This window comes from Eptesicus fuscus, chromosome 6, assembly GCF_027574615.1.
Source record: "Eptesicus fuscus isolate TK198812 chromosome 6, DD_ASM_mEF_20220401, whole genome shotgun sequence".
Lineage (NCBI taxonomy): Eukaryota > Metazoa > Chordata > Mammalia > Chiroptera > Vespertilionidae > Eptesicus > Eptesicus fuscus.
The window spans coordinates 104,053,204-104,196,633 of NC_072478.1; the positions used below are offsets into that span (position 1 = coordinate 104,053,204).

Genomic DNA, 143,430 nt, shown 5'->3' on the forward strand with positions numbered 1-143,430 from the left:
ACCCCGCTGGGGGGCAAATCCAGCTCTTCAGTCCTGAGTTTGGGGAGCACCTGCAGGTACAGTGTTGAGGTAGAAGAGCAGGGAGGTAAGACGGTCTTGGGAAAAGCTTGGACGCTCTGGCACGTTCTCTCTCCGCTCCCCTTCCTCAGGCAGGAGGAGGTGGGGGAAGTTTTTAAGCCTGTGGCTGGAGGCCTGAGGACCCCCGGGAGAGCTTGGCCTGTGTCCCTGGAGTTTGGGGAGCACCTGCAGGGGAGAAGATGCTGGCTGAGGAGGGCAGGGAAGGAGGGCACTGAGCTGGGAGCGGCCAGCACCCAGGCGCTCGCTGGGGAGAGCACGCGTGGGCATTTTCCGTGGATGTGTGAGCATGCAGAGCAGCTGCTGAGGCTTTCCACAGAAAGGCCACCGGCTGCCACGACCTCGGTGATGAGCAGGCAGGAGGTGACAGCCCGGAGAGAAAATCCCTCCCTGCCCCCCAGGAATTCCAGATGGGGGCCGCCCGCCCCCAGGGATAGGGTTTCCAGAACCGCTGAGCGACCAGAGAGAAAGGGCCAGGCTTCAGCCTCAGAGGCAACAAGCCGGGACCAGGGTGCGGGGACTGGCCCGCCAGCCCACCCTCCACAGCACCTGCAGGAGCCAGCGGAGGCCCAGGCGGTGGCCGCCCAGCCCCACGAGGCCCCAGCGGGGGGAGGAGACACACCTTCACTTTAAATAAAATATGGCGTGCCTTCAATTACCCGGGCTGGAAATTTTAATTATGGAAATGAGACTATTCCCGGGACTATAATCGTCTGGGGAGGATTTGTTGTTCTATAAGATGAGTGACCAAAGAAATTACAGCGGAGTTGCACCACTCGAAGGTTTCATCCAAGACGCAGGGAGGGAGGCGTCCCGCGGGCAGTGCACAGGGCAGGCAGAGGCAATGGAGCGCCCGCCTTGGTGCCCGGAGCCTGAGGCCGCCTTTCCTCCCAAGGGCTGCACCTCTGTGCAGTCAGCTGACGGAAAGATCCAGAATGGCGTTCTGTTTCCAGCCCACACTCCCACCAGCACGCACGCTCTGTCCCCTCGTGACCTTGGGACATGCAGTCATTCCATTCTTTACCTAAACCACACACACACACACACACACACACACACACACACACAGACAATCTAGAAAGAGGCCTTTAGTAACCACTACAAACATATGCATTTTTCCCCTTTTGGATTCAAGCATAGCATGTGAAAAACACACACCAAAAAAATAGCACATTTGAGACCCCAGGTCATGACGTCTTATCGTTTAACATGTTATGCCTTGGCCAGAAAAAGTTGCAGGGTGTCCTCAGACCGTGTATTAGTTTGACATGGAAATGGCAGTGACCTACAGAACCGGCTGTTTTGTGTGTTTTGACCTCATTCTGTATCCTTTTGCAATTCAGTGTATAAACGAGAAGAATAATTCATATCTAGGATTGCTATGGAGATTCAAGGCCCAACACGTGCCATTTGGCTACGACCTGTAGCTAAACCCACGGGTTTTCAAATGTCTTCGCTGCAGATGGATGGGAATGAGGTGCCCCACAGCCAAAGCTCATTGTTGTCTGATGTCTTCCTCTGCCCAGACTCTGGGGGGCAAAGGCCTCCCCCCGCCACCTCCAAACTCTGTTTTATTCTCCTTTTTCACCGGGCTCTTTCTTATTCTCTGCACTTTCATTTTTATAGACGCTCCTCCGAGGAATGGAAAGCCACTCCTCCCTCTCTCTGAGGGTCTTCTTGTGGTTCTTCGGGTGCCTTGGCTGTTTTCTTCTGCCCCCAGGGTCACGCCTGTCACTGTGGGCCCCTGTTTTCTGTGTGGTTTGTTCTAGAGGCTGTGAGTGGCTTTGGCTGGTGTTCATATTTAAGAGCTGAAAAGCTGTTTGGAAGCTCATTAGTGAGGCTTGTGTGGAAAAGCGGTGAATGGGTTTTGCTCTCAGGCTGCTCAGCTTCCTTGGAAGGGAGTCCTCCAGGCTCCTGCCTGGGGGCGGTTCCCCGGCACCCAATGTGGATCTCTGTACTCAAGGTGGAGACTTTCACTTAAGACCCCGGTAAAATGAAGTCTTTTGCTCCTATTCTGAGCCACGATAGTGTCTCTCCAGTTCATCTTCCCCCGAAGAAAAGCATCCAGGCTTTTGCTGTGATAAAGGAGCGACTCACTGGATGAGGCAGGCAATGGTGTGGTGGAGATAATGGTAGTGGATGGTGACGATGGTGGTGCTTATGATAGTAGTGATGGTGGTGGTGATGATGATGATGATAGTGGTGGTGATGATGATGATGATGAGGGTGGTGGTGGTGGTGGTGCTGGTGATGATGGTGATGATGATAGTGGTGGTGATGATGATGGTGATGATAGTGGTGGTGGTAGTGGTGATGGTGGTGATGATGATGATGATGGTAATGATGGTGGTGGTGATGATGGTGGTGGTGATGATGATGATGATGGTAATGATGGTGATGATAGTGGTAATGATGATGGTGGTGGTGGTGGTGGTGGTGGTGATGATAGTGGTGGTAATGATGGTGGTGGTGATGATGGTGATGATAGTGATGGTATGATAGTGATGATGATGGTGGTGGTGGTAATGATGATGATGGTGGTGGTGGTGGAGGTGGTGGTGATGATCATGGTGGTGGTGGTGGTGATGGTGGTGGTGGTGGTGATGATGATAGTGGTGGTAATGATGGTGGTGGTGATGATGGTGATGATAGTGATGGTATGATAGTGATGATGATGGTGGTGGTGGTTGTGATGATGATGATGGTGGTAGTGGAGGTGGTGATGGTGATGATTGTGGTGGTGGTGGTGGTAGTGGTGGTGGTGGTGGTAGTGATGGTGGTGATAGTGGTGGTGGTGATGACAATGATGGTGATGGTGATGATGGCAGTGGTACTTGCCATCTTCTGCTTCTTCAACCATTCCTTCTATTTCAGCTCTCTTCCTCACCCACCTCCCAGATGCCTGGTGTCTCCATTTCCTGAGATGTCCTGGTATTATCCAGCTTCTCTCTTGGGCTTAGGTTAAACTTTCTCTAGTTGGCAAAATTGGTTACTATTCATCCATCCACTTTCCTTTTCCATAAAATTGACATATCTGAGCTCTTTTTATTCCTTTGTCATTTAGTGGTGTTTAAAGAAGAAACATAAAAATGACTGAAATAGATCTCCATTTTAAAATGGAAGTTTTGTGCTGCCCTTCAAAAATCTAGATTTTGCTTCTTTTCATCTTTTTCCCTGTGTATTTTATTTTGCTAGAAGAATAGGTTCCATTTGCAAGCATAATGAACACTCCCAAATGTGCCACCAGCTGAATCTGTCTCTCTCTCACATAAGCTCAGACACCAGGGGTCTGGATTCCTCAGGGGATAAACGAAGCCGGGGCCACTTCATTTATTTTTCCGTTTTCTTGGAGTATATGTTTTTTAAAATGAAGACATGCCGAAACAAAATTTAGGAAAATTGAAATATATTTTAAACATGTGCATTTACCAAATTCATGCTGTCAACACTGAAAAAAAATGACAAAGCGATATAATTATGCTGCTCACAAGATAATTACAGGATTTATTAAAACATTAACTCATCACACACAGGCGGAGTGGCACAGTAACGAGACGCAGGCTGAAAGCAGTGTGATGAGTATGTTCTTTGACTTCTAGCAGCTCCACTCGGGTAGAGATAACACCGGCTTTGTAATCCGAGGGCTTCCGTGGAGATGGTGGCCACCGCATATTCTTCTGTCACCCATGTGCCCCAGCACCGCCCCCCTATGATGAGATGCACCCTGAAACATCATCTGTGCAGCTCCCAGCAAAGGCGGGGAGAGCAGCGTGGAGTGGGAGCTCACTCGCACCCGGGCGGGCTGGGCTCGGTCAGCCGCACGCCTCATTGCAACAGACTCTCTCTGGTCCTGGCACGAGTCACGGGCCCAGGTCTCGCACATGACATCCCTCTGGAACGGAATGTCCCCTGGGCCCTGACAGGTAAACAGGAACGACGTTCCCCGGCCAGCATGGTTTGCTTCCCTTTAAGATATTCAGGCTACCTGGGCTCAACCCCAGGCCGGCGTGGAATCCTAGCCGATCCCTCCCTTCTCAGCCCACCTGCCCTAACATGGAAAGACATTGTACACAAAACAGGACAAAAGCACCCACTACCCCACTCGTCATCAGCCACGTCAATCATCCATTTTAGCCTTCCTTGATTTCTTCCTATTTATCTATATCATCATAGGTAGGTCACACACATACACACACACACACACACACACACACACACACACACACGCATCTTAAAATGAACAGAAACTGGATTCAAATCCCAACTCCCGTGTTTTCCAAATGCAGGGTCTTGGATAGGTGACCCTTCTCTGAGCTCCAGTTTCTCATTTGTACAAAGGGGATAATAATAGTGTTCACTGGGTGAGCTTATTTCAGAAAAAAGAAGTGAAATAATGCACAGGAAACGCCTACCCAAATGCCTGCCACCTAGTAGGTGCTCAGTAAACAGGAGCCGAAATGATTGTCACTGAGCCTTTCATTCGATAAGCACTTAGTCAGCCGTTGCTAAGAGCCAGATCCAATAGAGCGCCTGCCCACCCGAAGCGTCACGCAGGGCCAGAGGAGGGCGTGGGGCGTGAGCGGCTGCACACACCAACACTGCGTGTGTTCTGGCAGCGGTGAGGCCTGAACTGGCCGGACCAGGAAAACAGGCAGGGAAGAGCAGGATTTGGTTAAGGCGGGCTGCGCGGGGCCTGGGGGGAGGTTCAGAGGGACAGTCTGGTGTTCTGCCTTGTGTACCGAACACCAAGTTGCAGGCCCTTTGGATGTGGCTGCATAACCGCCCCGTCATTGCAGTGGCTGCACCCCATTGCACTGCTGCGAGGTGCTGCGTGTTTGCCTTCACTGTCCCCTGGCATTTGGGTTTGAGGTTACTGGTTGGAGCTAATAGAATAGTCTCTCTCTAACCGGTTTGGCTCAGTGGATAGAGCGTCGGCCTGCAGACTCAAGGGTCCCAGGTTCGATTCCGGTCAAGGGCATGTGCCTTGGTTGCAGGCACATGCCCAGTAAGGAGTGTGCAGGAGGCAGCTGATCGATGTTTCTCTCTCATCGATGTTTCTAACTCTCTATCCCTCTCCCTTCCTCTCTGTAAAAAATCAATAAAATACATTTTTTAAAAAAAGAAAAGAAATAGTCCCACAATGCGCATGCACGTGACAGGTTTCCTGTCGGGAATTATTTCTGTGTGATAAGTCCCAGGTGAAAGGGTAAGGGACCTTTCTTTAACAGCTCTTGCAACTGCCAGGTGTGGTCAAATGCTTTACATCCTGGATAGTGTCATATGTGTATGTTTTGTCAGAATAGGTAAAACTGGCATTCCAATGCTGTGTTACTTTCCATGGACTGGATGAGTTGTTTGGTGGAGGAAACTGGGTAAAAATGAACATCTAGGATGGGCGTAAGGGAAGGAATGCAGGAGAGGTGACCACAGGTGCAGGGGTGAGAGGCGGGCGTGTGCCGGGCCTCGGGATATGCCGGGGAGAAGGTGGCTGGCATGCTGATGAGACCGTGTCTTTCTTAATCACATTGTTTGCATTTCGCCTCTCTCCCGTGGCTGCCCGAGTGAATAATTAACATCGTGATAATCACCAGGGAACGTACTCAACAGGGAAAATGGTCAGCTCCAGCCCTGACTGCCTTTTGGGAGGGTGGCGACCAGTAAACAGGGACCCTTTGTTCCGCTGAGCCCTTCAAAGGGCTGGGAAAGCAACACAGGACCACCCCGGCTCCTCCGTTAGTGATGGCGGTTGTTGGGGGTGGTTGTCTGGCTATCGCCTGTCCACCGGGACCTGAGGGCAGGGCAGGGTGAAGGCCACCCCAGGACAGGGGGCGGATTAGGCTGCCAGGAGGCCCTGAGCTAGAGGGCGTGGAAGGGGGGCGCTCTTTCTTGCTCTGATTGCTCTTCGGAGAACATGGTGGTGGGACGGAGGCCAGACAGACGTGCGTGTGGTTCCTTCAGGTCAGAGAGGGTCCCGAAAGGAGGGCGAGGTGGAAACGTGGCAGGATATACCTGTGCCCAGAAATCTCCCCCTCATTCCTCCGCAGGGACAAGGATACAGGCTGTGCACAGAACAAGGGCAATCAATTCCAACTTCAAGGGCAAAGGGGGCTGAAATGCCCAGACAAGATGTCTTTCCTAATGTGCATATGGTCCAGCCCTCGTGGGGTTTGGCGGGTGACGGCAATGTGGACGTGGCCCCTTGCCTTCAGCCCCCCCATCACTCGACTCCTTGCCCAGGGCACCACACAAGCACGACCATTGCCTTCATGCCCCGCGTCTTCGAAGCGTCCGGAAGGCTCCCTCTGAAGCCGCTCTGTCCCGTTCGGTAGAATCACGTGCCTAGCACCCACCGAGACCTGTGCCGTGGTCAGTTCCATGCCAGATTGCAGAAATGAGCACAAAAATCAGAAACGCCTTAATAGCATGTTTTATATTGGTTACATCTTAAATGTTAGTATTTAGAATATACTAAAGATGTCACTAAAAGTATTTCCACTCCTTTCTTTTGCCTTTTTATTGTTTAATATATTTTTATTGATTTCAGAGAGGAAGCGAGGAGGGAGGGAGAGATAGAAACATCAGTGATGAGAGAGAACCATTGATCGGCTGCCTCCTGCACGCCCCATACCTGGGGATCGAGCTCGCAACCCAGGCATGTGCCCTGACCGGGAATCAAGCCATGACCTCCTGGTTCATAGGTTGACGTTTAATCCCTGAGCCACGACGGCCGGGCTCTTTGGACTTTTTAAATGTGGCTACGAGAAAAATTGAGATTACGTCTGTGGCTTCTATTATATGCCTCACCAGTGCTGCCATAGAAAGAAAGAAAGCCAACGTTTTGCAGAAACTATAGGTGGTTTGGTCTGCCTGCAAGGGTGGCGAGTGTGTGTGTGTGTGTGTGTGTGTGTGTGTGTGTGTGTGGTTGAGCATGGAGGGGAGGCAGAGCAGACCCACTAGTAAGACAAGTACGTGGACTGGATTCCACCGGAGACAGCGATTCCGAAGCTCGGAGAGGCAGAGTGGCCGGGTTAGGCTGTGTAGAATGGCACCCAGAGGCCCAGTGGAGGGGGGCCTGGCAGGTGTCGCAGAAAACAGAAGAGAAGAAGACAGCCGACTGCCCTGCAGCCCACGTTCACACCCGTGTATTCAGGTTCGGGCTAGCCTCGCGGTCGAGAGTGTGGGTTTTGGTTCAAGCCAGACTGTTTGGTTTGAATCCTAGCCCTTCCCCTGCGTGACCTGGAGCAACTTACTTGATGTCACTGTGCCTCGGTTTGTTCGTCTGTCAAGTGGGGTCTAGGTTACGTGTAACCCAGGTTATGTGTCGGGTTGTTGGGACGCGTGTGCGTTTATAGGTGCAGAGTGCTTCACACAGTGCCTGCTTGGTCGCAGGCTCCTCTCTCTTTTTGCCAGGAGGGTGTGGCCGTGTGACTGGCCTGGCCTGGGTCTGTGCCCAGCCCAGGTGGACCGGCAGCTGGGTTTGTTACCCTAAGAAAGGAAGAGCCGGCAAAGTGTGCCAGCAGCCGCCCTGGCTGCTCCACCCTCCTGGCTCCCAGACCTTGGCCGGGTGACTCAGTGGATCAGAGGCCCCGCCCCCACGCCACACTGTAAAACCTTCCTAGAGCGATGGCCAGGATGCCCGGTCCCCGCCCCGCCAAAGGGGACCCGCAAATAATGAGAGGCGACGCTGCCGTCCTAGGGAGGGAAGACCTGACTTTGGGGTGGGGCTAGAGGATGATCTGAATCTGGGAGCTGTCCCCTGTGGGGTCAGATCAGACCTCAGACTCTCACATCAGCGCCAGCAGGAAGGTCAGCGGGGCTTCGGCTCAGACCTGCTGGGTGGGCCCGGCCTGGGTCTGTTGAATAAACACTCAGCCTCCAGGACACTTCCTGCACTCACTCAGCCGTCTTGGTCCAACCTGTTCTCTTGTAGCCGGGGTTTTGTAAGAGTCCAAATTCCAGGCCGGGGCAGGATAAACAAGGTCACGTGCTAATGACCGGCGAGTCCGCCTGGAATGCAACTTACGATTGCAGCAGCAGAGAGGTCACCACTCCCCGGACAGGTGACGGGGAGGCTCTTCGAGCAGAAGGGGGGTGGTCCCAGCTCTGCAGGGGGCTGCTCGGCATGTTTCTCAGCCCTTCTGTGAGGAGCAGAGACACCTGCTAGCAACGGGGAATTCGCTGCCTCCATCTGCTTTGCACAGAAAGAAAAGCCTCGGGGTCAGAGCTCCCGTTTGCCTGCGGCTGGGTGGCTTACAAGAGCCTCCATCCTGCCGCCACTCCAGCTTCGCAGGTGGGGAAACTGGAGCTCGGAGAGGGAACGTGACTTGGCCAAGGACGCACAGAGAGGGGGCAGCGGGACCAGGAATCGAAGCACATGGGCCAAAGTAGTGTGGGTCCTTCCTTTTGGGTGGGGACACGTGATCTGAATACAATCTGGGAAGAGGCCGGGGGAGGATCCTGGTTCCCATGTGGGTGTCATCCTGGTTAGGAAAGGTTTTTCCCGTGACCTCGTTCAGAATTTCAGAAATCTGCCTCCTTGACCTCACCCTGCCCCCTCTGTTCCAACCTAGCCCCCGCCTCTCCTACCCGCCCCTGGGGCCCACCCACTTCTAAAGGGATCCCAGGTGGACGGGTCAGTAGGAAGAGATCCGAGCTCAGCTCCCAGCCTGCGTTCGACCCTGCTGCCTGGCTTTGCACCTCACTGGCTCTCTCTGGACCTCAGTTTCCTTATCTGGAAGGGCTGTGCGGGGTCTAGAGGACTCTGCTAGTCTGGCCCCTGCCTGCAGCTCCATCACGGAAGAGCTGGGGCCCCAGGTGAGGCCCGGCCGCTCCCTGTACCTCCCCTGTCCTTTGGGGGACATCTACACGTCTGGATGGCCCCGCTGGATGGCCCCGCTGCCCTCTCTGGTAACCTAAGGCAGCGTTCTTGAGAACTGATGGTGGAGATAAAGACGGAAGCTCTGAAATGAGGCCCCACTCCCTCTGTCCCTGTGCCCGCCACCCCCCTCCCCCTGCCCCCGTGCAGCCGTCCTCCCTCGAGGCAGCTGGGGCCTGGCCTGGGCAGGACCAGTTGCCATCCCAGAGTGAGCAAGGCTCGGGGTGGGAAGGTTCCATGAGCTCATGCTCCTCCTTTTTCTGGCTGGTTCTTGTTCCTGCTGATTAATTTCCAGTTAGCACGGGGGAGCCCGGCTTGGGTTTGATTCTGCCAGGTTTCCGGAGCCAGTTCTCAGCGATTGCTGGCTTGGCCAGACCCGGGGCCTTCCTGCGTCCCATGCCCGCTGCCCTTTGGGGAGGGCATCCCGGGCGCTTCTACCTGGCAGCCACTCTCACGACACCACTGTGCAGTCGGTCTCAGGTCGTCATTTCACAAACGGGAAACTGAGGCTCGGGGAGGCGACGTGACGGGCCCAGGTTCCCAGCGGCGAAGAGGAATGCTACCTTGCAGAGTTTCAAACACAGGTGCCTTTCCGTAAAATCGCGGGTTCCATGTTCTGCTACTGCGCCTCACTCACTGCCTCGGCATCGCAGAACCGGAATCGCGTAGGAACTACGAATCGACCGCAGGCCTCGTCTTTCCAGTGGGACACCCAGCTTCTGGGACATTCGGGCCATGGCTAACCTAGCCGGGAACTCTCCTGGCCACATTAGGACCCAGCAAAGCCATCTGGGTTTTAATAAGAGAGCGAGAAAAGAGTGTGGCTGTCAAGCCTTTATTGGCCCTGGAATGCATTTTCCAAAGCCGGAATGAGCTGACACAGGCAGTGTCAGCTGGAAAAACAAGGCCTGGGGTAGGTGGCCCAGAAAAGCCCGCCTCGGTGCCCAGAGCCCCCACTGATGCAAGGGCTGTTTAGCACAGGCCAGCAGAACAATTGTCGGCGGTGAATGCACCCCTAGAAGTGACCCCACACCGCTCCTGGGGGCGTGCTCGGTGCATATGGCTCCCGTTCTCATTTTCAGTGAGAAAACTACTTGCCTGACATTCCCTTTAAACCTGTGCAGTAATAATTAGCCAGCCCCGAGGAGACGCCGGTTACCCTTAACCTTGGCTGGACGAGAGCTCAGTGACCCATTAAGTCTGGGGAGTCACTTGACTCTGGCCGGCTAGGGGGGGAACATAGCAGATATTTGGTAGAAAAGGGTTATAATCACTCACATTTGCTCATCGTTTCACCGTCTTCAGTGCTCAGGGTAACCTTGAGGTCATGAGCAAGGATTCTCACTTAGGACTCAGCAAACCATGGCCCACCAGCCAAACCTGGTCCTCCCTGTGTTTTGACAAATAAAGTTTTATTGGAGTAGCTCTGTGCCCGTTTATGTACACATGGCCAGTGCCTGCCACGGAGACTGTATGGCCTGCAAAGGCTGACCGAGTCGCTAAATGGCCCTTCACGGAAAGTGTGCCGACTCCAGGCTGTAGAAATAAATCAGAGAAGCTTTCGGTGAACAGAGGGGAGGTCTGTCCAACCCAGATTACAGGAAGGCGTCACCAAGCTGAATCTTGGAAGGTAGTGGGGGTTTACCAGACAAACAAGGGGAGGAAGGCGCTCCAGGCAGAGAGACCAGCACACGCAATGACCCGGAAGCTGAAATTGTCTGCGTTTTGGGGGGGGACACTGAGTGGATTGGTTTGTTAGAGGGACAACATTTTGGTTGGGGCCGTAGCCGACAGTGTTGCTTGGTCTCTCAACAGACATTTGCAATCCACGTCTCCATTGCCGGCTTTACCCTTACAGAGACAAGCCAGATACACGCTTTACCAGCCTCCCTTGCAGCTAGAGATGGCCATGTGATGCCATCTCATCCAAAAAAGGCGAGGTCATCTCCAGAGCGGCCACCCCCTCAAAAGACAGTGTCACAGGCCATCTCAATTTTTTCTCCCCCAAGCTCCTTAAGCCAGGTAGACCCAACTCACACATCAGACCTCCCGCCCCACGAACAGCAGCAGAGACCAGCTGGTGTCCAGCATGGATTAGGCATTAAAAGGGCCAGTTCCGAGAGCCGCACGGCCTGCTCTCCCATTTACCAGCTGTGCGACAGGGAGCAAACCCTTTGCCATCTCCATGTCCGTCTGTTGAAGGACATATTGGTTTCACACACTTGTGAGGATGAAGTGAGCGAATGCGTAGAAAGTGCCGATGTGGATAAGCACTTGATAAATGTCAGTACTATTGTGTTATTACTAGAGGCCCGGTGCACAAAATTCGTGCATGGGGGGGGGGGGGGGAGTGTCCCTCAGCCCAGCCTGCACCCTCTCCAATCTGGGATCCCTCTCACAATCCAGGACTACTGGCTCCCAACTGCTTGCCTGCCTGCCTTCCTGACTGCCCCTAACTGCTTCTGCCTGCCAGCCTGATCACCCCCTAACCACTCCCCTGCCAGCCTGATTGATGCCTAACTGCTCCCCTGCCAGCCTGTTTGCCCCTAACTGCCTTCCCCTGCAGGCCTGGTCACCCCTAACTGCCCTCCCCTGCAGGCCTAGTTCCCCCCAACTGCTCTCCCCTGCAGGCCTGGGTCCTCCCCAACTGCCCTTCCCTGCAGGCCCGGTCACCCCCAACTTCCCTCCTCTGCCAGCCTGGTCACCCCTAACTGCCCTCCCCTGCAGGCTAGATTGCCCCCAACTGCCCTCCCTTGCAGGCCTGGTCCCTCCCAACTGCCCTCCCCTGCTGGCCATCTTGTGGTAGTCATCTTGTGTCCACATAGGGGCAGGATCTTTGACCGTATGGAGGCAGCCATCTTGTGTGTTGGAGTGATTGTCAATCTGCCTATTATTAAATCCTATTTATTAGATAGGATAGAGGCCTGGTGCATGGGTGGGGGCCAGCTGGTTTGCCCTAAAGGGTGTCCCGGATCAGGGTGAGGGTTCTATTGGGGCATGGGGCGGCCTAGGAGAGGGGCCTGTGGTGGTTTGCAGGCTGGCCACACCCCCCGGCGACCCAAGTGGAGGCCCTGGTATCTGGGATTTATTTATCTTCTACAATTGAAACTTTGTAGCCTGGAGCAGAGCCAAGCCTTCTGCTCCCTTCGTGGCGGCAGCCATTTCTGTTTGGATTTATTTATCTTCTATAATTGAAACTTTGTAGCCTTAAGCAGAGGTCAAGCCAGGCCAGGGTGTGCGGAAAGCTTGGTTTCCTCCATCGCCAGGGGCAACCCTAGCCTCCTGCTCTCTCCAGCTCTGTGGCTGCCGCCATTTTTGTTGGCATTTATTTATCTTCTATAATTGAAACTTTGTAGCCTGGAGTGGAGGCCTCAGCCGCCAGGGTGTGCGGAAAGCTTGGCTTCCTCCATCACCGGGGAAACCCAAGCCTCCCTCATGCTCTCTCTGTGGCCGCAGCCATCTTGGTTGGGTTAATTTTCATACTCGCTCCTGATTGGCTGGTGGGCGTGGCTTGTGGGTGTAGTGGAGGTACGGTCAATTTGCATATTACTTTTTTTTTTTTTTTTTTTTTTTTTAAGATAGGATTGCAGCCGCTGTTACTATGGATAATATTGTGACTCCAGGTGGCCTCAGGGCCCTGACCCTCACACTGAGCCCACTCCAGCTCATAGTACTTACAGAGCCTGCATCTCGGGTCTTTGCTGTTGTTCTCCTGACTGCTGGAGCCTAGCCTACCAGTACCCGCCACCTCGCCACACTTGGACTCAGTTTTCTTGCCCCAGGGACTTGGATCCCAGTATTACTCTGGCGTAGTCAGCCCCTCAGGCCCCAATGCCCTGCTACCCCAGGGAGCACCAGCCCTGACCACACATTAACCCTGTCCCCCTAGGCTTGCCCACAGTCTGCCAGGCCTCTCTGCGCTGTCATCAGTGGGGGGGATGGGGACGAAGACGAAGGAGGGGGCGTGTGCTCCGGCAGGCAGGGCCCCGCCGAGCCCTGTTTGCGTATTTCCTCCTTCACGCTTCGGCTGCTGTGGCCCCTGACTCATCAGTCAGTTAACAAGCTGCAGAGCGCATCCCTCTTCCCTGTGGCACCTCATCAAACAGCCGGTGGAGCCTGTGCGAGCGCGGCTCTGCGGGGCTGTTTCCGTGGGAGAAGCTGGCTCGTCTGTTTTTCTGTGCATCTGTCCTTGTTCCAAGAGCAGGGGAAAGGTGCTGTCTCCTCTTCCTATCGCAGTTTGGGGGGAGGGGGAAATGACGCCTTTCCCAGGGGAGCCTCACACACCCTGCGGCCGGCTGATCAGGAGGGCGGTTATTTTTAATAATAGTCGCTCACATTTACTGAACACTTACTACGAGCCAGACGGCCCGCAAAGCACTTTGTGTGCAGGGAACTGCGGAATGTTCACCGTGACCTTGGGAGGGCAGGTGCCTTTTTCATCACCATCTCACCGATCCAGGGGCGGCAGCTCAGAAAAGTTCGTGCCCGGATCATGCAGCCAGTACGTGACAAAGGCAGGACCGGACCCCAGCCCGTCCGACTCCAAGACTGAGCCCCCAGCCTGTACTCCTCAAGCTTTCTTAGGGACATGCGCGTCTCCTGGAGCCCTCGTCGAAAGGCGGGCTCTGGATGGGTGCCTAAGATTTTGCATTTCTAAGACGTTCCCCCAGGAGACGGATGTGCGGGTCTGAGCACTCACTTGAAGGAACGGAGGTCTGACTGACACTGTGTTTCCTCTTACGATGTCGGGTACAGGATGTTCAGTTCAGTTCCTTTCTAGAAGGAATTTCCTGAAATAGAGTCGTGGAAAAGGTTCGTGGCTAGGAGGCCTGGGTTTGAATCCCAGCCGCTGTGTAGTGGTCATGTCTGACCCTGGGCAACGCCTACATCCAGAAACTCAGTTTCCCCACCTGCGGGATGAGGCTAATATACCTGATGGTTATGAAGGATCGGGTGTGATAATGCCCCTGAGAAGGGGCTCTGTGGATGTTATAGAACGTATGGTTATTGGAGCACTTTGTTATTAAAGGAATAAAAATTAAAGTAATAGCATTACTAATAACAACACCCCACTGAATGGACCATGGGTAGAGCCCCCTGTCGCAGTCGCTCAATTTTCCATTCATTTCCCAGATTTTGTTATTTTTCCATCTGATGACCAAGGGTTAAGAGATTCATCTCTGTTTTGTTGCACTAATTGGGGCTCTCACTGCCTCAGCATCCGAGTCCTCTAGAACAGCGGTCGCGTGGACCACTGGTGGTCCGTGAGGTCCGAAAGGTTGGCGACCACTGCTCTAGAACGCTCTGGGGAGTGCTTCTTCATACCTACAAACGATACTCCTAATCCCCTCCCATCTTTGGCATAACAGATGAAACAGGAAGAAAGCCTGGGTCCCCCAAAAGCAATGAGATGCCAAGGAGAGCTTGACTTGAGCAGGAACGCTGGGCAGAGCTGATGCCCAGCCCTGGGTCCCGCCAGGGAGGCCCCGCGTGGAGAGAGAGGCTGCAGTAGGCATTGCTAGTGGGACCAGCTGACAGAGGCATGGGACTTTCGGTATTTCTCACTGGGTTTCTCAATTTGTCCTTCAAAGAAAACACACTCGCGATATGGGGGGTGAACGATGGCCACAGAGTCTCCCTGCTCCTCCCCGAAGAAGCAGGGTGTAGTCCCTGCCCTGGAATCGGAGCCGGCCTTGGGACTTGGCCTCTGTCTGGGGAACGTGGCAACAGGGACCTTCTGGGGCTTCCAGGAGCAGCCTTAAAAGGAAGGCTGACGGCTGTGTGTTCTGCCTCCTGGACGCCAGCTGCTTCCAGGAAGCTCGGGCCAGACTCCTGGGTGAGAAGCCACGGCGCGCAGAGGGCCCGGGAGGCCGAGGTCATCTTGGGCACCGCAGCTCCAGCCAGGCGAACGGTGGAGGCAGCCTCTCGCGCGCCCTCGGCGACATGCACCGCGTGGAGCGGAAGACCGGCTCAGCGGCGCCCGCCCACCCCAGGACTGTGGGAATAGCACATTCAACCCCTGCACTTCGGGATGGCTGGCTGTACAACTGATAAGTAAACCGCTAGGCGTTGCTTGAATCGATTTTTTTTTTTTCAGTCTGCCCTTCCATTTATACACCCAACAAATACTTCCTGTGTGTTAAGCCAGTGGCTCTTAGTGGGGTCCCCACTCCCACAGCAGGAGCATCACGGGGACACTTGTGCATGGGGAATGCTGGTGCGGGCGGGGGCGGGGGGACCCAGCCACGGGAATACCAAGCCTTCCAGGATATTCTGATACGACACTCAAGTTCAAGAACCACTGGGCTAGGCCAGTGTTCCCACCTAACTGTGCATGAACCTCCCCTGTGGCCTTAAAAACATAACCCTTGTCAGGGCTAACACCAGACCTATTGAATCGGGGAAGGCCCACGTGGGCGTGATGTTTCGAGAGTTCCCTGCTGACTCTGCAAACACACGCCACGGAGGAATGGAAGGGGACCCTCGTGAGTTGAGCCCTCTAGGCCAGGGCTCCCGAACTTTAGTGCAGAAGTGATTCCCCCGAGTCCTGAGATTGTGCATTTCTCCTAAAACCCCGCCTGAGGCTGATCCTCAGCCCTGCTTTAGAGTGGCAAAGCTCTGGGACTCACCGGCTTCCCTGAAGGGCAAATGGCTTAAAAGGCCGTTTTATCTCTCTCTCTCTCTCTCTCTCTCTCTCTCTCTCTCTCTCTCTCTCTCTCACACACACACACACACACACACACACACACACTTCTGCACGTGCTGCGGGGAGGCAGCTATGCACAGTGCTGCTGGCAGCGTCCCTGCTCCTCCTGCACAGTCTTTACCCCCCAACAGGAAAGGCTTTTGAGCTTTGCCTCCAAAGATGGAAGACAAAACATTCAGAATTTTGTCCAGCAGACATGGAGAAGGACAGTCTGTTTTCCCACCAATTCTTTTTTATTGTGTTAAAATACACATAACACAAAATTTACCATCTTAACTATTTAGTTTTATCCTCGCGTGAGGATGTTTTTACTGATTTTAGAGAGGAAGGCAGGGGGTCCTATGAGCTCCCTGACCAGGGATGGAGCCCACCGCCCAGCTCTGTGCCCTGCCCAGGAATCGAGCGTGCCCATGTTTGCGTATGGGCCGATGCTCCCACCAACTGAGCCGCCAGCCAGGGCAACCATCTTAACCGTGTTTGGATGTGCAGTTCAGTGGTATTAAATATATTCGTCATCTGTGCCACCATCACCACCATCCACTTCCATATTCCTTTTTTCTTTTTCTTTTAAAGCTGAAACTCCATCTCCATTGAATAACAGCTCCCAAATCCACCCTCTCCCCAGCCCCTGGCACTCACCCTTCTACTTCCTAGGATTTTTTTTTTAAATATATTTTATTGATTTTTTACAGAGAGGAAGAGAGAGGGATAGAGAGTTAGAAACATCGACCAGCTGCCTCCTGAACACCCCCCTACTGGGGATGTGCCCGAAACCAAGGTACATGCCCTTGACCGGAATCGAACCTGGGACCCTTGAGTCCGCAGGCCGACGCTCTAGCCACTGAGCCAAACCGGTTTCGGCTACTTCCTAGGATTTTTGACTCCTCTGTGTACTTCATGTCAGTTCAGCGTTTTCCTTTCTGTGACTGGTTCATTTCCCTTGGCACAGCGTCCTCGGGTTCATCCATGTTGCAGCATGTGTCAGAACTGCCCCGTGTTTAGGGCTGAAGAAGATGCCACTGTACGTGCAGACCGAGCATTTTGCTTATCCACTCCCCCATCGCATCCATGTTTTAGCTGTTGTGAATGCTGCTGCTCTGAACATGGCGTACAGAGAGCCCTTCGAGGCCCTGCTGTCAGTTTCGGGGGGGTATCTACCCCGAAGTGGAATTGCTGGGTCATATGATAATTATTTTTACTTTTTTTTTTTTTTGAGGAACCGCCACACCCTTTTCCACAGCGCGGCACCATTTCACATTCCTACCCGCAGTCTCAGGGTTCCAGCGGCTCCCCATCCTTGCCAACCTTGATCTTTCCTGTTTTGATGGAAGTAGCCACCCTGATGGCCCCATTAAGGAAGCTGCCGTGTGGCTGGGCGGCCTGGGGAGGGAGATAACGCCGGGAAGGGTCTGTCGCCTAGCTTGTGGATGATCTTGAACGTCAGGCTAAGATGTCTACATGTTATCTCATGGGCCGTGGGGAGCCATGGACGTGTCTCCAGCAGGGGCGTGACGTCCCTGTGCAGTCAGAGCCTGGCTCCCACGTCAGGTAGAGAGAGGGCTGCCCAGGGGCTGGCATGGCCGCAGGCGATCTATGACAAGACACCGTGACCCCAGACAGGCTTGGGGGCTTGGGATCCAGTGCGACAGACCAGTATTTTGAAGCCGTGATGGCTTGTCTCCCTTTAAAGAGAACAGTTCTCCAGTGTCTCAGAGGAATTCCCCCGAGGAGGGGGAGCAGCAAGGTTTCCGCTCCCGGGGAGGGGCGCACGGGTCTGCTCACATGTTCCAGTCAGTAATGTCCTCCTTACTGTGACGAGCAGAAGAATGTGCGCGATGGAATGAAGATGCCCCCCGCCCGGCTGCCCGTGGGCAGCTCGGCTCCCATGGAAAATTCCTGACTCAGCTCCGCAGAAGACTTTCCGAGCCAGCGGCTGTTATTCACCGGCGCTCGGCCCCGCGCCGACATGCACGCTGGGTTCTCTCCTGTGTCACTGCACAAGCCAGGGGCTCAGCCCCTCCACGTTGTAAAAGCGCAGGGGGTGCACCCACCTTCGCCGGGCTGGCTGCGCTTGTTAATAACCCACGCGGGCCTGCTCGGTTCGCCTGGGAACAAAACTGCAGCCGTGAAACAACTTTAACAAGACCGTAAAGGAAACCCTGCGCTCCAGTGATGTTGAGGGAGAAGGGAGGGGTCCCGCCCTCTCTCTGAACTAATTCAATGGCACTGTTCGTCCTCGCGCAGGGCCGGCCGTCTTTCTGGTTCACTCGGCTGGAATGGTTGTGCAGGGATCGGCACCGGGCTCCCACAGGCCGGCTCACCCGGCAGCGGGGGCTCCAGACGATTCCCGAGCGCCCAGCACAGGGAGGGGCCGTTATTTGGGGTTCATCGACGGACTTCAGTTGCCGTCACATCTTGCCGCCTAGAAAAGACTGAAAACGAAGAATCGCTGTTTGAAGTCCCACTCCGGATGAACCAGGAAGTGCATGCCCTTGACCTTGTTATGTGCATTTGATTTCCTTTCATTTTCTTCTACTTTGTTTTTTTGATCATCGTCATTATTATTTTTTAAATCACATCTGCTTTGCGGGAAGCCATTGACGACGATCCCTCATTCCTCTCCACTCGCCCCCGCCCCATGCTTTATCTTTCCCACTCACGCTAGCTGTTACCGGAAGCCCCGGGCCATTCCCTCAAACATCTTTACAAGCAAGTGGTCTATTCTGAGCGTGGTGGGGACTGGGCATTGATTCATGGCCGGGAATGTAGTTTCTGGCAAGACAAGCCTTCGTGTCAGCTGGAGAGGCCTCTGGGTGTTGGGTTAGGGAAAGGCGTCACCGGAGGCGGGGACACAGCACAGTTGTGCATGGGTTAGGCCTGAAGCCCCCTCCTGAGGGAGGGGCCCGGACACCGTGCCCTCATGCTCCTCGGACTAACGCTCCCCCCCTCCCCCGTTTGGAGGGGAAAGAAAATGCTCCCTCTGAAAGCTCCTCAATATCGACAAGGCAGTAAAGCGTGTGGGGTCCCAGCTCCCTGTGCCTTCCCGAGGATTGTGAAGCACAGATACAACATGGAACTCAGCTCGTTTCCTCTCAGCAATGTCCGGGGAGCACCTGCCACGTGTGAGATACGGATGGGGAGCCGTCCTGTGGGTGAACAAGATGAAGCCAATGGTCCTCATTTAAGAGAGGAATCGCTGTGATAAATGGGAGAGCTGCGCGTCTGATAAGCCCTAAGTTTTCATTACCCTCTGCAATATGCAAAGTGTGTGTGTGTGTGTGTGCGTATGCGTGCATGTGTGTGCATGCATGTGTGTGTGCGTGTGCGTGTGCGTGCATGTGTGTGTGTGCACGCAGAGCTACGAGGTTGCTCTCCGATGCTGGTGGTCTGACCGCTCTTCCTCTGGTTCACCCGAATCAACAGGGAGAACAGTGGCTGGAGTCGTGGGGTCGCTGCGAAGGGGAAGCAGCCAGGGGAGGGGCTGAGAAAGGATGGACTCCTGAGGTCCGACGGGGCGTGCGTCCTGAATGTGTCCCTCGCTAACGCTGAGCTTGTCAAACGAGAGACGCCATGCCCGCCTCTCAGGATCATGGAGCGTGAGGCCCAGATAGAAGGTCCACGCCTGGTACATCGCCAGCGGCCGGTGCCCGTCCCTCTCCCCCCGGGATTCTCGCTCCCCCGAGCCCGGCGTGCCCGCAGAGGCGGGGGGCCCTGCGCAGGCTCTGCCAGCCCATCCCTCCCGGTTCCCCAGAGCCCTGTGCAGGGCGGTGTGGTCTCCCTCTTCGCGGAACAGCTGCCTCGCCTCTGTGTCTGAAGGAGGGGCTGCCGTGAAGGGAAGAACAGCACCCCATGTTGGGCTGCTTCCTGTCTTGAAGCCCAGGGACTGGGTGCAATCGGGGTGAACAGCAGGGGCTGGAGAAGACCGCTCCCAACCCCCAGCCCCACACCTGCGGTCAGCGCGGGGGCCGTGCCCTCGACCCTGCCCCGGGCTTCACGCGACGCCCTGGGCCTATGGGGTGCGTTTTCGTAGAAGTCCGGGGTGCCAAGAAGGGCAGCCTTTGGTGGCCTGGTCTGGTGGAGGGAAGAGAGCCTGCTCTTTGGCCTTCGACGTGAGCCACGCACGGCATGTGGCACCCCGCCTTTGGAGTCTGGGGGTCTCCTTCCTGACCCATGTGGATAAGAAGCTGAGCTGCGCGTACACCTGGTGACTCATCGCCCACTGCCTCCAGCTCATCGGGAGCACCGTCCTGGATTCAACCCCAGAGCCACGCCACCACCCCCTTCCCAGCCGCCACCCCCTTCCCAGCCGCCATCATCTCTTGCCTCGATACGTACCATCGCCTCCTAAGCAGTGATTCTCGCCTCCTAAGCAGAGCTTCCCACACGCGTAGCCTCGCCTTTCTGCAACTCCTCGTCAGTGCAGCGAAGTCATCGCCCGGGATGTAGCTTTTCTCCTAAGCTCTGTCAGTGCACCTTTCCTTCACACGATGAAAATAATGTGGCTGGTCACGTTTTCCTTTGCGTTCTGCCATTTGGGCACGTACCCAGGTTGCGGGTTCCATCCCCAGTCGGGGCAGGTACGGGAGGCAACAGATCTATGTTTCTCTCTCGCATCAATGTTTCTCTCTCCCTCTCTCCCTCCTGTCCTGCCCCCCTCCTTCCCTCCCTTCCCTCCCTCCCTCCCTTCTTCTCTTTGGACATATCCTCAGGTGAGGATTTTTTTTTTAAATCTGTCTTTCCCTAATCTTGATATGTTCTCTAGTTTATTCGTGGAGTTTTCTAGTTGATTGTATTGCATGCTATGATTGCACAGACATAATATTGTAGGTATTATTGTAAGCTTCAGGTGGAAGGGGAGAATTATTTACAAATAGTCTTTGGGAAGATGATTTATCAAAATGTTAACTTTTTTTTAATCGGCTGTAATCACATAATCTGGGAAACCAGGCGGAGGTGGGGTGGAGTGATCAGTGTGTTTGTGTGTGTGTGTGTGTGTGTGAGAGAGAGAGAGAGAGAGAGAGATGGGGGGGAGGGGCTTCGACCACGGTGTCTATCTCTCTATAGTTGGCTTGAGTCCCTGGTGACGGTCTGTCACCTAAGAGTGCTTGACAGCTTTATCTGCTGTCTTCTGATAAGCCCGGTGACTCACTCCTCTCTGGCCTGTACGTCAGTCACAGCCTCCTGCCACTCCCTGGGCCCAGCGTGGGCCCCTTCCATGCACTTTCCACTGGATCCTGGATGCTTTTTGCTGTTGCTTTTCATGTAAATATGGCATGAGATGCTCCTACTTCAACCCCTTGGTGTTACCTGAAGAGTCAACCTTGACACTTCCTCTCCTAGTGCAGCCCCTCCCCCCTTGCCCCTCTCCCCACCCCTCATAATGGGAAGAATGAGACCAGAGAGGTCAAGGGACTTTCCTGAGGTCACACAGCAAGTGAGTGGCAGGCACCATGGAGGCCAGCACTGGGGCTCCCTCCCTTCCTCTGTTCATTCATTCCTCCATGCATACGTTTACTTATCAAAAAATGCCTTTGAGGGTGAACAGGCATGACGTATATTGCCGGCTCCAGGGTAACCGCTCGCATGCCGCAGGGGCAGGTGAACATAGAAATGGACAAGGCGATTCCAGATTGCGCTCAGTGCTGTGTAGACTACACGGGGCATCATGCCGGCGAGTGAGTGGGCAGTGGCAGAGGCCACTTCAGGCGGGTAGTTGGGCAGAGGAGGCCACTTCATTGGGATAGCTGAGCCAGCAGCCAGCCTGGGAAGCTCTGAGCCTGGGCATGTGCCTGACGCCCGGAAGAGGGCCCAGCGTGGCTTGTCTGGGGTGGAAACATGCTCGGTGGGGCCGGGGCCAAGGGCGAGCCGGCAGGAGGTGGCAGGAGAGGAGGCTGAAGAAGGCCACAGGGCCACGGCCAGGCCTCCTGCGCTGTCACCGCAAGGCCCTTTCCAGAAGCTCATCCCAGGCTCAGGTGCATGCTCACACCCAAGGCCTTCGATCGAAACACTGGGGAGGGGCGGGGAGCTGGGCCTTACCTTCTCTGTCCCCCCTCCACCACGGCTCCCCGCTTCCCGCTGGATCAGATTCCCCCCCGCGGTATTTTTAGCCTCCCGCTCCAGCTCGGAGAATGCGCCCACATGAAAGAGGAGACCGATTTATCTCTGCGGTTGAGAAATGCTCGCATGTGAGAGGCAGCGTGACAGCAGGGAAGAGCTGAGGCTCTGGGGGAAGGGAAAGCTGGGCTGGAACCTCAGGGGTGTCCCGAACGGGGTGTGGTGCCAGAGCAAGATGACCTCGCTGCGCACCCTCCACACCCAGCCGGAAGAACAGGTGTTTGCGTGGCACTTACGCCGAGCCAGGCACCGTTTATAGATCGTATCTCCATTCGTCGTCCTAAGGACCCCCGTGTGGTAGGTGCTAGTATTATCCAGCCCATTTTACTGATGGGAAAACTGAGGCCCAGAGAGAGGGCCCTGGAATCCAGTTCCCCGCAGTCCTGCGTCTTGCGTGGGCAGCTGCTGTCTGGAGGCTGAAAAGCCCTGTGGCCCAGCCCGGGCCCTGGCGGCGTTTCATCTTCTGTTTACCCTAAGGAAGCAGATGGTGTGTTGCAATCAGATGCTCCGTGGTGGCAAGTGGGAGGAGGTGGGGGGCGTGGGGTGGCTGGCGAGTTGCTGACCAGGATCCCCACCTCAGCAGCCAGATGCCCAGACAGCCTTCCTGCCTTCCTGCCGCAGTGAAATAACCGGGCCTCGCTTCTTCCCACTGCGCCGTGTCCCCTCCGCCTGCCCCTTTCCTGTGGATTTCGGTATCACTCCAAGGCCACTGTCCCTCCCTGGGCGCACCCTGGGCAGAGCGTGTCCCTCCCTGGGCGCGCCCTCCCCCAGGAACATCCTACCCCAGCCCTTATGAAGCTGGACAGTGATTCCCCTGCTTGCCCAGGGCAAGAGTGAGGCATGGCGCACCACGTACCCTGGATCTCAGTATTAGACGTTACAGGACAGGCTAACGAACTGTTAAATAAGACAGGTTCTCTCCACGCCCCGTGACAGGCAGGCCTACCTGACGCTCTGGAAGGCCACCGTGAACTTTAGAGATCGCACATGCCGTGGAATTCTGTGCCTAAGTCTGGTCCCTGGGCCCATGCCTGGCTGCCACGGCACCTCCACTCTGCCATGGTTCCCCCACCTCGGTCCCTGTGCTGAGCTGAGATGGGCCTCGTGCGGGCAAACACCCGAGGGTCCCTCAGCCTCATGTCCAGCCCCGTCGTCCACTCCCTCTGCCCGCCCCCAGCTGCCCTGTGGGCTCCGTGGGGCCCTGAGGTTTGCTCGGGGCAGCTGGCTCAGCCTTTGGGAGAGCAGACCTGGGGAGCGGGTCTGTAGAGGTGCCAGAAACCGGCTCGTGGCCATTTGAGCCGAGCATCCGTGGTCCTCGGTACGTGTGCACGGCGCTCCATCTAGGATGGCACTTCCTAATGCAAAGGCAATGTGAGCCAGCAGTGCCATCCGGGGGTGGCACGCCCCTGAGTGTATGGCGTGGGTGTGGGCCCCGGACCTGCAAGCGCTTTGGGTGAAGGGGCTGGGACGGAGGCGGCCACGACAGGCTGGGCTGCTCTCCCTCCCGGCAGCTGGTTTCGACTGACGCCCTCAGCGTCCTGCGCGGTCTCGCCCTCCTCGGCCTCCGCGTGTCCTCGGGGACCTGTTGTGCTTGTCAGACTCGACCTGGGGACTCATTGTCCTCTCGCTCCCACCTCCACCTGAGGAAGTCGTGCACAGATGTTGAGTCTACTTTCTCATGTTGTTCTGCAGTTCTGAGGCAAGTTTGCTTTTCTTTAGACGCACTGATGAATCTGGGGGGACAGTGTTGCCCCAGGAGAATCTGTTACAGAAGGAGAAGCAACAATAATAGCAAAAATGCGGGTGATAACAGGACAGCTGAGGAGCGAGGTGGTGCCTGGACGCCCTGGCCACGCTGGGCCAGCTCCGCGGACACAAACACGCAGGGAATTCTCCGTCTGTCCGGCGGGAGAGCCGGGCACATACACAGGCCGCTGTGCCGGAGGGAGGAAGGAGGCGTGGGAGCCGAGGCCTGCCACAGGCCAGAGCGTGCGCATGCGCGTGCACGGCGGGACCTGCGTGTTTCTGGGAGTCCCAGGGAAGGGTTAGGAGGAGGCTGGGAGGCGAGAAGCAAGTCCCCGAGGACCGTGATCCACCCTGGAAGAGTGGAGGTGCCGGGAGGGTCTCCAGGGGAGATGTGACATGATCACACGGGCTTCTTGGAACGATCGCCCGGCTCAGGTCGGAGTGTGGATCTGCACCTGCTGCGGCTCGGCGCTACTGCCCACGAAGGAAGACGGAAGCTAAGCTCTGCCGCCCGTCTCGTGGGTTCTCGGTCTCTGCCATGGCACCTCCATTTGTCCAGGTGATCAAGTCAGAAACCTGGGCATCCTCCTCGCCTCCTACCTCTCTTACCTCCTGTATCCCCACTGCATACACCGTCCACACCCTCACTATCCCCAATGGCCTCCAACTGGCCTCCCTGACTCCCGTATCTCCCTCACCCAGCTCTCTCTGAGTCACCCCCAAAGCGTCCTTTCTTAAGTGCAGACTCATCCTGACACTCCTTGGCAAAACCCCCTCCGTGGCCCCATCCGTCAGGGCTCCTGCTGCAGCCAGAACTCCCGCCTATTTACACAAGAAAGAAATGCACACCAAGGGCCTAGAGCAGCAGGCGCGATCACGGGAAGCCGGCCTGCAAGCGACAGAGTGGCAAAGGACGTGCCTTATGCTGCAGTCATGCGATGCTGTGTGACGAGCATCCCCGACCCGAGCGCCTGGAAACCACCACCAGCAGAGGGTGACGACGCTCATGACCCTGAGTTGACTGAGAAAAGGCCCTTCCCTGCACATGGTTAGACGAGGGATGGAGGCATGCAGAGACAGCAAGAGGGAAGCTGGGCCCAGCCCCCGGGCCGGGGGACAGAGGGAGGGGACCGTGTGGTCGGAGGCGACCGGCAGTCACGGTCACAGAGGGACACCGCTGCTGGCGGACACATGGCGTCCAGCAGGTAGGGGTGGCCACTGAAGACTCCAGCCTTTGTCCTCATTCTGAACTTACCCTTCCCTCTGCCCAGTGCGGATAAGGCTACTGGCCTCCCAGGCCTGTGAGGCGTTCGCTTAGTAATGAATCAGAAACAGCCTGTCGCGAGGCGTGGCCCAGCGGTGTGTCCTCGGCAGACATCTCGTGAATAAACAATAACAGGCTCAGGAAATACTTCCATCAGGCTCACACACCGTTTTCTCTCTGCGAGAAAAAGAGTCTCGGGTGGTAGACGTATGGATAAAGGATGCCTCCTCTCCGTGTCGTAAGAGGTGCGGAGGGAATTGCACGGCAATTTAGAGATAATTAACTCCACGTCGAATCCGGGCTGCCAGAATGCAGGCAGGATTCCTCTAGTCAATCTTGCCCTAAAAAGGCACCAAGGCGCATGTAGGGGGAAGGAAAATAGAAGCCAATTAATTCCAAACGTTTGGTACCTGTGGCCTCGCGAGGTTTGGGTGGAAGTGCTCAGGGAATGTGCCTGAAGTGGCGGGTGTGTTGGTGGCACCTGGTCGGTGGGACGGGGCTGACTCTGACGTGTGTCCCCGTCCAGGGACTGCTGGCGCAAAGGCAAAATGCAAGATGGGGCTTCCTCGGGACCAGGGGGTGTGGGAGGGGAGCGGAGGTGAAAGGCCCTCTCTCTCTCTGGGGACCCACGTGTGCATCTTCCCCGCTTGTAAGAGGGTGAGGGACCGATGGGGCACCCACGGCTGTGTTGGTGATGGGCTGTAAGGCCCTGCCCGCTGCCTCTGCCAGTCTGCGTGGCCCCCGGGAGAGGCCGAGAGGGAGCCCGCCAGGGAGGGCAGTCTCTCCCTGCACTGAGCTCCTATAATAAAGGCGACAGCCCCACCCAGCAGCTCCCTGGCCCCCAGTCCGCGTCTCCGCCCGGGATCAATGACCGTGTTCTCTAGGCCGAAGTCCTGGGCGCAGACCTGAGTGGCCTTATCATCCGTCCGGGCCATCTCTGCCGGGTCTGCCAGGACCCCCGCCTACTCTGCTGCAGGGGTGGGGGAAGGTCACGGTGCGGTGGCATCAGGGACCCCAAGAGCTCTCAGGAGATGGAAGTCCAGCTCAGACACGGGGAGCGACGGGCCATGATGGGCGGTAGGTGGAGGAGGACCCAGGGTTCCTCGCTCTCCAGATTCCAAGGCCTTTGCCATAACGTGTTAGTTTCCTGCGAGGGGGACAGAGAGACGGGGCTCAGACCCGGAGGAGCCATCACATCCGCGTAGCCTACAGCAAGCACGTCCTCTAAATTCTGGGAGCCTCGACTGGCGCCTCTGCAGATTGGGGTGCTCAGCCAGCCTCCTTATGGTGTGTGTGTGTGCGCGCGTGTGTGTGTTTCTTAAAGATCATGCGATGAGTGTAAAAACACTAAAGTACTTCTCCTCTACGTCTAGGTTTGAGGGTTCATCTGAATGAGTCATTAAAAATTTGGCCTTTTTTTTTTTTTTTTTTGAGAGGAACACTATTTATTTTTATTATTTTTAATATATATTTTATTGATGATAGTATTACAGATGTCTCCCATTTCTCCCCTTTACCCCCCTCCTCCCAGCCCCTCCCCACCCCACCCCCAGGTCTTCACCATGCTGTTGCCCGTGTCCATGGGCTATGTGTGTAAGCATGTACGTTCTTTGGTGTATCTCTTCTCGTCCCCCCACCCCCATGCTGAGGCCGGCCTCGTCTAACACGCAGCCCTGTCGTCAGCAAGACGCTTCACCTGCAGCCTCTGTCGTCGGCTGGCGTGGCTGACAGGCCATCTATCCAGCCCCGGACATCTGGTGCCCACGGCTGATCCATTAGCTGCCTTGGCCGCCCCCGGCGCAGACGGATCTGTCCTCTGCCTTGATCCGGGCCCCCATGAAATATTTAAGCAGCCCTGACAGCAGATCGCTTCCTTTGCCCGGACTCTGCTAGGAGCGGGGTTTGGGTTACAGAGGAGAGGCCCGAGCAGCTAAGGCGGAAAAGCCCGAGGTCTGGCGCAGGGCTGCCTGCAAAACGGGGAGCAGACACACACAAACCAATCGCAACTCGGGGGGCCGCTCTTTAAAACAAACGCCAGCTTTGCACGCTCACACTTGCCACAGGCTCCTGAAGGAGGAGCCGGGACCTGAGAACAGAGTCCCCAGGGCGGAGGCCTGCAGGCTTGGGAGTCGTAAAGTCTTGGGTTCAAATCCAGCACGGCCACTTTCTAGCACTGTCTCTCTTTCATCGATGTTTCTCTCTCTCTCCCTCTCGCTTCCTCTCTCTCTAAAAAAATCAATTAAAAACATTTTAAAATTATTTTTAAAAAATACATTTTATTGATTTCAGAGAGGAAGGGAGAGGGAGAGAGAAAGAGAAACATCAATGATGAGAGAGAATCATTGATTGGCTGCCTCCTGCATACCCCCCACTGGGGATGGAGCCTGAAACCCAGGCATGTGCCTTTGACTGGAATCGAACCCGGGTCCCTTCAGTCCACAGGCTGACGCTCTATCCACTGAACCAAACCAGCTAATGCAAAAAATAAAAATTAAAAAGTTAAAAAGAAATGCAGCGAGCGTGCTGGCTAGCAGGGGAAGTGTATCTGCTTTAATACCAGCGTAACCCTGAGTTCAGGGTCATGGTTATAAAATCAGTTCTTTCAATGGGAGAGAAAAAAGGGTGGGGGCTTGGACTAGAGAGCCTCAGAGTCACCGTAGCAAAAGCAATGTTCCCACAGAGGACCCAGCCCCAAGGTGTTCCCGGGGCTGGGAGCTCGTGGCCGGAACCTGAGCCGGAGCTCCTGCAGCATCGGGGCACGCGCCGCCCCCTCCCGCCACCAGCTCTGACGGCCGGGCAAGGCATCGCCTGCACTTCCATAATCCTCTTACCACCGCTTCCAGCCGGTGTCATAAAGCCCCTCACAGCAAAGGTTACAATTCAAAGCCCTGTGGGGGAGCCTGGGCGGTCAGTTGTAAATGATTGCAGGGTCCTGGCCAGTTTGCACCGGGGACACTCCGCCTGCAGGAGAAAGGCGTGTGGCCGAGGGTCCGAGGTCTCTCTGAGCTCCCTGGCAGCCCCTTCCCAAAGGGAAACTCGGGGACGGGAGGACGTGCACCCGGTGCTGTGGCCCTGGCTCGGCTCCTGGGAAGTGGGTGCCGCCCCGCAGGCTCTGGGCCGGATGCTTGCTTTCCGCGTGGCTTCTGCGGGGTGAACTCGGGGTCTGTCTGCACACTCAGTGCAGAGTGCCTGTGGGATTCGGCAGGCCCTCGGCTCCCTCCATCACCCCCAGAGCTCCCCCTTTGACGGATGGGGAAAGGAGGCTCCAAGGGATGAGGGGAGCTCCCGGACTGCTCCCCAGGTCTCCTGCCTCTAGCTGCACCTTCAGGAGGTGCCAGGGCAGGTTTGCCGGGCACAGGGAGCAGGTCCCAGGGCTGGGACTCAAACCTAGGACTCTGGCCCTCCTCCCAGCCGCCCTGTGTCCCCCACCCACCTAATCCACGTGCTCTGCCCACCGTGGGCACCGGGAGCTGGTGGTCCCAGGACACAGCTGTGAGCAGACAGCTGGATCTGTGTCCCGTGAGCCCCCCTCTATTGGGGGAGACAGAGGATAAATAAGGGAGCCGGTAGGCTGGCAGAATCACTCTGGTCAGGACCAGTCTCAGGCGGGAAATGCTGGGGCTGTGGGGGAAGAGGCCTGAGGGTGTGGGGTCACCATTTTAGACAGAGGTCAGGGCAGGCGTCTCTGAGGAGGTGACATTATCTGAGCGCTGCTGGATGAGTGGGAGGGAGATGGGGGAGAGAACAAGACGGGCGAGGCCCTGGAGGCGAGAAGTCTCTGTGACAGGGACTGACACAAGGGTGACGTGGCCACAGGGTCATCAGGAAAGACAAGAAAGGCTGGGGGGAAGGTGGACGGGGTTAGCCACAGGCCCTGAGGACGCGTCGGGAGGGCTGTGTTCCTAAGAGCCGTGCAGCCCGGCCCGCATGGCTCAGTGCCTGAGCATCAACCTATGAGCCAGGAGGTCAGGTTCGATTCCCGGTCAGGGCACATGCCTGGGTTGCGGGCTCGATCCCCAGTGTGGGGCGTGCAGGAGGCAGCCGATCAATGATTTCTCTCTCATCACTGATGTTTCTATCTCTCTTTCTCCCTTCCTCTTTGAAATCAATAAAAACAAAACAAGACAAGAAAACATAAAAAAAAAAAAAAAAAAAGAGCAGTGTAGAAGCACCGAAGGGTTTGGGCACGGAGGTGCCAGGACAAGATTTGCATTTAGCAAGATTGCTCTTAGCTGCTGCTGCTGCTGCTTCTGTGTGTGTGTGTGTGTGACTGTGTGTGTGTGTGTGTGTGTGACTGTGTGTGTGTATGTGTGTGTGACTGTGTTTGTGTGTGTGTGTGTGTGTGACTGTGTGTGTGACTCTGTGTGTGTGTCTGTGTGTGTGTGTCTGTGTGTGTGTCTGTGTCTGTGTGTGTGTCTGTGTGTGTGTCTGTGTCTCTGTGTGTCTGTGTGTGTGTCTGTGTCTCTGTGTGTCTCTGTGTGACTGTGTCTGTGTGACTGTGTGTGTGACTCTGTGTGTGTGTGTGTGTGTGTGTGTCTGTGTGTGTGACTGTGTGTCTGTGTGTGTGTGTCTGTGTGTGTGTGTGTGTGTGTGTGTGTGTCTGTGTGTATCTGTGTCTGTGTGTGTGTGTGTGTGTGTGTGTGTGTGACTCTGTGTGTGTGTGTGTGTGTGTGTGTGTGTGTTTGGGGGAGGGGTGGCGGTTGCAGGTGCGGATCAGGGGAGCGGGTGCACTGGCCATGGAGGTCCCAGCGTGCCTGCTCCCGAGCGGCGCTAATAAGAATGGAAGCAAGGGGCAGCCCTGGGTCGTGTGTAAAAACAAAACCGTCAGGACTTCCGGGTGCCTTCAAAGTGAGCAGCGGGGGAGGGGGTCGCTCACAGCCACTGCCAGGCTCCCCTCCAGCACCAGGTAAAGAACAGCCTTCCCTGGGGGCTGTTGGGAAGGGACCGTGCGGGCAGGGCCTGGGCAAGATCAGGGCCTGTGGAGCCCCTTGGGCCTTGAGTCCCACCCTGCGGCCCAAGCCCCTCCAGCAGCAACCAGACCCCGGGGCCCAGAGCAGGCAGATAAGAATCCCACTGCGCGCAGAGCCTCCCGGGAGCCCCAGCCCGCCCGCCGGCCCCGCTGCAGCCAGGCCGCTGCTCTCTCTAGATTGGGTTCCTGGAAAACTGCTCAATTATTGATAAGGAGCCTCCTGACATCACAGACAGACGCCGAGGCTCTGTCCTCGCTCCAGCATGCCTCGCTGCCCTGCAGAGCTGGGTCCTCCGGCTCAGCGGGGCGGAGGGGTGGGGGTGGGGGAGGGAACAGTACAATCATTGAAATGAGGACATAATAATAATAATAATAATAATAATAATGACAATGCTGTCATAATGAACAGTTTCTGAGTGCTTGCTGTGTGTCCCCAGGGTGCACACTCTTTTTAAGAACTAAAAGGGAAGTTAGAACTATTCCCACTTTACAGGTGAGAAAACTGAGGCAAAGGGAGGTGAAGGAAGTTGACCCAAGTCACCAGCTTGGAACAGACAAAGCCAGGTTTAAAGCCCACAGTCTGGCCAGAGTCCCTGGACACGCCCGCTTCTCCAAACGTCTCCCGGGAGAGTTGGAGCAGGCAGCAGAGGGGACATCGGGGTCATGTTTGAAAACCCGATAAATGAATTAGCTAGAAGACATGGGAGACATTTAACTAAGCCCCCGTGAAAGGAGGAATGTTGCCGGGCCATTTCACAGATGGGAAAACTGAGGTGAAGAGACGTGAGAGGTTTTAGCTAAGCCTGGGCAGCTGGGACAGGACAGGCCTGGAATCTGAACCTTGGCCACTTACCTCCAAGGGCAGTGACTTCTCTAACTCACTGCCTTTACACATATATGTAAACTGTATGTATAAACGTTTCATGTGTATTGAAAGGAATACAGAGAGCATGTTGTGACCACCATTGGGGTGTTTCCGTCCCCCGAGAGAACCCAGAGGGAGATCCGCTCTGAAGCTGACATTCCAGCGGCTTCTGTGTTCCTATCTCCAATCTGGGGGGGTGAGGGGGGAGGGGGGAGGGTGCCTCCCTCTTCAAGGAAGGAAGTTAGACCCTAGACCCATTTTTCTAATCTTCCACCAATTTACTGCTTTGAAATATTCTATGATTTCTCTTTATTTGCTGCCTTTGAACTATTTTCAATATTCCTCCTTCTCCTCCTCCCCTGCTTCCTCCCTTTGTCATCCAACCGACATGCATTGAGCACTTGTTCACAAGCTGCCAATGCAGCAAGGACGTGGATGGTGGGCGGGCTGGCCCATCCTCAAATCCCAGCACTGCCCTCTACTAGCTCTGTGACCTTGGGCAAGGTGTTTCACCACCCCACCCCACCCCCAACCTCGGTGTCCCCCTCTGTAAAATGGGCTGATCCTACCATGTACTCCACATGGACGGCCACAAAGAAGAAACACGTCACAGCCGCGGGCGTGTCCGGTATGGACCTCGGTGTGATTGGTGCTGGGTAAATGTTGATGGACGGCAGGGCTTGGGTGAGAGGAGACTGAGGATGAGACGCAGACCCTGCCCTTGAAGCGCGCCCTGCCTAGAGGGGAGACGGGGCCGGATCAGACAGCCGGTGGCAGGGCCCTCGGAAGGGGCAGGTCAGGTGTCCCGGGGATTCGCGGGAAGGAGAAAGGCTTGTCACGGAAGCGCCTTGTGCCACAGAACAGCCTAGAAACAGGTTCCGGTCTCTGCCGCTCTCTCTGAGGGGCCAGGAGATGTTTTTCTAGGCCAGAGCCGACTCTGCCCTGAATCCTTAGGAAACTAGGGCGGAAGGGAATGAGGAGGGATGGAGGCGGCACGCCCCGAGACTGAGGCCAGCAGGCTCAGAAGCCGTAGAAAGCTTCTGGCTGGTCCCATCCATGGCAACAGCGGGGGGCCCAGGTCTCCCCCGAGGCCCCAGCGCTTCCTGGCTGTGTGACGTCGGACAAAGTGCCCAGCACCCCGCGCCGGGCCCCTCACCTGTACGCCGCAGCGGACGGCTGTTCCCGTCCTCAGGGCCACCTGGGGGCGGACAGAACCACATGCACGTTCAGGGCACGGGAAATACGGATTTTTTAACATCTCTGCACGTTGTCCGCTTTTTGGTCAGTGGCGATGCGCGTGGGGCTCTTCGGAGGCGGGCGGGTTTTATGGGCCGAGGAGAATTCTGGCAGCTCCATGGTAGAACCATTCCAGGGTGGGCACTGGGCAAGTTGGCGTTTTCACTGCTCAGCAGAGGAAGCTGTCAGAAATGTGTGCGCCTTGGACCAAGGGGAGCAAGCCAAGTGTGGGAGAGCCCGGCTCCCGCAGCCACTGGAGAGCCGCGTTCATGCTCATGTCACAGGGGCGGCTCAAGGTCGACTTGCCAAGGAGGCTGTCCATGAGCCCTTCAGTGGGCAGCTCCGTCAAACTGAGACGAGCACTGTGAACAGGTCAGCACCATCAACAATGCTCAGAGCTTCATGAAGCGTGTGCATGCGACACACACACACACACACACACACACACACACACACGTGCACACACACAGGCTCTCCTGGACTCATCTATGCGATCAGCTCATGCACAGGCATGAAGTCACTGTTCAGTGACCAATCAGAAGACACCTTCTGAGCATGACAGCAAAGAGCATTAGACCAGAGAAGCAGAACTCTTCAACTCTTTCATCTCTCTGAGCCTCAGTTTCCTCGTTTGTAACGATGGGGGTCATAACCAGGGCTGTTGGGAATATTCAAATTAGAAAATTAATATGCAAATGACCTGACACCGTGCTCGGGAAGTCGTAGGGGCTTAATACATGCTGGTTAAACGGGAATCTGTGGAGGACTACAGGGACATAAAGGCTGAACGCATATGCATTGGGGTCCGACAGCATGTCGGGCTGCGTCAGGTTCTGGGCATACAGGCATGAATAAAACATGCCACTGTGGAGTCTATACTTCAGACAGTGGGACAGACATACACAAATGTCAGGAGAGACATCACAGAGGAAGAGAAACCCCTGCCAGGGTTGAAGGACACGAATGAGTGTGCGGCCGGAGCCCTGCTGAGCGTGCCGAGCCCGCGGGCGCCGTTTCTGGCTTTGCAGAGGGTGGCTTAGCCGCGGAGGACGAATGGGGCTCCGGGCCGGACCCGCTTAGCATTGGCTGAGGGACCCCATTCAGAGTGAGAGCAGCAGCAGGTGGCGCCGGCGCCGGCTCTGGCTCGGCCAGCTCAGGTGCAGCTGCGCCCCAGCCGTCTGCTCCCCAGCCAGAAGCAGACACCACCTCCGAGACCCCAACCTTCTCCTTGCCTTCGAGTCTCCAGGCCCCGGGGCGATGGTCCCCCCGTGGCTCCAGTTAAGAACTAGTGTCCCGAAATCTTTCCTTGGCCTGCCCCGCCCCGCCCCTCCCACCCTGCCCTGGGCCCCAGGAGGTCGGATCTCTGTGGACTGGATCAGTGGAGCCCCTTTGCCCTCTGGTTCCCGGTTGGGCTCAAACAACGCGGAGCCTGGCCAGAGCCTGGAGAAGGGAGGCGGAGGGCGTTGGGGTGTTTATTCCCCTGCCTCCCCTTCGCGGGGCCACTGTGGGGCGAGGCCCCAGCTCCTGCCAGATGGGCCTCTCCACCCAGTCCTCGGTCTCAGGGTTCGGGTCCCCAACCTGCCCCTCTCCCTTCAGGCCGAGGGGAGGTGACAGCACTCAGCTATTTCAGCCCCAGGGAACTGAACCAGCCCAGTGGCTCCCCCACCCCCCCACCCCCCTTTGTAAAGCGCTCCTTCACTGAACTCCCCTGAAGTCACCTCATCCGTGTGGGCCACCTGCTTCCTGCCAGCCTCCGGCTGACACCTCCGCGTGCTCGGCCTGGACACTGCCTCGCTCTGTGCGTGTGTTTTTCCGGGCCCGTGGAAAATGAGGCTGGAAATTCAGCCGTGAAGAAGTATCCTCCCAAATCTTTGCACATCCTGTTGGCTGCTCGGTGCGGGCCAGCCAAAGGTCACTTTCCCTCCCAGTTCTAAGGAGCCGTGGTGCTCAGGCCGAATCTGAGGTCAGAGCCGCAGATGTGAGTGGACAGAAGTCCCAGGAGCCACAAGGGCCTCCTTGTCTACCTCACACGGTGCTTCTTAGACTTGACCGTTGCACGTGCCAAGCTGCGGCAGCAGGCCTGGCAGGCAGGGGGTCCTCGGAGCCTTAGCTGGTCCTGCCACTGGTTTGACTTTATTCCCTGACCATTCTCACAGGTATTGCCCCGCACGTGCGTCCTGCCCGGGTCCTGGTCGTTGACACATCTGTGATGTGCAGAAATGCAGCTCACATGTTCTCAGTTCCCACGAGGTGCCAGACACTGCGGACCAGATGGCAGACGGAGGGGCTGACGGCATGAGGAGGCGTTCTCACCCTCCCCACTTCCTGCCTGACCCATTTACTAGCTCATGACCTTGAACCGGCTACTGCAGGCCCCTGTTAACGCCCCAGTCTCCCCATGTGTAAAGTGCGTGTAATAACGGTACCCCCCTCCGAGAGCAGCTGGGAGGGCTACATGAGTGAGCTGTGTAAAGCGCCGAGGCAGGTTGCTCATGGTTATACACACGAGCTCATTGAACACTCATCACAATCCCGGAGGGTGTGTGATTGTCACCCTGTGCAGGTCTGTCTGTCTCTGGTTCGGCACACTTCTGTGGCCATGGCGATTGGGTTGGGGGACAGGGTTCCAGGTGTGTAACAACTACATGGACAATGGCTGCCATGTGCTGGGTCCTTCCTGTGTCCCGGGAACCACGGGAAGCCCCGTCATACGTTATCCTGATTTCACCCCGTAGTGTGCAATGAGGAAGCCACTGCCAGCCTCATGGTACCTGCGGAAACTGGGTTCCGGTGCACGCACAGGCCCAGCGGAGTGAGGGGCTCTGGCAGGAGTGCACTCTGGTCTCCCCTGGCTCAGACTCTCACGCTCCTAACCATCAGGCTTCTCAACGCACAAAACCCGGCCCCTCCAGCAGAAACCGGGGGATTCTGCACTGTGAGCTCCGTCCCAGGATGCATCCACGGGGGAGGGGGGGCGGGGGGGCACCCTCTGCCGCAGCAGCGAGAAGCCCAGCTCAGCAGGGCGCTGACAGGGCAGTGACTAACGTAATCCATTCCATTACTGAATTACAGTAGCTCGTGTTTTAAAAAAAGGAAAGAAAGAGAGAAAGAGAGAGAGAAAGAAAGAGAAAGAAAGAAAGAAAGAAAGAGAAAGAAAGAAGAGAGAGAAAGAAAGAGAGAGAGAAGAAAGAAAAGAAGAAAGAAAAAGGCTGTTGAGATGGTAGGAAGGTGGGAGGCCCAGATCCCGCCAATTGCAGCCCAGCAGCTGGCATCACACAGGAAGCGGGAGGACCCTCTCTGCCCAGGGTGTCGCCATCCCTGCCTGCGGACAATGGAGGATGAGGCACTCGGACAAGGCCCCGTTCAGCCGGGCCCAGCTGCACAGAGCGGGGTCACTGTCTCAGAGGAGACCATCTGGGGGGACGAGTCCAGCACAGTCTGTCCTCTGTGTGGGCTGTCACTGCCGGCCCTGCCCCCGCTCCCTGCCACCCCGGGGAGGCTGCCCATGTCTCCCAGGGCACGCGCTCCCTCCCAGGTTGACAGAAGGACAAAAAGCAACAGGAAGAATCAGATCTGGCTTCATCCTACATAAAGGGCGGCTGGATAAAGGACCAGGGACATGCCTGGTGAGGTAGGGGCCTCCTGAGGGCACCGCCAAGAGGCCAGCAGCGGGCGGCTGCCTCCGTGGGAGGCTGGAGCTGCAGGTGCAGGTCCGGCCTGATGGCTTCAGGGACAGGCAGTCGGGGTCCCACACCTACCTCGGTCCTGGGGCTGCAGTACTGCCTGACCCCACCCCCGGGGCAGTTTGATTGGGCCAGGGGCAGAGGTCAGCTGACCCAACATAGACCAATCAATGGTTGTTTTCCTCTTTTGGGCACTGCAGTATCCCCAGTGCCTAAAACAATGCCTGGCACCAGTGGGTACTCCAGTAGGTAGTTAACTCCTCTTTCTCTGCCCTTTGAATCGGGACTCAGCCACCTGGTCTCGAGGCTGGCACTGTGGTGCCCCTGACCCCCAAGCTGAGGCAGCCCCGTTCTGCAAAATGGACTGAGAAATGTGTCGAGGAAAAAGGAGGAGAAGGAAGAAGCAGGAAGGTGAGGGGTGGAGGCAGAGGGAGTTGGGATGGGTTTCCAGAATACTGCTCTGGGTCTATGAGAATGCTCCGCTCCTTCCTCCTGAAGCTAGCGGGAGTGGGCCTTATCCTTAAAGCAAGCCATTCCAGCCAAAACAGCGCGTCTCCCTGAAGCCCTTCCCCAGAGGGACTGCAAAGAGTCACCGCACTCTTGGAGTATTTTTAGCCGAGTGCCCTTGGGGGATGTGAGGGACAATGCTAGTCCTCGTCTGATCCGCCCACCTGGACGGGAAGGGAGGTGCTGTGACTCCATGCAGCTCCCTCCCACCACTCCTGCAACCTTAACACGTGATCTAACTGCTCTGAACCTCAGTTTCTCCCTTTGCAAAATGGGCATCGTCATAGCGCCTGCCTCTGTGGGTTATTTTGAAAATTCAAAGTGCCTTGCATAGTGCTCAGCACACGGACCTGTAATAATAACACATCCAATAGGTGGACAAGCAGGGTTCTCGTCAAAAAGCAACTCTCTTTTTGTCCCCCATTTCCCTTGAAACCTATTCATTGCGTGCAATCTGTTCCTTGCTCTGGAATGAGACTACGGGCAGACCCCTGAGTTGTCTAGCTACTGCTGGGCAATCAGAGGTCCTTTAACTCAGGGACAGGCAGTCCTGGATTCCATACCTCCCTCAGTCCTGGGGCGCCCGTCCTGTGTGACCCCACCCCTGGGCAGATCGCCATCTACAGCTTCAGCCTCCACTCCTTACTTCCGTCTCCTTCCCTCATCCCACTCGGGCCTGCTGCCCGGAGGACCCTGTGGGTTAGCTGTACCTGTCCCTCCACGAGCTTGCTAACCTATTTTCTGGCCTCTCCAAGGATCACGTGGGGGATGGAGGAGGGAGGTCAGGAGGATGGGCAAGTTCTCCATGGCTTGGTCCTCTCACAGGCTTTGCACTCTCTGACGCTCGAAGTTGGCAAGTTTTTTGGAGATGTCCCTGCTGAGCCACCTATGGTTACACTCCTGATCCCGCTGTCCCTGACCTGCCATCGTAGGCCGTGTCCCTCCACTGCGGCCACTGGCCACTGGAGCTGCCTTGAGCTTGAGTCAGACCCAGAGCTGCCGTGCCCCGGCTGCAGGGCGCACAGACCAAGCTCGCTGAGACCCCAACACGCTGAGGCAGAGGGGCAGGCACAAAGCTTTTTCTGAAAAAGGTGTCAACATATTCCCTAAGTTTCAACACCCAGCCCTTTCCTACCCTCCAAAGTGGTGAAGGGCTTTGAGAAGTATGCCATCATTTTTGGATTTTTCTTTTGTAAATTGCGCACTTTGCCGGCCTTGGCCCTCCTGTGGGATGCAGCCGCTGGGGCCTCCATGGACCTTCAACTTCCTGTTCCGTTAGTGATAGGTCGACATTGCATCTAACCTCTCCACTCACAAAATGTGATCGCGTGCATTGTCCCACCTGCTCCTCACAGCCACGCTGCCGAGGTGGTGATTCTGTTCTCCCCATTCTGCTGACGAGGAAACTGAGGCACGGAGAGGTTAAAAAAGCTGCCCCGAGGTCACACAGCTGGACACTGAGAGCCAGATTTGCACCCGACCCCTTTCCACCGCAGCACACAGCTTCCGAGGAGAGAGGACCGACCGTGAGGGCCCTGTGCCCTTGCTCGGGGCTGCCTGGCACCTGGGCAGTGGGCCTTCCAGGCCCCAGGGCGCTCCTGGCTCAAGGCCGCCCTAGAGGCGTGCCCGGAGGGCCGCGGCCTCCTCGGGGCAGGCGGGAGACTCCCCTGAAGCGGACGGAGGCAGCCCGCCCTGGGCCTGGCAGCTGGGCCCGGAGCACCAGCCAAAGAAAAGCCTCGCTTCCTTTGCCCATAAAGCGCCCATTCTCAGCCACACACGCTGGCACAGACACCCACAGCCCAGAGCCTCGAAGGGCTGGACAATGAGGCAGACACAGGCGAGGGCAAAAGAGTTGTTTTTCCTTCCAAACCAAAACCCAGATCGTTCTCAACGCATGTGCCACGTGCATCTGAGCTGAAATGTTACAGGAAAGGCAGAGATTTCTCGTGCCAGCGTTTCGGGGGCAGATGGCTGGAGGAGGCACCTGTGAGGACGGCTTTACAGCCTGTGGCCACTTCCTCCTGGTGATCAGCACCTGGGCCAGAAATACACCACTCTCATCCCCCCCCCCCCACTCCATTCCTCATCTTCCACCCAGCTCCCCTCTCCTCCCCCCACCCTTCCATTGCGCTCCCTTCTAGGGGCGGCCCGGGCCGGCTAGAGGTGAGTGACACTCAGACCCGCCTGCCAGGGCTCACAGTCAGGTCGGGCAGACGGGAGAGGAAAAGCAGCAATGAGAATTCAGGGTAACGGTAGAGGTGGAGACACACAGAGGGAGCTGGGGGACCACACGGTGGGAGGGGTGGGCAGGATCAGAGGGGATCAAGGTCATTTACTCCCGGTACTGACGGATGGGGCAGAATGGCTGCCTCACCCACCAGAGCAGGCTCCAGACTTTACTGGGAGACCTGAGCTCCTGGTGGGCCGAGAGGGAGCTTCCCGGAGGAGGTGAGGCCTGCGCGGGTGGCGAGGGCGTGCTCATCAGGCAGACAACGTTGGGGGGACGGGAACGACTCCAGGCTGAGGGAGCCGTCAGGCAAAGGGGCTGGAGAGAGTCCCTTAGGGGAACTCTGGGGACCTCTTTGTCTCTGATCCCTTAGAGGCCCACTGTGGTCTGTGGTCCGGAGACGTTGGGTGAATGGATGACGTGGAGGCGGTGTGATGGGGCGTCATGGAGGATGAGATGGAGGACAGCAGCGTGGCAGGAAGCTAGCTCCTACCATGGATGGGCCCTGGCACAGCCCTGCGGTCCCAGCCTCCCGCAGGAGGTGGGTGCATTGGCGAGGCTAGAGGAGTGAACATACATGTAAACAGTCCTGGCACCGAGTCAGTGTGACAGAGGCTTTCCTCATCCCCAAGGCACAGCTGTGCTCGGGGGAAGGCAGACACGCTCTGAGCGAGAAGGTAGCAGCTGGGACAGCAGGCCCGTCTGGTACCACCACCACCCCCCGCCCCCGCCCCCCCCCCCCCCCCCCCCCGTGCGCCGAGCCCATGCCCTCAAGGGGGCGGGACCGTGGAACTTCCGTGAATTCCGCTGCACACCCTTGGAAAACACGGGGATTTTAAGCACGTGGGCCGTCCTTCTTATCCTAATTCTCAGTGGCCCGCGCCCCGGAGAAGCTGTGGGGCGGACGCTGGACCTGCCGTTCCCCTCACTCGTCTCTGTCCCCACAGGCCTCTCGTGGCCGAAGTGTCTCGGCGCGTTCCGTGTGGTTTCCGTGCGGTTTCCGTGCAACCTTAACCAGGCCTGTGCTTTGTCCGCGGCTCCGTCAAAGCAGCCGTGATCCGGTCCGGCAGTGGCAGCTCACACCCCTGCTGGGCCACCCACACCTGCCGGGCAAGCGAGGGCGTTTTCCAGGGCGGCCTTGACAAGACACACTGCGGCACACGCTGGAGAGGGTGAGTCCCAGCAAACCCGTGGAGGCCATCCTTGGGCCCCTTCGTCCGTGAAGGGTGAAGAACCTTCTGGTTCTGCGGCCCGGCAGGCTCTCCCGGCCAGTGGGAGCGCTTTGGGCCTCCTCTGCCTGTGACTCTATCGGCCCCGCTCTGGTCTGGTGGACGGCTCCCCGCTGCTCTGGCCTTGCTGGGATTTACGTTTGGGCCCCAGAATGAAGGCTGCACACCCCGCGGGAAGGCCCTCTCCGAGACTAGAGAAGCTTCTGGGCTGAGACTGTGCCTCCGGTCAATCTCACCGCCAAACCTCCATCGCGGGTAACAGCTATGGCTCGGATCCGTGTTTCCAGAGTGACCCAGCCTGACAGGCCCTACATAACATCCAAAGTCCACGCCACGCGGCGAGAAGGAAAGAAAAATAAAGCCAGGCGACTCCATCATCTGTCTCTCAGGAACACATCTTAGGAATATTTTTCTTGCAAAGACTCCCGCGCCGAGGACAGGAGAAAAATGCGCGTGCATTCATTACATCTCCAACTCGGGAACGCGTTCCGGGGCTAATTATTTTTTAACTAACTAATCAGCATGCCTCCGTCATAAATTGGGATTTATCAGCAAAGCGCATGAAAGGAGAGGACATGTTATGATTTCACTTTGGTTAATGTGCAAACACGCGCTGTGTGTGTAATGACCTGCGTTCGCTGAGCAGAGGGGGCTGGGAAGAGGAGCAGCTTCCCGCAACCAGGGCGGCGGCTGGGCCAGCGGCCCCGCCAGGCGCTCTGCTCCCAGACCCATCCGTGCACGTGGCCCCGTGGTCCCGTGGTCCCGTGGTCGGAGGTGAGGAGGCAGGAGCCATTTCCTCACTGGGGAGAACTGGACGCCTCGTGTTTGTTCTGCTGATAGAACCAGTTCCACCCGCTTTGTTAGTGGGAAGGAAAAGCCTGAGGCATGGGGTGGAGGGGGTGGAAGGAGCGTTCACCACAGGGCACGCGCACACACACACACACACACACACACACACACACACACAGGGAACCTGCCCAGAGTAGGGCCCAGATCCACTCATGAGACCCCCTGTAACCTAGTGATTCTTGTCTTCTCTCGTCCTATTGGACCGGCCATCTCCTGCGAAGCTTGTCTGCCTGGAAGTAAACGCTCTGTGCTGAAGGCCCTGATAAAGGGATTTACTTATCAAGCCGCCTGCGTGCCCTGCGCCCCTGCCAGGAGCCCCTCCTGGCTCTCTCGTGCTCTGGTTTGGAGCCAGGGCCCCAGGGCGCCAGGTTCACCTGGCTGAGCCGAGCCTGGTTACCTCCCCGCCCCCTCCAAGCATCAGGTCCGGCTTTGAAGCAGAATCATCTGGCCACTCCGGCCTCACCTAGAATGAGGGGCGGGCGGGGCGGGAGCCGGGGTGCCGCGGCCGCCGCGTGACCACGGAGCAGAGTCCAGCCGCATTCCTTCTGTCCGGCCCTGGTGCCAGGCTGCCGGGTCCCGCCTGGGCACAGCCTGATGGGGCACATTCTCGAGCCGGCTCTGCTTTTGTGTTTTAAAGGAGGACATTTCCTCTCCTGTTTTATTTTTTTTACATTTTATCGAGGAGCTATTTTTAAATTATGAAAGAATATACATGCTCATTGTTGAAAATTTAGAAAAAGCAGAAAACTACCCATTGGGGAAAAAAATATACATAACCTCACCAGCACCCACACTCCCACTTGGGGTACTTCCTGCTGACCCTGTGTTCCCTGGGCCTCACAGGTCCTCCAGCCGGTGCGGGGGGGTGGGGGTGAGGGGGCAGGGGGAGGGGCAGCCTCAAGCAGCGGGAACACGGGGCTGTGTTTTACATGTTTGCATGCAGCAAGCAGTCATGTGAACGGGGAGAGAATACCTAAGTGATGATTTCTGTAGCTGCACTTAGAGATCGTGTCGAAGGTCTGCATTTGAGACCCTGGGGGAACATGAGGCTCTCCTGGGTCCCCCACCCCACCCATGGGACTTACACAAATGTATCTGTGCTTCTGTCACAATCGAGACCATACTACCTTCACCTTTTCATATCGATTGTTTTGTTAACATCTTTACGAGTCCGTAGAAATGAGTCAGCCACACGGTGTAGATGGCCACCCAGCATGTCGTTATGTCAGCCGGCCGTTCTCGTAAGCTGTCCTTCCTCCGTTAGCGAACCGTCCAGGTGATTCCTTCCTCTTTCACGGCGGCAGATGACACCGCGCCGAGCATCCTCAGAGGGAACTCTTTGCGCCTCTCCTGGGTTATTTCTGTCAGATGGACTCCGAAGAGGAAAATTACTGGGTCACAGGGTAGGGCCATTGGAGTGTCTTGTTTCTCGTTGCTCAATGTGTTTCTAAATAGGGGGCGCTGATTGACCCCGGGCGCCGGAACATTTCCATGGCTCCGATGGCCCGGTCACTGCAAAGGCGACTCACAGAGCACGCTCTCCTTGCGAAAGGTTCTAGAAGTGAAGGCCTAACTTGGTTTTCCGTTCAGCAAATGCATTTACCCAGTTCTCTGTGTGCTTATATGAAACGTGTCCCTATGAACTAGTAAAAACTTGCCTATCTCTGTAACTAGAGAAAACATGCTATGTTGTGTGTTCAGTTTTTTTACATGAATGGTATCCTATTGCATGTGAATTACAGGACGTGTTTTTTTCCTTCGGCTGTCTGTCTTGGAGCCTTGACTGTGTATATATGACTCTACCTCACCCTTTCTAGCCTTCCATACGTTTCCATGGGGTAGATATCGCCTAGTTCTGACAGCCACTCATCTATGCATAAATATGTGGGCGCATCCCAATGTCCCCCTTTTTGCAAATAGTGCTACAGGGCACATCCTTTTACATGAGCAAGTGATTTGAGCAAGTTTTGTGTTGTTTTTTTCCCCTACAATAGAAATCAAGAACTTGGATTTCCAGGTTATGGGATGGATATGCACATATTTAACTTCAATGGGTACTGCCAAATTGTAGAGGGCATCTTAATTTCCTTTCGTTAGGGATAAGCTAGCCTGCCTGGGACTTAGGCTTCTCAGGATGTGGTTCTGAAGTGTTCTCGGAGGTAGGATGGCCCCCAGCCGTCTGTTCACGTGTTCCTTCGTCAGCCCTCCCACCTCTGTGTGTGAGGACCCCGCCTGGCCTGACACAGAGGACACAGCCCGGGAATGCGGGTTAGGTTCTCTCCTCTTGACCAGCCGCACCCTCAAGGGGCCTCAACCCGACACCTGAGTCCTTTCCGCACCTGCCCACCCCGGCTCAGCTTTCTAGACGGCGCTCAAATGTCACCTCTTCTTGGAAGCCCTCCCTGGAGCCCGGGCCGCGGAAGGGAGCCTCTCTCCGTGTCCCCACGGCACCTTAGGGACTGGCTCGTCAGGCTCCTTGCGTTTGGGATTCAGTCCTCGCTCCCTGCTGCACTGGATCGTCTCGGGATCTCAGGGGTGCGGGGCTTTGGGGCGTCGCCTGGTCAGTGTCTGTGGACTGAGTGAACCACAGCGGGCGGGCGTGGCCATCTGTCACTTGGTACGGGAAAGGGCCGAGTGCACGCAGCATTCCTTACCCAGGGCTTGGCAGAGAAAGGTCCTAAGAGATTAGATGGCTGGTCATTGACCCTTGACAGTGATCATGATGTTGATGAAAATGATGAACAACTGGTGAGTAGGGTAAATCAGAAACTCTCTCGCACAGAAATTCAGAACCACATCATTCTCCTCACTCCAGTGTTTCTCCACAAGATCTAGAAGTTTCTCAGGCAATTTGTCTTTTAAAATGTATCATGGGGAATGACGAACAGCAGGAAGGAAGCTGCCCAAAGAGTTGGGCTACGTCAGCGTAGCATCATGAATCTCTGGGTGACACGTCGGCTGTGAGCGGAAATGTATGAGAAAAAGGCTAGAGATAAATACGTCAAAACGTTCCTAACGGCTGCACCAGTTCTCTTCTCTATCCCTTTTTTGAACCTTTTAGATTCTTTTAGCAGGAATATAAATTCATTTTAAATAAAAAAATAGAAACAACCCCAAATAGGCTAGCCCTCAATGAACTTTCTAAGGGAAACATTCTAAATCACCTGGGATGTGTGTGCACATATGATAGCAGAAATCACCCCCAGAGGACTCACCAGGAATGGCAGCGGGATACGGTGGTGGGGGTACATTTCCCACCCCCAGGAAGCCCACGGCGGGAGCCACAGGCCCAGGTGCTGACAGGGGCCAGGCAGCAGGGAGGAGGGGTGAACCCCACCAGCAGGCCCCTCCTGTCCTCTGCTAGCATTTGCAGGCCCTGGAAAAGCCCATGAGCAGAAGTCCCCCTGCCATGAGTCTATGTACGTACACGTTACAAACCGAGTCAACAATGCAAGTACCTGCAGGTCTCTTAGCTTGGCAAATACACCTTTACAATGACCAGGAAGGCCACGTTCAACGTTAGAGTTCTCAGACTCCTCAGTTTCCTTACCTGAAAACGATGACCTGGGGAGAACTGGTCCCCTGTCCAATGTCCCCCAGCCCCCAACAAACATCTGCTCTTCGTCCCTTCCCACGCCTGCCTCCACCTCACACATCAATGGGCTCTGTGCAGGTGGGTGGGCACCGTGGCCCGCACATCCAAGCTTCAATCCCTTCTCTCCTTCCCCAAGACACCCCTGGCTCCATGGACTCCTGGCGACCTGGGGAAAGGCACGTTTGGAGAGGGGCCGGAGTAGGGCCTCTGAACCATGTGGCCCAAAGCAGGGACCGCCCCCCACTCCACCAACCTGGGTCCTAGGACAGCAGCAGCATCGGGGCAGATGGGAATACGGTGACCAAGAGAGCCAGCGCCCGGTCTACAGGAGCAGCGGCCACTCACTCCAGCCCTGGTTGCCACCTGAGAATCTGCGTGGACGTGGCTTCCACTCCCTAAAGAGAAGACACGGATCTGGGTTTTCTATGAAAGTGGCTGATCTGCGCATGTCAGCAAAGAATACTTTTTGAAAAACAAGTGAATTACTCTGTAGGCCAGACCTCAAATATCTGTGACCCCCTGCGTGTGATTTCCATGGGCGGAAAGAACATTTAAATTCCATTGACACATGGCTTGACCACTATTTGGTCTTTAAAACAACATTCGCCAATTCATTATGTCACGTAAGCCCACAAGTAACCGGCGACATGTCTCCATCGCTGTGCATGTGTTTGGATTTCATGCATTTTCTGTTCCCAGTGGAAGTCCAACTTATGTGGTCCCTTCCTACACGGATGTCTGTCTCCATAAGCCACCGGGAAAGGCCTGAAGTCGGATTTGCACACCTTCCCTCCTGATGCTGACTTCCATCATGTCCCACTCTGGCCTGCCGTAAACCCAGGCGCATGCCTCTCACCGCCCTTCCCCTGTACCGCTGCCATGAGCTCTGAGCCTGTCACTCGAGACCTGTCTCCACGTCACCAGGGCCTACCACAGAGCCTGTCACCTGGTAGACGCCTAGTCCATCTGGTTTGTTCTGGACTGAATCTGTGGGTGGATGGTTCCTGTGATCACCTGAATTTTCCCAGTTGCAAGTGAAAAATAATCATAGTGGACATTTCTGGGACATTTGCTAAGAGATGTAGGTGTATTACCTCATATAATCCTTTCAACTAACTGCTCAACAATTTTATCCCCATTTTCCAGACGCCGAAACTGAGGCTCAGACAGACAAAAAGACATGCTCGTGAGTCATTCAGCTGGCAAGTGGCAGAGGTGGGACTCAGACCAGTCTTGCCCGATTCAGAAGGTGTGTGTTCTGAACCAGGAAGCCGGTGCTCCTCAGGAGCGCCACTGACAGGCCTCTCGACGCCTCGGGGTGGGCCGCAGAGGAACTTCTATTTTAATTACTAGCATTTGTTTGCCTCGATATGTACTTACTTCAGTGTGTGTCGGGAAAAAATAAATGCCCATCTGTTCTACGGCACGGCATATTGATTTTCCTATTTACATTAGTGATACAAAATTTTCCCGTTAAACTTATTTAGTGAAGTTCTAAAAAGTTGAGCCCATTTACAAATACTGTTGGGTGGCTCATAAATAAGACAGGTAATAATACTGCAACGCAGCAAAAATGACGTGTCTGGGTGTAGACAGAGGCTGGAGTTGGAAGAAACCCTGCCCCAGTAACCACCATCCGTGGAGCACAAAGAAGCACTCACACCCACAAGGAAACTCATTTTTAAACTCGCACCAGGCGTTTACAAGTTCGTAGAAAGTTGCTTAAAAAATGCATCCCAGACCTTGCCTAACGAGGACGGCATCCAGCCTCTTAACTTCTAAATCTGTGGCCTGTTTATTTCTCTTTCCTTCTCCTATTTTTGGATCTTCAATGGCCGAGTGGGTTTTTTAAAAAGGGCTCTAAATAAAAAAGGAGCCAGGGGCCCGGAGCGCTCCTCCACCTCATCTCCACTCGGAGCAAACGGTGAGTTACAGCGCCCTGCGCCCAGCGGCTCCTCACCGCACGCTGCCGGGCTCCTGAGAGCAGCGCAGAGGGCACCCACAGTGCTGCCGCCGCCGCAGAGGGCACCCACAGTGCTGCCGCCTCCGCAGAGGGCACCCACAGTGCTGCCGCTGCCCTGGCTAAACTACCTGCGCGCTCACCACCCTGCACAGGGGCCGTGGAACCTGGAGGTGCTGCTGTGGGGCCAGGCCCTTCCAGAAACCCATTACCGAGAGTGAGCACAGCTACATCAGAAACTGGCACAGCCAGTCGGTTGTGATGGTGCCCATTAATATTAGATAATTACTGCCTCTGCAGTTGTTTGGGGTGGTGATAACTGTGTGTGTGTGTGTTTATGTGTGTATGTCTGTGTGTTTGTGTGTGTTTATGTGTATGTCTCTGTGTGTATGTGTATGTGTATGTGTCTGTATGTTTGTGTATGTGTATGTGTCTGTATGTTTGCCATTGTGTGTGTGTGTGTGTGTGTGTGTGTGTGCAGGCATTATTGAATCGCTTCAAGGCAATCCACTTCATTAAGGAGCTGCTTACACCGGGGGGATATCGTTAAAGACGAGCTTAATGCTCTCGTGGAACTGGCCCTGAGATGACTCAGCCCAATGAAGCCATTACCCTGTTTAATGCATCTTACACAAGATTGAAATGGTTTACTGAGTGTATAAAACCACTCTCCAGGATTTACAATGACTGATTTGCCAGAAGATCAACAGCGTGGTCCCAGTTTTATGCCACTCGTGCCTTGATGTACACTATTAGGAGATTACTGAATTTCCCCCAAAACACCAACAATAAAATCTAGAGAACTCTACGATTTTCCAAAGCATGCTTGTTAGCTACGTTCAACCTAACATTTATTACTTTTGGACTCACTTGTGACTTGTATATAAGGAAGAAAAAATTGATTAATTCAACACTCACTCACTAAAGGCCTGCCATGGGCTGGGCATAATGCCAGGTCCAGGGGATACAAAAGACAAAGAAAAGAGTACCTGACCTGGAGGAGTAACTCTCATGGGAGCCAAAGAATCAATAAGACAATAGTCAGTTATGTGGCCAAGTGTCTGTGCCAACCTAGAAGACACGCACCTCTGCTTGGGGCTCAGGGCAGGCCAGCGAGGGCGCTTGAGTAGGAGGAGCCCCTCTGGCACACGCATCCGTGTTCTTGGCAGTCAGGTCCCCAGGGAAAGGCCTAGGGGAACTGTGAGCATGGAAGACTCTTGTTACCCCTCCAAAGACTCCCCCTTCTCCTTTCTAGCAGAGTCCTGACTTTGTTTTATGTTTCATCTTGGAGTCCTTTGGTCTCAGAGAAGGTAGGCCCAGGTCTGGTCTACACCAAGGATTGTGACCCAGTTCTGACCGAAACAATGTAACAGGAAGTGTGTTGGCGGGCCCTTGGGAAAGCCCGTTCCTCCCTGGTCACATGAAGCACAGACCAGCAACTCTCAGCTCCTTGAAGCCCTGGGCTTCTTACTTCGAAATGCCCTGCGTGATGACTGGAGTTGTAGGGGACATCTTAGGACCCTGCAGGGAGGGCCGAGATTCCAACCGGACCCTGGGATCATGGACCCGCCGGCATCGGCAACTGCTGGGCTTCTTGATGTCTGAGAAAAATAACCTCTTGTTCAAGTCGCTCTTCCTCACCCAGATGCTATTCATGATTGATTCAAAGTTCCGGAAGTGTCTCGGGATACGGGATGCTTGGAACAATGCTCTCGGAGAGTCGCAAGAGGTGATGCTGAACTGCCCTGCAGGCCAGGTGGCCAGGTGCACGGGATGCCATGGTGAGGAGGCTGGCAGTGCTTTTCAGATGATGGGTCCTCTCCTGGGGGGTTGTGGAGAGGATGGCGGGTGGCACACAGGCAGAACCGACATAGCCTTGAATCAGACCATGAGAAATGCAGTTCCTTTTCCATCCTCTTTCAGTCCTTCTAATGGCATAAAGAAGACCTTCCCAGATTGGTAGTAAGTCTTTATCAACTCTCACCCTTTTAATCTTCCTTGTTAACAAAGGGAAGGAAGGCCTCAGACTTATGGCCTTTGGTAAGCATATGAGACCTAGGGGAAATTCAATACATGATTTTGTTTTCATTGTTTTAAATGTGATCATTACCTTTTGGTTATAGTTTTCACTTTGGGTGGTGAATCACGTTGCCTTGAATGTATATTTAATTTTTTTTCTCTAAAGGTGAGCCAGCTTATAGAAAAATATGAAATATGCGATAGCGTAGGAGCGACACCAATATGGCCAAAAAAAAAAAGTGATGCTGGAAGCGAAAATTGCTGACGTTTGGAAAGAACATCAGCAATACATCAGGAAGCCACTGCAAGTGTTTAGGCAATGGCTTCATGTAATTAGGCTCTCCATTTAGAAAGATTCATTGAGCAAGGCCAGGTATTAAGCCTGAAGATGGCTTTCATTTAAAAAAAAAAAATCCAGGTGAGGAATGATCAGGCTTAAACCAAAGCAGAGATGGAGAGAAAGAGGAGATGCGGAGGAAATAATATGAAGAAGACCTGGGGTCCAATTAGAGGATAAGGAAGGAGAGGGAGGCGTTTAGAATGACTCCCATAGGCAACTGAGAGAAGGCATCATGGCACCATTGGGTGAGCTAGAGAAAATGGGAGGGGAGCTGAGGCTGGGAAGGTGGGGATGGGTTCAGTTGGCCTCACGGGATTGATGGTCCCTTGTTAAACCCAGATGGGGAAGGCCTGTGGACCACTGGCTCTCAACGTGTGTTCATCAAATCAGCAGCATCAGCATCCGAAAGCCCGTTAGAGATGCAAGTTCTCGGATCCCATACCTATGCAATCAGAAATTCTGGTTTGTTTTAACTGGTCCTCCAGATGATTCTGATGCACTAAGGTTTGAGGACCACGGGGAGAGGAAAGAGTCTGGGTCAAGATATCTGGAGAAAAGAACTGACTTTAGATAAGGCCCTTCCCTGGACCTGGTTCCTCAACTGCAAAATGAGGTCATTGACTTGCCTATAAGACCCCAGGTAAGTCATGAAACACCTCTGCATCTAAGTACCCCACCCTATGACATGCACCTCCCTTTTCTTCTTTGGCTTATAGAATATCAATTTTGAACTAAGTGCATGAGCGTGAAATAAAGACCATACTTCCCAACCTCTTTGCCATTGGCTATGACCACATGGCCACGTTCTGGCCAATGGGAGAGAATGCAGTGGTGCATGTGTCTTCTGGGAAGTTTTCTCAGAGAGAAGGGCTATGTCCTTCGTTACCGTTGCCTCCTGCTTTCCGTCTGGACGACAGGCGTGCTGGCTGGAGCTTGCCCAGCCATCTCAGATCAGAAGGCAGCAGTTACCTGTTGAGGCCAGAAAACACTGCGCTGGAATGAACCTGGTTTCTGATGACTTCCTGAAACCACCTGCCAGCCCTTCGTTCACTCCCGATCTTCATTTATGCGAGAAAGGAGCTTTTTCATTTTTAGCCATTCTTATTTTGGTTGTTCTGTGCTTTCACGTTATGAGAAAATCTCTTGTATCTGTAACTTCATTAGAAAATACTATGAGAAAACGGAGTCAGAATTCTTGGGGGCAGGGCCTGGGAGTGTGCATGTGATGGGCTCCCCTGGGGACTAATGCACACTAAAGTTTGAGGTGGGATGCTGACGAATCTAGTCTTTAGTAATACACATACTGCAGGAATAGGGAGTGAGCCATTTGGACATGAAAAGAAAGGATCAGTTTCAGTGTTTTTCTAATAGAGGTGACTTTCTTTGAACCTTTATTGCTAAAGGGTTCTGAAGTGAAACTCTTTTGGTAGTAAAATCCTGGCCGAAAGGAGATCATCAGACTGGACAAACTGGACCAGGGATGAGTCAATGGCCATGTTGGGGCCACGGTTTTGGTCTGTGACGCCGGCTCTCTGGCCCCCGCATCTCCCCTGCAAGCTCCGGAAAGCTGTTCATGTCCAGCATCGCAGGTGCCAAGCCTCCTGCCTTGCCACAGGATGCGAGCTGGCAGCTGTTTGGCAGCGCGGCCACGGTTTTGAGGCGGGGAAGGCAACTGTGCCCCATCACCACGGCACGGGTAACGTGGGGCAGCAGCCCGCCCACGACGGTGGCTGGAGCCACAGAAGATCCAAGTCATGCCACGTGATTCGGTCCTGGAGGTCGCCCCGTTCCAGCTCACCGGGCAGATCTCTGCCGGGATGCAGCATTTCCTCAGTCCCAGGGCGTCGGGGGAACTGGCTTCCCACTCACTCCCCATCGAGATGGCTTTTCCACTGTGGCCTCCATGCCAACGCTCACCCCTCCCGTGGGAAGGCGGAGGGAAACGCCGCTCACAAAGGGTAGAGAGCACCAAGAGGAAATGTCTCCAGCAACGAACTGTTAGAAAGAGTGGTGCTTTCCGAGTAACACGCACACGTTCCCGGATGAAACAGGCGAAGAGCAGAGGCGGGGTTGAATCAAGCCTGCGTGGGGACCTGGTTTTGTTTCTGTCCTTCCCCGACCTTCACAGAAAGTGCCTTTGAACAGTCTTACCATGTTGTTTTAGCTTCACTAAATCTGTATCCCCACCACGTTAGCATGCTCAGTGCCGCTGCGGGCCCTGCTGCCGGATTAGTCTCTCAGGGACCCGACACACACCTGCCCGGACCTGCCTTCTCACCACGCTCACCACAACTCCAAGGACACCGTGTCCTCAGCTCCCTGCGGACAGCTCCTGGCCACCAGCTCTGAACGCACCCATTGCTTTCCATGTTCCTGCACGCGGCGAGCATGTGCCCTGGGCTTTATGGTGGCGTCTGGTGGCTCTTTCGGTCGGGGTGTCCGAATTGCACAGTGCGCCTCCGTGCCTTCTGGAAAGGGCTGGTGCTTGTCCACCTCCGGGGTGCCATTCCCCCCTGGAGTCTTCGGTGCCCGATGGAGTTGCACAGAGAGCAACCTGGGCGGCCCTGGGTGGTGGCCCTGATTGCTCCAGTCATCAGGCCGGCCCCTGCGGAGCCTGGGCGTGTGCTGACGGGGAAAGGCTGACAGCGTGTGCTTTAAGGGCAGCGTGGAGGACATCAGAGCTGGAGTGGGGCAGAGTTCACTCTGTGGGATGACGGGGTGAGATTTATATCGCCTGCCAAGCTTTCAGGGAGGCTGCTGAAGGAGGTATTGGGGCCTTGCTTCCTGGGAGGCTCTGGGTTGGGGTGTGGTTGACCTCAAACCCCAGAGGGGGCTGGGCAGTAGGCAGCAGGGGACATGCACTCACCAAGCTGTGAGCTCTCTGAAGGTGTGTCAGCCCTCACTGGACAAGGAGGGAGGTTTTGTTCTTTCCTTTTTGAAAATCTATTTGCGCCTTAATGTTTGGGCAGAGCTTGCTTTCCCTGCAACCCCCAGCTTCCCAGCGAGCGGGCTTCCTGGGAGGGCCCTGTTCTGCCAGCAGAGTGCTCAAGCCAGCACTCATCTGCAACGCTTCGTCCCTTTGGAGATCCAAAATGGAGGTGAATTGTTGTCATGGTTACCTGGGACAGTTTCGGAGGCCAGAATGTTTTCAAGGAGGGCAGCCCTGAGCTGGGTATCCTGGGTTTCTGAGTAGGCAACTGAGCCCAGAGAATTGCTTCCCTCTTCTTTCTCCCATTCTCCCAGTCCCTCGCCAGGAGCCTGGCTGATCACTCAGCCCAGCCCAACACTCCAGCCCACGCTGGCCACAGCCTTCCGAGATCAGGCTGACCTGGCAGCACCCTGGCGGGCTCGGGCTGCCTCCTCCCTCTACCAACCAGCACAGGTTCCCAGACTCGCTCATGCATGCAGCTGCTTCTAGGCGAACGACATCTGTGAAGCAGCTCTCTGCATTTAATATATTAATAAGGAACTGACATTTTTGAAAACCTATGAGCCCAGCACTTCACACGTATCTCATGTAATTTACCAACCTAGTGCTGGAGGAAATATCATTCACATTTTATCTACGAGGAACCAGAGGCTGGCAGAGGGGATGCCTGGGGCTGTACAGCAGGAAGTCGCAGAGCTGGGATTCAAATTCAGGTTGGTAGGTTCCAAAGATAGTCAGTCCTCTCTGCTCCAAGTAACGGCTGCCACGTTAGCCACTGAGAATTGGTAGCTCCAAAAAGGACTCTGCACTGTCTGCTGGGCATGCAACATCCACTAGGTCATTTAATAAACATGTCCTGAGTCTGCTCCATGCCAGACCTTCTGCTGGCTACCGGAGACACAGAGGGAGATCAGGCACAAGGCTTGCCCTCGAGAAACTAACCCACTGACAAGCAGCAGCAATTTAAAAGGGGGGACTCTGTAAGATGCTAGGAAGAGGGCAGTCAGGGAACCAATCTGGGGGAAATGACAGCTGACAGCTAAGTCTCAGAGTCTGCTCAGATGTGGGGAATAAACAGCAGAGCAGGCCCAGTCCCTATGCCCCAGGTCCTTGCAGGAGAGCTTCAGAGGTAAGATTCATGCTTGTGACGCGATAAGAAAGAACAAAACCCCTAAGGCTCTGAACAGGTGTTCTACTTGGGAGTGTTGGAAGATTGAAAAACCAAGGCAGCAGAAGCTGGGGCCATTGAGGGAAGGCTACAGAAATGAAGTAGAAGCCACTTTTGTTCATAAAAAAGCCTTCTTAAAGGTCTTTGATCTCTCTTTCCCCCCTACTCTTGCCATAGTCACTTCTGGCTCTACTCTGATTTCTTTTTTTTCTTCTTCTCATTTTAAATTTCCTACTAAAGGAAAACACTCACCTATTCAACACCTTTAGAGCCCGTGCCGAGAGCAAGGCATTCACCTACACCCTGATGGTGGTCACAGTGGTGGGAACGTGTAACGATGACCAAGACATCGTTACACAACCTAACTGAGAAAGTGTGGGATAGGAGTTCCAAACCAAATAGCCGAGGAATGAACTAATTCAGACTAGGAAAGGGGCTGTCCTTCAGGAATGACTTCATCCTTGCAGGTTTGTTCATTCAGTTCTTCAGCATTCATTCTCTGATGCCTCCCACCCACAAGGTCCTCTCCTCAAAGAGCCCCCAGTTGAGCACAGGTGCCATGACATAAGCAACCATTACAATGTACAGTATGGTGATACTCAAGCACCAGGGGCACACAGAGATAGTTCACAAGACAGAGTGGGGTAGCTTTTGAACTGAGTCCTAAAGCTAAAGAGGGGGTTACCAGGTGGAGAAGAGAGGAAGGGAAGGGGGAAAGCACTGGGAGTATGTTTGAAACAGCTCGGTGTGGGGCATTTGGGAGGTGAGGGGGAGTGAGTTTTAAGATTTACAAAGGCCTTGCCCAGCACGTCTCAGTGGTTGAGCTTGGACCTATGAACCAGGTCACGCTTGGATTCCTCCACAGTGCACATGCCTGGATTGCAGGCTGGATCCCCAATGTGGGGTGTGCAGGAGGCAGCTGATCAATGATTCTCCCTCATCATTCATGTTTCTCTCTCTCCCTCTCCCTTCCTCTCTGAAATTTCTCCCCCCCTCCTCTCTCTCTCTCTCTCTCTCTCTCTCTCGCTCTCGCTCTCGCTCTCTCTCTCTCTGTAAATTTACAAAGGCCTTGAACACCAAACTTAGGCGAGGTAATGGGCAACCATAGCAGAGATCTGAGCGGGTGAGGGAGGACCACACGATTTTTGTTTTGAAAATGCCCCTCTGCTGCAGCGGGCACGGTGGGCTAGAAGGGGATGGACACCGGGGCTCAGCCACTGGCGGCTCCAGCAGCTGTATCTTTGTGCCCGAAAGGCTGCACCAGACCTAAGCCAGGCCGGGGTGGGGGTGGGGTGGGGGTGGGATGGGGGTGAAGGGTGAAGGGAGAGTCTGGGACGTACGCAGTTCTAGGCACCATACAGCTGCTGGGAGGACTCCCTCCGGGGCGGAGCTCGGGACAGCACGTGACGCCTGGGGAGCCATCTTTACTGTGGGCAGTCCTTCGGTTCATCCGCGTTTCCAGGGGTCACCACTTCGATACCCAACACCTTGCCCCTTTTCCGTGGCGCTCAAGGAATCTGTTCTCTTCCCCGCGTCCCTCCATGCTCCTCCTGCCGAGTGTGGTGGGGGAAGACAGGCAGCGAAGGAGGCCTTTGCCCGCCCTAAAGATGGCGACCCGCCGCGCTCCCTCCGGGTGGGGGCGGGGTCCGGGCGGCCGGCCTCACTGGGCGAGGCGCTGACGGAAGGGGCGTCTCTCGAGGTAACTTTTCGACCTTCCTGGGCGGGGCATCTAAGGGGCGGGGCGTGGCCCCGTCGCAATTCTGACAGCGGATTGGTCTCTCAGCAGGTGGGCGGGGCGTCCGCGGCAGCCCGCCCCGCCCTCTGCGAACCGGAAGTGTCTCTCGCTCTTTCCAGCTGGTTGTCATTTCACTCGGCTCGGTCCTCGGGAGAAGGACTCAGCCGCGGCTGCGGGACCCGAGCACCGGGAGGCGGCGGCGGCGGCGGCGGCGCCTGCGGCGACAGCAGAGGAGGAAGAAGGAGAGAAGAAGAAGAGCGAGGCGGCGGCCGCCACGACGACAGTGGGCACTGCGGACCGGGGTAACGCGACGCTGGCGGCGGCGGCGACGACGACGACGACGGCCCAGCAACCGTGAGGAGAAACAAAAGCCTTCTAAATTATAGTTTAAAAAAAAAAAAAAAAAACCTTGGGGGAAAAAGAGAGAGCGCGCCCGGGGGGGAAGGCCCGTCTCCTTTAACGACACTGGTGGGGTTTTCCTTGCTTTCCTCCCTGCGGAGAATCGAACTGAGAGAACTGAACAAACCGCCCCTGGGTCCCATGAGGGAACCACACCGCGGAGCCGCCGCGAGGGGAACAGGCCGAGCCCGCAGGACCTTCCAGGTCGCCCCCGAGGTCCCCGCGCCCCCGGGCCGCCGGCTCGCCCTCGTCCAGTCTCGCTAATCCCTCCCGATCGCGACCCCCTCGGAGGGAGAAACGGGTGTTTCCAGCCCATTTCATGGGGGAGAGGAAGCCGGGGGGAGCCCAAGAACAGCGACCGCAGCGAGATCTGCACCCAGAGCCTCAGGGACAGCCCCCGAGGCCAAAGCTGCACCCCGCGAAGGAGCAGGCACAGGACCCGGAACAGCAGAAACCTCCCTGCGGTCATCTCCCCATTAGTCGATGCTGATTTCCTCTCCCGCAACCAGGAATTCACCGCCCGCCCCAGATACCCTAATATAATCTATCTATCTATATATAAATATATAATATATAATGTTCTTAAATTATTCCTGATTTTTTTTAACCAAGCTGCCAAGAAAAGAACGTATTCTCCTCCTCCCCTTTTAGCCCTATTCTAATTTTTATGTGAGTGAATCTAAACTGCTGAGGAAGACCATATGTGATTGTTAAATTATATATATACATATATATATATATATTTTTACTCCGCGCAATGCTTATTCTTCTACATCCATAGATGCTTGAGAAGCTGTGTTTTTGTCATTCATGTACATTTTCCTTTGGAAAAACAAAGCGCCTATTTTACTAACCAAAGACTTGATTTTTACCCTCTTCGTTTTTATTCCCTCCTAGAAAAAAAGCCCATTTGGATGAGATTTGGGTTGTGTGTTTTTTTTTAGTGTGGTTTTTTCTTTTTTTTTTTTTTTTCAGAGACCAGAATTCCAAATCAGAACTATTTAGGGTGATAAGCTGCAATCTTTGAGCTAGCTATTAGTAAGACATTTCAAACAAACAAATATTTTGGGTAGAGGATACAAAGGCGTGAAACATCAGGTTGTCGTGTTTTTATTTTTTATTTTTGTTTTTTTATTGTAAGATTCTGCTCCTAAAAATAATAAATGGGGGATTACGGGTTTGGAGTGCTAGTGCAAAGCAATACTGGGAATAAATCTGCTTTTCCAGTCCGATTCCACCCGCATCTGCAGCCTCCACACCACCACCAAAATGCCACCCCCAGCCCTGCTGCTTTTATAAATAATAACACAGCTGCCAATGGCAGCAGTGCCGGCTCAGCCTGGCTCTTCCCTGCTCCGGCTACCCACAACATTCAGGATGAGATCTTGGGGTCAGAAAAAGCTAAAAGTCAGCAACAGGAACAGCAAGACCCTTTGGAAAAACAGCAGCTCTCCCCCAGCCCCGGTCAGGAAGCTGGAATACTGCCTGAGACGGAGAAGGCAAAATCGGAAGAAAATCAAGGGGACACTTCTTCAGAAAATGGCAATGGGAAGGAGAAGATCAGAATCGAATCACCAGTGTTGACAGGGTTTGATTATCAAGAAGCTGCGGGGCTCGGTACGTCCACCCAGCCCCTGACGTCCAGCGCCTCGTCTCTGACTGGCTTCAGTAACTGGTCAGCGGCCATCGCGCCTTCCTCCTCTACAATCATCAACGAAGATGCCAGTTTCTTTCACCAGGGAGGGGTCCCCGCTGCTTCGGCTAATAACGGTGCTCTGTTGTTTCAAAATTTCCCCCATCATGTCAGCCCTGGCTTCGGAGGCAGCTTCTCCCCTCAGATCGGGCCTCTCTCCCAGCACCACCCTCATCATCCTCACTTCCAGCATCATCACAGCCAGCATCAGCAGCAAAGGAGGTCTCCTGCCAGTCCCCACCCCCCACCTTTCACACACAGAAATGCTGCTTTTAACCAGCTGCCTCATTTGGCGAATAATCTTAACAAACCCCCCTCTCCATGGAGCAGCTACCAGAGCCCCTCTCCTACACCCTCTTCTTCCTGGAGCCCAGGAGGTGGTGGATATGGTGGCTGGGGAGGTTCCCAAGGCCGCGATCACCGCAGAGGGCTGAATGGAGGAATAACGCCCCTGAACTCCATCTCGCCTTTGAAGAAAAATTTCGCAAGCAATCATATTCAGCTCCAGAAGTACGCTCGCCCCAGCTCTGCCTTTGCTCCTAAGTCCTGGATGGAAGATAGCTTGAACAGGGCTGACAACATTTTTCCTTTTCCGGTAAGATTGTGTTCCACTAACAGATAAAGATGAATAAGGAAATGGCCTGGTGTAATATCCAACTGAGAGAGTTTGAATTGTCCATGTTCCTAGCAGAGCTCTTCTTAGAATATGAGTTACCAGGCATTATTTGGGTAGGAGAGGAGTGTAACTTGGAACAAAATATTCAGCTGTTTCTTGGGTAAATTTCTCATTGTAATCTTATTGTATGACTTGGCATAATTAATACCAGGTAGCTGGCTAGTGATGTCGTAATTATTAACTAATACCTTTCTAGCCTGACAAGAGAATCAGGGTTAGTTTTTCCCTACTTATTTACATGAAGTACATAATGTAAAGATATCTTTTGCTGTGGAAACTGCTGAGCATTTTCTACCTATATGCAGTAACTATAAAACCAAAAAATTCCTTTTTCTCCACTGTAAGGTGGCAAGTCACTGAAAACCAACCCTTAAACTGTAGTTTTCTCACGCTTGCATTTTACACCTGGAACCTCTCTGAACCATGCGGTGTGAACAGTCTGAACTCATTAATTTCCTTTGAAACCTCCGCAGTTTCTGGCCTGCCTTGTGTCAGCAAGGATTGCTAGAGAAGTGATCTAAGTGTTTTCTTCATGCTCATGTATTTGTGAGTACTATGAAACTGTAGATCTCAGAGTGACTCTTTTATGATGCCTTTCACCCATTTGTTTATTTTCCAATGTTAACACTAGGGGTGTAGTTAATTAAACCATGCCTAAAAATAGATCTAGGCCAGGATCACTTGTCTTTCTGCCACCAGTGTATCCTTATTCTGCAAGACTCACATTGTTTGATGTTTCTGAATTAATGAGCAGCCGGTCTAGCTGATAGATATGAGATAAGGGGAATTTCATAGTTAATTGAACATCAGATGCCCCACTAAATTTGTATATTTTGGGGGTATGATCATTTATGTGTTCAGGAAATTTATATGAGATAATAAACTAACATTTAATCAGTCCTCACAACAACCCCACAAGGTAAGTTCAATTATTATCCCATTTTACAGATGAAAAAATTGAGTATCAGAAAGATATAACTTTCCTAAGAGCACACAGCTCATAAGAGTACAAACTCTAGGTTAAAAAACCAAGGATTAAAAATATACCTGTATACACACATGCTTATACATACACATGTGTTGTAGGTAGAGAATTATATTAGATCTCTTTCTACAAGGGCTAAAAGAGATTACATGAAGAATTATCTGTTTTAATTAGTAGTTTACTTAGTGGTGGGGGATGTTTGCTAAGAAAACACTGTGTCATTCCAAGGAATGAAGTATAACCTCTCTAAGGAATCAGGTGTAATGGTTAGAAAGTATCTTACAATATTTGGTTAAATTTAGTTTTAGATTCTTTAAAAACAATTTTTTGCCTAAGGATCAAAAAGCTCTATTGGCTTCTGTTTTTAGAAAGAGATTTTACTCAGACCAAAGGGAGCAATTATTGTGTTTCAGTGGTCAGGTAAAAGGCCGTTAAGACATTGACAATCTCATGAAGTCTAGTTTTAAAAAGTTGCTTTTGACATTCCTTTGAACATAAATTTAAGGGAAATTTAATGCAAAGTTAACTGTTATGAGTTACTCATATATTATAGCTAATTTTAAAAAATCTAGGTGGCATTTTATATATTTTAACTGGATTAAGATTGGCTCAGAATTGAATATTGAATACACTATTCTTTTTTATTTTGCTACTATACACTAACAGAATGACCTCAAGGTTTATTTTCCATTCTCAGTTTACTAACTTTGATAAAGGTTTGCTTTGGGAAAATAAAAATTTCAGAAAACGAATAAACAACATGTGTGCACATGAATAATATTTTTATGGAGCTAATGGAATGTGTTTAACAAGTGAAATCTTCCATCAGATGGTTTCTATTAAGTTGGTTTCTGAAATAATAAAATAGGCTAGGATTGTTACTAAAATATATTGCTAGAAACTAACTCATTCCTTGGAATTGTTGTCTCTTATGCTGAGGATGGGAAAAAGGAGTCAATATACCTGGCTCAAATATGGTAGGATTAGAAAGTAAATTGCTGATTTCTCCTCACCATCCCCACAATTTTTTAGAGAGATTGAGGAGAGAGTGTGTAAGAGAGCAGGAGAGCAAGCACGCACGCGCACACGCATGAGTATGCAGGCTCCAGCATTGGGGTGATTTGAAAGTCACAATAAAAATAAGTGATTTGAAAAAAATCTTTGTAACAAATTCCTAATTGGGTTTTGAAAATATCATAAGAAGTTAGTAAACTGACTGCTGTGGTGCTTACTGGAATGAATGTAGTTCTGTGTGTTTGTTTTAACAAGAATTCATTTGAATTAGTTATTTGGCACAGAAAGTTTTGAATTGATATAAATTGGATAAATTTGATATGAAAAAACTTGAAGGGACATTTATTTGACTGGGAGCCAGGAGACCTATATTGTGGTCTTGGCCCTATCAGTCGGTATCATAGCATTGGGGGGACTCAGTTTCTTAATAAAATGTGGGGGGTGACCTAGGTGATTTCTAAGTTCCTTTTGATCCTTCAGCAAAGTAAGTAACTGGAATTTACCTCCACAATCCACTCTTTAAAAACAAAACACAACCCACCACTACTCTCTTATTTAAATTTATTTCTTTGAGCACTATTAATTTTAGGAAAGAAATTTTATAGATATTAGTAATTCAGTTTCAATTGCTATTCCTTAGGTGTAAGAGAGATCTTTAAACTTCCCACAGACATTACAGGATAGAGCTACTTTATAACATTGGTATCCAATCAAAGACTAGCATGGTATTGTTTTTAAAAGGAAATAATTTACCTGAAATGTAACTAATACTAGACAATGTTTATCAGAATAGTTTTTTTATTTGTTTAATGCAGGTTTGAGTACCATATAGTGAATTAAAAATAATGGTAACATTTTTAATGAGGTGTTTTTTGTTTGTTTTGTTTTTTGGTTTTTTTTTTTGGCCAATCTTAATTTTCTCTTTTATCCATGTTTATGAAGCAGGAGCACAGGTTCCAAATATGTGAATAATCTTCCAGATAACTGATATGCCAAAACATTGTATTTTGGGATATTTTGTATTAAAATTTGTTTCTAAGTTTTGTTTAACTTAAAGTTTTCATTGTGTGAATTCAGATAACATTCCTCAAGTCCAGTTTTCAGATACAACTAAATTTAACATATATTTAATAACTAGAGGCCCAGTGCATGATTGAATCATGCACGTGTAGGGTCCCCTACACGCTTTCGCTTTTCACGGTGGAGCTGGGTGCCTGTCCGCTGGTGCACCAGGCCTTTCAGAAGCCTCCAGCTTGGCGGAGACTTCTGAAAGGCCTGGTGCCGGAGCAGACAGGCACCCAGCTCCCCCACTTTTGATGGTCCGTGGCCGCTGAGGGGGGCTACCCTGCTGTTGAGAGGCGCAGGGGCGGACACCTGGCTACCCTGCCGTTGAGAGGCGCAGCTGGGTGTCCGCAGCAGGCCCCCTCAGCGGCCGCGGATCTGGCCGTTGAGAGGTGCAGGGGGCGGGAGTCCTGCCCCCTGCGCCTCTCAACAGCAGGGTAGCCCCCCTCAGTGGCGGCGGATCCGTGCCTCTCAATGGCCGGATAGGCCACCCCGAGTCCCGCCCCCCAGCCTCCCGCCGCCCAATCATGGGCGTAGCGGAGTGATGGTAATTTACATGTTACTCTATTATTAGATAGGATAGCTAACATGTCTATGATATTCTAAGTGTTTTACATGTATAAACTCATCTAATTCATTCAACTATCACACAAGGTAGAAATTATTATTATTATTACTATTCACACATAAAATTTGGCTCTTACCTGCTATACTACAGTGCCTCTTCACATAGACCTGATGCAGGTGGGAGGGAAGGGGTGGAGTAAGGAAGTGCCTCCCAGAAGCAAGTAAGATGAGAGGAACTTTTTTACAGAGAATAATTGATACATGCTGCTCTAAAACTGATTATAGATAACATTTTGAAAGTAAGAAATAATAGAATATATTTATCAACTTTTAAATGTTAAATTTAGTATTCAAATCAACCTTTTTTTCTTTTTTTTTATTACATACTAGAGGCCCGATGCACGAAATTTGTGCAAGAGTAGGCCTTCCTTCCCCTGGCTGCTGGCACCAGCTTCCCTCTGGCACCAGAGACCCGGGCTTCCCTTGCAGCCCCGGCTTCGTCCGGAAGGTTGCCCAGAAGGACGTCTGATCTAATTAGCATATTATTCTTTTATTATTATAGATCACATACCAGGCACTGAAATAGGTGCTTTTACATACGTTATCTCTCTTCCTATGTGAGATTTCTCAGCCCGTGAGGTCTGGTTTTATTGTCCCAATTTCAAAATGAAGAAACAGGATCCATATTCATGTGACTACAGACGTGATTTGACCTTTACATTAACGGGGGTGGGGGGAAGGGGAAATCCCCGTCCTACAAGCACATCCTGGAATTCTGATGTCCCAACCAAATAGTATGTTGGGGCACCGCCAATAATTGTATTTGACTATAGCATTTCTTTAGGGGGGGCTGCCTAGATCATCTGCCCTATACAAAAGTTAAAGGGGAATTGTATAGTATCTATTCTCATACTCTCTTATCTTCAGCTCAGTTATGTTCCCATGTCCATTAGCTAAGAACCAGGAAGTAGGCAGAAAAGAAAAGGGGACACAATCTGTCACAGAGATTGATTGATAGGACTTAGTGATTATTTGCTCTGACTACAGACACAGTCACCACGGATTTGCTTTCTTAACCAGGCAAATAATTCATGTCACTTTAATAGTTCTCCTTGGGTTGTCAGTTTATTGATCCTTAAAATTATAAATGCCATCTTACATTTTAAAACAGAAAGTGTACTTACTGTGTTGCTTCAGTTCTAAAAGTCATGGTGAATTATTAAATTGTCTAAAGTGCAACCTCATTACATTTTTTGTTTTTAATATAGTTTTAAGACAGGTCTTTGCATAGGAAACTTTGATTTTTGTATTAATTTATACAAGAAGAGGGGAAACTAATATTTTCACTGTAAATTCCAGCAAAATTGAGATACTGGAAAAACTTTGGGAAAAGCCTACCAGATCTAATTTTATATCTTCTTGTAGAAAGCTTTTTAACTAGGTGTAATTGCTTTCCCGATGGAATAGAATTTGGGTTGGGTAGAGTTTTTTATTATATTTTGTTGTTGTCTTTAGAGAAGCCATGGAATATGATCAACACATTGTTCCAGCATCTTTCAGGAAAAAACTGTTTATTGCAAGCCTACTGATTGTGTTTTTTGCTAATTGCAACTAGAAAGATGCTTACTTACTTAGCTCGTGAGTTTATGCTTTTGAGAATAATCCTTATTGGTGTTCATGAGAAAGAAATGGAAAGGCAGTCTTAACATTCACATATGTCTACTTTGAATTTTAAAGTCTAAATTTATTTTTCTTGGGACTGTTCTCTATGTTGCTAGAAGGAAAATAAGCTGGAAGATCCACCACCACATTTTTTCAGCACTCTATTATTGTACCTTATTTTTTTGCCCCATCACAGATAACATAACATGTGTAATGTGTTTCTCTTTAAGGCAGTGAGCCCATGACTTTAGCATTTATCTTAATTTTTCCTGCTAAAACTCATTTCATATTTAATAGTCCAGAGAAAATTTTTCTTGCAGAAATTAAGGTATATTTTTACCATGATAAGTTTATAGCAATATGTAATTTGTTTACTTCAAATTTAGTGTTTTATATTATTGAAACAGAAGGAGTTCCACTTTCAGGTTTTCAGAAAATTCTTAGTAGATAGAAAGATAAAGGTATTGATCCTATTTTTAATCAGTTTCTGGAGGTGAAACTTGAATAATGACTGAGAAAGGCTATTTTGTGAGTCCAGAAATGTAGCAGAGTGAAGCACGGGCTCTGGGTCCAGCCTTAAGTTTGACTCTTAAACTCTAATTATCTGCGTGACCTTGAGCAAATTGCTGAAATTCAGGAAGACGGTCCTTATCAAGGTAATACCTGACAGTTTGAAGGCTTACTGTGAGGTCCCTTGAATTTTTTTTTTTAATTTAAAGCATAGATCTCTAATATTGAATTAAATTATGAAATTAAAATAATTACAAATGTAGCTTGGGCATCTGTGAATGGTTCAAATAGTCCTTGGTATTGCTTATTTTATTACATAGGTTTTACTTCTCAGAGAGCTCCTTTTGGATGAACTAAATGCAACCCAGGACAGATAATACAGAATTATTAAATTATTATTAGCAGAATTATTAAATTTATTGAAAAGAAGTTTTATAGTTGTATATTCCCTAAACTCCCTAAACTTTCATTAGTGTTGGTAGCCTGTATCTTTCAGTATTTTGAAATATTTTACCAAATTTGTTATTTTAAGAAATTTGAAACATTTGTATATATTACAGAAAATGATATTTTAATGAAGAATTTGTGATTTTTTTTTTTTTTGCTAAGAGTATATTTTAGCTTTTATCCTGGAATTGAGTTTTGGTTTTCATATTTTTATTAATTTATTTATAAAGCACCTGCTATGTTGTGGTCTAAACATAGGACTAAATATATAATAAAAATTATTTTGATTTGGTTTATTTAATATATTTTTTATCTGTGCTAATCTTTGAGTGATACTGAGCAAACATTTTTTTTTCCATTATAAACAAACTAGAGGCCCGATGTGCAAGAGTAGGACTTCGCAGCCACGGCTGCCGTGGCTGCCTCGGCCCTCGCAGGCCCTCGCAGCCCCAGCTTCGTCCAGAAGGTCGTCCACTGTTCAGCCATTCGGTCAATTTGCATATTATGCTTTTATTACTATAAATTAGCAGCTAGCCCAAATAATTTCCTTTTATTGCAATCCATAAGCTGTTTAAAGTAAACTAACATTCAACTTTAGGTATAACAAAAACAATGTATAAATGGCATTTCTAAATATTTTATTAATGGTCACATTTACAAATATGTACTTGTACAAGCTTCCTTGTACACGGATGTGCTTATTTAAGTTTGGTGGCAAAATGGTACCACAAAAGGCAGACGTGAACCTATGGGTAGCAGAATGCAGGTCCCATTGCCTGTCAAAGAAACACTCCATCAGCCACTTACAGGTGCTCTCTCATGTGTACAGAGTTTAAAGTCTTAAGCTGAACAAGTGCTTTTCATATTGTAGAGTAATTAGGTTGGGCAATTTCTGTTTGCTGAATATTTACCAGACATATCCCAATCATAATTCCGCAGTATAACATAGTTGAGAGCCATATTTATATTTAAAGATTACATAACATACTTTTAGTAACAGTTCTTCCAGGTGTTTTTTAGGATTGCATCAAATGCTAGTCAGTGAAATAGCTGCTGTCTGTAAGAACCTTAGAAAAACAAAACCCAATATGAGAATGATGCTACTCAGAAAAATCTAATTATAGTATGGAACTCAGATCTTGGTTCCAAATATGGCTCTGACACTTTCTAGCTGTGTGATTGAGGGCGAGCCGCTCAACCGTCCTGATCTTTCATTTTCTCACTTCTTTTGTCTGGTTTTCTTGAGGATAAAATGAAATATATCTCATGTTTAGCTTTCAGAAGATTCTGTTGTTATAAGAAAGCAAATCATCAGAAAGATTAATGCAAAATCTTGCAAATAGCACATTTTCTTAAAATGTGAAAAACATTGTATAACGGGCATGTGGTAAAGGGAGCTTAATTTTAAGGAAAAATTTTATAAACTGAACTATAATTTTTAAAAATAAAGTCACTATAGTTAAATAATAATGGGAAACAGCCTAGATGATGCCTTCATTGTGAAAAATTTAGTGACCAACTATTTTTTTTCCTCTGAGTAAAGTTCCCCCCCATGCCTTTTAAATTTACTATGGAAAAATTTAAGCATATTCAATAATAGACAAAATAGAGCAAACCCCTGTGTACATGTCACCTGGCTTGACCAATGATCAACTCCTGGACAGTCCTCGTCCCTCTATCTTCCTAACCCTTTCCCTCCCTTTCATGTTATTTTGACGAAGGTCCCAGGTATTGTATCATTTCATTTATAAATCATTTAGTCTATGTTTCTAAAAGATAAGGAGCTTTTTGCCCCTTAAAAACAAAAAGCAAAAAATGTTTTTCTTTAGTTATTTTTAAAAGAAAGATAGGAACTAAAGCAAGGCCCATATTTGTGTTGCATCTGCTCAGCCTGTTTCACCACTCAACCTGGTGCTAATCTTTAAGGAAACCACCGTCAGGGTAGAGAAGGATGCTGGTGGTCACATGGCATCACCAAAAAAGAGATCCAGCAGACACACCAAAACACCAGCCGGTGACCAACAATTTGGGATGAGCTTGGCCAGTTTTCCTCTCTCAGCCTTCCCTGAGGTTCAGGCTTCTTTTAATCCACAAATGCTAGATGGTTCCAGAGGTCCCTGGGAGGGCTTGCATGACCAGGCAAGCATGCTCCTTCTCCATATGAAGTGTGAAGCCTGGTGACCTCTCACTCTGTGCCTGAGTGTGGAGAAGTACCTTCTGCTTCGGAGACTCAGGAGAACTAAGGACGGTGGGTGGGAGCTATGAGGACCCAGAGAGGTGACATTGGCCACAGGCTGCTTTGTGACAATTGCTGTCAAGGCTCATAAAAGAGAAGAGATGACATGGGTTACAAGCCCTGTAGGACACAAGCCTCGCTTATGAATACAGAGTGTGCCCGTGGGTGACTGTTCTCTCTGTGACTGTGGACCCTGATCAGGCCAGGCAGACGTGGAGCAGAGGAGCTCTGGCAGCCAGCAGGCAGGGCGATAGAGGAGTGGCCAGAAGGGCGCTCATTACTTCATTTCTTAGGGAGGAACCTTAGTAGTATTACCTACTTCCTTTAATGACCTCTTGCCCTGAATAGCTTATTAGGAAGGATATATCATATACTGATATTTTGGGGTTTATAGATTTTGGATCTCTATGAAAATGGACTACAGGAAATATCACAGAACAGCTGAATTATTCAGATACAAACAATACCGCTTTGACAATGCTTGATTGAGGCTCTCTTACCATTGCACCAGAGAGAAGGGGCAGAGGGAATAGTTACTGAAAGGGTCTACTGACTGCGGGCATTGTGCACAGGTGGTCGCAGGCCTGATCTCAGTTCTCCTCACCACAACTTCATAAGGAAGGTGTGATCCTCACTTTGCTGATGGAATCAAGTTTCGGAGACACTGCAGGGTCAAGATCACTTGTCTAGTAAGAGGTGATTTAACGCAGGTCTTGGAATGGATTTTAATTACTTCCCTCTGCCAGGCAAGGTGAGAACAAATAGTCAGTAGAAAGAGGGGGACTATTGATCCAGGAACTGAGTAATCAAGTCAAGAATGCCAGTCTATTTTTTTAATACAGTTAAATGGTGACAAGAAATGTTTACCTCTTTAAGGATTTCTAATGCTCAAAAGGAGTGTGGTTTCTTTAGTGAAGGTGGAATAAAAAATGTTCTCAAAGGTTTTCTGGAGAGATCTGGTTTGTCAGTTCACATGGGAGCGAATGGAGCTATTGTTCCAATGAGGGTAATACATCGAGGACATTCAATCCTTTGCTCTGTAAGACTCTTGGCCTTCATTATAAAATGGTCATAATGAGAAAGTACTGACTAAGGAAGGAACCTGCTTAGGAATGTGAGATGCTACTAAATGTGCAGGCCAGACTTCACTGCCTACTGTGTGACTTTGAGGACAATTAGGTAACTTCTCATAGCTTCACTTGCCTAAAATGGGGATGATAATAGTACCCACCTCATATGATGATTGTGAGGAACTGATTTATGTAAATGATACATAATTCATGTAATATGCACAACACTGAGCCAGGAGGAACAAGTTAGCCACTTTTATATTGGTGGAGACGATGGATTTACTGTATGTTACACATATGCTACAATCTGTGATTGTGGGGATGAGTGGGTCTCGCAGTCCACGGGGGAGATAGCCATAAGAGAGCTTGTCAATATCATGCAGGATGTCAGCATGCTAAGGGAGACACGGGGAAAAGGGGACTTGTGCCTGCACAAGAATGTGTGGGTTATCTGGAGGTGGAATCTTGAAAGTTGACCATATAGTCAACTTTTAATTTCTTTATTCGTAATTGATTTTAGAGAGAGGAAGGGAGAGGAGAGAGAGAGAAAGAAACATCCATGTGAGAAAGAAACATCCATTAGTTGCCTCCCACACACGCCCTGACCCTGGATTGAACCCACAATCTAGGTATCTTGACAGGGAATCAAGCCTGCCACCTTTTGGTATACAAGATGATGCTCCAACCAGCTGAGCCACCCAGCCAGGGCCATACAGTCAATGTCTGTGGGCTTAAATATATTTTAAAAAATATATTTTATTGATTTATTACAGTGAGGAAGAGAGAAGGATAGAGAGTTAGAAACATCGATGAGAGAGAAACATCGACCAGCTGCCTCTTGCACAACCCCTACTGGGGGTGTGCCCGCAACCAAGGTACATGCCCTTGACCGGAATCGAACCTGGGACCTTTCAGTCCGCAGGCCGACGCTCTATCCACTGAGCCAAACCGGTTTCGTCTGTGGGCTTAAATATTTAATCCAAGAAGAATATTTACATTTTGGAAAATCTCGGATTAAAACTCTTATAGTTACCGTTAATTAACTATAGGCTTTACTGGCATCTCTAACTTCCTGTTTATTTAGGTACCTTTTTGACACACTGGTATAGACTTTACTTTCAAAACAAAATATTTTCCTTTCCCTTCTTCACCAGGGAAAATTTAAGCCAGAAAGAGAAACTTCCACAGGCCAGTACAGATACATAGCAGTCTGAGAAGTGTCCACAGTGATGTCTGTCTTTATAGGAATAGAATGAGTCAAGGGAGTAGCTGAATTTTGTCTTGCTTCTTTTTTCTTTAATATATGTGTGTTTTTTAATTGATTTTGGAGAGGGAGAGAGAAATAGAAACATCAGTGATAAAAAATCATTGATCAGCTGCCTCCTGCACTGGGGATCGAGCCCAGAACTCGGGCAGGTGTCCTTGACCAGAATCGAACCTGGGACCCTTCAGTCCGCAAGTCGACGCTCTAGCCACTGAGCCAAACCGGCTAGGGCTGTCTTGCTTCTTAATGATCTGGCTACATGCAGTTAATTGTATTTTATGTTTTAGACCCAGTCTAGTATGCCGAAACATATTAACTCAAGTATAAAAGAGAGAAGAGTCAGTAATAGAATGGGCATGCCGTGGTGGTTGATTTGTTGAAATTGATTGTCATTTTTTTTCAAGTTATGACCATAGAGAGTGGAACAAAGGGCATTGTTTTAGGTTTTGAGAGCGAAGCACTTCTCTTCATATGGAAATGGTTTAGGTGGAGTATTTAAGCTCAATTGTGTCATGACTGGTCACCAGGATATAAGCTACAAATCACACCTCCAACTACCTAATGAAGTTAACCTGTTCAATGGAATTGCTTACCTCAGTGGTCCTCAAAGTGTGGTAGTCCTTAGCTTCACTTGAAGACTTGTTAGAAATGTGAATTCTTGAACCCTACCCAGAGCTACTGAAAGATAAACTTGGGGGTAGACCCAGTCTCCATGTTTTGACAAGACCTCCAGATGATTATGATGTTCTCTCAAGTATGAGAAGCACTGGCTTAGATTATCCATCTGAACATTAACAACAACAACAAAACCCCAAACCACGAATGATGATTTTGGTTTGTGGCCCTAATTGAATCTAGTTCTTTCTGATAGTAATAGACCACGTGGTTTGTGTGCTTCTTGTGGCTACTTCTGGAATGTTGTGAAAAGCCTTGTCTTGTCATCAGTTACATGCTGATGTAGTCTTCCTATTTTGCCATGGCAGGTCTATTCAGATGTGCATCATAAAGGGGTGGGTCCTGCCTGCTCTTTGAAATACTATTTTTTTTTCAGAAGGTTATTTTTTATCAACTTTGATTTTCAAAGTGACTTGTATGATTTTTCCTTTAGGAATTATTCTGTGAAGTAGAGATAGCAGAAATTGAAACCAATCAGTTACTGACATGCAGTTCCATATGTTAAATATAACAATTAAGGTTACAAAGTAAAATGAGGTCTAAGCATTGTAACCAAGTTTGCTTTGCTGAGCCTTGAAAATAATTGATGCTCTTTTATTTTCATTCATGATTATTAAGCTACATTTTCTATCATCATAAGGCTTAGTTCCTCCTTCAGATTCTGCCTCTACTTTTACCTGATATTGATAAAACTATTAATCACTCTAAGCTTCAGTTTCTTCATCTGTGAAATGGGACAATAACTGAATATGCCTAATTGTATAGGATTTTTGTGAGTAATAAATAAGACTAGACATGTAAAGCATTAGAGCTAGATAAATGCTAGCTGCTGATATTATTATTATTATTACTAGCGTTCCCGTTGCAGGAAAAATCCTGCAATAGGGTTTCCTGCTGCACTCTACCCCACTCTGCCTGCTCTCCTCCCTTCTCCCCCGGCCCTGCCTCCGCTCCTCCCTTCTCCCCCGCCCCGCCTTCTCCGCCAGCCCGCCCGCTCTTCTTCCTTCGGCCCCGGCCCCGCCTCCGCTCCTCCCTTCTCCCCTGCCCCACCTTCTCCACCAGCCTGCCTGCTTTTCTTCCTTCTCCCCCACCCTGCCTTCTCCGCCAACCTGCCTGCTCTCCTCCCTTCTCCCCCGGCCCCGCCTCCGCTCCTCCCTTCTCCTCCCCAAGACTTGCTTGCTTCTCTGCAGCTATGCTCCCTTCTGCAGCTCTTGGCTTCTTTCTACACTGTCTTGATATGCAAATTAGCCGCCATCTTTGTTGGGGTAATTTGCATACTCATCCTGATTGGTTGGTGGGCGTGGTTTGGCTTGTGGGCGTGGCTTGGGCATAGCGAAGGTGCGGTCAATTTGCATATTTGTCTATTATTAGGTAGGATTACTATTACTACCACTTCTACTCCCGTGGTTAGCAGTGGATAACCTAGAGATACCTTTGTGATGGGTCACTAATTTATGCACCACATCTGTCTGTCATCTCAACAGGGGAGGGGAAGATAAGGCTTCTCCTTCTCTTCCTAGGTTTTTAGTATCGCTGATATCATTCTAGATTACTCTTATATATTTTGTTATTTCTTTCAGTTAATGAGTAATATTTGAGTGCCTACTGTTTGTCTGACACTAGCCAGCACATTCCTGCCCCCTGGACCCTTACAGCAGAGTGTCTCATTTATTCAAATGCATGTGTTAATTAGTGTGGTCCTTTGACTGCCATGACCATTACCTCATCCAAGGAAGCACTGCCTACTTTGGAGTGAAACTTGGACTTGACTCCTGATTAAACTGCTGAACTATGCAATGTCCTATCTGTGCAGTAGACTGTGGCTTTTCCTTAGTCTTAGTTTTTATTATTAAAATGTGAATAACAGAACATATGTTATAAGGAGGTTTGAGAATTAATTAAGATAGTATTAATAAAGTGCCTAGAATAAGGTTGGTACTTAGTAGATGCTCAATAAAGGGTAGTTCTGCTTTTTACCTTTTCTCCCTGTAGGCTGCCTAGAGAAACTGGCAATGGTGAAGCAAATATAGTTGCCGGTGTTCTTTTGTTCCATAATAGATTCTTTGACCTTTTTTTGAAATCAAGACATCCCCCTCAATGAATTGTTTTAAGTCGATTTTTTAAAGCTTGTTATTTGGCATTAATCTGTGATGGACCTCCAGCTTCCTATGGGCAGATGTGATAAATTTTGATTAGTAATTCTCACTCTCATTTTTTGGTTCGTGCCATAAAATAATTTAAACTGTGACTCTTGGAAAAACACAAACTAAGGCCATCAGAAAGCTAGAATACAAGTATATTTTGGAGCTAGGAAGGGGATATTCGAGATCTCATCAAACTCTTTCCTTCCTCAGATTAGGGGAGAGATCTAGAGATGAAAGTGCCCAAGTTCACGTGACTCGCCAGTGGTGGCCTTGGAGCTTCCTAGTGTCTGAGCTCATGCCCTCAGTTTCTGCTGATGTTCATTGGTCATCAGCTCACCCTCAGTCAAGAAGAGCTGTCACTTAACAAGGCTTCCATTTTATAGTCGTTTACCTTCTGGGGCCCAACTCACAATCATAAAAGGCAAAACCAAAGAATGAACTGTGGAAATCAAAGCACCCTTGATTTGGCCTTTCGGTTGTTGGTAGGAAAAGCATCTTGGTGGAGTTATGATTCCTTAAGTTTATGTATTAGTGTCTGCTCCTCCGCTTGCTGCCTAATGGCAGAAACACATTTTAGGTTAGTTTGGGTGTTTTGTTTTTTTTTTAATTAGAGGCTAAAAATGGACCAAAAAGATCAGTTAGAGCAGTGGTTCCCAACCTTTTTTTGGCCGTGCCCCACCTAAGCATCTCTAAAATCCTGATGCCCCGCCCTCCCGTGACATAAATTCTTATTATTCAAAAAGTGAATTCCTATTCACGTGGAGGAAGCCTAAAAGGCCATTCACTTGGTCTCTAACAAGCTTCCAAAGAACATGGCATCCATGAAAGAGAAAGATAAAAAAGCGAAAGGACAGTTGAAGTACTGAGGAAGAAATCACTAAGAAATTGTTAAAAAATAATGATAATAATATGAAATGATACGAAAAAATAGCAAATAAAGTTTCAAAATGTAATAGAGAACTGAAATGCATAAATATGTCACAATGTATATTTATATTACTGTATATGTGGCCCCTAGAACCATAAGAAATGCAAAAAATTCACTGTTAATAACTCATTCTCGACTTGCCCCCCTTTAAAAATCAAATTGCCCGTGCCCCACGTTGGGAACCACTGAGTTAGAGGGTATAAATTAAGAATGACAAACATTACAGCCTCTCTGAGAACAGGAAGATTGACAAAATATGTGGCTTTTGAACTCTTTGAATTACCAAAGCATGATAAGAAGTAAAATGTTAGACACGTGTAGTTTATAATCATTATAATTGGTCATAAGGTTGGGTTGTGAGGGGTGGGGAGGACATACGAGGCTAAGGATGGCAAGGGTATGGCACTTGTGCCTTGATCTTAGTCTGCATCAACTAACTGCTGCAACTGCTTCCTTCTGAATTCATGGAGCCTAAAAATCCTCAATACATTGTGTCTGAAGATCTTTGAGTTAAAAAATAATGTAAGAGACAGTATCACTGAAGAGAAGGTTACGGAATCCTGCTTGTCAAATTCCTTTTTCTTTACTATGCTGGCTGTGGTCTGTGTGTGTGTACTTACGCTTAAGATGCGATGGAAGTGTGTATCATTGCCTCCTTTCAAAGTTTAATTTGAAAATGTTTCCATCTCCAACTTTTCACTTATCAAGCTAAGCATTAATTTCAGTTATCGCTAGTACTTTTCATCCAGAAGAATGTCAGAGCAGTTGGGTTGTTGTGTATTTTAAGATTCCTCTCCCACTCCTGAAATGCATTGTGTTAAGCCAGGATTTAGACCAGCAGTGTTCTCCATGCCTCTTCTTCCCTTTAATTTTAATGGCAGCAAAATCAAGACTACTTGGCCTCTTGGTGGTCTTGCAGACATTTGATGACTATTTTTAAATCTTGGCTTGTAAGAAAATAGAGCTATTCTGTATAGCATGTGTAGATGCCACTCCAGTCAGTAACTGCTGGAACCAGTTTGGAAAGCTTTGCCATGGTATTGCGATCTTAAGGGCAGAGAAAGATTACAAATCTTATTTTTACATTCATTGAATGTTCTGTACTACTTTTTATTGTTTCTTCTTTATTAGCAAAAAGTAATGCGTCTATTGGAATTATTATTAGACATCAAATCACTCTTTGCTGAGCCCAGGGTACTTAACCTTTGTGTTTTTGATGTTTTGTGTTCAAAATAAAATGTAGCAATAATATACATTGCACTGAGAGGGGATAAAATTGCCACTTTTGATCTGTGTCCCATCCTGTGCAGCTTATTGTTCTCTTTTATAATTAAATGCTTTTTTAAAAAGTGGTTTGTGGCTGTTTGTGTTACAGGATCGCCCCAGGACATTCGACATGCACTCCCTGGAGAGTTCACTCATTGACATAATGAGAGCTGAAAATGATTCGATTAAAGGTACTTTTAAAAAATGTAACTATTTGATTTTAATAGTTTAAAATTTATACTATCTATATAATCTGATCAACATGATGGCAAATATTTGGATTCATATTTTGTATCTAGCCAGGTCCATCAATTTTATGTATGTTGGACTTTCTGTTAAATATTTGATAGCCACTGACCGTAGGCCCATTATTAAATTAATTAAGAGAACTGCCAGAGTACTAACTAACTGCTGAGGGTAGGCAGTTAGCTGAAAATACGTGGACCGTACACCTCATTGTTTTATATCTCAGGCAAAAACTGCTCAATGCCTTAAACCTACGTGTCTGACCCCATGACAGTGACAGACACTAAAAAGAGTGCAAACGGTGGTAGAATTTTTAGCTTAGTTTCAAATTTTTAAAAATGGCCAAGAGTTGCAAAGTTAAAATGATGTTTTGTCATTCTTGAAATATTTCCTGTGTATTATGTTAAGGAAAAAGTAGTGCTATTCCTACTTGTCTCAATTCTATTTCTAACTATCTGTATTATCCTGAATAAGACATGTAAGTTTGAGTAAATCTCAATTTCATCTTTATAGCAAGGGATTTCGAATCACCCTAATCACAAGGACTTTATAATGGGGAGCTTTAAGAATAATATACAAATGCCTGGGTCCTGTCCCAGTTGATGTCACATATGTAGCCAGGGTTGAGAATGACCAGAATAGATGTTTTCTAAGGGCACTTCCAGCTCTGATTTTGTGAACACTACCCCACAAAATACATTTTTTCTGCACAAATATATTTTACTTGAAAGTACTTGTCATCCCACTTAAATTGTTTGTTCATTTGTTCGTTCGTCCATCCATCCATTCATTCATTCATTCATTCATTCAGTGTTAATGAGCCTGCTTCGTGCCAGACACAGCTTGCACTGACTGAGGTCAGAGGTGGCAAGGCAGCCTATTGCTTCAAATGGTGACCAGCCTGGCCCAGTTTTTGTCTTTTTTTTTTTAAATTTGGTTTATCATATTACTGATGCAGTAAAACAAAATACTTTTCAACAAATAAATAATGGTAAATTTTTAATGAGGAAAGCTTTTTGAAGTCTGGAGAGATGAAAAATAATATGTATTTTAAAAAGCATCCATCCGATTAGGTCTGTTTGGAATAAGATCATTTGGAAGGTCTTCACTGATGTCCTGTGGCACTCTGATGGGTAACTAACCAGATGCTGCTGTTTCTGAGGAAAGATGATATCTCGTTCAGAATTGGCCACTGCTTAGCACTTTGACTTTGAATAGTCCTTCAGCCTCTCTGACCTTTCTTCTCATGTTCTCATCAGAAAAATGCAGAGAGTCTAAGGTCCTTTCTAGACCAGGAAAAACTACTCTCTTAAAAAGTAGCCGAAGGAGAAACCTGAGTAACGTCTGCGGATCGTACCAATGTCCGTTCCCTGCTTTTGTACTCGCGTTAAGACATAACCGTTAAGCCACAGTGGATAAAGGGGTCATGGGATCTCTCTGGTCCACTTTCTGCAACTTGCTACAAATCTATAATTATTTCAGAATTAAAATTAAGTCCAGAAAAAGTAGCTAAAGGACGTTTGTTTATTCTTACTGTATTTGATTCCTTCAACAACTATTATTTTTTTTTGGGGGGGGTGCGGGGGGAGAGCCTCTTAGATACTAGATACTAGGGATAATAAATTTAGACTTCATTTTCATGATAAGTGCCTATCCGTTTATTACAGAAAGCACAATTTACAAACAGCATCACATATAAGCAGTTTATTTTGGTGCTCAAAGAAGTAAGCCTTTAACTAGTATTTAGGTTAGATAAAGGAGTTTGGGGGACATCTGTAATACTGTCAACAATAAATAAATAAAATAAGAGTTTGCACACATTTTAGTAGTAGTAGTGGCTATCAGATATAGGCAGGACATCTCTTGGGTTATTTCTTCTCTCTTCTTGTTGAATTTTTGTGTGAAGTTCTGTCTTTATTTTATAGTCCCTTTTTAATATCCTCTAACCAATTTTTACCTAAATTAAGTTTCTTTCACTGATTCTGTAGGGATAATCAAAATTTAAGTCTGATGACAGAAAAAATTAAATTTGATTGGCCTAGTCTGGCAGCATAAAGGTTTTGGAAAGCTGACCTGTGAGAGGAAGTGTGGCAGAATGGAGTCAGGTAGATCTAGATCAGGATGGCCATTCTGCCACCACAGTGTGATGCTGTATCTATAAAATCCAGCATGCTGCCTTGTTCATGGCAGACAGAGTATCAATTATTACTAACCATCTATAAATCTGTTATCATGCTTATCAAATGAGAAAGCCAGTTTTGATTTAAGCTGAAGTGCCAAGGGGACTTAAGTGTATTAAATGAACTTTGTGTATTGTTTCCTTCAAAGAGGGATAAAGAATTCACAGATGAGTTCATGGCCCTAAACTGCCAGATTATAGTTATGCTTGACATTTATATCTTTTTTAACCAAGATGGCGAACTTTATGTCACTGTAGTCTATCACTACCAAGTGGAATTTTGCTCGGGGAAATACTTTATTTCTCGTCAAGCTCTCCTTATTAATTTAGATACCTGTTGGGAAAGCTATGCATGCTTTTCATTGTGGTTGTGCTTGTTTTGTGAGATTTTGTTAAAGGTAAAAATAAAAGTTGAATATTTTTAAAAATAACACATTGATCTTTTAAAATAAAATATAAAACCTAACTATCCATTTTGAAAATAGCCTCTCCATGTGCTCTGCTTCCTTAGCAACAGAGAAAACAGAAAATGGGCATTAAGTCTATGAGACTAGTAGAGAATGAAATGCCTCTCAGAAAAAATTCACTTAAAAGAATTAATTTGAGAATTAAAAATGGAACTTCCATTTGACCCAGTGATCCCACTTCTAGGACTATATCCCAAGAAACTAGAAACACCAGGCAGAAAGGATATATGCACCCCTGTGTTCATAGCAGCACAATTCACCATCGCTAAGATTTGGAAGCAGCCTAAGTGCCCATCAGCAGATGAGTGGATAGAAAAACTGTGGTACATCTACACAATGGAATGCTACGCTGCTGTAAAAAGGAAGGAACTCCTACCATTTGCAACAGCATGGATGGACCTAGAGAGCATTATGCTAAGCGAAATAAGTCAGTTGGAGAAAGATAAATATCACATGATCTCACTCATTTGTGGATATAATGAACAACATAAACTGATGAACAAAAACAGATCCAGAGACAGAGAAGCATCAATCAGACAGTCAAACCTCAGAAGGAAGGCAGGGAAGGGTGGGGGTAAGGGGGAGAGATCAACCAAAGGACTTGTATGCATGCATATAAGCCTAACCAATGGACACAGACACCAGGCGGGTGAGGGCATGAGCGGGAGGGTGGGGGGTGCAATGGCAAGAAAAGGACACATATGTAATACCTTAGTCAATAAAGAACATTTTTTTAAAAGATAAAAAAAAGAATTAATTTGAGAATTGTTTTTTAAAAAGACTTCATATGGAGATAAATTTTATATTTGGGTTTATTTTTTATCTTAAAAATAATTCATAAAATATATTACAGTTGACCTCATTTATTTTTATCTTTCAATTGTGGTTCCTCATAGAAGTACGATTTGTATGTATATGTTTAAATAATACAGCTTTTATTTGGTACAAGAACTACAAGTAGGATGAATTGGTATGGCTCTCTTAAATTAAGAACAAACACAAATGTGCCTTTTCTTTTGGGGGGAAAAAAATCTCCTTTAACGTAGTGGGGTTTAAAATTTTTATTTTTGTCATCAACAGATGGCACAATGTTTAATATACCTAGGAACCTTCAAATATCATTTTTGAGTTTCTTTATGAATGCCTTATTGATTGCAACTGGCTTGTTGAAAATCTTGTATCTTTTTTCTTTTTTAACATTTTAACACATGTGCAAAAGGAGTACCTAGCCTTCATTTCATAATTCATACTGGCTTTTACAGTTTATTTAAAAATAGCTTTTCTAAGAATGTCAGGGCTCCTATCGTGTTGGGAGGAAAAGGGTCCTCCCTCTACCTTATCTCCACGTCCTTGCTCTGATCGGCGGGCATGCCTGATGTTATTTTTATCTCGCAATTATGGATTGCCTCCTCCATAACGAAAGCCAGTGGCCATCTGCAGGAGCTCCTCCCCAGAGGCGATTTCATTTTCTTTCCTGCACCCCCGGTCTCATAAGCTGGGAGCCCAAGCTACACACCGCGTCTGCATGTGGATCTCCCAGCTGGCAGCTTGTGCGATGCGCCGATATTATTAGGCTTATCCAGTACTCTCTTTATCTGGACAGAAGAATCTTTTACTGTGGTTGATGTTCAGATGGTTATTTGCGGAATATTGTATCTTGCTGTTATTTGTGTGTTTTTCTCTCGCCTGTGAAATTGGTACTCATTGTTTAGAAATGGAGCGGCGTGAAGTAGATTAAAACCACATGTGAGCACATCTGCTTTCAGCCTTCTGAAAAATAGGCTGGACACAGTGAAATAAACATTCATGAAGCTGTGTTACCTTCAGTGCGTAGTAGGAGAGACCTCTGCAGCCAAGGAGCCTTTTTTATCTTTCCTGGGTGTGAAGGGAATAAAGGAATATAGATATCCACCAGAAAGGAGTGGTTTGTGGACTGGAAGCAGAGGGGACGGCACTTGGAATCAAGGGACAAAAAAAATAGCACTTGAAAATTATCAGATGTTAGACGGAGTAAAACCATCCACACTTTCATAATAATGGTTGTGTATTTAATATCCTATATATGAAAGCAACTTCGTATCCACTCTGCTTCATTTCACTAGGAAGCCAAATGAGACGGGGAAATTATTGGGAGAACAAAGGCAATCTATACATTGTCAAAACACTATAGTTGTTCTTCAGATATTAACTAAATTATGAGTCAGAGTATCATCTTATTTGTCCTCAGCATGTTGTGAAATTGGTGTCTTCTTCTTTTCATAATGTTTCAGAATATATCTTGCTTTCAGTTTTTGGAAGGAGGAGCTCAGCACATCCACCCCAACCCCTTTGAGTGTCAGACTGTTTCAAAACTTAATTTACCTTTTAAGCAATAGTGACCGCATTCAGAAATGCAGGTTGGTTACAGTACCAATCTGTCACACATCCCCCGAGCGCCCAGGACACCTCCGGCCTGTGGGGAGTAAGCAGTGGGAGTACGTTAGCCAGTTAGCCAGCACTGCCTCGCTTGCTCCATGCGTTCATTTAATAAGAATTTAAGAGTTGGATCTATTTCACATATGCTATGTGTTTAATTCCCGGCTGCCGAAGGTATTGTGACCTTGCATTTAAAAATACTTTGATATCTTTTTTTTTCTTTCCTCATTAAATTTGGGGACCCTTCCCCCCTATTTTTCACTGCTGTGGTTTTGAAACAAATGCCTAAATGAGTGGGCAAGTGATGATGCCATCTGTGCCTCTTTGTTGCTAGGCAGAAGAATTTATAATAATCTCTCTAGAAGAAAATCATGGAACTCACTGGAAAGTTTCATACCCAAAGCCTGTTTTATTAATTTTATATAGGATTTTTTTATGTGAGTGACTGTTGGGCTAATGTTTAAATTCTATATCTTTACAGTAGGGGATTTAAGTCAGTGCTTCTTAAAAAGGACACCGTACGTAGGAAACCTTACATTTTACACAATTCTAATATTCCTATGTTCCAAACTTCAGTCCCGTGGCTCTGATGTAGAGAACAGATGTTGCGGACTGATACAGATGTTTTAGCACAGATAGTGCATACTGACTTTATGTAGACTGAGATAGCTCCTGAAATCTTCTATGAGAGTTACTGAAAATAGGACTAACTTTTATATCATTGAGTTATACATTTGAATGTCAGAGTAAATAAAATTTTCTAAAGGGGAAGGAACTCTTACTAAAATAAGTTGTATTGCTTTAATATTAAAATGATGTATTTCAAATGGTGGTGGTAGGTATCACTTTTTACAGTATTTAACCTATTTCTAGTTAAGTCAGTTGGACTGTGGTGATTTGAGTAAAGACTATGCGCTATGCATCCCAGTCCTTGTCACCTTTTCAAAGGATTATATGGGCCTTTTCCTTTAAGGGAGATTTCGTAGAGCATGATACAACTTGCCAGAAAGAAGAAATGGATAATGCAAACTAGCTCATTTTACTCGGATTTATAATCAAATACCTCCTTCCACTTGGGGTCAGATGTCTTTTGGCAAATTGGGCGATCTTTAAATATTACCAGTCTTGGAGATTCGGGGTCAGCCAGGCGGTGGCTAGAGCCAGGCTGGAGCCTTCCTGCCCTCCCTGGTTCTTTACTGCTGTGTTTGGATGCTACCAAGTGATCCAAAGCAGTACAGCAGGGGAGTCGCTGAGATCTCTGGTGAGTAGAAAATTGTCCTACTTCTAGAAGCCTCCTGAGGTACGGGGTAGGGCCCATGGCAAAGAAGACCATTTAAACTCAGCTTCAATGAACTCCGTGTGCAGCTGTTCAGAAAAGATGTGATTTTCTCTCCTCCTGTATTCTCCCTGTCTGACGGCTGAAATGGAACGATCCTGCAGTCTTTCTCTTTTGCTTGGCTCAGTTGTGCCATAGGATGGACCTGGGCTTCTGTGTTGAGGTAACTTCCTTTGTGAGCAAGAAGAGGGCGAGTAGTGGGGGGTGTTTGTCTTTGTGTTACTGGGCCGAGTGTGTTCTGAATTTTGCACCAGTGTCTCCTTCCTGGTTACCATAGATCAGGACTTAGGGTCCTCAGCACTGTGTAGGCAGAGTGTACGAATGTGTGGATTTTGAACAGTGTGACTACACTTTTTCAGATTGGGGCGTGGTGTTGGTGTTGATTTTGTTTTGTATTTTAAGGGGAGGAGGGGAAAGGGAAATGAGAACAAAATCCGAAGTGCTCATAGCATTGGACTGAACTCTTTTTCACTCTGACCTCTGAACTGAAACCAACTCCGTTCACCCTAAACGCCCGTGCGCCTGGTCCCGATCCTCACTGCCCAGTTTATCTCCGTAACCTGTCCTGGTGTGGAGGAAGTAGGGATTCTTGAATATTGACCCTTGTTTTGATTTGTTCTGAAAATTCTATCAGCAGCTGTCACAAAGGAGAAACTTGTCTTATGTCATCCATGATGTAAGGCCATAATTACCCGAGCAGCCCCTTACCTTCACCCTGAAAATTGAACACATCTTCTTTTGAGGCCGTGCTAACTGAGTAGCCCTCTTCAAACATTGTGGAGACTCTGATTTTACCTGGTGAGAGGTGAGAGAAAAGTGGGGGGTGGGGGGGGGGAGAGGACCAGGGAGAAAGTGACAGTAAACACTTTGTGTTATCAGAAGCTTTAGGCTCCTAAGCATTTCTTTAAAAAATTCTCTGAACTCATTAACTTTGTTTTTTTAACCATTGTATTAAGGTGAACATATTTTGTGGCTCTTGTGACTTAATTTTGTTTGACACACATTCTCGACTGATTGGTAAAGGAATGAACTTCATGTGACAGAAAACAAGCAGCAATCAGGTAGCAAATTAAGTGCTTTTCTGTAATGTTTTACATTTCACATTGTCTGTGTATAACTTAATAAGCAAGGTATTCCCATATGGACAGGCAGTAATAATACTACTTTCCACTGAGAAATGAAATCTGAGCAACATTTAAGTGGTAAGGTTTTCAGACTTTGTCAACCAACAGTTGGTTGGTGTTCAATATCAGGGACCTCTTTGCCATATAAACAAATGAAGGCTGTGCAGGACATCTGTAGAGATCCATTTTGTTCATGCTCCACATCCAAACTAATAATGGTATAGAGCGTACCTCTTGATGTGTCACTTTTCTGTGTTCCCTCTCTATGCTATGGAATTCTGGAGAGAGGTGACAGCTAATATCTCCATAATGGAAGTCCTGTGGACTATGGAGTAATACAAGAGGGAGTTGTGTGAAGGCCTTAGCCTCGATCCTGTACGAGATCCTGGAATGTTCTCTGCTGACCGTGCGGGCGGCACTGCCGCCTGTTTCATGGCTGTCATAAAAATATCCAAGACTGTCTTTGCTTTCAGTTTAGCAACAGGAAGGACAGAACAGTTGCACACTTGTGCACAGAATTACTTCTTCCTGATACGCATGGAATTGCCCAAATATTGTACCCAGTTGACTCACGTATCAGCTGTACTGGCCTGGTTTGTGCATTTCTCTGCTCAGTGTTTTCCCCCCTCATGTGGCCACTGTCCTCGCTACCAAAGTTAAAAGGGGGAAAAGAGAGAGAACTCTGAATTTGTTGCTGTTCAGCAGTAAGAATTTGCAAGAGGAACACATTTTTAGCTGGTTTGAAACTAGTTTCTGCTTTCTGAAGCCGGCAGTGAGAGGGCCAGGCTTGCCCTGGGCTTTATTCCTGTCTGCCGGAGACTCTGAGTTCAGCCCGTGCCTGTGCACTCCATTCTAAAACAAGCCTTTGTGTCTTCCGGGTGCCACCTGCTAACAGTCAGCAGCACATCAGTGGAACTCTGAAGGAAAGCAGCTCCGTACCCTCTTTCGAATCCAAGTGGGCTGATGCTAGTCGCCAGACATTGGGAAAGAGAAGGAGGAATCAACCAATTAGAGAACCCTTTTTTAACCCCTGAGAAACCAACAGTCATGATTAAGTGAAGTATAAAGAACCTAAAAAATCTGATTTCTGCCGAAACCGGTTTGGCTCAGTGGATAGAGCATCGGCCTGCGGACTCAAGGGTCCCGGGTTCGATTCCGGTCAAGGGCATGTACCTTGGTTGCGGGCACATCCCCAGGGGGGTTGTGCAAGAGGCAGCTGATCGATGTTTCTCTCTCATCGATGTTTCTAACTCTCTATCCCTCTCTCTTCCTCTCTGTAAAAAATCAATAAAATATATTTTAAAAAAATCTGATTTCTACTGGCTGTAATATTACAAATAATAAATGTCTGTCATGCTCAATTACATGGAGGTATTTAAATCAGCCACTTGATCTCTTTATTGTGAATAATTAGAAACTGTTAGCTTATTAACAAACAGACTTTCCCAAATTGTAAAAAGTTAAAAGAGCAGCATTTAGGATTGTGTTGAGAGCTGACTCTGTAATTTGAAGTTCTGGGGCCTCAGGCCAGTCACTTCTTTCTAGAATTTGGTTTCCTCACCTAAAATGGAGGGATTGAGGGATTGAACTTAATGATCTTTAAATTATCATCAGCAATTCCATATAGTCTCTGTGGCATGCTGTTCCTAAGTGACAGAATTGAAGGTTTTGAGAATCGAAGGCCTGAAAGTAGCGTGTAAACTTCATCTGAGTCCTGGTGTGGCAGTATTTAATATTGAGTAGCTTGTAAAAGGGATCTAACCAAGAATCAGATGTAGTCGGCTGAATAAAGGCTTTCTTCTAGACCGCATCGTTTCTTTCTGAGCTAGGCCTAAATGTATTATGTTCAGGAACAGTTGTTAAACTTGACCTCACGAAGTGCTTCTGTTTTTGGTTTGTGGACCACAGGCCTCTTCAGCCGTGGGAATTATTTGACGGACCTGTGACCTAGTCCTAGTCATTAGGACTAGGCATTCCAGTTAGATGATAGGTGTGTCTTTTGCATAGGCCTGATTGTCTTCCAAAAGCATATGGATGCTGATGTCATGAATTAAAATACATTTAAGGGTGTTGCTGAAGTCACAGTAGCCTTTTATTTTGTGGGCTGTTCTTTGACTTGTACTATTCACTGGCTTGGGGTTGGGGCTTCAGTTGTTACCATGATGTGGGGGGGGCCTCTCTGAAATATTTTGATCAAAGTGGGTCTTAATAATTATACAAGGTTATGAGACACTGCTCCAGAGATCTTCCGTCATTATTCTGCTTTAACCTCCTACCATTAGAATAGCCATCTTTTCCAAAGGAGCAGAACAGAAAAAGAAATTTCCTAGAGGAAATGGTGAGGAGGAGGACAGAGAGGACTGAGGGGCCCTTCCCGACCCGAGGTTATTATCTCCACCAGGTAGCATTTTGAACTTTGTCTCTGACATCCAAAGCTGTTCTTTTGCCCTTTGAGGCAAGGCTAAGAGTGTGGGCTCTTCAGGCAACATCTGGCATGATGCCGGGGGCAGGGGGAGCCATATGGCAAAAGGCTGCCCCTGGAGTTGGGTAACATGGCAGCCCTCGTTAGGAGGGAAGCGGCCTTCTTTAAGCCACGTGGTTTGTGGAAGTATCTTACATTTTAATTTCTGCTTGTATCCCGATCCCATGTCATTCCATGTACCGGGTAGCAGATTGAAGGACACATTAGGTGCTGGGGGACATTTCTCCTTTTTTGAGGTGGACCTGGATATCCTACATAGGGGCACTTCTGATTTTTATTCTGTGCCCCTTCAGAGAAGTATATCTTCCTTAAATCCTTACAGTAGCCTTTTCCGTGAGTTTTGTGCTCTCCATTTCACAGTGGAGAAGTTGAAGTTCAGAGAAATTAAACAGCTTCTGTAACGTGGATCCTCTAACTGGTACCTAGAGGATCAAGATAGGAACACAGCTCCTGGGTCTATAGCTTAGGTAGTTATTGTGTAGCACTTAAGAGGACAACAAACTTAAAAAAATGTAAACATCTTTGTCTCAGTATGTTTTAGACAGAGAATAGGCGTTAAAGTTTCTTAATTTCTAGTTAGGAGACTGGGCACAAAATTTTAGAACTGTTTTCTAACACCCTAATATATAAAAAGCCAGGGGCTGACACGACCGAAACAACCGAACGGATGACCGAACAGCAGGCTGCGTGGAGCGACCAGGCCGGCAGGGAGGTTAGTGAGGGATGGCCAAACGACTGAACAGCAGGCTGCGTGGGGCAACCAGGCCGGCAGGGGGCCAGTTGGGGGTGACCAGGCCAGTGGGGGGTGGGGCAGTTGGGGGCGACCAGGCCAGCACGGGGTGGGGGGGCAGTTGGGAGCGATCAGGCCGGCAGGCAAAGGTGGTTAGGGGTGATCAGGCAGGCAGGCAGGTGAGCAGTTAGGAGCCAGCAGTCCTGGATTGAGAGAGGGATGAGCGGTCCCTGGGATCAGGCCTAAACCGGCAGTCGAACATCCCCCGAGGGGTCCCAGATTGGAGAGGGTACAGGCTGGGCTGAGGGGACCCCCCCCCCAGCACGAATTTCATGCACTGGGCCTCTAGTAATCTATAAAATATTCAGATCTCACACCTGCTGGCTTCTTATAGACAGGGCCTCAATGGGGGTGGAGGTCAGAATAGTCACTGAGGAAACTTTTCCAGGCTGGCTTTTCTTTCCTTGGTTCTGATTCACCAGGTCTGTCATGAGACCAAAGCGTGTGTGCTCCCAAAGTGATTCAGATGTGCTGCACTCCCTCCACTCCACCCTCACTGCCTTCGCTTTGGAATAAGTTCCTGTAAAGCCTGAAGCTGTGGGAGGCCATTCCTACACCAAACACCTATCAGGCATCTATCTACTCTGTGCCAGGCACTATTTTAGGCTGTTTGTGTATCAGGAGGAAAAACAGAGACCCCTGCCTCGTGCAGCTTATCCTCCACATAGTGAGCAGATACCTTTGAATGGTATTTCGTTTTGAAGACTAACAAGAGGAAGACTTGGTGCCTTGGGTATCAACAGAATGTGAATTAATTAAGCGATTCGAGTTGACAATAGGTGTGTGTGTAGAAAGCCAGCGAGTGACTGCAGAGTGCTTTTTGGGGTTTGGACTTTAGTAGCCAGTTTTAGGAGTGGCTTATCTCTAAACTTCTCAGTCACTTACAGACAACCTGGCCTGTGGTCCCCTGGGATTTCTTAAATTGGTCTTGATCTTCTTTTATTCATGCTCGATTCAGTACAGAGAGACATTTCTCAAAACCACTTTACCTTGGCCACTTACACAGTTCTTGATGCTCACTCACTGGTTCTTTTAAAACATGTCTCTTGTAACACATGCTGCTTTTAATCAACCTTTGTGCGAAGTAGGAGAATTCTAATTTGGCTTTTTTCTTAAAGCTTTTCCACTACCAGTTGGTCTGTTTTCCACCTTCTTTTCCCATTATATTATCCTTAAACACACACACAGACACACACAAAAAACTGCCTTTGACTGGTTTAGTTTGGACAAAAACTATGCCTAGTTTTTTAAAGCTAAAAAAATTGCCATTAATCACTGGTATCATAACATCCTCTTAAGGCAAGTTATCTTGTTGCTCTGTCCTCTAAATGTAGCATCTAGAGTCAGAAGTCCTCTGGCAGGACTAAAAATAGCCTTCCTGCTTGCTGGCTTGTTGTTAGTCTTACTGGCAGTAGGAAATCTTTTGAATTCCTTAATTAGGTCAGCTCTGTGCTGGTCTCTCTCTAGACATTCCCTTTGGCCTGAAATTCTGAGATGCTTTTAGATCTTGCAACTTTGCACCTGCCCTGAGTTAGACTCAAAGCAATCCTTTTATAGGGAACCTTCGACAATCTGTAGAAACCCATCTCATTGACTTTGCTTATCTTACAGATAAATGTTATTTTCTTTTACCACTTCACAATCTGTTTCAACTCTCATATCTCAATTGAAAAATTAAATGTGATCTTTTTGTACAAAAGGAAGATGCTCCCAGACTTTATTAAATGGGAAAGTGTTAAGTTGAATTTTTGAAGTTTTCATTTTTAAAATAGTACTTCTGCTTTGCCAGTTTGGCTATTATAAAAGTAAGGAGTTAGGTTTTTTCCCTCTTCTCTCCCCCAGGGAAGAATTATATTCATGTTTGTAACCAAAACACTAGCAAATTCTCATTTCTCTGAAGCTGAAAAAAAACCCAGATGGCTCCGCCCTTCTCCAGGGTTCCAGTTTGGGTCTTATGTGGCTAAAGGAACCCTTCCTCTCTCTGTCTCTCACAAGTGGAAATTTGTTGGTATCTCTGGCTTATAGTTGGGGAGGGGGAATGAATTCATATTAATTGAGTATCTACTCTATACTGGGGATTTTTCTGGGCATTCTGCAAAAATTGTCTCATCAATTTCCCCAATAGTCTTGTGAGATAAATGGAAATTTCCTTGTTTTACTGAGGTTCAAAGAAGGAAAGTAATTTGAGCCAGGTCACAAGATGGGATTGGTCTGACTCTCCATCCTGTTCACTGCATGTTCCATGGCGAGGGACCACCCATCGCTGCTTTGCTTCATTCATTCATTCAATAGCTATTATTGAGCACCTTTTGCTCCAAGCTCTGGGATATAAGACCCCAAAATCTGCCCTGAAAGATCTTGTTGCCCTAGATCCGTGGTCAGCAAACTGCAGCTCGCGAACCACATGCGGCTCTTTGGCTCCTTGAGTGTGGCTCTTCCACAAAATACGACAGCCTGGGCGAGTCTATTTTGAAGAAGTGGCGTTAGAAGAAGTTTAAGTTTAAAAAATTTGGCTCTCAAAAGAAATTTCAATCGTTGTACTGTTGATATTTGGCTCTGTTGACTAATGAGTTTGCTGACCACTGCCCTAGAGGAAGAGATAGTTTAGAAATAGATCATTTAAATACAGTGTAACAAATGTCCAGGGTGTTGTATGGAGCACGTAGCTTATCTGAACCTGAGAGTGGTGGCTTATCTAACGATAAAAGGTGGGGCTTAGGAGGGACACTAACTGGGCAGAAGGGTGAGGGTTTGAGTGGTGAGATACTAAGGGGGAGGAGGGCATTCTAGACAGAGGGAGGAACTCAGAAGTAAAAGTTAATGGACCTGAAGGGCTGAAGTACCTAATGTGGGAAGGGAAATGGCAGTGTGGAGAGATGAACCTGGAGAGGTAGGCAAGGAAATTCAGTATTTTTGTAAGCCCTGGCTTTTAAACTGAAAGCCAGTTCTGTCCTAGAGAGGGTTTTGTTTGGCCTAAACTCTTTGTATGTATAATGGCTCTTTTATTTGGGCAGGGGGTGTGGGGGGAATCCTCTCTAGTTGATGTCAGTCCTTGCCAGTCCCCCCTGTTGTGGTATTGCATGCAAAAATCTTTATTGGAAGTTGATTGTATCACAGATAGGTCAGTAGGGAGCATAAGAGTACAGAAGAATTTTGACTTGGGGAATTACTTTCAGGTCAATAGAATAAATTATTAAAAATAATTATCTTTATATCATTCAATGGTAGAACATATTGAATACATTTTTGTTAGTGCATATTGATATGTGTTCTGCATTTGTATAAACATAAGGTTGGTACTCCAAACTGAATTCATTACACATTTCTTGAGCCTTGCTGTGCACTGTCTGGGCCCCCACAGCGTGCTGGTCTCTGGCAGCAGTGGTAGAAACAGATGTGGGAGGGCAGGCGGGCACCTCCTTTAAAAAAGTATTTATTGCAGCGTGGCTTTGACACACTTAGCATGAAATAAATAAAACGAGCAGGAGCAAGGGAGCAGGAGTACCTCAGTTAGCGTGAGTTATGTGTGTAAATCTCGGATCTACCTTAGACATGGGCCTAAGCCCACACGTATCCTTTCCCTATTAGAAATTTGTAATGATGTTCACTGAAGACCCCTCCCTTTTCTTTGGAGTATCAAGTTTTTACAATGTGAGTCAATTAAAACATTGACTTAGAATTTCATGCCACTTGTCACCTTTGAGGACTGCATGGCTATCCATCTGTATTTTGGACAACCTGGTAGCTATCCCCCATTGTCATTCCTTGGCCTGCACCATGTCGCCAGCAATGCTGGCCTGATTCTGAAAAAGGTCACGGCATGAGCTCTAATAGCCCTGGAGAGCATTTGATAATTTTGCTGTTTGCGTGTTTGAAAGGGCAGCCTTATTGTATCATTTCCTGCTCAATCATCAGTAGCAATAATATCTGCTTACTTTTTAGAAAATAACTTTTATCTAATTTTGAAAGTAATACGCACATACAGTATACTGCTAATATATTAATTTCCTTCTAGTCTTTTTTTCTTTCATCTCATTGACTAGGTTACTTTCGTTAATGTCTTAAAAGAATATGATAGTACATACTGTTCTTTTGAGCACCTCTCCCCCCAGCAATTCTTAGTCATTCTGGTTGGTAAATACTGGTTCTCTCCCAACTCGCAAATGCCTCGCATAGAATTGCCTAGTTGGAGTTTGGCTCTTTTCAAGGCTGTAGAATTTGGTAGTGTGGTTCCCAGAGTCGCACTGTATCAGTTGCCTATATTTGGCTAGGTTGAGTCATGTCACCAAATATAGCCTGTGCCTTCTGCATGATGTATGCCAGGCTCCTGGCTCCAAGTGCCACAGCTGGCCTCCAGAGACTGACTCTGCTGTGTCCTTTAGATGGGGCCTGCTGACCAGGCAGTATTTCTTTCTATTTGTAACACAATCAATACCAAGATGATTCAGAGATTGTTTTCTTTACCAAATAGGTTCACTTGTATGAAATCCTAATGCCCTCCTTCTCCCTTGAGGAATTAAATTCTAAATGTGCCCAAACCTGGATTATGTTTATAGATAGGATGTGTTATAAAAAATAACAACCGCCCTAGCTGGTTTGGCTTAGTGCTTAGAACGTTGGCCTTCGGACTGAAGGATCCCGGGTTCGATTCCAGTCAAGGGCACATGCCTGGGTTGCGGGCTCTATCCCCAGTGGGGGGTGTGCAGGAGACAGCCGATCAATGATTCTCTCTCATCATTGATGTTTCTATCTCTCCCTCTCCCTTCCTCTCTGAAATCAATAAAAATAAAAAATAGCAACAACAAAACAAAAACCACATCCACTGGGTTGTATTTATATTTAGATAGAGCAGTTATTTTTTCTTTTATTTTGCTTTATTCAGTTGTGAAAAGCTGGTGTTCTAAGTTCAGGGAATGAACTCACAGAATGCTTGCCTGGTACCCCAACAGGAAACTCAAGGTGCTAGTTAAAAAAGGCTCTAGTTCCTAAAGGGGTTGTTATGTAAGAGAGATAAGAAAGCCAGTAGCTGAAATAATTACCTAAGAAGGTTGGCTGGGGCAGCAGAGCTAGAAATAAAATTTGGCGAGCTGATCTAAAAAGGGGGTTTCCTTTTTGGGAATGGTGCCCTGAAAAAGGTGAGTCTGAAAGAAAAGAGAAAAAAAAAGACTTGAGAAATAGCCTCCAGAAGGAGGGGATTGTGGGTAATGTAGCCATGGACTAGAAAATGCAGAAGTGCCATTGTATATTGGCGTCTACAGAGCAGAGGATGTTAAAGCAGAGGGAGCATGTGAAAGGCTCGCGGAAGACCTGAACGACCTCAAATGGGAGCTCCGGGCAGGTTTCCAGAAAGAAAGTGCTAGGTATCATCTACGATGGATGTTGAGAATGGGTGACTCGAGATATTTTAATTATAGAAAGAATTTGCAGAAGGATAGGGCAGACAGGTTAGGGAAGCGATAAGAAACCTTAAAAAATTCTCTGTCACTGCTTATATTTTTAAATTGAAGTAGAAAGCATTACCCATTACTGGTTGTTTAACAAAATGTCCCAGATGTATTTGCTACTCAGAGGTCAAAATTGATTCCATCCTGACCAGGTCAAAAATTAAAAACAAGGATCACCTTTCAGAGTTAAACTCTGCACCTTGCCAGTGATTCTTCAGGGCCCTATTGTGTTAGCTGACGGCTAGAATGACTGGGTTCAGACATCTCAGGAGCAGAAAAAACATCAAAGGCTCTCCTTGGGAGGTGCGCTCGCTGTGAGGCGAACTCGAGAACTGAGTGAAGGGTCCCTTTGAGCCCATCAAGCTGAAACAGTCCTCTCCCTTTCCTTAAAAGTCACCCAAAGGTGAGTGTCAGATGAGGCAGAGCTTGATTTCTTAAACTGGGCCAGCCTGTTTGGTCATTTGTCTCCCTGTTACTCGTCCTTGCTTGGCATCCAGGAAGAGGCATTAGAGTTCATGTGCAACAGCCAGAACGTCAGCTGGAATGTTGGCATTCGAAATATTCAAATATCTGAATATCCTCTTCGAAATAACAAAACATTTCCTCTTCACTTCAGTTAATGAAGTTACATAAATGTCTGTATTAACTTACATCATCTTTTTACAAAATGCTTTCAGGTAAATAAAAATGGTATGTGTGACGGCTCTGTTAGTTCAGTACCCGAGGGTGTCTCAGCTACAAGTGTACGCTGTGCTCCATTATAGAAAGTCAGCAGCTACTGCGAGTTACGTGATTCTGAAACAGCTCGCCCCTTCCCACGTTTTTAACCGTCAAGGGTCATGTTCTTGTTCCAGCATCTCGAGTCTGTGCTTTTTGAAAAGCGCACTTGTGACAGGTCAGAAGGTGCGGGCTTATAGTCAAGCAGTTCAGGTGGAATTCCAGTGGAGCTGGATACTGAGCTGTGTGATTCGTATTAAACAACGAAGCCAGTTTTTAGGAATAAATTGATATGTTATTTTGTACCTCCTCCTTCCTTATCTCCACCCCTACCTCCACTCCCTTAATAGGAACAAGCTGAAATTTTAAATAGAATAATTAACAACTTAATAACAAGTAAAAACAATCCTTGTATTTGATTGTAAATTGCAGGAGAATTATTAAGTTCAGATTTTGTTTCATATTAGATTCTCAAGTTTTGGATATGGATTAGTTGAAGCTATTAACAATGGAGAACAATGTTCTCTTCACGGCGTGAGTTCATTTCTGTGGAGACTCTTTCAAAGAAGCAGGATTTGGAGAGGTTGAAGGCTGGCCGAGGCCTAACGTTCCTCTGGAGTTGTAAACATGGCTGTTGGATCCATAGGCCCGCAGGTTAGCTCTGGTTCGCGTAGTACTCAGTGGAACCGGGGAGAGTCTCCCTGGCATTTGGCAGGCTTGCCCCACCCAGCCTCAGGGAATGGGAGAACCTCGGCTTACCCCCTTTTCCATAGCCTCGGAGAGTCTCCTATGGTTCTGTGGGCTCAGAGTTTAGACTGCTGTTTCCTGTGGAACAGTTGTAATTCCGAGTCAGTTTTAAATTCTCACACTACTCCTCATTTATACGGCGCTGGGCTGGGCGATGGTAGCTACTTAATTAATAGTCAGGTTCCCCCGTCCATTCCTTACATGAGCAAGACTTTGTTGAAAGTTCTCCACCATTCTCATGAAGGTGGGTGTAGATGGGCACGTGGAACATGGAGGCTTAAAAATGTTGCCATAGTGATTTTTATCATGTGTAGCATAGAATTAGGTACATGGTGTGCATTCAGTAAGGATCTGTGGTCTAGATACCTCAACTTACATGTAGAAATTCTCCCCTAACAGAAGTAGAATTCCTTGCCCAGCCAGTGTAGTTCAGTGGTTGCACAAGGAGGTCCAGTTCGATTCCTGGTCAGGGCACATGCCAGGGTTGCTGGCTTGATCCCCAGTAGGGGTTGTGCAGGAGGCAGGCAATCAATGATTCTCATCATTGATGTTTCTATCCCTCCCTCCCTCTCCCTTTCTCTCTGAAATCAATAAAATAAAATAAAAGAAATAGAATTCCTTATAAAGGGAGAAACCATTTCCAGCGCCATCCTCCCTTTATTTGGGGTTACCAATTTAGAAGTTGGTGCATCCTCCAAAAATGTTAGCACCTTCACAAATTTTTTGATGGGCATCGTGGGCATCCATTTTAAAAATTCAAGGGAAACTAACCCAGTGTTTTTTGAGTGCCTGCTGTGCTCTGGGCATTGTGCTGTGTGTTGTGTGCTTTGATATTTTCTGTCACAGGTAAATACAATGTTTTTCTTTACCTTCTGTACTGATTCTCAAAATGCAAATTTAAACACATTAGCATATCTGTACATGTAGGCATAAGACTGGCACTTTTGTTCTAAATTATAGAAAAATATTACTGCTAATTACATACTTCTAAAAAGCAACAAAATACTATATATTTGAAATTTTTTTCACATGTATAGGGCTAAAAATGTGAAGATTGTCATTATGAACTGGTATTAGAACATAATGGTAAAAAGAAAATTAGTTTGCATAGGGATTTAGACGTTAGGATGACCGAATAACTTTCCTACTTTCAGACTTTCCCGTTTTGAATGTTTGTCAACGTGCTGATTGGTATGTCCTCTGACTCATTGTGGTTATTAGCACAACGAAGTTTTATCCCAAATACAGTTTTTTTTAATACCTTATCTATTAAAACAAGCAATTCAGTTTTGTTATTGCATACGCTTAAACCATCCATGAAGAAAATCAACTTAGTAACGGCCTTCTTTTACCTTCAGGTCGTCTAAACTATTCATATCCAGGATCCGATAGCTCTCTGCTTATTAATGGTAAGTGATAATCGATTTACCCTAGTGAAGTTCATAGGCTGAAACCAGTTAGTATAGGTGAAAAAATGTAGTAATTATGCTTCAGCAAATAGAGAAATGGCATTAGTTTATTCTATAATGACAATTGAAAGTTGCTATTAGTCTATCGGGTATTTTATAAATAATTTCTTTTCCTCCAAATTGTGGCAAGACCTTTTTAAACTTTGAGAGCCAACCAGTTCTCTGTCTTGAAATTGGTCACAATGAGAATTATATAATGATATAAAAAGGATGGCTTATTCTAACTTGAGCTTCTGTCGAGTGACCTTTGAAATGTCAACATAAAACCATCTCCATGTAGTTGGAGAAATGTTCCAGGATAATCAGAGATCTGAAACCAGGAAGAGCTGCCTGAGACCACAGGGGTTGACATTGCAAAGGACAAGGTCATTCACTGTTTGCTGTCTAATTAGAACAAGAGAAATGAAGTTTTATGGCCTTTGCAGTGTCTTCAATAGCCAAGTAGATTACAATTCTAAATATTACCACTGTGCTGTGGCATTCTGTTTTTATGAACTTATGCTGAAACAAACGAATTCATAGGGAAGGAGGAGACATGTAGGTGCAGAAGGAATTAAAGAATCAAAAACGGTCTGTTTGGTAGTGCTTTAAGTTAAAATTGGGTGGGATACAGGGGTCCTGTTTACTTCTTTCTACTCATTTACTATGGAGTGCATTTCAAATGTGTGTGTTCATTTTGCTTTCCATTTGTCAAAACTCATTTTATGTCCCACCACTCCTAAGAAGTTTTCTTGACTAAATAGCTTTATTTTCATCATTCCAAAAACAAAACACACACACACACAACTTCTACTCCTTGTCTATGGTCTACTGTGAATGGGGAATTGAAAGTTATCTTTATGACTGGACCTCTTTTTAGCTAGTGTTGGAAGTCAGTGTTCTGAAGGACGTAGGATTGTCGCGCCAGGAAAAGTTAGGAGATTTGATTTATGAGAGTGGCTGCGGGCGCATCAGATCCTCTGGAGACATGCGGTTTATAAAAACCTTACTTGTTCACCCGACTTTGGTCTTTTCATCCTATCACTGCCAGAAATAAGGCCAAAATATAAGATTTCAGCATAAATGTGTGTAGACTGAAAACAAAACCCAGTGGTGACAGTGGCATCAGGATAAGGGGATCGTGTAAAGGTTGCCTTTGTCGCTTTCCCTGGGGAACAAGCTGCAGAGTCGGGGCTGCAGGATGGAAAGGCAGTGACCCAGGTTTGAGATCCTGCTGTGTGATCTCAGACAAAGTGATCGATTCTTCTTGGTCCCTGTCTCCGCATGAAGCCACTAAATTAGATCAGTTGCCCTGGGTCCATCTTTGTTGAAGTGAGAAAAATAAACACTCTTTAGCTGGTTGTCCTTAAAGCTCAATTCACTTAATTTTTTAAAAACGTCTCTTATGAGATTGTTTTTTCTTTCCCTCCTGCCCCCATAAATATTTCTGCTCTTATGAATAGATCATTTTTAATGACCCTTACTTGGCAAAGAAAAAAATAAAGGTAACCTTTTCCCAAAAAGATTTGTTTTGAAATTTTACTAGAAGGGGACTAGATGTTTTTTACCATTGTGTACATGGAAATTGTATTTATTATAAGGGTATACTGGCTGGGGTTCACACCGCTTAAACTGAAAGATAGGAAGATAAAGAAAGAATAAAGAGAGGTCAGAGAGACGTGCTGGCTCCTCAGACAAGACCCCAGAGTGTGAGGTTATGCCTGTCATGGGCTCAGACCTAGTATTGTGATCTAGGGCTTCAGAACTTGATTTTGTCTGAGTTGATCAAGTGTTAGTTCCTAATAACCAACCGACTAGGACCAGATATCGATGTATGCATTTGTAATGGGGAATAACCCTTCTAGGAGGACCAGATGTGGGAGTCGACTGATAGACTTATTTTTTCTTCAATAGCAAAGTAGATTATAATAGAAGATTGATGAACAATTATGAAATTATAATGAGTTGGAGGTGGAGAGGTGTTGAGACAATTTCTTAGTCACTTTGATTTAGGCATAGGCATAGCCCAGTCTCTTCAATCAAATTTATGAAACATCTTCTATGGTGGGCTGCTTCTCTAGATAGATTGATCTCATTCATGTATTGATTCTTAATAGCTTTGTTCCCATTTTAGCTAAGGTTTTGGGAGCACATATATTGCAAATCTGGTGTAATACATTGATTAAATGCATGTAAATCATTAGCATAGCACCTGGCATGTAGTAAAATTAAAATATTTAGAGTGTCATTTTTTTGGTTAGGAATATTAGTGTTAGAAGATTTATAAGGAAAAAAATACAAGGGATTAAGAAGAATATATAAAAATTGTGGCTGAACATGCTTTCTATGTTTATTGTTAATGTAGATAACCTAAAACTTAACTATATTCACTTTTAAAAGCAATCTCTTCACATCTTAATTCATTTTCAGTTTATAACTGAAAAGAAAAGCCTAATACATTGTGTTGTTTTATATTCGTTATTCAGTTTTAAGACTTTAGGAACTGTAAGGAACTCCCTATCCACCATAAATAGTCTATTCCGGCTTTAAACCCTTTATATCTAGCTACTCGGCTTGTTTAGCAGTAACTTCCAGAGCTTTTCTTCCAAGCCTCTCTGAGTTGAAAGCCATTTCTTGTTTTGTTTGGATACAATTGTCTAAGAGCTGTTTATTCTCTTTCTCTCGTGAACATTTGAATTTCAACTATGATAATTATTGTAGAACTTGTTTTGAAATTTTCAAGTAATCTCAAAGCTTTTGGAAAAACACGGGGTTTACATCCTAAATAAGTAACAAGAGGAAAGACTCAGAGTAGCCTCCCAGCTTCCGCAGCCTAGATTGGAAGGACTTTGGAGTTTGCACATACAAGATAAAAAGGGCTTACTCATCGGTGGGGTGAATCACTGTTGTTGGGGTTATTTTTCCATTCTCAGTCATCAGTTCATCAGTTTTCATACTATGCAGTGGCCTTCATATACTACACATGTCTTTTAAAGGTATTGCCAGTATAATTCAACAAATAATAATTGATAACTGTGCAAAGAATGCTGTAGTGCACATCCTAGGGGAGCATTCAATGTATTGCTGGGTTATTTGTTGTAGAGATTTTTTTGACGGGGAATCCTGGGATTCTAAATATATAAAAAAACAAACACGTTTTCTAGCTACTTTTTGGATACATATTAGTGTGCCAGGGCCACCATAACAAGTACCAGAGACTAAGTGGCTTAAGCAGAAATTTCTTCTCAGCACCAGAGCCTAGAAGTCTGAGTTGATTTCTTCTGAGGCCTCTTTCCTTGGCTGGTAGACAGCTGTCTTCTCTCTGTTTGCATGATTTTCCTCTGTGCTGGTCTGTGTCCTAATATCTTATACACATATTGGAATAGGGCCCACATTGCCTTCACCACACCATTTAGAACATTCTTGAATCATGTTAGTACTAAACATTAAATTATTGAGGACTTTATAAATCAAAACTAAGAAATAAAAATAAAAGTAGATGAACATATAAATAATATTCATTTTAACCCCGATGGGACTAGAAGATTTTTATTTAATAATAGCATGCATTTTTGAAATCTTTTAATAGTGTACTCTTTGGTAATTAAAGGAAAATTCTGAGCAGTTTATTTCAGCTGACTTAGCTAGAAGTTTTCCAAATGTAGATTTCTTTAAACATATTTAAAGTAGTTTTTTTACTTGAATACTTCCTTGCATGTTTGAGAAACATCAAAAATATGCAACACTTGATAATCATGAGATTGGAAATCTGTCTGGCAAGACAGGTTCCTCAGGAAAGTGGTGAGGATCTACTGTGTTAACAAGTATTTCATCATAATGTGTTTGCACCAAGTATACTTGGCAGTTGGTGAGGAAGAGGTGCTGCTACGTCTTTCGTCCATAAGATGAAGTGGCACCATTGACCATTCTGTCAATGTCTGGGTTCTGGTTACACACGTGTGTTCACGTTATAGAAATCTTATTGATCTGTACGTTTGTGATTTGTGTACATTCCCCTATATATGTCACATGTCAAAATCTACATTAAAAATAGCGTATAATGTTAACAGCATTATAATAAGTAGAACTCATACATTTAAACATATTCATTTTCTGTTTTCTAGAATGACATTGTTTTTATTATTTTGGTACTCATTTATATTAATTTCCCTATTTGAATGGGCAGTTTTTATAATTATAAATATTGTATGCCAGTAACTGATTTTCCCTTAATGTGGGAAAATGTTTCTAAACAGTTTTCAAGATTTAATATCAGCATTTAAGCAGCTTAATTTTGTGGTACAAAATCAAAGTTTGAAAGTACCATTTGAATACTTTAAGAGTGTTTGAATTTGCTTTTGATCTGTAGCCTTTATTGTTCCTGAAACTATATTTATTTTTTAAATAATGGAAGCTATGAGATTTTAATATTAGTTCTGTAACTTTTAAAAGCCTATACTTTTCAAATATATTTTCACAGAAATCCAAGCAACATCAGTTAACTTTTTGAGATCAGCAGAACCCAGATTTTCAAATCATTAGTTTCCCCAAACTCCCGTGCAGTTAGTTGTATGAATAGAATGTTTTTGGACAAGCATCTGCTTTTGTGCTCTTTGTCTTTCTGACCTCCGTCAGGTTGACAAAGTAAAAGACTACCTTTCCCTTCTCCAAACAAGGCCTAGTAAAGGACACCCTCACCGCGGAGGGAGATTTTATGCTGTTTTAGTCCATTTGCCCAAGTACTTTGGTGTAATCCAGTGTTTTCTAGTAATGGTAGAAATGTATTTTGCTTAAGATGTAATTCCATTTTGGAGAAGATGCATGTGGCACCTCTAAGTTACACTTCTAACTCAGTTATAACTCCGCTTCCTCCTGTGTAAACCTCATCTCCAGCCCAGACCCCCCGGCTCCATCTGCTTTTGTTCTGGGCGTCTTTCCCTGAGCATCGCAGTACCCGTCTGCAGCACCACCACTCTGCAATGCCTTGCTCTGATTTTCTTGTAAGGTCCACCTCAAATGCTACTCAGCCCTCTCTCTGCCCCTTAAATCAAGACCAATTGTTCGCCCTAGCCGGTCTGGCTCAGTGGATAGAGCATCGATCGGCCTGTGGACCAAAGGGTTACAGGTTCGATTCCAGTCAAGGGCATGTACCTTGGTTGCAGGCTCCTCCCCAGCCCAGGCCCTCGTTGGGGCACGTGCAGGAGGCAGCCAATCAATGTGTTTCTCTCACATCAGTATTTCTCTCTGTCTTTCCCTCTCTCTTCCACTCTCTCTAAAAATCAATGGAAAATATCCTCGGGTGAGGATTAAAAACAACAACAATTGTTCCTCCTCAGTTTGTTCCCATTTCACCTGTCACCTAACTACCATAGCAAATAGGCACATGACATTGTCAGTGTTCACTTACGTGGCCGTGGAGTCAGGGCTGGGTGTGCTTACCCACAGTGCCCAGCAGTGTGAGCATTCAGGAAACATTTGTTGAATAAAACAGGTATTTGGACAGGCTGGGCTTATAAATGCCAGTTTTTTTCAGGGAAGGCGTTTTCTCAAAAGTGTTCTGATTTAAAGTTCATGTTGCCATTCCTGAGTATTCAGGGAAATACATATAATTATATGAATATACTGCTCTTCCTGGCTGCCACCTGCTTGGTGATAAAATGCCAAACTTTATACTTGTTTAAAAATATATATTGATTTTTTTACAGAGAGGATGGGAGAGGGATAGAAAGTTAGAAACATCGATGAGAGAGAAACATCGACCAGCTGCCTCCTGCACACCCCCTACTGGGGATGTGCCCGAAACCAAGGTACCTGCCCTTGACCGGAATCAAACCTGGGACCCTTCAGTCCACAGGCTGATGCTCTATCCACTGAGCCAAACCAATTAGAGCTAAACTTTGTACTTTTCAACATTTGGGGTATAGTGGAAGATTTGATTAGGGTCAAGAAACCTTTGACCAAAAGGAAGTTTATAAATTGCCTAAAGATTTCATTTGTTATGGTATTCTTTATTAGGGATTAATTGAGAGTAGTATACAATTGCTATTTCTCCTGTCATGGTGAAATAGCCAAGAATTAAATTTTGTGATATTCATTAAATTGCTAGTTAGCAAGGAATTTTGAGAGAAAAGAAGATTAATATGGTAGTTGGTTTAGATCACGTGACATACTCCTTTAGTTTCATACTAGTTTGGACCTTGAGTGACAGTTACAACAAAAAGCTTCCCTCAAAACAAGTATCCTTGAAGAACTTAAAAAAAGAAAGTATAAGATTGACCTCTCACCATCCAGATTCTTTGTTTTTGAGACAAAATTATATATAGCCAATCTTTCAATTATAAAGCTAGTAGATGAAATCACAATTGATCCTTTTGACAATGTTTGAAAGGTTGTGTGTTTTTTTTTTCTCATTTGACATGCAGCAAGGACATATGGGCGAAGGAGAGGTAACATTATTGTTTCTAACTTCTGAATGTATAGTTGTATTTGGAGAGGATCCAAGTTTGCTCAATTTCTAATCCTCATGGGGCAGCGGGTGGGGGAATGAAACCTAGGCTTGATTCATACATACTTTATTCATTGTAGTTAACATTATAGACATTCTCATTTTTAAGGAGTCAAAATGGTAGAATTTAGATTTGAACCAAAATAATTTCCCTATATTATATTATAAACTCAACTTATTTATATCTAAAGATTTGTTTTCTTTTTTTTTTTTTTCTTTTCAAAGGAATTTCTTAGGAGAAAAAAGTTAAGATTCTTTAAAAAGGAAAATATAGCCCAAATCATCTCAAAATACCTGAGTATATTGGAAGTTCAATTATACTTGAATACCTGTTCTACTTTTGTTTAACCAAGTCAGCAAAACGCATTAGGTTTAAAAGGAGATTAGCTATATAAATAGCTAATCCTATACATTTGAAACATTGGGGGAAAGCTCTAGAAATTTTAGAGAATTTTAAAGAGTCAGCTCCGCTTCAAAATGTAAGTGATTTTTGAAGATCATTCAGGAAATAGCCTCCAATTTTATAGTCATTTTTTAGTCTTCATTATATAACTCTGAGCTGTGATTTTACAGGATAACAAATACACTGTTGTTATTTGTGTTTAGTAGTGAAGGTTGGAAGGAGAAGTGTGGCAACCAGAGGACATTGGAATGTTTTCGGGAAGGAAGAGCACTTGAGAGCATTTCTGCAGGACCCGTTAACGAGTTCCTTGTGCAGGACCTAGACGTGATTGGCAGCCTGAGCAGTGGCCAGTGCGGGGGAGACGCTGCACTTACTTTAGCTGTGTTTTGCTCATGATTTCAAAGTTTGAATTGTGCTATCAGGTCAATGTGGGAAGAATACAACACTTGGCATCCCTGGTCTATTCTGCTTATGTATTTTAGATGATATGATTTTCAACATCAAACTTAATGACTAGTTGTTAGAATTAGATAGCACTGTAGCAGATTATTACTCAACTGAAAGAACGTATGTCTTTAGCATGCCTAAAAATCTTAAATTCTCTTAGACCAGACAGTGAAGTCAGATAATAGCATTTAATGGGTTTAGTTGTATCCCATTAGTTAATGTAACTCAGATGAGTGCTCACCTTAAAAATCAACACGTTCATTTTAAGGACATTCTTAGAGGAGATTGTGCAGGCCATGTTATTGTTGTTTTCTTTAAAGTTTTAGTGATCCAGCATCTGACAGTCGAATCTAATACTCAGTGTACATGTCTAGGTTGCCAGTGGCCAGGGGCCCTGCCAAGGCACTGCTGTGCGCTGCCACCTGCTTCCAAAGGAGTGCTCTCTCCTGCTGTACTTCCACCCACCTCACTGGAGTTTCTGGATCCCAGAGGGATAGCTGAGCAGCCCTCTGTTTAACCATGTCCTTTCTCTCTGACTCAGTTGGGACTTGAAGGTGATGGGGGTTCAAGAGCATATCGCAGTGGTGCTATTGGTTGTTCAGTGAGAAAACGAAAAGCCGCAGTTTTATTGAATCAGCTGCTTGCCTTGTTTGTTGTGCAAGATAACCAGTGGCCTGGAACATTTTCTGTTAGCTTTCTCCCTGCTCTCTATTCCAGGTCAGTCTTCACTGTTTCCAATGGAAGATGGATTTTTGGATGATGGCCGCGGGGATCAGCCTCTTCATAGTGGCCTGGGTTCACCTCACTGCTTCACTCACCAGAATGGAGAAAGAGTGGAGCGATATTCTCGCAAGGTGTTTGTGGGCGGATTGCCTCCTGACATCGATGAAGGTATACTTAGAAAGAAGCATCCAGAGCCCAGTGCCCAGACTGTGGCACACAGTAGGAAACGCATAGATAGAGGTTACTCTTATAACAGCAATCTTACCTGGCTCCAGGTATTCCGATTTGATTGCATTGTTCTCTTCTCGTATCTTCCTGTCACAGCCTGTAACATTAGTTCACAGAAGAAAGGGGGGTGGGCAGGACTTTGGGAACCAGCAGAAACAAATGGTGAGACTAAAGGGAAAGGAGCGGACATCACGGAAAACTCAAGGACTCTGTGGTGGGAAGACAAAGTGCTACCTGCATTTTTGTCTGTGTGCTGCCTTGGCCAGATTCAGTTATGCAGTTTCCAAAAGATGTAGACTCATTGCGGAAGCTGGTGCAGGCTGGAGTCTTTAATGCATGCCAGAGGTGATGAGGAAATGTCATATTGGTGGGTAACACAACACCAAGTTGGCAGAGATCAACTTGACCAGGTGATGAAGCTGCACCTGCCCGATTAGGACAGGATGGCGTAGTATTGTTACGGTGGGAATCCTGTTTAGAATGCACAGCCTGCGTACGGTCACGGGGAAGCAGTACGGACAGGTGAGCATCGTCTACACAATAACTGGCCTGCGTACTTTAAAACTGTCAAGCCCGTAAAAGACAAAAAAGAATGAGGGTCTGTTCCAAATTGAAGAAGATGATGCCCTAAGGGACATGATGTCCAAATACTGCACGTGTTCTGGATCAGAAAGGAAAAGAGATGCTGTTGGCATAAAGTCTGTGATGTGGGCATTGTATCAGTACTGACTTCCTGATCGGGAGTGCTCTGTGGTAGTACATAAGGAAGTGTCCTTGTTGAGCAGGTCACAACAGATGCATTATGGGTCATAGAGCATCATGTCAGAAAACGATGATAGGTGTAGGTAGACAGGTAAATAGCTTGACTCATGTAGACGTGCAGGTAGGAGGAAGGGAAGAGGCAAATGTGCACAATATTAACAGTTGGGGAGGCTAGATGAAGGGATTCGGGAGTTGTTTTTTGTTCTTTTTTGGGGGGAAGTTTTTTGTACTGCTCTGTAAATAGGAGATTTGAAACTGTCTTTTCTAAACTAATTCCCAAAAATGATCACAAAAATATTGAAATCTACTATTTTGCTTTGTTGTTTATTAGATGAGATCACAGCTAGTTTCCGTCGCTTTGGCCCTTTAATTGTGGATTGGCCTCATAAGGCAGAGAGCAAATCCTATTTTCCTCCGAAAGGTAATTCTCAAGATTCAATATACACGTACATTTATCCTTTTATTGTTTAATGTTTAGCATTTTCATAAATGTTTACCTTCAGTGTAAAATTTCCCATTGTTAAACTTCTATTTTCCCAAATGCATCTTTAATATTTCTACCTAATATGTACTTTCAATTCAAATTTAATTTTACTCTAAAAGATGTTTCAAGGTATCAAACTGAAGTTAATGTTGATATTATCAGACTGTAGGTAGGAATATTGTTTTAATTAAAAAGAAATTGAACTCCTTTTCCCTTCATTAGTTTTAGTTTATATTTCCTTTCTCTTGAAGAATTGCAAAAAATAAAATAAAATAAAAAAATTAGGAGAACATCTAAGCCTTTTCCCCCCTTTTCACCAGGCTATGCTTTCCTGCTATTTCAAGATGAAAGCTCTGTCCAGGCGCTCATTGATGCGTGCATTGAAGAAGATGGGAAGCTCTACCTGTGTGTCTCAAGTCCCACCATCAAAGACAAGCCGGTAAGTGCATCCCAGCATGAGAATAGCTTCAGGTTTCTGCCTCCAGCTCTACTCTGTTTGAAAAAGCCACAGCATCTTGATGTTTCTGTTCATTGACACGTTAGTAAGCAGACTGGGAATGGAGTTTGTTACTGTTGTCAAGCTCCTAACATTGACATTCTGTATGTTTGTGCATGTTATCTGGCCATTGAACTTTTGAGTAATTAAAATATTGGTAAATCTTTACTATTAAAAGACCTCACTTGATAATACATTTGATAAAGTAGCCGCGTTTCCTCTGAATAATAGATTTAGCTTCTAATAGGCAATTAAATGTTCACATTTGTTCAGTTTACTCTCAAAAATGAAATGAAGGGTTAGGATACACTATTTTTAAATCTTTTCTAGTTTTACAGCTTTATTGCTTTTAATGATGTGAATTCTTGTTTTAAAAATATAAAATACCCTGCAACCATTTTAAACATTTCCCCCCACAAGTTGTCTGTACCGGGAATGAGACATTTGGGTTTGCACACTCCCCAGGTGCAGATTCGGCCTTGGAACCTCAGTGACAGTGACTTCGTGATGGATGGTTCACAGCCTCTCGACCCACGAAAAACTATATTTGTTGGTGGTGTTCCTCGACCATTGCGGGCAGGTATGACTAAACAAAAGGCCTTCCTCACCCTTTAGCATAAGACGTATTTTATAAAGGCTTCTCAGGATACATTCTCCCATAAGCATTTGAGTTCATGTCTAAGAGTGAGCGTTCTAGAATCAGTGTCTGGGTTTGAATTCATGTGCTCTGCTCTCAATTAATCGTTGAGTGACCTTGGACAATTGCTTAATTTCTCTAATTCTCAATGTCCTCATCTGTCAGATGGAATACTAAGTGTATGTCCTTTATGTAGAGCTGTTTTGAGGCTTAAGTGAGATAGCCATGCAGGATGCTTAGTGCAGTTCCTTATAATGCCCGTGACCATCACTCTCATCATCGTCGGAAAATAAACAACCCCTTCAAGAACAGATGCTGGATTGCGATGGTTAGTGTTTGTTTCCCATGTCCTCGTTTGCTTATCAGCTGCTTGCTGGGCTCTGAAATCTAATACGGTTCTCAGCAGTGGATCGTGTTTTTAGCATAGTACTAACAGAAGAAATTTCATCCCCATCAACTCATTTGAGGTTTGGTAGTATAAGTACGATAAAGATCAGAAAATGAACAAGAATGCAGTTTCAGAATTGTAACATATAATGGAGAAAGTGATACATTCGTTATTTCAAGTTTTTATAAGAGAAATTGGCAAATAGCTAGCCTCTGGGGAAAGGTCACAGGATTTTGATGGAAAAAGCCAGAAGGGCCTCTAAACAAAGAGCTTACCAAATCAGTTTTCTAGTGTTGAAATGATTATTTATACTAAGCCAGACCTTGTTAACCGGTAAATATATGGCAGCAACGTGGTATAGACCAGGGTGCCAAGCCCAGCAGTGCCACTCCACCTCCTGTGACCTTGGACTGGTTGATCATCTTCTCCGTGCCTCAGTTTCCCCAAGAAGTTACTGCCTACTTCATAGGGTTGCTGTGGAGATTAAAAGAGAACATAAGTAAAATACCTAGCAGAGCCCTTGCCCTTAGTTAAAAGATAAATGGACAACTGGTTATAATAACGCTTGATTGAATAATTATAATGATATGAGTTCAGAATGCAGATGAGCTGCTTTTGATGAAACCCTTGGTGAGCCAGCTGAGTTTTCCTGATTTCAGATCCCCTCTCTGCGTTTTTCTTATTTAGTGGAGCTTGCCATGATAATGGATCGGCTGTATGGAGGCGTGTGCTATGCTGGGATCGATACCGACCCTGAGCTGAAATACCCAAAAGGAGCCGGGCGAGTCGCCTTCTCTAATCAACAGAGTTACATAGCTGCTATCAGTGCCCGCTTTGTTCAGCTGCAGCACGGAGAGATAGATAAACGGGTAAGTCCTAGACTACATTCTGGAACGTTCTAGAAATGGCCCTCTACATGTGTCACTACCAAGATTGGATGGGGGAATTTTATATGACCATAAACTGACAGCTGACAGTTATGCCTGTAGGACCTCTAGGTGTATGTTCTAGAATACATGTAGGAATTTCCTAGGAATTGCTTCTGTATCCTTGTTTGAGTAGCCTACCCAGAACCCTGTATCAGTTTACTTGTCAATTTAATTTTTCCTAAGCTATCACTTACATCCACCCATTCATTTCTTCAGTTAGTCAGTCATTCAATATTTACCAAATCCTTCACACTATGTTTTAGCAAGTATACGAACATGAATGCCCTTGAGGTCTCCTGACTTTTTTTTTTCATCCTGGGACGTTGTGAAGACCTCAGTGAGCCCTATTTTCCAGTGCCCTGTGTGACAAATGATTGAGTAAGTTGACTTGTAGGTCTGCATGCGTTACAAGTATTTCCTTATGACAGATTAAGTAGAAGAAGGCACAGTCTTTTCATCTGTGGCCTGTCCTGCCTGCAGCGAGGTAGGAACCGGCAGCATTGTGTTCAGCACCTCACATTCCTCTTTGTGGGGTTCCTCTTCCGAATCAAAGGGCTGGCGAAAACCACAAAGATAGCTTTTCCCTCTTCTTCCTACTGGATTTGAAACGTTCCATTATGTATCTTACTTCTTTGCACTCACAGATTCATTTCTTATCTTTGTATTCCATGCATTCACCAAATGGTTTCGTGCCAAGGACCAGACGTCCCTGTCCTCGGAGTTCATGGTCTGGTAGATAGTGGGGCCTGTGCCGACTGCAGTGGGCACACGGTCTGTCCCTAGTTTGAGCTGAGATAAGAATGTGCAGAGTGTGAAGCGGCCGCGCTGGGAGCGGTGCTGAGGTCAGCTGACTTTTCTCAGTCCCTGTGGGTGCGGAGGAAACAATGAGCTGGTTTGCATTCATGTGGGCTCCTTGTTTCATGGCAGATGGCACCTCTCCGAGGCCTGGCTGGGATGCCCAGCGCTCTCCAGTCGGCGTGTAGAATTCACCCAGGCAGTAGTGGTTTACACAAACTGCTCATGCTTCAGGTCATGTGTATTCTGTGTCAGAGGCGGTACTGACTGAGGATCATAGTGCCGTCATGCTGAGCCGCTTGAAGAGAAGGGTGTAGATTCTGTTGTGAGGATGGAGGAAGGTGCAGTGTTAGCCACAGTGGATGCTGCCATGCCTCCTGTGTTTGATTCACACTAAAAAATGAGGACATCTGAGCTCCACGGCCTCATTCCCACACAGGTGTCAGAGCTGTGCGGTTAGTCGTTAGAAATCCAGACTTAATTTTTACTCCTCTGATCCAGTTCTTCGACCAGTGCTCGTGCCTCTGTAGAGATCTGGAGTGGCCTCCTAGTGCCTGCCCCTCTGTGTCCCTGTCACCCTTCTCCTGTTGGTCCCGGCTCCCCTCTGTCAGAACTGGATGGCACCGGTGTTAACGACGATCTGGTATAAGGGAGTGTAAGGGAGTTTCAGCCACGAGTCCAAGACTAAAAACAACCACGCTCTTCCCACGGGCTAAGTAATAGCCAGGTTATTTTTAATCCCCGAGAGGCTCAAATGACGGGCGGCCTATTGAGCATTGGAGCAGGCCCAGTTCCCAAATGCACCGTTGGCTTTTGGCCTCAAGTAACCCTTCCTACTGACTAGAGGACGCAGGGCTGGAGATGGTGAGGGATGTAGCTGCGTGTGGGTTCCCGGAGTAGCAGCTTTGCAATTCTAATCAAGATGTGTGCGCTGTGAACAGAAGCCACAGCCTGGCTTGAGTACCGCTCAGAAGCCGCCACGGAAGTCAGGGTTTGACTAGCGAAGGGCGATTTTGTGGAGCGGGGAAGCTCTTAGTTGGGTTTGTTTAAACCATAATTCCACATATAATGAACAGCCAAATCCACTAATTAAAATGCTGATGTGTGTCTGTGAAAATTCTCCTGGGGGGTTAATTTCATAATGCTCAGCTGCCTTCACTTGATTTCTGTGGAATTCTTTTTGCCTTTGAAAAGTGTTGATTTAATATGACAAAAATGTAAAATGCTGACTATAAAAACCTGACGGGTTCTTAAAAGATGGACTCTCTTAATTTCAGTAAGAGAATCTGGGCACCTTGGCCCAGAGTCGTTCAGACAGGGACGGAAGTGCGTGCGCACAGTGAGGAGGGGTGAGTGGCCTGGCACTGTCACGGGAAACGTAACCTCCTCCCTTTTCCTTTGGCTGCAGGTGGAAGTGAAGCCATACGTCTTGGATGATCAGCTGTGTGATGAATGTCAGGGGGCCCGTTGCGGGGGAAAGTTTGCTCCATTTTTCTGCGCTAATGTTACCTGTCTGCAGTATTACTGTGAATATTGCTGGGCTGCTATTCATTCTCGTGCCGGCAGGGAGTTCCACAAGCCGCTGGTGAAGGAGGGCGGGGACCGTCCTCGGCATATTTCATTCCGCTGGAACTAGAGGAGAACTACAGTGCTCATTTTCAGGCCTCAGAATAAGTGCACTCTTCTGTTCATTCTGCCCCTCCTCCGCCTCTTCACGCTGGCATGCCCTCTGTAGCAGTCTAACTTAACAATAGTATAATGAAACAATGGCCTATAATAGAGGTGGTTTGTAGATTCTTGTGTCACTGAAAACAATATGTATGAACTCCTTTTTCCTATCGCCATCATGTTGCCTGGAAGTTTTATTCTCCTGCTGGAGAGCAAGAGGATCCATACTTCCCGCAACATTTTCTTAGAGGAGAGAGAGAGAGATTAAGAGAGAAATGAAATGATAGAGTATTTTGGGTTTTTAATTAAATTATTGTTAATAATATAACATATAAGAATACTTTTATTAAAATAACCATGCAACAATAACACTATTAGTCTATCCTGACACAGCTTGTCTCCCGGGAAACGCTTTTTCTTTCTTTTCTTTCGTCTTGTTGCCTCACTCTGTTTCCATCCCCTTTCTATTCTTTCACAGGCAGGGGAGGAAGTTAACAATTACTAACAGGAAATAGCATGCTAAAGCGAACACAGATGCATGAGCAAGATTGAAGCGGCCTCTCACTCACGGGAAGGGTTCAGAGGCCGAATATAATTTCATTCTGCCTCGGAGTTACTTCCACATCCGAAGCAGTCAAGTAGGCAGAACTGGGTTTGTTTTCTTTTCAGCAATTGCGAACATGTAGAATGTAAAAACTGGGGAAACGGACTACTGCGGGGAGTGCACTTATTTATTGTTAAACTTACTTAGCTGGTCCCAGCCCTAGGAAACTACCGAAGCTAGAGTAACGACAGCTGGTGGGAAAGCAGCATTTCCTCTCCCGGAGGACAGCATCCGCATTTCATTTCTGATGCTCTGTATAAACTCTCCCAATTACTAACACTCGTCAGGTGTCAGCCTTTGCTCTCCATTTTGACATTACCTCAAGGATGTCCTTTGGATTTTGTGTTAAAATACACTCGTAGCCAAAACTGGAAGACAAAATCAATACACTAATTGGCTGCCGATTGGCTTACTTTTAGATTTAAAGTTACTCTGGGTATCCTGTAATTTAGTTGTAACATAGAAAATGAAAAAAAAAAAAAGTTAAAAAAAAAAAAGTTGAGTAGTTGCAAAGTGTTCTGCACTGTTGAACTAAGTAACTGTGTAAATCTGCAAAGGTCCGTATGTTTATCTTCCTCTTCCTATAAAATAAAATACCGTTACAGTTTCAGAACTGAGCATGGGACATAGTCAGTGTTTGAAGTGCCAACTTCGTTGAGTAATGCATGCTTTATTATAAATAAAATCCTAGCTCGGAAAGGCATTCTTATGTGTGGACAGTATGCTTCAGGGGTGAATTTAAAATTAGTCTCTTGAAGCCCTGCTCTTGGAAGTAACTTTGATTTTAATTGACTTTATCTTATTAAATGCCCTATCCACCATTAAAAAGATTATCATCAGTGTGCAAAACGTTTTCAAAACACATAATGGCAATCTTGCTAGTTGTGCTACCTAACAGTACCATCTTGGATCCTTCAAAACCAAAGACTTGCCCCACACTACGGTGGAACCACCTGGCTGATGCCCCCTCCCGATTGTCCCTAGGAAAAGCAGTCCTTTATTTAATACAGGCTTTAATGAACGCTGCACCTGTGCGGCTCCAAAGGTCAAAATGGAGGCATTTGCTGTCCAGTAGTCCAACACAGAGGGAGCTGCTTTCCGGGCCCCTGCAGAGGCTGGAAGCAGCCACGTGGACGGAGGGTGCTCTCGTGTAGCTGGTCAGGGACTTTCTTTTCTCCTGAACTACATAATCCTAAGTGGAATGTTCATTTGCCTCTTTTTCTTCTTTTAAACGCTTGTAGGCGTCTTGGGGTGTGCTATTGTGCTGTTCCTACTCAGTAAACAGGTGTGATGAGTTAACAAGAAATAACACTGTTTGAGAACTAGCTTTGAATAATAATTTTTCCCTTTGTACATGACCTGCTGAATTTCGGTACAGTGTTTTTGTAGCTAACTTATTTTGTCATGCACATAATGTATATTTGTTATGCACTACTTTTGTATATCTTGTTTTTCCAACAGTGAACATTTTTAGGCACACTTTTCACTGACGGGATATCTCTTTATGCAATACCTCAATTTTTCATATTGCAAAGAGTAGCTTTTTGTACTTTTATTACTGAGAGATCTTCATATACTTCATTTTTTAATATAAATAATTTTAATAAATTTTATTTTCTTATATTCTGCTTTTTATACATTTCAGTGCTCTGCATACATTTTGAATTATGGATGTTGTGCACTGGCAATGCTATTTTAGAGTCTGCAGAAAAGAGAAAGCATGTTGCTTAAACATCCTTCCCAGCACCAGCTGTTGGTGGACCTAGAATTTAAGAGATAGTCTATGTGAAGTCACAAATTAATGAAGAAAATTCGCATGAAAATGACAGATAACACTGTAGTTCCTAAAAAAAAAAAATTAAATGCATAAGCATAGGGTAGAAATTTAAAATGACAAAATTGTCTACAGCTTCTTACTAAGTTTTTAAAATTATTCATAACGCAGACATTTTTTGGTGAATGTTTAGCCATTTTTAATATTAATAAATTGATGTTAAGTGTTTGATTCAGAGATGTCTGCTCTTTTAAATTATATATAAAGGAAAAAACCAGCCTGCCGTGGGACAGGTGTGTAATGTTAGTATGCATGACTAATGTAAGAAATCGCTATTCTACTAATATTTACTTGTGATTGTGTGACAAGTGTGTTTACAGATTATTTGGTTACACTTCAATTTACAGGGCATAAACAATGATTATCTATTACTCTGAACTTTATCGATTACATGTCCTTCAGATTACATGGGATTGTAGTTGGGAGTTACCATGTAACTCAAAACATAATTAACATGTAATTAGTTTACAGATTTTAGGGTATCACTTCAATTTACCAAGCATGTAGTTCTAGCGCACTAGCATGGCACCAGCCATGTACTTACAATGTAGTTACAGAGTAATTACATGGTTATTTTTGCAATGTAAAATAAAGTGTTTCTGATGATTTTCTATGTAAAGGAGCCTCTCCCCCCCCTTCTGGTCCCCACGCTTTGGTATAATATACACACTTCTCCATACACAGACCTCTGCAGAATGCAAAAGAAAACTTGCAGTGAATGAATTTAGCATTTGATGAGAGTGCTGTTGGAAAGACTTGATAACTCACCCCTTTTGTTTTGAAGAGTTGAATCTTCTGTTAAAAGGTGATTTGAAACTTGAATGTGATGAATTGTGGCAAGTTAACTTCAAGTTATGTGCAATACTTATTTCAAACTTTTGAAAGATCTTTGCAGTGTAATTCTTTGTTTTTAATTGCAGACATTTAAAAATGTCATTTTCTACTGTTAAGAGTAATCCTCTTTCTTGTTGGTGTTTCTAAAGAAAAGAATCAGAAATCAATCTTTCTACTAATGTAAATTTGAGATTATTTTTAAAAATGGAATAAAAGAGGTTTTGGTCATTTGCTTTATTTTATTATCTTATTTTAAAGCTACTGTGACTGATAGCATTGTAAGAATTGGGACAATATTGTATTCAACTGTTTTATTTTTTATATTTTTAAAATTTAAAGTATAATTAGTTTTTATAATTTTCATCAGATTTTTGTTATATTTTTTGGAAGTGAAACTTTTAGCAAGTGGGTGTCTAGTTTTTACTAATCCCTAATGTTTTTTTTTCCAGTGTATTGCTCATATTATCAGAAGGAAAAGTTATTTAAGTATGTCAGTTAATTGTACTACTTGGCTGAATTTCCATATAGTTTTTACTGTGTATGGGGAGGTTGTAGTATTTATTATAGCATTTTAAATAAGGGTAATTCATTTTTTATTAAAGTCATTTTCACGTTAAGTTCCTATTTTTGTATGTTCTACTCTTAAGTTATATAACACAGTTCCTTTTTAAAAAGAGTTCATTTGTTGAAGTGCTAGTGGAAAATTAATGTTATTAAATAGTTTGCAAATGACTATTTATACCAGTATGCATATAATTTTTAAATATTTGTAATGTGAGATGTTGAATGAATAAAACTTTTAACTCAGCTTTCTTTTAATATACTTATTTTCAACATAAGTAGGTTATGCTTCCATGGTTGGGAAAATAACATTTTATAAATATTAAGAATATATTCCTGGGCCACGACAGATGCCCGGTCACGTGAGCACTGCTGGTGAGCTCGCACAGCCACGTGGGCCCAGGAGTGTCAGTTCCCATGCTGCCCCGCACAGGTCTTCTCATCGGGAGTCTGGAGTATGTTTCGAGGCCTTAGACCAGGATCTGCTTCAGGCCAACTGTGCAATAACAGTGAGGGAGCAGGTGTTTGATGGGGAGGTCAGTGTCGGGGAGGTGAATGGAGAGTCTGGATTTCCGCCAAGCTCCCAGAGGCCCCTGGTTAACGTCTCCTTTGACTTTCAGTTCCTCCCTAGATCCTTAGGTCACAGGGTGTGGCCTCGGGGATTCTCACCTCTCTGCCATGTGAGTTGAAAGTCTTATCTTTGTTTTGGTTCAGTAATTGTGGACTGCGGAGTGCTGTAATGTGTCAGTATTTCTATGTCGCACTGCATTTTCAAACTTTCAACAGAAAGTATCACACTGGGGAATTTGGCCCCTTTTTGCCAAATTTAATTTTGGCTCTTTTTTTACCTTGGATAGAGTATTCTTGAGACTAGAAGGAGCAGCAGTTGTCCTGAGACAAACGGACTTCGAGGTCTTCTGCTTCTAAAGTGTCTTTCCCAGTATGCACCTCTTCCCACTACAGCGCTTCCTGAGGGTTGAGCCAGCCGTGCTCACAGCTGGCAATAGCCCCCAGCCCACAGCATTCCAAGGTATCCTGAGGCGGCTTCAGCGCTGAGAGAGAGCGAGCGAGAGAGAGAGAGAGAGGGAGGGAAGGTATTATGAGTCGATTCAGTTTTATTTTAGGAAATATTTATTTTAGGCAAGTGCTGTATCAACTCGAAGTGCCGTAGCAACTATGTGGTGAAGGAACGTGTAGGTGCCATGCTCCCGGCGTCGGGAACCAGAATGGTGCCTCCGGGAGGGCGTGCGGAGCTGTCTGGGCTGAGTTTCCTGTTTACTGTAGTTCCCCTACCCCCCCCCCCCACCCACCCACCGGGAAAGTTCTCTACCCCGTTCTCGGCCATTCTTTTTTTATATATATATATATATATATATATTTTATTGATTTTTATAGGGAGGAAGGGAGAGGGATAGAGAGCTAGAAACGTCGATGAGAGAGAAACATCGACCAGCTGCCTCCTGCACGCCCCCTACTGGGGATGTGCCCGCAACCAAGGTACATGCCCTTGGCCGGAATCGAACCTGGGACCCTTCAGTCCGAAGGCCGACGCTCTATCCACTGAGCCAAACTGGTTTCGGTTCTTGGCCATTCTTAATGATCAAGGTACTTCGTAACCTTGGTTGGTAATGGGTTTGTATCCACACCCAGTTCAGAAAGAAAATGAGTAATTTTTTTAGGGATTTTTTTTTATTTTAATTTATTTATTTATTTATTTATTTATTTATTTTTTTAGTTTGAGAAACACTCCCTTAAAGTGTGACCAAACATCACAGGAAAAGGAAATTCCTGATTTTAAAAATTAAGGGACAAAAAAATTCCTGATTTTAACCAACGAAATGAGTTAAAAAACATTTGCAGGGTCATTTTAATTTTTGACATATGTCTAGTCACCTTAGTAATAACAGAATGATGGACGCAAGAAACGCTAATATTTTTCTGGCTGATTATACTCTTCAGAGCACTGGGATAGTCCTTGCCGCAGACACTGACAAAAAGGAGGCGCTTAGGAGACAAGGCACCTGTCCCCGGGAGTCAGGCCAGAGGCCAGTGAGCGCCAGGGCTCTCGGGAAGGGCCTGCTTGCTTGGTTGGGAGTGTTGGCCCCACTTTCTTTGACTCCAGACTGTTTCACCGGCTCCATCGGGTTTCCTGGTGCCGGGAGCCCCAGAGCCCCACTTTCCTTTCTGTTCTGCAAGGACTCTCCTGGGTCACGTCCGGAGCTGGTGCCATTGTCCACACTGGACTTCACTGGGGTTCCACGCCGCTGCCTACCTCTACCCCCGTCCCATTTCCAGTTCAGCTCCACAGTTTCCTTGCTCCTCACTCCCACCTCGGAAGGAATAAGACCAGTTCTCTGCAGATAAACTGTCACGTTGGTTCACGAAAGCCGTTCTGACTCGAGACTGCCTGGCCAGACCAGCCCTTATTTCTTTTTGTTTTTGCTTGTTTGTTCGAACCCTCACCTGAGGACATTTTCCCCATTGATTCTTAGAATGAGAGGGAGGAAGGGAGAGAGAGGAACATCAATATGAGAGAGACACATGGATTGGTTGCCTCCTACATGCGCCCCAACCGGGGCTGGGGTTCGAAACTGCAACCCAAGTATGTGCCCTTGACCAGGAATGGAACCCGGGACCCTATGGTGCATGGGCCGGCACTCTAACAACTGAGCCACACCAGCCAGGCCTCAGCCCTTCGTTTCTTGTGGGCGCCACAAATCCACGGCACACAGGCAGTCCGCCCCCACCCCATGCACTTCGAAAAGCCCTAAGAACGCAGAGAAGGGACATCTGTGCCCTGCTACGAACTCTCTCTCCGGCGGAACCAAATCGGTCTCCTCTTAGAGGACATGTGGTTTGGCACGCCTGCGTCTTGTTGGGATAGTTTGTTTGAATCTCTTTCTAGTCAAATTGGGTGTCATTGTCGGTTGGCTGGGAAAGAGGTGTCAGTGTGACTCAGTGGGTGACGGGTTGGAAAAGTACAGTTTGTCTCGAGTTTACAGTGAACAGCAGCGTCCAAATTCGGGGTGTGCAGCCCACCTGTGTTTTCTACTGCAGACAATCCCACTCCGTGTCAGCGAAAACGCATGGGGGGTGGGGGAGTGGGGGCGGAGGGGGTGGATCAGTGAGAAGAATGGGTTCTATTTCGGTCAGCAGGGCTGTGCTACCGTAAAAATGTCAATGTGATCAAGCAAATGTCACCGTTTTAAAGAGGTTATTTTCAACTCTCTGCCACCCCCTTCCCACACCAAGAAGAAAAATACATACCCAAGAGCGACCGCCTCAAACCCACTAGAGACATGAGGGCATCGAACACTCGTTCTAAAATAAGCTGCCCAGGAGGAGAGCCGCAGCACCTGGGGTCTGGGAAGCACATGAGGGGTTTCAGGCAGGGCCCCAGGCGACCTGCGGCTCCTCGGGGTGAATGGAGGCGAATTCCCCGCTTGTATTTGGGGGGAATGGAGCCGCCCCGTGTGTTTAACTCGGGTGGAGAGTTTGGCCTGCTGCAGGGGTGTGGGGTGGCCCCGCGGGTCGGGGTTCTCAGCGTTCCTGATTCTGCAATGATGGGGTGCTTTGGTTCTGGAAGAGGAGACATACTGGCTGATCCCGGTGCCGCAGGCACCTGCATTCATGCATTTGCACGGTTATAGCCCATAAGGTACCGCGAGTCCTCACTTAACCTCGTCGTAGGTTCCCTGACTCTAAGCACAACAGTGTCTAAGGACCCCGCTTTCACCACGGGCTCGATGACATAAACAAGCACTAAGCTCCTACGGGTCTCGTCAACATGGTAACGAAACAACATCGAATGAAACGGCGGTGAGGACCTGCGTGCTGAACAGAGTTCAGAACTGTCGCAGCGAGCAGCTGGGGGCCTCGGAAGGAACACACCGGGGATGTGGTGAGGCCTGGAGTGGAGCCCCACCTGCCAAACCCCACAGCCTTGCCCTGCCCACCCCCCTGCCCCTGGAGCAGCAGCGGGCCGCTTGTTGACGTTGGATTTGTTTTTAAAATAAAAGTTTCATTTCAGCCTCATCTGGGTGCACGCTCTCATGTTCGAAGTTGTAGAGAGAGGATGATGAGACAAAGTTTGCTAGGATGGTGAGTCCTGGCGTGAGGCACTTGCTCCCTAAGAACGGCCTTTTGGTTCTGGGATTGGGCAGTGGAGGCCGGGGCGGGGGCCGGGGCAAGCTCTTCGGTCTGTCAGGCCTGAGTGGCTCGGGTCTGCCTCTGCACTTCTCGTCTGCCTCACTGCGGGAAACGAGCTCCGTAAACCCCAAGCTTCCAGAAACCATCATTGTGGAGTGAGAATAATAATCCTATATAATAAAGAGGTAATATGCAAACTGACCATCACACCCTCACAGGATGGCTGCCTACAACCAGGCCGGCAGGGGGGTTAGTGAGGGACGACCAAATGACTGAACAAGCAGGCTGCGTGGGGCGACCAGGCCTGCAGGGGGGGCATTTGGGGGTGACCAGGCCTGTGGGGGTGGGCAGTTAGGGGCAACCACGCCAGCAGAGGGGGGCATTTGGGGGCGACCAGGCCAGCAGGGGGTGCAGTTGGGGGCAACCAGGCCGGCAGGGGGCCAGTAAGAGGTGACCAGGTCGGCAGGAGGGGCAGTAAGGGGCGACCAGCCTGGTGATGGGGGGGGACAATTAGGAGCAACCAGGCCAGCAAGGAGGGGGCAGTTGGGGGTGACCTGGCCCGCAGGGCAGGGCAGTTAGGGGCAATCAGGCTGGCACACAGAGGCAGTGAGGGGTGATCAGGCCAGCAGGGGGGGAAGTTAGGGGTTACCAGGCAGGCAGGCAGGTGAGCAGTTAGGAGCCAGCGATCCAGGATTGTGAGAGGGATGTCTGACTGCCGGTTTAGGCCCGATCCCCAGGATTGGGCCTAAACCAGCAGTAGGACATCCCCTGAGGGGTCCCGGATTAGAGAGGGTGCAGGCTGGGCTGAGGGGAACCCCCCTGCACAAATTTCATGCACTGGGCCTCTAGTTAATAATAATAGCAACAGCAACAGCCACCGTTAGCATGGATGGAGTGCTGACCCAGCTCCAGGGCATCATGCCTCCCCTGTCCCGTGAGATGGGTACTGTCAGTGCTCATCCTAAGGTGGCCAAGATTCAGAACAGTTAACCAGCCTGCAAAGCCAGGATTCAAACACAGGCACAGAGAAGTTGTCCTGAAAGGACGCGTATCACTTTACGAACCCATTGGAACACCATCTCCCTACGCAGCAGCTTGTTTGGCCAGCATGTCTTTAACTATAATGTGACTGCTATTCCTTATGGTCATTACGTCATCCACTAAATTGTCAGGGCAGTGAGAAGTGCTTTGGTTCTGGAAGAGGAAACATACTGCCCTACTGACCAAAGTCACATGGGTGCCAAGAAAGAATGTCTGGATGGACAGGTGGCTGGGTGGATAGTTGGATGAATGGAGCAGGGATGAAGGCAGGGATGGATGGGTGGATGGATGGGTGGATGGATGGGTGGATGGAGGCAGGAATGGATGGATGGATGGATGGGTGGATGGATGGGTGGATGGAGGCAGGGATGGATGGATGGATGGATGGATGGATGGATGCAAGGATGGATGGATGGATGGATGGATGGATGGATGGATGGATGGAGGGATGGATAGGTGGATGGAGGCAGGGATGGATGAGTGGATAGATGGACAGGTGGAAGGTGGATGAATGGACAGGTGGGTGGATGGACAGGTGGATGGGTGGATGGATAGGTGGATGGGTGGGTGGATGGAGGCAGGGATGGATGGGGATGGGTGGGTGGGTGAATGGATGGGTGGATAGTTAGGCAGGCAGATAGCTTTAGATACGTCTATACATATGTATATTCATTGGGTTTTTCTTAGATTCAAGGAAAACCCCACAGGGAGGAAGGGATTGCTTCTTTCTATAGAACCATAATTGAACAACACGTTCTGTGCAGAAATCAAGCCTCTTCTCACGCATCTCATCCTTCACGCCTCTGCACACCCCTGCAACCTCAGAAAACCAGCCTTGCGGCGCAGAGGGCAGGAGAGCTGCCTCGCTGGCGTGCCCGGTGAGCTGTGAAACGGCGCGTGGACATGTGGCCTCTGGACTGAGGTGTCAGCATCACTGGAACAGAGCTCTGCAGAGGATCCGTGGGCCCGATTATCCCTGTGCATATATTTAAAAAGAAAGAAGAAGCGCTGTCGTTTTTAGGCACCGGAGCCCTGGACTGCGGCTCTGGCCACTGCCGCAGCACAACAGCTGTTCCCGACAGAGGCGATGCCACGGAGCCGGGAGGACCGGCGTCGATGTTTGAGCAGAGATTTGCAGCAACGAACGCGCCCTTCCAAGGGAGACATGAAGGCCACAGCCCAACGGAGCCACCGGCAGCTTTTCCTTTGCCATCGAAGAATCCAAACCTAACAAAGACCAAGCACGAAATTCCAGAATCGGAGGGGACGCAAATGGGATCAGATTCAGTCCCCTGAGGCGTCCTACTTCAGTCGGGGTCAGCAGCCCCCCTCTAGGGGAGGGGGATGGGCAGGGAAGGAAGGGGTTCAGGGGGAGAGAGGGAAGTAGAATTCAACTATCAAATGCAATTTTGTATCCAGAAGCCTCCCTTCACACACACACACACACACACACACACACACACACACACACACACACGCCCCATAACCAGGACACAGCCTTTCACGCATGTCACGTCGCAAGCCCATCTCTCCCCGAGCGAGGCGGTTTTGCAGTGACGGAGTAGTCACCATCAGGGAGGAAACGTGGCCTCTTCTTTGGCTTTGCTGATACTTAGTCTATATTGTAACAGTTCCCTTTCCATTACACAGCTACCTGTGGCCTGTGGAGCCCTCTAAGCTGACAGCCGTCAGCGCCATGTCTAGCCCAGCGCAAGTCCTCAATGCCTGTAAACGCTTATTAGGAGCTTCGTGGCTACTGCGCGGTTGCTATAGTTACTGTCCATGCTCTTACAAAGCGTGGGTCCCTGTGCTGGGTTGGGGGCAGGAGTGGGTCCCTGTGCTGGAGGTGGGGGGCAGGAGCCCTCTCTGCCGCCCTCCCACGTGGCATTTTCCTCCGCTGATGCTCGCGATGCCCACCCCATCCGGCCTGCATGAGTTACCATGGTGACGGAGGAAGCCAGGAGACTCAGGCCCAGTGCCCACTGCTCCGTTCTTGCCGTCTTTCTTTCCATCTTAGGAGCAGAGAGTCTCCACGGTGTGTGCTATCCATGTGAGCACCACCGCCCGGGGACTGGTTTCCGGGAGGCTTTCGGAGGAGAATCTTTCTCTTTAGGAAAGAAGCAAGAACAGAGGGATGGAAGTTGGAAATTAGGCCTCGAGTCCCTCGGCTGACAGCTCAATTATGCTGCCTTCTAGGAAGTAGATTATTTATTATTTCCCCTTTGCCCTTATAAGCAGCAAATGTCCGCAGAGGTGGAGCAGGGCAAGGAGGGCCTGGATAGTGGAGGCAACGTGGGTTTTGAAGTCAAGCAGAGTTGGGCTCGTGCCCCAGACCAACCACGGGGGTCACTGGGGTTAGGGACATGGCTCTGGGGTAAGACGCCCAGTGACTTGGACCATGTCAGGTAACCTCTGAGCATCAGCTCTCTCAGCCGGAAGGGGCAAATAATAATCTCTCCATCAGCGGGCTGAGGGAAGGGTTGCACGAAGCAATCACGAGAAAGACACTTGAACAATGACCCTCAGAGACGCCCATGCTCTTTGGCATGATTGTCCCAGATCTGGCCATTTCTGGCCGCTGCTACCCCGGGCAAGTCTCTTCCCTCCCTGGGACATTACGTATACCATCAACCCCACCCTGCCATCTCCGGAGGGAGGGGACAGAGACCCTCAGCTCCCAGGACCGTGGTCAGGAGCAGGTGAGTGACCCGGCAGGGCTGTAGCAGAGCCTCTGGCCGGCACCTTGCTGCGGCCCTCACCCCCTGCACCTGGGGCGGGACAGAGAGCTTTGCCATTGTTTTGCCATGGTCCGGCTGCAACCCCCATCAGCTTCCCTGGGTGTCCCTGCGTGTCCTGGCCTGGGCCCGCCCACCTGGTCTCTGTCACTCTCCGTCTATCTTGCATCCAGCCATGTGGTGTGCATTGCTCACCTTTCCTCTAATTAATGCAATCCCCCTCCGCTGGGGCAGGGTCTTCTCACCGGTTATTTCCTCCGTGAAAAATCACCTGCTGCCCTGCTCCTTCTCCCCACCCACCCCCTTCCCCACTCAACTCAGAGCAGAGCGGCTCCTCCTTTATCCTTTGGGACTTAGCTCACACGTCACCTCCTCCGGGAAGACTTCCGGGATCCCTCTTTCCAAAGCCCCTCTCCCACCCCACACACCGCCATCACAATTGATTTGTCAGCAGCAGCACTCCCTCCCTCGCCTGGCACTTTCCACGACGTAATGATCACTGTGTGTCAGCTCTTTACGGGGTGGGGAGCGGCGGACACACTGTCTTACTCATGCTGTGTCCCCGGACCTGTCCTGTGCCTGGCACATCCCAAGTGCTTAATCCACGTTTGCTGAAGGAGTCACAGGACGCCACGTTCGTTCCCGTTCCTGGCCCTGCTCTCAGGAGGCGGCGGCTGTGCTTCGGGAGGGCCTGGCCGCTAAGGGGCCCGAGCAGGTAGTTCACCAGGGACCTGGAGATCGCTCGGACTCCCCGTAAAGGCTGGGGCCTGGGAGAGGGTTCAGTGCAGGGGTGACTCAGCGCGGAGGAACCTGAGGCTCAGTTCTTGGGTGAACCCCAAACACTCAGACCCGGCGGGAGAAGCGAGAGCACGGTCCCTAGAAAAGCCTCGACCTTTGAACCTTGGGGTCAAGGACAGGGTGAGCGTAGGTGCCCGGGGGTCAGAGCCTGGCTAGGTTGTGGGTGCGCCTCCCAAGCTGGAGCAGCTGGGACCCGGGACCCCGGGGCAGGGAGATGGGGAGCCAAGAGCTGGGTCCTCCTGGTACCCGAGCCGAGCAGCCAGAGAGAGCCAGAGGCCGGAATGGCCTGTGTGTGCGAATTCTCCTTAGTCCGGGGAGACGTCTAGCCAGGAGTCGGCTCCCTCATTTATTCATTCATTTCTTCAACCACTGTTTGCACATGATTAGCCCCGAGGACACGGGGACCAGACAGACAAAGTCTCTGTCCTCTTGGCAGTCACGGTCTGAGAAGGACCTGGATTTGAGCCCTCGGACGTGTGCGTGTGCGTGCGTGTGCGTGCGTGTGTGCGTGCGTGTGCGTGCGTGTGTGCGTGCCTGCGTGCGTGCAGGTGCGAATGTGGCTTTGGTGAGTCATTTCCGCCCTCGGAGCCCTCGTTTAATGTGATCCTACCCCGGCGCAGCGAGCATCGGGAGGAAGCAGGGGACACAGCCTCACGAAGGCGACGCGTCGGTGTGACTCCCGGAGCCGCTGACCTGGCTGGCTGGCGGCCGCCGCGGTGGCAACCGCAGAGGAGCCCGCTGCTCATGGCCCAGCAGGGGTTCCCACGGTCCCGGCTCGGGACACGGCGGGGGCCCCGCCAGCCAAGGCCCTGTCCTGTCGGCAGGTCCGTTGGGGACGGGGACTCAGGCCACCGACAAGCACACACGTGTGAACAAGGACACGCCAGTGCGGAGCGTTCGGAGGAGAGCGGCCTGGGTCATCGGTGGAGACGGCGCGAGGCCCTGTAGCTGGGCCCCGGGAGCGGCTCTGACAGGTGGGATTGGAGATGAGCGCTGAGTGACGACCAGAGAAAAGCCGTGCCGAGGTCGGGGGGCCAGGACTCTGGGCAGAGGGAACCGCGCCGGCCGAAGGCCTGAGGGAGACGAGGGCGGTGGCTGCAGGAGGAGCGGGTGGCGGCACAGCAGGGACCGGCGGCGGGTCAGAGATGAGCGCGGAGAGGCCGAGGGGCCAGCGAGGCAGGGCCTCGGTCGCCAGGGTAGAGACTGGGGATCTTTTTAAAAATAAGATGGAGAGCCACTGAGGAGGAGCTGCGGGGAGGGGGCGTGAGCTGGTTTGGGGTCACCCTGGACACTGGAGACCAGCTCCCCGGGCACGTGAGTGGGGCAGGAGGGCCACCCAGAGGCCATGGCGATGGCGATGGTCTTGGTGAACCAGGACGGTGAGGACGGTGATGTCGGTGGGTGACGGTGGCTTGGGCCAGGCTGCTGGCAGTGGAATGGAGAGAGGTGGGTGCGTGAGGGCTTCACGTTGGAGAGAAGGCGGGGGGCGGAGGGCGGTGAGGAAGATACAGGAAGTGACGGGTCTGGACAAAACCCCACAAGCTCCACTATTTTGGGAGGAAACGCAATGTGCCGCGCAGGACCGACCCCGCTTCTCGGCCTGCGGCAAAGCAAGGCCTCCCGCAGCCACAGGGGACGGGCCTGCTCTGCTGCAGACACGCGGGCCTTCGAGGGCGGAGGGGGGACGGGCCTGCTCTGCTGCAGACACGCGGGCCTTCGAGGGCGGGAGGGGCGGCAGAGGCAGCGTGTGGCCCAGCCCCTCCCTGCCCTCTGAAGCCGCGTGGAGGTTCTTTGCTTCTCTGAGAGGGCGGGAGAGGTCGCGCTTTAACCAGGAACGCGTGGCGGGCACTTAGATGCCCTCACTACGCAGGCTCTGATTCTGAGGACGCGTTCTTCTCACTGGGAGGGGCCTTACGGGAGGAAGATGGGGGGATGGATGGTGCACAATCCTGTTCCCGTAGGGCGGGTTACTCCCGTCCCCTCGGTCCCTACAAACTCAGGAAACGGAGAAAGTGGGCGTTATCCCCAGGTTAACCAGGGGCCGTGGACTGGAGCCATCACACGCCTTTCCGCCTGGGTACCGCTCATGCCCTCCTCTTAGAATGCAGGAAGACCCCGGCCTTAGAAAATAAGCCCCACCCTCATCTCAAGGAGGGAACAAGTGTAACTGTGAGGCGAGGGGTGTTACCGCGGCTCACTGAGGCCATCATTTCCAAACACACACACGGCTGAGTCACTACGCTGTACGCCTGACGCTAATACGAGGTTAAACGTCAGTTATAGCTCCGTCTGAAACCACCCCAGCTTCTGTAATTTCTGGAACAAAGCGTACTCAGTCACATTGTATTTTGCAAGTTAATAGCATTTATTCGTTTAATATAAGAATTTTAAAATATCTCACAATTTCTTCACTTAAAGAAACGTAGCTCCCCTCTTGCCGCCCCGCCCACGGCATGGGCCTGGGCCCCTGTCCTTCCTGGACGGTCCTGCCCCCACCCCGTTCCCTTGGACTCGGTCCCTTCCACCCTCAGGGACAGAAGCCCAAGGCAGAACCGTGGGGGGGGGAGGAACAGGTGAGGTGGAAGGCCGGGTTCTGACCGTCACAGGTGGCTCTCGCAGGGGCCACAGGTCCTCCTCGGGGCCACCCTGGCCGCACGGAACTGACGGTGTTCCTCGCAGCCCCTGCAGCTGCCAGATGAGGCCCAGGGGAGGGAGGAGGAAATCGTGTCTTTTGTGGCTGAAATGGCATCTTGCAGAGTTGCCCCTGGTCCTCCCACCCCAAGCACCAGCCAAGCACGCCCTGCGCCGAGCCGGGCGCCGGGGCGAGCAGCCGGGGCCACCCTCCCCCGCTGCACACGGGTGGGAAACGCACTTTCTCCACGTGCCTGAAAGAGTCGTGGTTGGGATTCCGGCTACTTCTGGGTAAAACATGGGAAGGGAGTTCTTCCTTAAAGGTGGCCAGGGAAGGGGGAAAGAGAGATGATTTTATCTGGGGGCTGTGACTGCCACCTGGTGGATGATAAGAGCTGAGCATCTAAAGAGGCTCCTTACCCGAGTCAGCCGTTCACTCTTCACTCTCTGGACCCTTGTTTCTGGGGAGTGGGGGTGGGGAGCTCAGTGAAGGGGAGGAGAGAGACAGCTGCCACACAGTGGGTTCCATGTGGTAGATGCTGTGTAGGGACAGTCCTGAGTAGGGGCTAAGGGCGTGGATGCAGGACCCACCCAGCCCGGGTTTGAATCCCTGCTCTCCCACCTCTCCTCGTCTTCACTTCCTCGTCTATAAAATGGGGGTGACAACGGTCCATGTCTCAGAGGGTGATCCTGAGAATTAACGTACACACTCCACGGAGATGCTGAGCACAAATCAGGTAAGCCACAGATGAGGAAAACATTGTACAGTACATACAGCTAAGCTAATACACAGAATATATAACGAACTCCTCTTAATGCATGAGGGCCCATATATAAATAGAGATTAAAACATCAAAGGTGATATCCAGTGGCCAATGAACTCAACATCATAAGTCAGGGAAGCTATTTGCTAAGTAAAAAGTTACCATGTGCAGTTCACAGGACATGGACTCGGTAATTGTGAAGTTAAAATGAACTCTAAGGGAGCTACCTCTTTCCATGTGCCAGATGCGCAGTGTGCCTTATTTTGAGTGATCTTAACACCTCCATTCTCCTGAGTTTGCATCTGAGCAAATGGGAGGCGCCTAGGGCAAGTGGCTTGTAAAGTAACCAGGCTGGGCCTCAGCCCATGTTGTCTCTGTGCGCGGTCTCCTGTGGGCCATGGCCCAGCACCAACACATGCTAGACCAAGGTCCCGCTGGAGCCCGCTGCCGCGTGGTGCCATCTCTCTCCCCCTCCCCCAGGCCCCCAACTTCCACTCATCTGAGTGACAACCCAGGTTGGTCAAGTCCGGGTCAGCTCCTCACTCTTAAATCTTCCCCGCTCCCCACCACAGGGAGGGGTGCCCAGGCCCTGGTCCCCTTCCACCACCCTCTTCTTGATTCAGCTCATTTCCTCGGAGGGCTCTGCCCCTCTGGTCTGCCCCTCACCCCGAGGAAGCTGATCCCCAATTTTTTTTTAAATAATTCTTTATTGTTGAAAGTATTACATATGTCCTCCCTTTCCCCCCATTGACCTCCCTCCAGCACCGCCCCCCCCCCCCCAGGCCTTCAGCATCCTATTGTCTGTGTCCATGGGCCATGCCTATATGCATACAAGGTCCTTGGTTGATTACCTCCCACCTGCCCACTCTCCCCCGCCTCCCCTCCCAGATTCCGCACTCTGTTCCATGCTTCCATGTCTCTGGATCCACTCCGTTCATCACTTTATTTTGTTACTGAGATTCCACATATGAGCGCGATCATGTGATACTTGTCATTCTCTGACTGGCTTATTTCACTTAGCGTGATACTCTCCAGGTCCCTCCATGCTGTCTCAAAGGGTAAGAGATCCTTCTTTGTTACAGCTGCATAGTATTCCCTGGTGTGAATGTACCACAGCTTTTTCATCCACTCATCTACTGAGGGGCACTTGGGCTGTTTCCAGATCTCAGCTATTGTAAATTGTGCTGCTATGAGCATAGGGGTGCATACATTCTTTCTGACTGGTGCTTCGGGTTTCTTAGGATATATTCCCAGAAGTGGGATCACTGGGTCAAATGGCAGTTCCATATTTAATTTGTTGAGGAAACTCCATACTGTTTTCCATAATGGTTGCACCAGTCTGCATTCCCACCAGCAGTGCACGAGGGTTCCCTTTTCTCCACATCCTCTCCATCACTTGACATTTGCTGATTTGTTGATGATAGCCATTCTGACAGGTGTGAGATGGTACCTCATTGTTGCTTTGATTTGCATCTCTCGGATGATTAGTGACTTTGAGCATTTTATCATATGCCTTTTGGCCTTCTGTATGTCCTCGTTGGAGAAATGTCTATTAGGTCCTTTGCCCATTTTTAGTTAGATTGTTTGTCTTCCTTTTGTTATCTCATATATTTGAGTTCCTTATATATTTTGGATATTAACCCTGTATCAGATGTATCATTGCCAAATATGTTCTCCCATACAGTGGGCTCCCTTTTCATTTTTCTGATGGTTTCTTTTGCTGTGCAAAAGCTTTTTATTTTGATTTAGTCCCATTTGTTTCTTTTCGCCTTAGTTTCCTTTGCCTTAGGAGATGTATCCGTAAACATATTGCTATGAGAGATATTTGAGATTTTGCTGCCTATGGTTTCTTCTAGGATTTTTATAGTTTCACGACTTACATTTAAGTCTTTTATCCATTTTGAGTTTATTCTTGTATATAGTGGAAGTTGGTGGTCTAGTTTCTTTCTTTCTTTCTTTTTTTTTGCATGTATCTGTCCAATTTTCCCAACACCATTTATTGAAGAGACTGTCTTGTATGCTTTTGCCTCCTTTGTCAAATATTAATTGAGCATAATGGCTTGGGTTGATTTCTGGGTGCTCTGTTCTGTTCCATTGATCTATATGCCTGTTCTTGTCCCAGTACCAGGCTGTTTTGTTTACAGTGGCTTTGTAGTATAACTTGAAATCTGGTATTGTGATTCCCCCAACTTTGTTTTTCTTTCTCAAAATTGCTGCAGCTATTCTGGGTCTTTTTTGATCCCATATATACTTTTGGAGTATTTGTTCTAGTTCTGTGAAATATGCCATTGGTATTTTAATAGGGATTGCATTGAATCTGTAGATTACCTTGGGTAGTATGGACACTTTAATGATGTTGATTCTACCAATCCATGAACATGGTATATTCTTCCACTTGTTTATATCTTCTTCTATCTCTTCTTTTCAACTTCCTGTAGTTTTCCAAATACAGGTCTTTTGCCTCCTTGGTTAAGTTTATTCCTATGTATCTTAATTTTTTTTTTTGCAAGGGTAAATGGGATTGTTTGTTTAGTTTCTCTTTCTGAGAATTCATTATTGGTGTATAAAAAAGCCACTGATTTTTGGGTGTTGATTTTGTATCCTGCTACATTGCCAAATTCATTTATTAAATCTAGTAGTTTTTTTGGTGGCATCTTTAGGGTTTTCTATGTACAATATCATGTCATCTGTGAATAAAGAGTTTTACTTCCTCCTTTCAAATTTGGATGCCTTTTATTTCTTCTTCTTGTCTGATCACTGTGGCTAGGACTTCCAGTACTATGTTGAACAGGAGTGGTGAAAGTGGACATCCCTGTCTTGTTCCTGTTCTTAGGGGAAATGGTTTTAGTTTTTGCCCATTGAGTATGATGTTGGCTATAGGTTTGTCATATATGGCCTTTATCACGTTGAGATCTGCTCCCTCTATTCCCACTTCGCTGAGAGTTTTTATCAAAAATGGGTGTTGGATTTTGTCAAATGCTTTTTCTGTGTCTATTGCTATGATCATGTGATTTTTTGTCTTTCAATTTGTTTATGTGATGTATCATGTTTATTGATTTGTGAACATTGTACCAGCCTTGGATCCCTGGAATAAATCCCACTTGGTCATGGTGTATGCTCTTTTTAATATATTGCTGGATGCAATTTGCTAATATTTTGTTGAGGACTTTAACATCTATGTTCATCAGGGATATTGGCCTATAATTCTCTCTTTTTTTAGTGCCTTTATCTGGTTTTGGAATCAGGATAATGCTGGCCTCATAAAAAGAGTTTGGAAGTGTTCCTTCCTCTTGGATTTTCTGAAATAGTTTGAAGAGAACAGGTGTTAGTTTTTCTTTGAATGTTTTGTAAAACTCCCCTGTGAAGCCGTCCGGCCCCCGGCTTTTGTTTGCCAGGAGTATTTTGATTACTGCTAGTCCCTCTGGACTGCCCCCCACCCCAGGGGAGCTGATCCCCAAACTCTTAACCCCACTTTCCAGATGAGAGGCCCATCATCCCACAACCAAGCGACCTTCCTTCCAGCTGCCCCCGCCTCCCCAGAGGGCCCGCTTCCCTTTGCCCACGGAGTGGCCTGGCTCCCTAGCCTCTCTCACTGCCCTACTGCTTCCCCATCCCTCATTCCTTCCCACACTGGCACCCCCCCACCCCCCACCCCCGCCAGCATGTGATCTGGCTCCCCAGCTGAAACCCCCCACAGTAGTCGCTCTCCAGCATCTCCACAGTGGTCCAGCCCAGCCCCCGTCTCCACCACAGTGGTCTCTCCCCTCAGCTCTCCCCCCACACACAAACACACAGTGGTATGGTCCTCAGTGGCCCTCCCCAGCTCTCCCCCCCACAGTGGTCCAGTCCAGTTCCTCAACTATTTACTCCTTGCCCATTGTCCTCACACAGTGGTCCTGCCCTCACCAGCCGCCCCCCCCCACACACACACATACACAGTGGTCCAGCTCTGGCCTGCCCCGCCCTGCCCCCCACAGTGGTCCTTCCCCTAGGCCCCTCCCCCCCCACACACAGTGGTCCAGCTCTGGCACGCCTCCCCCCCCCCACACACAGTGGTCCAGCTCTGCCACCCCCCCCACACACACAGTGGTCCTTCCCCTAGGCCCCTACCCCCCCCCACACACACACACACAGTGGTCCAGCTTTGGCCCACCCCCACAGTAGTCCCTCCCCTCGGCTCCTCCCCTACACACACACAGTGGTCCAGCTCTGCCACCCCCCCCCCCCCACACACACACACACATACAGTGGTCCAGCTTTGGCCCACGCCCACAGTAGTCCCTCCCCTCGGCTCCTCCCCTACACACACACAGTGGTCCAGCTCTGCCACCCCCCCCCCCCCACACACAGTGGTCCTTCCCCTAGGCCCCTACCCCCCCCCCACACACACACACACAGTGGTCCAGCTCTGGCAATGCCCCCACACACAGTGGTCCAGCCCAGTCTGCTCCACCCCCACAGTGGTCCTTCCCCTAACCCCCCCCCCCACGCACACAGTGGTCCAGCTTTGGCCCGCCCCCACAGTGGTCCCTCCCCTCTACCCCTCCCCCCCCTACACAGTGGTCCACCCCAGTCTCCCTCACCCCCACAGTGGTCCCTTCCCTCCGTCCCTCCCCACACACACACACAGTGGTCCACCCCAGTCTCCCTCACCCCCACAGTGGTCCCTTCCCTCCGTCCCTCCCCACACACACACACAGTGGTCCTGCCCTCACTAGCCCCCCCTACAGTAGTCCCTCCCCTCATCCCCCCCCCACACAGTGGTCCAGCCCAGTCTGCCCCGCCCCCACAGTGGCCCCTCCCCCCCACACACAGATGCCCCGCTGGGTCCGCCCCGCCCCCGCCGCGCCCCGCCCCCGCCGCGCCCCGCCCCCGCCGCGCCCCGCCCCCGCCGCGCCCCGCCCCCAGGCCCAGGGGCCTCTGGGTCGCAGCGGGTGGCGGTTGAGGTGGTTGCTGACGAAGCTGCGAAGGCCATGGCTGCGGCTGGCGGGAAGCAGAGGCGGGACCCCGCGCGCTTCGTCTACGTGCCCCGCTTCGGCTCGCACCGGTGCGGCGGCGGCCTGCAGCTGGGCGGGCGCCGGGCCGGGGAGCCGCGGGGAGCGGCGGGGGCCCGCGGCGAAGGGGAGCCGTCCCCCGGCTCCGAGCCCGGGGGCCCCGCGGCCTCCTCGGCGGCGCGGGCGTCGAGCGCGCGGAGCGGCAGGCGGGCGGCGCGTGCAGGTGGCGGAAGGGGCCGGGGCGGGCGGGCGGGGGGGTGCCCGGGGCCAGGCGCCGTCCCTCCTGCCGCCGTCCCGGGTGTCGGTGTCGCGGGCCGGCAGCCCTCCGGACCCCCGTGTCCCCTGCTCGCGGGCCGCTCGGACCCGGGCCAGTCCGCCCCGTCCGTGGCCTGTCCTTCCTCCTGGTGCCGGGAAAGGCGCCGAGATGCCCTGGAAAGTCATTGCCACCCACCGGCCAGCGCATCGGAGAGACCATTGGCTGGAGCCCCCGAACCCCGGGACCGGGGCCTGGCCCTGCGATTGGTTCCGACCCGGACTCCTTGCGTTTATTCTTTCACTTCAGGGAACGGCCTCGTTAGGATGTTGAGTCGCTTCCTTCCCAAAACCAGGCTGCGTGCCCCTCCTCCCCCCTTTCCTGTCTCCCAGATTTAAGAAACCTCCTCCTGCCCGTCTGGCCTGCACCTTGTCCACTTACTCCCAGGGGTCGGCTTTTCTGCTATTGTTGGTGGGGTTCCCTCTTCCATAATGTCCGTCCCCTTTCCTCTTTATCCGTTTGTGCTTATGAAGCCTCTTGATCTTAAGAAAGTCAACTTTATTTAGGATTGATTTACATCCACTGTGAGGAGGTTTGACGAAGTTCCACTCCCTAGAAACACTCAGGTCAAAAAGTCCTGCCCCGCTTTTGAGGGCTCACCCCGCCGTCTGTGCTTTTTTTTAAAAAAAATGGCTTTGTTGAGATGGAATTCACCGTCCATTCAACTCACCTACTTAAAGCGTGCAATGCGTTGTTTTTTACAGAGTGGTGCAAGCACCACAATCAATTTTGGGACGGATTATCACCCCTCAACAGAAACCCTGTACCCATTAGCACTCACTGTTCCTGCTCTCTGCCCGCCCTCACCCGATACCTGAGCCCCAAGCAAGCACTCAACTCCTTTCTGCCTCCATAGATTTGCCTACTCTGGACATCTATAATAATCTATAATAATAAAAGCATAATATGCTAATTAGACCGGACAGCCGAACAACCTTCTGGATGACCTTCCGGACGACCTTCCAGATGAAGCTGGGGCTGCGAGGGCCGAGCCCCTTGCACAGATTTTGTGCATCGGGCCTCTAGTTTCATATAAGTCAAACCTTACAATATGTCAGTGTTCCTACTTGGCTTCTTTCACTTAGTGAGTTTTGTATGTTAATTTCAGATCCTCATACTTCACTGAATTCTTTTATTATTAGAGTTAGCGTTTTTGTTGATATGCATTTTCCAGGCATACTATTATTTATAAACAGAATTTTTTTTACCCATTCTTAGGCCTGCAATAGATTTGTTTTGCATAGGCCAGTGGTCGGCAAACCGCGGCTCGCGAGCCACATGCGGCTCTTTGGCCCCTTGAGTGTTCTAATGCCACTTCTTCAAAATAGACTCGCCCAGGCTGAAAACCGACTTCTGCGCACGGGCCACGAAGTTTCAATTGCACTGTACGTGCGCGCCCACACGTGGTATTTTGTGGAAGAGCCACACTCAAGGGGCCAAAGAGCCGCATGTGGCTCGCGAGCCGCGGTTTGCCGACCACTGGCATAGGCTAATACCTCGAGTATAGTGTTGATGAATAGTGGTGCAGATTGTGGGCATTCTTGCCTTGTTCCTGGTTTTAGGGAAAATGCCTCTAGTGTTTGCCATTAAATAAGGTACTGGCTTTACGACCACAGCATCTACATTTAAAATATTAAAAAGCATTCCTCAATTTTTATTTTCTCCAGTGTTTCCATTATGGCAAAGGGGGTGTTGAATTTTGTCAGAGGCTTTCACAGATCTTGGAGATAAACATCTTCCCCTCAGATTTATTAATATGTCATATGACATACATAGATTTCCTAATATTGAACCAACCTTGCATTCCTGAAATGAATCCTACTTGGTTATGATTAATTATTTCATAAAGTAGTGTTGGGCTCTGCTAATAATTTGATTAGAATTTTTGCATTGGTGTTTGTGAGAGACAGTGAGCTGTAGTTTTTCTTTCTTTGTTTTTAGGTTTTGTTTTTGTAATCTGGTTTAGGTATCACAGTTATACTGACCCCGTAAAACGAATTAGGACCTTTTTGTTCCTTTCCAATGCTGTGGAATAATTTCTAGAACATTGGGATAGCTGGTGTTTGAGGGTCTGGTAGAATTCTGGGAAACCACCAAGGTCTGTACTTTTTGTGGGATAATTCTGTAATAACTGGCTCTGTGTCTCCTGTGAAAACTGGATGAGTAGAAGGGAGCCAGGTAGAGAGTGGTGAGAGGGCAGGAATGAGGCGAGGAAGGGATGGGGGTTCCAGAAGCGAGAGAACAATTACAAAGGCTTCCAGGGAACACATGCCCGTTGCTTTATGATGATGTCTGTGGGCACAGCTCTTAGGTTTTCTTCTAACAGTTAATTTGGGGAGACAGCATGGTTCAGTGAGTAGAGCCGGGAAGCTTATTCACTCTGACGGACTTTTATTAGTATCTCCTCTGTGTCTGGTGATGTGGACAGAAAGATGAACAAGGCACACACGGCCATTGATTGTCCCCTGGAAGGTCACAGCCTAGTGGAGGAATCCCAGTATAAACACAGGAGGTGAAAGTGTGCTATTACATGATGTATAAGGTGTCCTGGAGTCCGTGCGGGACTGGTTGTGTTTGAGGGAAGGCTTCAGAGAGGAGGGGACGTACTTGCTGAGTCTTGAAGAGCAGGTAGAAATTTGCCTGGTGTGTGTGTGTGCATGTGTGTATATGTGTGTGTACAGTGTGTGCAAAGGCTGGGAGGAGTAAGAAGACCTGTTTGAGGAACCGCAGGTGGTTTGTGTAGTTGGAAGCACGATGCACCTGAAATTGAGTGGAGAAGAAAGGGATGCTCGCAGCACACGGGCAGGATGGGGTTCAGGTGTTTGTTTACTGTTGCTGACCTTTTAGGGGCTCACCTTTCAAATCAGAAAAGGAAGGACATTTCCTAGGCACTTCCAAGATTATCTCTAGTTTTCTTTCTTTCTTTGTTTCCCACCATTAGATTAGCTAGTTGATAAATTGTATTACCTAGTGATCAGAAATATACCAACAATTGTAAAAATCCCCACAGAGAGCTCAAGAGACCTTGCTAGTTGTCTCAGTTCTCAGGATAGGGCCTCCTTTAAAATACGTACTGACCTTGATATTTCACTTCCTTTCTTTTTTAACGATTAGGTTTAACCCAGAAGACTTTAGCTAAAGAGTTTGAGTTTCCCATACGTTTCAATGAAGCTTCCAAAGTAATGAAGAAGAATAAAAAGGTATATTATAGAAAGGGGGGGGGGGGAGTCAGTATTTGAATTTTAGATTAAGCTCTAAATACAAATGTGTGAATATGCTCAACACAGTAAAAAATAGTTCCATCTTTTGAAAAGTTTAATTTACTGAAATGAGAAAGTAGAAGTAATTTATCAGAAATGGAATTTGGTTTGGAAATACTTATTAACAAGAAAGACTAGTCCTTGTAGTGATTGAAGGTATAAAACACATTTTAATCAAAATATAGCCCACCAGGAGATTTTTCAAAGCATGAAAATATATGTTCTATAGACTGTCACAAACTCTGAGGGATAGCAGAGAAGAAAACCATGGATTTCACAGAAAAGGATGTGACTGTTGGTGTCATGTTGCTCTTTTAAAGACAAGGAACGGACATTGAGCCTCTGGCAGGAAAGCTGACAAGGATGAACCGTTAGTGCTGAGCCTTTCCCCTCTGTTCCCAAGGGCATGGTCACCTGAATGTTTAAACATATTCAAGACCATTTGCTCATCTTTCATTCCCACCATATATTTTATACTTCAGTTTAAAGCAATTGTTAGTTAATAACAGCACATAAAATAGTATCTTCTGAGCTTAGTGTTTGCGTTATAGTTTACATATAGTATAAAATAGCATTCAAGGTGACTAATCCTTGCAGCAAATGTATTTTGAATTTCCCACTAGAAATATTTTTTCCAAGAGCCAATTCCTCTTGGGTGAGGAGGAAAGAGCAATAGCCAATGTTATAAATATTGCGTACCAGCCACGGTAGATGCTTTACAGATATTTTTCATTAATCCTAACAATCCCCTGTGTGAAGTTCTCCCTGGAGGAGATGGAAACTTGCCCAATGTCAAGCAACAGCGAGTGGCAAAGCCGGAATCTGAGGCGAGGTGTGTACTTGCTTCCCGGTCCTCACTCTTCTGGCACATGCATGCTCTCGTCATTTTGCTTTGGTGTGTCTTAGTAGAAATGTTTCTTATCTAAAATAAAACACATTAAAATGAAATCATTGCCCACTGGTTTAGACGTGGGGATAGAAATTCATTATTTTTATCTTTTGAAACAAGATCGAATGTGTTGGAACCATTTAGGTAGAGCTGCGTAGACATGGCCTTGGAGAGGAAACTCCATCCAGGGCAGGTGACTTAAATACAGGAGGAAATGCCAGGAAGCTGGACAAAGAAATCCGGCATTCAGTGATCACGGCAGACGACTACATTTAATTTTAGGTCTCTAAGTGCTAATATTGCTTTATAATTATAACATCAATTGACATGCAGCACAGTTGAGTCACTCCCAGTCGCCTCCATCAAAATGTAGGTTCTTAGTAGAGTCACTTGATAACATCTATTTTGACAGTAAATCTGCAGAATTTAATTTTGCCTTTCTGCTCAGCGTTCCTTACCTGTGCTTATCTTTTTTAAGGTTTCAGTGTGGAAAAAAGTACACAAAGTCATTTCTAGAATGCTCGAAGAAAACGAAAAATATAGACTCAGGCTGAAATGCCAACAATTATCTAGTGAAAGTAAGTTATACTATTTATTGTATTGAAGGACTGGCTTCTATAACAGTTTAGTTTTCCTGGATCACATTACAACAGGACTTATCCTGATTGTCATGCAAGGTCCAGAACTCTGGACTCGAGGTAACCACTGCTCATCACAATTAAAATACAGCAAACGGTGCAGCCGTGAGGAGAGTGGAGGCCGGAGGTGAATGCTGATGGGAATTTAGTGAACAAGGGTGCACGCTTGTCTCTTAAATCTGAATTTCCATGCCAACCTTTTAATACAGATTACAAAGCTGATCCCCAGTGATGAAGGAAGACATTAACAGCAATGTAAACTATACGTCACTTTATAGTCACATGGATGCTGCCATCTAACTTAATGCATTCGGCAAAACCTGCCCTTGAGCTATGGCCTTGGTGTCACTTCATTCCTGGAAAACATCCTGTAGATTAAACCAGGTGCTAAAGCTGCATCAATATTGAGTTCCATGCTGTGGCCAGAGCAACATTAGATGTGATCTAGTATATTTACTAAAGTAATTGGATTCGCACGCAATTAAGTTGGATAAAAATCTCTGTGTATGTAACTAATAATGCCACACAGATTGATAATCATAATAGTTATTTTCTTTCCTTCACATGCATGTCCTAACACACGTGTTACCATGCTGGATGCTTCTGTAGGTTCTTAGTACAGTCACTTGATGACAACGTCTATCTTGACAGTAAATCTGCAGAGTTTAATTTTGTGAAGAATATTTTCAAACAATAATAATTAGAAATGGAATGCTGTTTTGTAAACAATGTGACACTAGAAACTCATTACTGTGTGTGTAATAGTGCATCAATAATGGCAGAAATTGTTTGCAATTATGGCATATAAGCTAGTGTTCAGATTAGTGATGCTCTATTTTGCTTTCCTTACCCAATTAAAACGGAGAATGAATGGAGTAGGAGAGGTGATTAGGAGAAAAAAGTAGTCAGTGGTTCCTTAGCGGAAAAGGATGTTTGAATAAGCGGAGCAGTGTGCAGAAAACCCGGACCTTGTTCTGAGTGTTAGTCCAGACCCAATAACTTCAATGAATATGCTAGGTCAGATCTAATCTTGCTCTGGCCACAACCTTGAACTTGCAGGGTTCGCTTGTGCCTCAGCAAGAGGCTTTCTGTTAACCATCAAACACTCTAGTAAGGATTGTTTAAACTTAAAATAATATGCTGTGTTTTTCAGAAACAGCCTCTTACAAACAAAAGATATCCTTATAATTCGTTATTTCGTATTACAATTTTAAACCAGATTACAAAAATTAATGATCACGTCTTTAAGGATGTATTATAACTTATTCCTTAATATGCATTTATTAATGGGAAAACCTTTCCCAGAGGCCCACTTGAATTTTCCTTGTGTTTTATATTGTTTCTAGACTCAGATTACACAAGATGAATCTTCTCATCATCTTCTGGTAAGAATCTATTTTGATAACAATTATAAAGTATAGACTTTAAAATTTCCCCTTTCTATCCTACTTTCTCCAACCTTTAGTGTATACCCATTGCTAACTCCAGCCAGTCTCCTTCCTGAAACCAGTGTTTGGCACATAGTGGGCACTCATTAAGTATTTGTTGACATTTAATAAACTTCATTTGGGCCCCCTGTCTGCAGTGCTATTGAAACTGCTCTCTCCACGGTCATCTTTTTTCTTTTTGTTCATGTGTCTGCTTAGTTCTCTTCTCTCTTTGCCCCCCTTGCTGCTTCCCGCGGTGACAGGTCCTCTTCCTGTCCAGCATGAGGGCACCGTGGCTTCCGTTCTTCGGGGCACTGAGAGTGGGCGTCCTCGTTTCTCTTACAATGGCACCCCAAAGTGGCAGTCACACCAAGTTCGCACAAAATAGCACGAGAAGTAAGGGCTGTAAAGTAATGCCTAGTTTTGTTTCTTCCTTTAGTTATAATTTAATTCTACGAGATGGGATTTGTGGCAGCGTGTTCTTCTGTGACTGTTCAGCAAAGCTGCCTGTTTGCCGTTGCAGGACTCGGTGCCTGGGCAGATGGCCTAGGCCTTGCCCGCCACGCCGTGTCCAGAGCCCGGCAGGGGCCGCCTGCACTGTGGGAATGTGCTGGGTAACTTTCAGGCTGTTGAATTCTTGGGTAAAGCTTCCAAATTTAGCTGATGAAACTCAAATCCTTGTAAAATGAGGCATTTACTTGTTTATGCTGTAATTTGTGCTGCACAAAGTTTTGTGGTAAATGTGAATGTTCATTTCAATGTTGGCTTACTTTATGTAACTTACACTACTTGACACAGTCAGGTAATCTGTTTTAACGATCGAATGTGTCAATATTTATTAGATTTAAAACTAAGTGTCATGGGGTCCAGACTTGGTTTGCCTCACTGTTCCAGAGCCCTGGAGTAATGAAGACTCCTAGGGAAAGAATGTTCTAGATAGGTGCTCTACATCTTTTCATTTTTATCTAAAAATTTCTGGTGAAAATGTATTAAACCTCTGTTTTTTTGATAGAACATAATAAACACAATACAACTTTTCTCTGCTGACAATATCTAGAAAGTATTTACATCTGATCACGTTGCCCAACCCCTTCCATCCGCCTCCCTGCCTCTCCCACTCAGGGTAACCATCACACCGAGTCTGTGCAGATGATTACTTTTTATATCGCTTATTGCAGTGATATATGTCTTCCTAAAAAGTGCATCTAGGTGTCTGACTTTGTAACGAGGACGTTATGTTGCATGTACTCTTTTTGGACTTTTACTATTACTTTGTAACATTCGTGCATATTGCTGACTGCCATTGGGGCTCATTTGTTTTACTCAGCACTTTCTAAAAGTCAAGTCAAGTGTGAGGGGATAGCCAGGTTCCTGGGCATAACGCACTCTGAGCCCAGATTATCTCACTTTTCCTCAGGATAAACTTACCCCGTGCTTCATCTGTTTAATTTAAAGATAATCCTAAATGATCCCTGTGCTTTCAGAACTCTGATTGCGTGTCTAGAAACATATTATATTCCCGGAGAAGTTACAGCAGGAAATCAGTTCATCTGTGGCTGCTGGGTGAAGGCTGACTCGCGGCTCCAGGGAGCGCCCCATTTCCCTGTTCTGTCCTTTCGGAGGTTCTGGTAGGAGGGACACTTCCCATGTTTCTGCGAGTGTCCCAATCTGATCTCGGTGGCTCCTTGGAATGGTCACTTGTCAAGCCGGGCTTCCTGTGACCCTGCTGTGCCCCCTCGGACTCTGTGCCTGGGATTGAAGCTTAGAGAAATCTTTTAAACAATGGAAATAGCCTGGTGACTGGATGAGCCCGTCACCCCGGGTGTGGGCGTGTCATTTAGTATTTGTGTTATGTAATTGCGTACAGGCCAGAAGCCAGAAGTTTTATTTTATTTTTTAAAAATCACCATGAAATGGAATCTTCTGGACATCAAGAGACAGAGATTGACTGAAAGCTGAAATGGTCCCAGCAAAAGCAATGCCAAGTTCAGGAGTCACCAAACGCGCACTGCCCACTCCTCGCAGGTGGAGCCTCGGTTACACACGATCTGGGGCAGAGGCGGGAGCGGGCCAGCCCGCACGAGCTCCTGCCTTTTGTGAGCCAGGTTCAGGGGGGCCTTCTTTAGCTCCCTCGCTTATTGGTGTAATATTTACTGAGTACATACTATGTCCTCGATTCTGTTCTAGGCCCTGGAGAGCAGAAGGGAACAAGACATATTAAATGTCTGGCTTCCAGGGAAGACATCATAAATACCTGAAGCATTCAGTGTGTTTCGAGAGCAAGTGCTATGGAGAAAAATAGAGGGGACGAGGGTGTGTTGAGGGGTGCAGTGGAGGGAAGGCTCCACGCAGAAGGTGACGTGGAGATAAAACTGGAAGGAAGGAAGCCAGGGTGCAGAGGCAGGACCTGAGGCTGGAGGAGAGGGGAGAGGAGGTCCATGGAGTGGGGGAGAGAGAGAGAGGAGATGAGAGGGCAGCAGACGCCAGACTGTGTGCACGGTTTGGAGGACGCTCCGTTTCCCCCGAGTGGGATGAACTACTGGAGCGTTTTGCGCAGAGTATTGACATGAGCCGCCGACCTTTAACACAACTCTGGCAGCTGTGTTGAGAAAGGACTGGTCTTACCTGAGAGTCAGTGAGGGATGTCTTTCTCCCTGTCTTCTCATCTATAATTATAAAAACATAATATGCTAATTAGACTGGACGTCCTTCCGGACGACCTTCCGGATGAAGCCACAGCTGCGAGGGCTGAGCCCCTTGCATGAGTTTCGAGCATTGGGCCTCTAGTATAAGCATAAAAAATCAAGCAGGTGGGACTTCTCTGCAGAGAGGGACTTTTCATGGGAAATTTGCAAATTCTAAAGCTCTCTTTCCTTGGCAAAGACATACAGTCCATCTCTTGGGAGGGGACACTCACACCCTGGTTGCACTTTAAGAACTACGGGTATATGAAACATACTAAAAATCTCTAATAACCAGGAAAATGCACAAAACCACAGTGACACCTCACCTCTCACCTGTTAGAATGACTGATATCAAAAGATAAAAAAGAGAAGTGTTGGTGAGGATGTGGGGAGATGGACCCACGTGCACTGTTGGTAGGAATGTAAATTGGTACAGCCCCTGTGGGAAACAATACAGGGTTCCCCAAAAACTTGAAAGTAGAGCTGCCATGCAACCCAGCTATCCCAGTTCTGGGTGGGGTGCAAAGGAAATTAAAACAGTGTCTTGAAGAATAACTGAGCTCCCAAGTTCCCTGCAGCATTAGTCACAACAGTCAAGATATGGAATCAGCCTAAGTGTTCGTCAGTGGGTGAAGGGAGCCCGGCTGGTATGGCTCCGTGGTTGAACATTGACCTATGAACCAGAAGGTCATGATTCAATTCCCGGGTCAGGGCACATGCCCAGGTTGCGGGCTCCATCCCCAGAGTGGGACTTGCAGGAGGCAGCCGATCAATGATTCTCGTCATTGATGTTTCTATCTCTCCCTCCCTTCCTCTCTGAAATAAAAAAAAATATATTTTTTTAAAAATATGAAAGTTTAAAAAAAGGGTGAATGGATAAAGAAGATGTGATACACACATACATACACACACACACACACACACACACACAATGGAATATTAGCCTTTTAAAAGGAAGGAAATTCATTTGTGTCAACATGGATGAACCTGGAGGACATGATGCTAAGTGAAACAAGCCAGGCACAGAAGGACGTACTGCGTGGTTTCACCTACAGGGGGGACCCAAAAGGCCGAGCTCCTAGAGCAGGGGTGGCTGCCAGGGGCTGGGCGGTGGGGCAACGGAAGCCGTTGGTCGAGGGTACAGTCACGCAGGACGAGTGGCCTGGAGCCCCACTGCACACGGTGACTGCATCAGTACTGCTGTGTTGTCTGTTGTAGTCTCCCTATGCTTCCTGTGGTTTGTTACCCAGAGTCAACTGTGGTCTGAAACATTGAATGGAAAATTGCAGAAATACACAGTTCATAAGCTTTCAATTGCATGCCGTTCTGAGTGTGTGCGATGAATCATCCGCCTTGGTCATCAGACCACCTGTCGCAGTGCACCAGTGCGCGTGTTCCAGTCACCCTTATTTTACTTACTGATGGCCTTGAAGGGAGGTGACCCTAGCAGCTCAAACACGTCAAAGACGAGCGTAAAGAGCTTCCTTTAAGGGGAAGGGCATGTGTGTATAGGAACACGCAGTATATGTAGGCTTTAGTACTAGCCACGGTTTCGGGCATCCACTGGTCTGGGAAGGTATTTGTGCTTGATATGCTAGATCTTAAATGTCATACACACACACACACACACACACACACACACACACACGGTAACTGTGAAATGATGAATATGTAAATTAGATTAATTGTGGGATCACTTCACAATGTATACATATATCAAGACAGTACATTTTACATCTTAAGTATGCACAATGCTTATTTGTTAATTATCCTACCTAATAAAATGGTAATATGTAAATTACCATCACTCCACTACGCCCACGATTGGGCCAGCGGGAGGCGCAGGGGGCGGGACTCGGGATGGCCGGGGTAGCTGATTGGGCCAGCGGGACGCTGAGCTCGCGTTGCCAGTGGCAGCAAGAGCTCAGCGTCTGCGCCATGGCTGTGCTGCGGAACAGAAGGGGCCTCTGGGGCAGCGAGCTCACGTCCCGCCGCGGACCATCAAAAGCAGGGGAGCTGGGTGCCTGTCTGCTCCGGCACCAGGCCTTTCGGAAGCCTCTGCCACGCCGGAGGCTTCTGAAAGGCCTGGTGCACCAGCAGACAGGCACCCAGCTCCCCCGCGATCGAAAGCAAAAGCGTGTAGGGGACCCTACACGTGCATGATTCAATCATGCACTGGGCCTCTAGTACTTCAATAAAACTGGGAGAAAAAGTAATAATAGATGTTTATAGTGTGCTCATCCTCTCTGGTGGATCAGAGGGTCTCAGGACCATAATGGGAATCTTCCACAAGGTCTCCCATGATGCCCAGCGACCTTACCTTCAACTCTGACTTCACCACGTGGCTTACTAGTAGCCTCTTACAAGCCCACTGCTTTTTAAAAAGTTAGTTTCTGCCCAGCAGGCATGGCTCAGTGGTTGAACATCAACCTGTGAACCAGGAGGTCACGATTCGATTCCTGGTCAGGGCACATGCCCGAGTTTGTGGGCTCGATCCCCAGTTTGGGGCGTGTAGGAGGCAGCCAGTCAATGATTCTCTCTCATCATTGATGTTTCTATCTCTCTCTCCTCCTTCCTCTCTGAAATCAATAAAATTATATATTTTTTTAAATTTTGTTTTTTAGAACTAAAACACTTTTTTTTTCCTCTAGCAGAAAATTATTCATGATTTTTCCATTAATTTAAAAATAATTAACATGTTTTGGGGAGATGAAAAAACAGTACTTAGGACAGATGAAAATCACCCATAAAAACATCCAGGAAAGAAACCCTATAAACATTTTAGTGTCTTTAAACCTTTATATTTTCACGTAGTTGAGATGTTTATAGAATTTTATTCTTTTTACTCATTCCCATATTGCAACATTCCATGACATAATTTTTAATGACTAAATAGTATTTCATCAAAATGAATGAACCAAAATGTACTTGTCCACCCCCTGGTTAATATGTAGGTTGCAAGAACTCAATCCCGATTCCGATCCAACCACCATTACACAAATAATCATGCAGTTTTAAAGAATGATTGGTATTTCAACAGAAGAACAGAGTGTGAAGGGAGCATGTGCATGAGGAGCCAAATACAGTCTGGGGTCTCGGGGAGACTTCTCTGAGGAAGTCATGTCTAACTGGCTCTGAAGGACCCTCAGACACGGAAGGAGTGGAAAGAGCATTCCTTGAAGAGGGCGCCACTTTCGTGTGGAAAGTCTGGGTTGGGGAGGAGTGTGTGTTTGGGGTCAGGGGAAAGGGGAGAGAGGCAGGAGGCGATGCCTGTCGGGTAGGCAGGGGGCAAATCATAAAGAGCCGTGTAGGATAGTTTAAGATTTTAGTCTTTATCTTAAAAAAGAAAAATAAAAGCCCCTGTAGAGTTCTAGGTAAGGAGGCAACATCACCAGGCTTTCGTTGTACAGACATCGCTTGGACTATGGGGTGGAGAACAGGCGGGCAAGGAGGGCAATGCAGGTGTCAGGAGACCGGTCAGCTCGGGAGGGAGCGGGGTAAGGAGGCGTCACGAAGACAGGCGTGGGGGAGAAATGTGGAGCTGGTGACTGAATGAAGGAGCGAGGAAGATGTCACGAACTCCTCTCTGTTTCCTGGCGGGAGCAGTGGATGCATGATGGGGCCACACAGGAGGAGGGGCAGGTCCAGGGAACACAGTTTGGGGACATGCTGAGGTTCAACTCAGTGCCTCTGAACCATCCAATGAAGATGTCAAGGGAACAGTTGTATTTTGGGATCTGAGTCTATAACCGGACAATCAAGGGGTCCACGCTGCCTGTCACTACTTGAGCCCATTCAGCAGAGACAGAGTTGAATCATACATGAGCGTTTATTCCAATACTGCCGGCAGCATGGGAGAGCAGCAGGTCACCCACAGAAATCTGCTCTGCCCCCTCCCCCATAGCCAGCTGCTGATATTGGGTAGAAGGACAGAGATTACATGGGGAAGTGGGCAAAAGGCATGCCAAATGGGCAGGTTACTGGTAATGGGGGCTGGAGATTTGCAACAGCCTGTGTGTATGCAGAGGCTGGGGGTCTTCAAAGGGCTGGGGCTCTGGTTTCTGCAACAAGGTTGCTAATCTGTCCAAGATAATAGGCAGGATGGGCTGCATTTCCAGTGAGCTCCCAGGTCCCAGGTGCCTTCTTTAATCCGAACAAAACAATCTCGGGTAACAGAGCATGATGAATGTTTCTTACGATGATAGCTGGTCCCCAACATTCTATTTCTGCCCCTATCTAGTGCAGAAGAAATGTCTCTGCTGGAGATCAAATTTTAGAGTTATTGGCATCTGGAGGGTGTTTGAAGTCACACGTTGTGATTGTCAAGTGTGGGATGCAGACAGCCTAGAGCAGAGCCCGCGATGGAAGCCGCGCTGCCCAGGGAGATCACCTTCAGGACTAAACGCCGTCCCTCTGCTGTTAGCTGGCCCCTGAGCTGTGAACCCTGCCCGGGAGTTGCCCGTGGCTGAAGACGGCCACCTTGCCCAAGTCTCCACGTGCTGGGCAGGGCCCCCAATCTCAGGGAGGACGACTACAGGGCCAGCCTAGCTGCAGAGGACCCCGAGATGGCTGAGGGCTTTGTTGGGACCAGATGGCCATTCAAGTTCTCTGTCTGACCAAGTCTGCTTCCTCTCCTTCCCTCTCCATCCGCAGAGCTCTCCCTCGTAAATGCCTGCATTCAAAGCTCTCAGCGGTGGCTTTTGGGGAACCTGTTCTGCAGCCCAAACTTTCCACTCAGTTGTGACTTGTTTTACAACACAGACTGGACAGCTCTTGTTGGAGAGACAGCTGAATGGATCACTTAACAGGAAGAGAGCCTCGGAATGCCTTTTAAAGACCAAGGTCTAGGCAAAATACAAAAACTCTTCAAAAAGCCCGTTATTCTCATCCAATTATTTCTTCCCAAGTGCATCCGCAGGCTTCCGTTGGAAGAGTTCTTTGTAAGTCATCCTGCCTGTACCCACAGGCCTTGCCTCCTTCACTTGGCGTCCCCTTTTTCAACCCTTCCTCGCCAATCAGAGGAGAAGCTGAACTAGCCTTTGTGGCATTGCCTCTCTGCCTCTCCATTGTCCGTCTCCCCCCTTTAAGTCCGAAGTCGGCAATGACCCATTTCCTGTTTAAGCGGTAAGAGAACCTCATGCTTTTCAGAGCTCTCTGACTGCTGTTATTTGAAATTTAAATATAGAGCTCCTAGCAAGAGTCTGAGCATAGCTTCCCTTTATGCTTGCCTCTGGGAGATTCTTAGAACAGATTTCTAAAAGGCGTATATTTCTACCACTCCATTAAATTTGGGATAACGTTCTTAAACTGACAACATGATTTATAATGAGACATCCAACGTGCTTTTATCATCTCCTTCATTGGAGATATATCTGTACATGGAGACAAAGCAAAACCCTTTGTGCTGAGACGTGATGACATTGATCGCAGAAGCGCCCAGACTCACTGACATGTGTGCATGTAAGATAATTACTTCACATAAAGCCTCCTCGTTGGAGCCCTTTGGAAAAGGACTCACATTTGCTCACTTTTCTCCCACTTCCCCAGTTCTGACAAGAGTGTCTCGGGAAATGGGAATAAAATGTGAAAATAGGCATCAGTGAAAGTAAAGACAGGTTTAGCATCCGATGAGCATGACAACAGGGAGAAGCAGGAAGAGGACACAGATGTGTGATAATTATCAAAAGAATTTGTTTTATTCTTCAGGCTGAGAGATGGCCATCAATTCATGTATGTTTTTGTCATATTAAAAAAGCACCAGTCTGGCCAGCGTGGCTCAGTGGATGGAGCGTCGGCCTACAGACTGAAGGGTCATGGGTTTGATTCCAGTCGGGACACATGCTTGGGCTGTGGGCTTGGTCCCCAGTGGGGGGCATGCAGGAGGCAGCCGATCAATGATTCTCTTTCCTCATTGATGTTTCTATCACTCTCCCCCTCTCCCTCTCTGAAATCAATAAACATATATATTTTTTAAAAATCACCAAAGGGGGAAAAAAGAATAACAACAACACCCCACATGTGTGTCCCAAGTAGCTAGGGGGGGGGGGAAGTTTATGTAGAAAACAATGAAGAAGATCACAAGAAATAATAAAAATAATAAAAAACATAAGACAATTTTCTTATTGTCAGACTTAATTATAAGGATTTAAATTCCCATGTTAAAAAGGTTACTTAAAATGACCTAGTCAAGAAATAAAGTACAATTTTAAAAGGCTGGGAAGAACAAGTAGAATCTGTAGAAGGAAGGGTTTGCAATGGTATTTTAGATAGAGAGGAACTCAAGTCACAAAACACTAAATGGACAAATAGATTCTTTTACGTTCATTAAAGCAAAGTTCACAAGAAGATGCAAACTTGTGAGGCTAATATACAAATAACATAGCTTTAATGCAAGGAGAAATGTCACAACATGATGGCACATAACACCCCTCTCTAATTTCTTGACAGGTCAAGCAAGTAAAAAATAAATCAATGAGTGTACAGAAGATTTAAATAACAAACTTGATTGGATAATTATGTATAAAAATCTATATTTATATAGAATATTTCCTTATGTTCAGAGAATTTTAACAGAAATAATTCATATCTTAGGCCACAAAGAAAATGTAATACACTCCCCAAAACAGAGAATATACAGAAAACACTCTTAGACCACGTGCAATAAAACTAGAAACTAGTCTTAAAAGATATAAATTAGCAACAAGAAAAATAGCATTCAGAAATTA

General features: G+C 48.2%; 2 protein-coding genes and 1 non-coding gene across 10 annotated transcripts in view; all 3 read left to right on the plus strand.

The window, feature by feature from the left end:
- Positions 1-42,855: 42,855 nt before the first annotated feature.
- On the plus strand, positions 42,856-42,937 carry MIR9302 (microRNA mir-9302). Its single transcript, NR_129045.2, has one exon. It is a non-coding gene; the product is annotated as a microRNA mir-9302 (primary transcript).
- Positions 42,938-55,430: 12,493 nt separating this feature from the next.
- Positions 55,431-110,629, plus strand: CPEB4 (cytoplasmic polyadenylation element binding protein 4). 8 transcript variants are annotated; one of them, XM_028154570.2, is made up of 9 exons: positions 55,452-56,778; positions 72,799-72,880; positions 91,995-92,045; positions 100,157-100,330; positions 101,484-101,573; positions 101,957-102,075; positions 102,598-102,712; positions 103,845-104,026; positions 106,290-110,629. In XM_028154570.2, exons 1-9 carry the CDS (start codon positions 55,654-55,656, stop codon positions 106,515-106,517), a joined length of 2,166 nt encoding a protein of 721 aa, XP_028010371.1. In that variant the 5' UTR covers positions 55,452-55,653; the 3' UTR covers positions 106,518-110,629. The 8 variants fall into 8 exon arrangements, with proteins under 8 accessions (XP_054574132.1, XP_028010371.1, XP_008145818.1 ...); XM_054718160.1 differs by lacking the exon at positions 55,452-56,778 and adding an exon at positions 65,679-66,093; XM_008147596.3 differs by lacking the exon at positions 91,995-92,045.
- A 21,820-nt stretch (positions 110,630-132,449) lies between these two features.
- Positions 132,450-143,430, plus strand: part of NSG2 (neuronal vesicle trafficking associated 2) — a 44,530-nt gene continuing 33,549 nt past the window's right edge. Inside the window, exons 1-2 of the mRNA XM_054717049.1 lie at positions 132,450-132,534; positions 133,941-133,979. Of these exons, the coding sequence (XP_054573024.1) occupies positions 133,957-133,979 (23 nt within the window). The 5' untranslated portion in view covers positions 132,450-132,534; positions 133,941-133,956. The remainder of the gene's footprint in view (positions 132,535-133,940; positions 133,980-143,430) is intronic.

Bases quoted from the DNA above. Each gene is read 5' to 3' on its own strand.
- CPEB4 (XM_028154570.2), top strand. From the start codon at position 55,654: ATGGGGGATTACGGGTTTGGAGTGCTAGTGCAAAGCAATACTGGGAAT. The intron at 100,331-101,483 runs GTATACTTAGAA...GTTGTTTATTAG, and splicing joins GCCTCCTGACATCGATGAAG to ATGAGATCACAGCTAGTTTC. The intron at 102,076-102,597 runs GTAAGTGCATCC...CACACTCCCCAG, and splicing joins CCACCATCAAAGACAAGCCG to GTGCAGATTCGGCCTTGGAA.